The sequence below is a fragment of the Cibotium barometz genome, chromosome 31, assembly GCF_041138505.1.
Source record: "Cibotium barometz isolate CiBa-2024 chromosome 31, ASM4113850v1, whole genome shotgun sequence".
NCBI classification, from domain to species: Eukaryota; Viridiplantae; Streptophyta; class Polypodiopsida; order Cyatheales; family Cibotiaceae; genus Cibotium; species Cibotium barometz.
The window spans coordinates 4651768-4795946 of record NC_141076.1 but is presented as its reverse complement, the minus strand read 5'-3'; the positions used below and the strand labels follow the sequence as shown (position 1 = coordinate 4795946).

The 144179-nt window shown below is 43.7% G+C and overlaps 1 protein-coding gene across 1 annotated transcript; it reads right to left on the bottom strand.

Moving 5' to 3' along the window:
• Positions 1 to 37676: 37676 nt before the first annotated feature.
• On the bottom strand, positions 37677 to 113543 carry LOC147620425 (37S ribosomal protein S27). Its single transcript, XM_086824639.1, has 2 exons — positions 113221 to 113543; positions 37677 to 38176 (listed from the first exon to the last, which is right to left on the bottom strand). The coding sequence occupies exons 1-2, from the start codon at positions 113433 to 113435 to the stop codon at positions 38089 to 38091; spliced, it is 303 nt and encodes a 100-aa protein (XP_086680765.1). The 5' UTR covers positions 113436 to 113543; the 3' UTR covers positions 37677 to 38088.
• Between the last annotated feature and the right edge of the window lie 30636 nt (positions 113544 to 144179).

Below are 144179 nucleotides of genomic sequence, written 5' to 3'. Positions count from 1 at the left end.
ATCTCTATTCCAGTAGGTTACCTCTTCCAAGTGTAATTTGGACATTGAGGCACATTGGTTATGGTCATTGTTGAAGAAACCTTGATATACTTGGGCTGGGGTAAGATGGTAGTTTTCTTTTGCTTAAGGACCCAAATCCAAGAATTTCCTCTATAAAAACCTTGTGCTTGTAGAAGCTCCTTTTGGATCCACCGAGGAGTAGTTTTTTTGTAGCCTTTGACCTCCTCCATTTGCTGTTATTGTTTCCCCTACTTCTTGTAAGCTTTGGTTTTGGTGGAGAGGAGTTAATGTTTGGACAAACTATTGGAACTTCTTGGGAAATCTGCTCCCTAGTAGATTCATATGTGGACTCTACAACACATTTTGGTTTTTTGTTTATGATCTCTTTGATTCTTCTTGTTTGGAGTAGCCGATGGAGAAGTTGAGGTTGGAGAATCTTACATTGACAATGGTGTAGAGGGGTTTGAGCAACTAGCTTCAAATTCATTTGATGACAAAGCTCCCTCCTTGTGATTATCCTTGAGAGCTAGCAACTTCACTGTAGGTTGCATAAAGACCAGAGTTTTGTAGTTAGGATGTTTTACTATATGTTCAATCTCTTTTATAGAGTCACTTTTACCTTTTGCACTTTTCAACCAATTGTAACCACCAAGGGTGATTGGCCCTTTGAAGTTACCTTTAGGCAAGACTAGGAAGTCACCAACAAGGTTCTCATTATTACAATAGGTGACAATTTTTAACAAACCAAGCACTTTTGTATTTTTCTTCTGGCTACCCCTCACTTTAGCTTCACTTGGTTCAAGCTTGGGTTTTCTTAGTTGGCACCAAGTAGCAAAAGAGATCAAGTCGTGTATAGCTTCCCCATCAATCAAAGCACTAAATAGCACTTTCCCATATGGACTAGCCAACTCAATGCATTTTCTTTTTGGTTCTAGAGCTACTGTACAGCTGAAACCACAGGTGCTTCCACACATGAAGTAGCAGCTTTTGGAATAATCTCACTCGTGTGATTAGAGTTCCAAGATGTGGCAACATTGCAATAGTTTTCCAAAGATGTGGTCATGGCCATAGTTTCACTAGCTAGAGGAATATATGGGCCACTAGCTAGGATTTCATTTGGAGCTCTATTCATGCTTGTGTTGGGTGGCTCTTGGACTTTTTTTTCCTTTTGTGGAGCAGTTGATGTCTTTGTCAAAAATTCCAGGGATGTCATGCTAGATGCCATTCGTGAATTGGCTATAGGTGCATTCGCTTTTGACAGCCCTTGAGATTTCTTAGCATGAGTAACAATGTTTTTCTCTTTTCTCTTTTCTTCCACAAAGTGTTCTAGTTCCATCATCATCAAATGAAGACTCGGTTCAATTCCAAGGTCCTCAATGGCTAGTTGCATAAGTGCGAGGTTAAGCCATAAATGCACTTCCCTTAGAGTATTTATCTCCAAGCACTCATCTTGTTGAATGACCTCCAAAGGGGTGGCAAAACAAGCTCAAGTGGAGGACTCAACCTTAACCCAAGTGTTATTAAGAGTAGCAGGATCGTGAAACCAGGTAGGACCACTTATATAATTATGTGACAAGGTCACAAACCTAGCATCCGCGAACTCAAGTTTCCACCGTAACAAGACATTGATTAGATTGAAGAAAGGCTACCAAATACCAGTGCATTAATGATCAGGACGAAAACCAAGTCGGCCTCCATTGGTGTTTAGATTTGGTGGTGGTTTGTTACGTGGGTGTAGAGCTCTTATGAGAGCTCTTATGAGGCAGAGGATGACTTTTTTAATCTTCCCTCTTTTAGCTAAAGTGATTGCCTTCGGCCGAAGATGCTCCCATGACGTGATGTGGATTGTCAGGTCATTAACAACATAATGCTCTCAAATCAATTTCCACAAAGTTTCTATCAGACCATTCAAGACTATGGAGCAACTGGCTTGTACATGGCTACTAGCGGCCTATCACACAACTGGTGTATTACAAAAAGTGCCACTGTCTAACCAACGAAAGGGGAGGATGCAACTAGTAATTCTCTCACCTATTTGAAGATGGGTGCATGTCCGAAGCCTCCAAAATGCTTCACAGGTTATGCTTGTGGAGATGTCCATGATGCCAACCTCCTTGCACCGCGTGATATTTTGCTTGCAGCTTCATGCATTACTGAGAGGGAGGGGGAGAGAGAGTAGGGGTCGATGGGTGGATCTTGGCCTAGGTGGGTTACATGTGGTCGTCTTTTTCTTTTCTTTTCTTTTCTCTTTGGTTTGTTTTGGTTACATTGCAGCAATGAGGGGGTGGCAAGGAGTTGGAGCTAGCAAGCAGGGCCTTTGTGGTAGAGGTGTGGAGTAATTGGGCCCCGACATAATGTAACTCACGTCATGGAGCTTGACTAAGTGGTGCGGATTTCAATACATGAATGGTTATGTGTTTCATATTAGATGTTATTCCGCCATGATTTCTTGTTCTAGAGTGCCCACCACCTTGTTGCTCTCAGTGAGGATGTTCACACTGCCCCATTCTTGCTTAAACTTTGGGGTGGCATCGGTTTGTCACTCATCTTTGCTGCTGTGGTTGCAGAGGGTTCAGAATCTTATGGTAAAAGCCTTGAGCTCAAATTGGGGTTCGAGGCCACTGCTTCATAGCATTGCTTGCCTTTCTTTAGCTTAGGCGATAGAGGTGTGAGATGATTGCAAGATTTTTGGGACCCAAAATGCAAGGGTTTTCCTTCTAAAAGCCTTGAGCTTCTAACACTTTTAACAAGGATCTAATAAGGCTTTTTCTATGTTAGCGTCTATGGCACCCCAAAGACTTTTTTATGTCACCTCCCATCTCCCATTTAATATTTTCTCACTTAATAATGATTATCACACCTACTAAATGAACTTGCCAACTGCATTATTCTCATCATGGTGGCCCCTATTTTTGGAGACCTTGAGAATAGGATGATCTTTGCTTTGGATAGTCATAAAACGTTCCTTCTACCACAAACTTAACAGAATGCCTTTTGAGCGTCCTCATGCACAATAAAAGAGTGGATAGTGGGAGGAACATCACAATGAAGGCTATTTCCTTCAAAGCAAGATGAGTTCTTCATTTGTTTCAAGTCTTGTGTCATGGAGCCTCTTGTTTGTGATATTATGCTTGAGCCCAAATGCCAAATGTTAGTATGGCAAGCAATGAAGTTTGCAAAGGGAGCACCAACAAAGAGGGGTGCGAGATTACAAGGGCAATGTGGAGCCTCATGGGAACTTCATTATATGAAAAATATATTGGATAGAGAGCCCTTGCCCTTGACCCCGCCCCCTTGGGTAGAGTTGCGTGGATCAGAGAGCTGCTGGAGCAACAGTTTCTAACAAAGGTGTAAGTGGGGCTTTGTCGTTGAGCAACCCAAGCTAGCGGCGGCAGCAAATTTTATGGAGCCCACCTCTCAGAGTCAAGCTTCTTGCACACATGTCCACATAAACTAATTGGCACGCCTTGGACGTAACGGAAATGTTAGGTTTTTTTATGCCAATTTTGGGATTTTGAGGGTCAAATGAGAATTTTTCTTTTCATTTTAATGGCAAAAACCAAAACTTTTTAATGCAAAACCCTCTTCCATCCGAGCATCCAAACTAAGCACAAATGTTATCGTTTCACACACACACACACACACACACACACACACACACACACACACACACACACACACACACACAAAGCGACTTGACTAATTTTCATGCTCCAGATGCAATGGTGGTGTTTGTTTCATCAAAATGCCATGATTTTGTGCTTAGTTAAGCGATGAAGTAGTCCTTTAATATGGAAAACCAGAAATTTCAATTATGCATAACCCTCTTCAAGCCAAGCTCCAAATTCTAGCACAAATATTGCCAAATCGTGCATACACATAGCCAAATAGAGTAATTGGCATGCTCCAATATCAAGCTCCAAAATCAAGCACTAACCTTGCCAAATTGTGTGGACACATAGCCAAATAGACTAATTGGCATGCTTTGGACATGATGGCAATGTTCGTTTTTCCCAATTTTGACAATTTGATAGTTAAAAAGGTAGTTTTAGCTCTCTTTTTTTTGGCAAAAAATCAAAAATGTTTATGCAACAAACCCATTTGCTAAATCAAAATTCCATGATTTTGTGCTCAATTGAGCGATTTTTTTACCTAATTTTCTTGGAGAAAGAGTACAAATTAAATAAAAATTAACAAAATTGACCAAACAAACTTGAAATTGCAAGGATTAAGAGTAACAAGAAGTGATTAGAAACATAAAAAACATGAAATTGATGCAAAAAACAACAAAAGCACATGATTTTGGGGGATTTTTGTTAATTGAATTATTCCTTTCCTCATCAGTGAAACCCACTTCAAACAAGCAAGTTATACAAAATGCTTAACAAGAGATTGGTGTCCCAGCAATAATGGAGCAAAATGCTTGACAAGAGATTGGTGTCCTAGCAACAATGAAACCATTTATGTTAGGCCTCTTGGCCATTTAATATGACTCTTCTCTCATTCCTTGGGGAGCCTAAACGCTAACCCGAACCCAATATGCCATGTGAAACATGTAATGCATTAGTGAGGCAGCTCTCACTTACCTCTATCTCGTTTGCTTGAATCGAGGACTCCTCATGGTAGCTATGTCAATGGAAGCACGTGGAAGTAACTCGACAAAGCTGTTGCCACCATGCCTCAAGTGTAGCTACTTCTCTCTCTCACTCCCTCCCTCACACACACTCACACAAGCATTGAAGACAAGAGATAGGCAATGTTTGAGAGACGAATAGAGCACAACCTTCACTTGAGAGCATATAAGAGTGCATACGAGAATGAGGATTTAGAGTTATAATAATTTGACCTTTATACTTGGCTCATAGTGTCCACACTTGGCTCGCCAATGTTAAAAATGAGATCCTAGTGCATCCAAGACTACCTACACTAGTGCAAACACCTTGTCCTAGTAACTCTAACCTTATTACCCCATGGTGCGCCTTTCATATACAAGCAGCGATCGCACATGTAAAATAATGCATTACAAGAGAAATATGAATTCTCTAGTTCCTAGGCCAATGAATGTCAAAATATGTGGTGGCTGACTACGGTGTCATAGAAGTCTTCGACAGCACTTAACAAGTGCTCTCCCAAGCCCTTGCTATAATGCTCGAACTCCTAACCACACGGCAATCCATGAACATGTGGTACCTTCTCACGCTTCCAAAAACAAACAACACATATACATCACATGAATACAATGTCCAAACAATACTTTCAAGACATGGATTAAAGTATCATCATACTCATATCTAAAGTAGTGTAGACTATCACAAGCTTGATGAGACATTATAGTTCTCAAGTGAATACTTTGAGTAAGTTGAATTTCTCTAGCCTTATAGATCCTAGTGAGGTCTTGCTTCACACCATATTTCCTTAGGAGATTGCGACACTTTTAATCATGTGGTCATTAATCATAACTTTAAGCTAGAGTTTTTTCCCATCATTTGACATCTTGCCAAACACACAATTTTACCAGAAACTGCACTCTGGTTTTTCTGCACAAACTGCTGTATTTTCTGCACAGCGGTACTGTAGTACTCTCAAATGTCACAACCAGTGACTTCAATGTGCATACATACACCCAATGGCAACTGTAGACCTCTTTGCAGCACCCACAGTGTTTGCACAGTCAATCTGTCTTCCTGCAGTTCTTAAAACAGAGTTCTGCAGAGAATCGATGACTTACCCGCAGTGCTCGAAATCGCCTGCTTTCTGAAAAACGGACGTCATACGCGCCCGAAACGCGTTTTTGGCCAAAAAATCTCAGTCCGATAGGACTATATAGTTGCCCTATAGCTTTACTCCCGCAAAGAAAGCTCCTCAATCAGAGACCGTTTGCTGGTGCCTCCCGTAGAGCTCCCGACAAGGGTGTAGTCACCAACACAATAGGGAAGAGTAGTTGAAGCTCTTACCGTCGAACCGCTTCCTATGGTTCTCTTGCTTGCAGCTCAGCCCTTAGCATGAATCAGGCTCTGATACCATGAAAAGATGCAGGGGGGAAGAGAGCTTGAGCTCTTGCAAGCACACACACACACTCACAAAACCCTAATAGAGAACACACAAGGTGAGAGGCTGAAATCTTCTTCTTCTTCACTCAACACTCAACACACCATATACAAGAAATAAGAGTACACACAATATGAAAGGTACTCAACCAATACATACACGGGTTCTCTATAGTGTGAACCCGACTAAATGAGCTGGCACTATAACTATGCCAGTCTCTAGAATGGCTGTCACACAGCCTGTCATCCCACTGGCCGCATATCTCCCATGATCTCACCAACCATGCCAGTGTTGTAAATGTGGGGCCTATCCCCCAAGCAGGTCATCAGTGGCCACCGCCTCACTAGACGAGCTCGATATCTCAACACCCTCTTTTGTTGAACCTTGTCTCCTAGCACATGTCTCTTATTATGCCTTGTTTTGTTGAACCTTTCCATTGTGCCCCGATTCACTAAACTTGTCGCTTGTGGCCTTTTTGGTTGAATGTGCCTTGTACTACACAGTGATTTCATGTATCCAATACTTATAATGGAAAATATTTTGATCTCCCATTGTCTTGCCTTTCTATTGGTCTTATCAAAGCATTCAAATGTTCTTGTTTTTTGCTTATGTACTTTTTGATTTGTTAAAATAATCACTTTTTTGTATAGGATCAAACAATCTGGAATTGCTAGACTTGCCTTATGTAAACCAGATGATTAGATGCCATAAATGGCAAATATGGAAGGCTAGGCAAATTCAAAGAGAATGATGTGAAATCGAAAGGTGGCTTGACCGTTTGATTGTGAGTTTGTGCAGAATTGATGCTTATTTGCAATATGTGCATGTAATCATTCTTGGTTTTGGAACCCTCTACCTGACCCAATATGGGTGCGAAAGCACTTACAAGATGAAAGATTAGCTTTAATCCTTAACCTTAATGGGCTCCTAGTCAAGGTCATAGAGAGCCAATTTGGTGAACGACTGCCTTCATATAGCAAGGACTTTGGTAAAGTGCCCCATTAATGGTAGGCATTAGGTGTTTCGTAGAAAAGATGATCATCGATTTTTAGATTGGTGTATTAGTTTTTTCATGTGTATATATGGGAACAAGCATATTGGCCAAGATCTAATGAGAAACTAGAAACAGTGTTTGGAGCACAAAAATCTCGGCTAGCAGGTGTTTTATCACAGGAGTATTGTGCGCACACTAATTAGCAGGTTCAAAGTAAACCTATGTTCTCCATAGGGCTAAGCAGATTTTGGTGTCTAAACCCGAGATTTGGGCATGGAAACACTCTAATAGTGGATGATAGATAAAGGTATTTCAAAACCCAAAAGGTACTTGGTTGATGGCTCCAAAGCTAAAGCACCAAACTGCGTAGCAAACGAGAGCACTTCTTGGAAGAAACATTAGTGCCATGGCTATGTTTGTGGCTGTAAGACGACACAGATCGTCAGGAGTACTGTTGAGATTCAAGCTCGATGTCAGTGTGAGCCAGCTATGCTATGTGCTGGCAGATTAGGTAGGAACATGTGTGAGACATAAATGACCGCGTGTCCAGCTGGTCATAGTGTGTGGACATTAGCTAGGGTTAGTAGAGTGTGGACACGACTCATTGTGTGTTGTGTGGATTATGGATTAGTGCATTATGCTTTGTGTGAGGGTGGACATGGCTTCCCTCTATGGTTAGGGTTTGCAATAGACATTAGGGTTTGCTCCTGTGTGTGTGTCTCCTCCTCCTCTACCATTCTTTCAACATGGTATCAGAGCCTTGTGCTGTTTATTAGGGTTTATGAGTGAGTGAGTGAAGAGGGAGAAGAAGAAGCTGTGAAGCTGCCATTGGAGCTGTGAAGCTTGGAACACACCAAATACTATCAGATCTGAAAGCTAGGCCTACCGGGTAAGGTCTTCTAAACATCCTTGAGCGGATTGCAGGTGAAACAGGCAAAAGCAAAGCATTTTAGAGCAAATCAAAGCAAGGCAAAATTCTGGTTTTTGAAGCTTTCCATTAAAGCTTGGGAACATTGATGTATGGTGGAAATATGTGTGATTCTGGCAAAGCAAACATGTATCTGACAATGAGGGATGTTTTGGCAACTCTTATGCAAGCCCTACTGTGATTTTTGGAGCAATTTACATGCATTTAATTGAGTGGAAAACTCTGGTTTTTGACCTCTCACAAAACAGAGAAAAGGAGGTGAAGATTTGATGCATTTGGAGCATATTTTTGGCAAAAATTCAACCATTGACTTGTTGCACACATACCCAAGTGTGTTGGGGACTTGGTTAGCTCTTCAATTAGCAAGTTAAACACTCCCAAACACCCTGAATGCAGGCGGCGCAGCTCATACAGAGGAAACAGGGCAGAAAACTGGTTTTTTCACTACGAGGAGGTCGATTTCTTACTTGGTGCTTGATATCTTCCACAATCTTCTTAGCAATTGGATGCTTTACATCTTGGAGAAGAGGGCTATGTGATTTGTTTGGCCAATGATGCTTAATTGAGCTGGGAATGAGCTGATTAAAACAGGTTGTCCACTGGTTGCAGAGAAACAGAGCATTTTAATCGAGCAATTAATCTTTGGTGTTTTACAATTGGACAAATTCCTCTTACATGGAGTTGATGGACACTATTGCTAAGCCAATGAATGCCTGGCTGCTCAATTTGGTGAAATATTGAAGGAATTAGAGCCAAATCATTACTGGTTTTTCTGGTTTTTCCAAAAACAGAAAAAGGGGTTTTCAAAAATTGATAATTACACATGTCAAATGGAGTTGATACTCAACATTGAGGTTCATTAGGTGTCAATGCAAGTTTCCTAGACTTGATTGCACCATTACTTTGCGATTTGGAGCCTTGGAAGGCGTGTCAATACAGGGTATTCCGCACTGCGTGAGTCAGTTCATCTCGGATGATTACAGGTTGATTTCCTACATCAAATTTGGAGTTTGTTGGCTATCTTGGAGTATCTGGAACATTAATTGGAGTGTGGTTGAGCTGAGGAAGGCTCATTTACAGATTTGAAGTGTGCGGAAGGTGTATGCATTGAGCAACATGTCGGACAATCCAGTTCAGATTGTTGGTGAAAAGCTGGATAGGAAGAACTTCCAGGCATGGAAGTACAGGATAAAGAGTTTCTTGAAAGGGAAAGGATTTTGGAATCTCATTACAGGTGCTGAGCCTGAGCCTGAGCTACCTCGGCAACCTACACAGCAGCAGCTTATTGCTCATAATAAGCAGTGGTCAGAGAGAGCATTCAAAGTGCTGCATTATTTGTCTATATGCATTTCTGATGCTATGCTCATACACATTCAGGATGCTGAGAATCCCAAAGATGCATGGGATACTTTGGTCAAGATGTTTGACACAGATACGAGTGCTCGCAAGTCTCAATTGCGACAGCAGATACACAATGTGAAAAGGAATAAAAGGAGCATACATGATTATGTGCAAGAAATCAAGAAGTTTGCAGATGCATTGGCCACAATAAATGCCCCCATGCCTGATGATGATTTGGTGGATATTACCTTGCGTGGTCTTGGCAAGGAATACAAATCCTTTGATACATCTATCTCCGTGAGGAGTACAGGTCTACCCGACTTCGATGAGTTGGTTTCACTCTTATTGGTTGAGGAAATCAAGCTCAGTGATTCATTTTTGGATGCATCTACTAGCCATGATGATGGCAGAAATCAGGCATTTTACTCGCAGAGAGGTTTTAGAGGCAGGGGGAGATTCGCATCACGTGGATGTGGTGGTAATGGTCGTGGATGGCAGGATAGATCTCCACAACAGAATTTTCAGCCTTCATATGGTGCTCGAGGTGGTCGTGGATATGCACCACAAAGAGGCAGAGGTAACCCCCGTGGAAGAGGACGTTGGCAAGGCCAACAAAATTCTATGCAAGATGTGGAATGCCATTATTGTGGCAAATATGGTCATATGGCGAGAGATTGCTTTCGCAAACAGAATGATTTGAGAGGGGGAAGAGCACAACGTGGTGGTCATTATGGTGGAAACTATGCACAACATGGTGGCAACTATGCATCAAGTAGCAATGATGGAACTGCAAATCATTTGTTTGCCATGAAGCATGTTGTGGGTTCTATGACAACAAATGCTGAGAATGATGATACATGGTATATGGACTCAGGAGCATCAAATCATATGACATGCCATGGAGAATGGTTTGAGCATATGAAGCCCATGGATGTGAAGGGCTATGTGGAAACAGGTGATGATACCCAGCATGTCATTACACATGTTGGTAGTGTACCTTTGGTCATGCATAATGGTCAGACAAAGTCTATGTCAGATGTGCTGTATGTGCCTTCGATCACTAAAAGCTTGGCCTCAGTTGGTCAAATGGTAGAACAGGGATTACAGGTTCGCTTCAATGAGCATGGATGCTTCGTTGAAGATTTCAAACATGGATGTAAAGTGATTGCTAAAGGCAAGAAAGAAGGAAGACTGTTTAAGCTGGATGCTGGAATTCCTGAGCTAAAATCAGCCATGTTTTCAAAGAGCAGGAATGTGGTACAGGATATTGATATGTGGCACAAGAGGATTGGCCATGTTAATATACAGAGATTAAAGAACATGCAAACAAGAGGCATTGTCAATGGATTGCCTAGGTTCAAATATGATGGACATATGCATGTTTGTGAAGCGTGTCAGTTTGGGAAGCAGGCAAGATTGAGATTTCCTAGAGAAGGAAATATGAGTAACAGGCCACTTGAGATAGTACACAGTGATGTATGGGGTCCTGCACAAAACCCATCTATCAAAGGTAGCTTATACTATGTTACATTCATTGATGACTTTAGCAGGATGACATGGATATACTTTCTCAGGGAGAAGAGTGAAGTATTGGAAAAATTCATGGATTTCAAAGCTTTTGCAGAAAAGCAGTATGGCTGTTGGATTAAGTGTCTGAGGACAGATGGAGGTGGTGAATACACCTCAAAAGCTTTTCAACATTTCTTGAGGAAGCATGGAATAAGGAGACAATTGACATGCAGGTATACACCTCAGCAGAATGGTGTGGCTGAGAGGAAGAATAGAGTTATATGTGAAGTGGCAAGGGCGATGCTTAATGAAAAGAGCATGCCAGATTACTATTGGGCAGAAGCATGTGCTACTGCAGTATACATATTGAACAAAACACCTACAGCAGCCATTCATGGAAGCACGCCAGAGATGCGGCTCACAGGTTACAGGCCAGACATTGGACATCTTAAAGTTTTTGGATGCATAGCCTATGTGCATGTGCCTGATGAAAGAAGAAGGAAGTTGGATCCTAAAGCAGAGAAATGTATATTTGTTGGATATGCACAGGATCGAAAAGCCTACAAGTGTTATAATCCACAAACTAGACAAGTAGTCATCTCACGTGATGTGGTGTTTGATGAGCTTGCTAGTTGGTATAAAGCAAAAGATGAAGGTGTTATTGAGTCACTGGAAGGAGATGTGCCTGTGAACTTGCCATCACAAGCAAGTTCTAGTTCAACTACTATGTCTGGGCCAGCAGCAGAAGCTGAGAGCAGCAGTGTACGTCCATGGTCAGGACGTTTGAGGCATGAAAGTGTAAGCACTGGGAGTAGTGCTATGGATAAAGGCAAAAAGAAAGTCGAAGGAATTGGAATCACAGGATATGAGTCATCCAGTTCTGAAAGTTTGGATGAGGAGCTTGGCATACCTGTTCTACGCACACCTGGTGCTAGACAGGACAGATATGTGCCACCACATGCTAGAGTCACAGGTGTACAGAGTGACCCGCATGCATTGCGGAGATCCCAGAGGGTCAGATATCCTGTTGACAGGTTGACATACAGAGATTTTGCTATGCACTATGCATACATGACATCTATGGTGAAGCATGTGGAACCTACATGCTATACAGAGGCTATTGGAGAGCATGTATGGGAAAAAGCAATGGATGCTGAGATGGACGCATTGGTCCATAATGATACATGGGATTTGGTTGCCCTACCAAAGGACAAGAATGTTATTGGATGTAAATGGGTTTACAAAGTGAAGTGCAAATCTGATGGTTCTATTGAAAGACATAAAGCTAGATTGGTAGCAAAGGGTTATGCACAGACCCAAGGATTGGATTATGATGAGACGTTTAGCCCAGTGGCTAAGATGGGCACAGTGAGAGCAGTCATTGCTATGGCTGCAGCTAATGGCTGGGAAATGCATCAGATGGATGTTAAGAATGCATTTCTGAATGGAGATCTACAAGAGGAAGTATACATGGCACAGCCAGAAGGGTATGTACACCCTAGATATCCCACTCACGTATGCAGGTTGAAAAAGGCATTGTATGGTCTAAAGCAAGCACCTCGTGCTTGGAGTGATAAGATGAGCAGATATCTTATCTCACTTGGTTTTCAGACTTCTACAGCAGACTCTTCACTGTATGTGAAGAAGACACAGCATGGGATTGTGTTACTAGTCATCTATGTGGATGACTTGATTATTACAGGTGATCATGGTGCAGATGTGATGCATGTCAAGAAAGCCTTGAGTGGGCAATTTGACATGAAAGATCTTGGTGAGTTGAGATACTTCCTTGGCATTGAAGTGGTGAAAGATCATGCAGGTACTTGGTTAGTACAACGCCAATATGCATTGGATATGTTGGCAAAGTATGGCATGACAGGGTGTAAGCCTATGAGTACACCATTGGAGCAAAATGTGAAGTTGCGGGCTGATTATGGCGAGGAATTGGATGATCCTTCCATGTACAGGAAGATGGTTGGTAGTCTCATATATATGACTATCACACGCCCGGATTTGAGTTATGCAGTGGGGCTAGTCAGTCAGTTTATGCAGAGCCCCAGGAAACCACATTTGGATGCAGTGAGACGCATCATGAGATATGTGAAAACCACAGCACATTATGGTCTATTCTATGAGAGTGGTAAAAGCTTGGACATATATGGCTACACAGATGCTGATTGGGCAGGTAGCGCATATGACAGAAGATCTACTAGTGGATATGCTTTTACACTTGGAAGTGCCGTGGTGAGTTGGAGTAGCAAAAAGCAACCTACAGTTGCTTTATCCAGTACAGAGGCTGAGTACAGAGGTGCAGCCATTGCTACTTGTGAGGCTATATGGTTAAAGAGTCTCTTGGCAGATTTATGTGAGCCTCTTGATGGCAAAGTTGTCATACATTGTGACAACATGAGCAGTATACAGTTGGCAAAGAATCCAGTATTTCATGCGAGGACCAAACACATAGAGGTCCATTATCACTTTGTCAGAGAAAAGGTGCTGGATGGTACAGTTGATCTTCACTATGTGAAGACTGATGAGCAGGTGGCTGATATCTTCATGAAGCCACTTAGCAGGGAGAAGTTTGAGTACTTCCGGACTATGTTGGGAGTACATGGGATGAGCTTGAGGGGGAGTGTTGAGAGTCTTGATATCCCAAGCTCATCTACATCTTCATCGGCAGTACATCATGAGCTTGAGAGGGGCTGTTGAGATTCAAGCTCGATGTCAGTGTGAGCCAGCTATGCTATGTGCTGGCAGATTAGGTAGGAACATGTGTGAGACATAAATGACCGCATGTCCAGCTGGTCATAGTGTGTGGACATTAGCTAGGGTTAGTAGAGTGTGGACACGACTCATTGTGTGTTGTGTGGATTATGGATTAGTGCATTATGCTTTGTGTGAGGGTGGACATGGCTTCCCTCTATGGTTAGGGTTTGCAATAGACATTAGGGTTTGCTCTTGTGTGTGTGTCTCCTCCTCCTCTACCGTTCTTTCAACAAGTACACTGGTACAAACCCATTCAAAGTAGGAGAGGATCAGATGTCAAATGCAGTGCTTGTTTTTTTGGTTTGGTAGGTGAATGAAAGGGCAGAATCAAAGTGGAGAGCAGCTAACCATTGACGGCAAATGGAAGCCAATGGAGAAGTGAAAAGGGAAAGAAGAGATTGGGAGGCCCAGCAAAGGCAAATGCAAGAAGTAGAGTTACAAGAGAGTGAGAGTGATCATAGAAATAGAGAGGAAAGGAAATCTTGTGTCAAGTATAAGCATCCTATGATGCAATCCAGGCCACCAATGTAGGACCCCTGTAAATCAATAGCTTTTTTGTAATGGGAAAACTTCTTGTAATTCAAAACCTTGTTTGAATTAGGCCAACTTTTGGTTTGTAAGTAGTATATATGGTTAAAAGTTTTTTTTAAACCAAGTCTTTTGCTAGACAACACAATCTGTTGTGCTATGTATCATAGGAAGCTATAATTATAAGATGAATGAGTAACTAGCAAAAGGAGTTACTCTCCTGCTAATAAAGTTGAAAGAATATATATAGGGACAGAAGCATATGTGCATAATAGAACATGTGCTAACTCATGATGCATATTAGCTAATCACCATCACATGCAAGTTGTTTCACTTGAGTGAGGCTGACCACCTGAGGCTCATTGAGCAAGTGCATGGGGTGTCTTAATGTAACTTTTCCTCCCCATTCTCTTCTGACAAACATCCTTATTGGGGATACACGTGTCTCATCTTCCCAAAATGTGTATACCAATTCTTTCATTTCATCTATGATTGGGCTTCTTTGTTTTTGCATTCGACATGCAGCCAATGAGAATAGTTTATCAGCATTGGTTCCACCCGTGATTTTGCCTTGTACAAGCAGCAAAACAGGGGACTTTAAGGACCCTTGAGATTTTTGCAATAGGCATATTATCAGCAGCATCATGCATAATGTTGTATTCTTTAAGAACAAATCCTCTTTACAACCTGGCTGCTTGACAAGAGCCAATGTGTTGCGAATATTGGAAACGATTACGGTTTAAATAGTAGCCTCCTCTAGCATAGACTTTTCATGGATTACTTGCACGATAGGGTGTTGAATATCTAGATTCCAAATTTCCTATCTCACTTCTGTAAAACAATGCCTTCAGTCCTCTGCTTGAAAACTTTCACAAACTTAGACTCGAAGCTTTTGTGCTTTTCTTCTTCATCAAGATCATGTACTCCACTGTCACCCTTCATACGTTTCTTCTCCTCTAGTTGTTTCCTCTTCCTTTCTCTCTCATACTGCCTAATGACGTGCATATGGGTCTTATGAGTTGGGATCCATCATCCATAATGGATCCCTTTTGCAATATTCTATTTATAACTACTACAAATATACATACGTTATGATAATTAGTCATAAAAATAGCCAAGATATCAAGCATGTCTTCATACAAATAGTGGCTATAGATATTTACCTCCATTGGACACATTCTGTACATTGCAATGACACTTGCCTGATTGGATGTCAATGCACGGTTTTCCATATCTCTGCAAAGAGGGAGAGAGGGGGAGAATACGGGGAGGATGAGGGAGGAAGGGAAAGAGGGAGTCTCAAAGACTGCTGGGATGCTAAGAGAGAGAGAAAGAGGGCGGGATGGGGGGGCGGGTGGGGTGGGGGGAGAGGGTGAAGAACGGGGGGTCATAGAGGCCTCTGTGTGTGCGCGCATGTGAGAGAGAGGCAAAGAGATTTTGAGAGAGAGAGGGTGGGATGGGGGGCGGGTGGGGTGGGGGGAGAGGGTGAAGAACAGGGGGTCATAGAGGCCTCTGTGTGTGCGCGCATGTGAGAGAGAGGCAAAGAGATTTTGAGAGAGAGAGGGATGGAGCTAAGGCACGTGTCCACGTTATGGCGTAACTGAATGCCAATATTTTAAAGGCACTATTTTTAAACTTTGGAAAGGGAATTAGCCCCAAGACCCTAGGAAGGTGTGGAGTTAAATATTCAGCATTCAACAGTATAGCAGTTCAGCATTAATATGTAATAGATATACCTAACCGCCTTCCTTGCCAACCACTGTTTACTCACATCATCATATGGATTTTTTTGGGTACAACCAAGTATCCATTAACCCAAATGACGAACACAAGATAGCAACTGCTACAAAATAATGGGGAACATTTTGTAGCCATATAAAGTAATGTCATTTGATTTAATCAATGTGCCAACTATGTTTCAGAAACTAATGTGCACAATGTATCAGGATTTCCTAACGGAAGTTCTTAGAGATCTTCATGGACAATCCCTCCATGAACTCAAAGTTGAGATGAGAACACATAGTGTTGCTAATGTTATAGACTTTGTTTGAACCCTAAAAAATGCAAGTTTGTGGTTAGACATGGTGGTGTGATCCTAGGGCACGTGGTGTCTAAAAATAGAATCTCCATGGATGAAGGAAAGATTTGAGTGATTGTAGAACTCAAAACACTCAAAATTCTAAAAGCAGTCCAAAGATTCATGGGTCACACGGGGTATTATATGGAAATGAAACTTGGGATTTAGTGCAATTGCTTGAAGGCAAGAAAGCCATTGGATGCAAGTGGGTGTACAAAGTTAAACATAACAGTGATGGAAGCATAAACAGGTACAAGGCTAGATTGGTAGCCAAAGGATATGCGTAGACATATGGCATTGATTATGAGGAAACTTTCAACCCAGTTGCCAAGATGGCAACGGTGAGAGTTGTGATAGCAGTGGCTGCGTCAAAGCAATGGTCTTTACATCAGATGGATGTAAAGAATGCATTCTTGCATGGGGATTCGCAAGAAGAGGTGTATATGTTGTAGCCACCTGGTTATGAGGATGTGGGTCACCCCGAGCATGTTTGCAGGTTGAAGAAAGCCTTGTATGGCTTAAAGCAAGCACCAAGAGCATGGTCTGACAAGATTTCTGAATATCTTGTCACTATTGGCTTTCATGTAGCCAATGCAGATTTCTCATTGTATGTGAGACATGGTAATAGAGGGGTTGTGCTTGTTGTCATCTATGTAGATGACTTGATCATTACGGGGGACCATGATATAGAGATCTTTGATGTAAAGATCTTGCTTAGACAGAAGTGTGAGATGAAGGATCTGGGGGAGCTCAGATATTTCTTGGGCATTGAGGTGATTAGGTCACCACATGGTATTGGATTACTCTGCAGAGACAGTATGGCTTGGACATGTTGTCCAAGTATGGTATGACAGGCTGTAAGCCTATTTCTGTGCCATTGGATCAGAATGGCAAGTTGAGTGCAGATTCAGGAGAGATCTTGGAGGATCCTACTATGTACAGACGCATAGTAGGAAGTTTGATCTACATGATGATCACCAGACCAGATTTGAGCTATGCTATTGGGTTGGTGAGTCAGTTTATGCAGGTTCCACGGAAACTGCATTTGGATGCAATGAGACGCATACTGAGGTATGTGAAGTCTACTTTGCATTGTGGACTATTCTATGAGACTGGGACAGAGATATGTGTACATGGGTACACAGATGCTGATTGGGCTGGTAGTATCTCAGACAGAAGATCTACCAGTGGCTTCATGTTTTCTTTGGGGAGTGCTGCTGTGACTTAGAGCAGCAAGAAGCAGCCTACGGTTGCTCTATCGAGTACAGAGGCCGAGTATAGAGGAGCTGCTATGGTAGCATGTGAGGTAGCTTGGTTGAGAAAGCTACTTGCAGATTTGGGTCTATCAGTGGATAGACAAGTTGTCATTTTCTGTGACAACATTAGCAGTATACAGTTGGCGAGGAACCTAGTCTTTCATGCTCGTACGAAGCACATAGAGGTCCACTACCACTTCGTCAGAGAGAAGGTCTTGGCAGGAGATCTTGACCTTGTTTATGTCAGCACAGAGGATCAGGTAGCTGACATCTTCACCAAAGCATTGGGTACAGAGAAGCTCCGCAGATTCAGGGCTTTGCTTGGTGTACATGAGATGGAGTTGAGCTCGAGGGGGAGTGTTGAGATATCGAGCTCGTCTAGTGAGGCGGTGGCCACCACTGATGACCTGCCCGGGGGATAGGCCCCACATTTACACCACTGGCATGGTTGGTGAGATCATGGGAGAAATGCGGCCAGTGGGATGACAGGCTGTGTGACAGCCATTCTAGAGACTGGCAAAGTTATAGTGCCAGCTCATTTAGTCGGGTTCACACTATAGAGAACCCGTGTATGTATTGGTTGAGTACCTTTCATATTGTGTGTACTCTTATTTCTCGTATATGGTGTGTTGAGTGTTGAGTGAAGAAGAAGAAGATTTCAGCCTCTCACCTTGTGTGTTCTCTATTAGGGTTTTGTGAGTGTGTGTGTGTGCTTGCAAGAGCTCAAGCTCTCTTCCCCCCTGCATCTTTTCAGAGGGCACAACAAGTAATTGCTAATCAGGGTTCATCATAGCTTTTTGCATGCACGAGAGGGGAGCGAGTGACTTTCGTTGCACCTACTTGTCCCTGCTTAGTAGTGTGCTTTGGCACCTCCATATCTTCTTCACGAGATTGCTTGACAGCTTAAAAAACAGAAGGGCTTTCCTCTTCAATATGATCCTTTTAACAAGCCTTGCCAGAGGGGTGTTATACCAACATTCTCAATTTGAAGTTCACCCCCACTCCCACAATGAGAGGAGTCCCTTCACACCCATTACTTTAACCATAGCAATAAAAACTAGAGCATTGAGGTTAGACGGACCAATTTGATCTTCAAATTCATCCCCATCTGTCCCCGTTAGCACATTGCATAATGGGGTGCTAGTTGGCATACTCAATTGGTAGCTAGCATAGTCTAATGCTAGTTAGCATAGTAGATATAAAAAAATAAAGCTAGTTAGCATACTATATTGGTAAGAGTTCTAGCTAGCATTCTACAGTGCTAGTTAGCATAGAAGACGTCTTGTTAGCATAAATAAAAGAAACTACAATGCTAGTAGCTAGCATAATGCAGCTATACATAATGGGATGCTAGTTAGAATTCTCAATAGGTAGTTAGCATAGAAGAAATAAAATAATAAAGCTAGTTAGCATACTATATTGGTAAGAGTTTTAGCATACTACAGTACTAGTTAGCATACCATACTTCTAGCAGAGAACCACAAATTTAGTCTGCATAATGTAGCTATGGATACTGGGGTGCTAATTAGTAAACTGGATAGCTAGTTAGCATAAGAGAGAGCTAGTAAGCATAGAAGAAAAAAACAAAAAGCTAGTTAAAATACTATCGTGGTAAGATTTCTAGCTAGCATACTATAGTACTAGTTAACATACTAGATGTCTAGTTAGCATAAAAGAAAGAAAGTACAATGCTAGTTTACATAATGTAGCTATATGATTACTAGGGTGCTAGTTAGCATACTAGACAGTGCTAATAGTGAAACCAGAGAGTGCTAGATATCATGTGGGAGCACTAGTTAGCATTTCAAAGTGCTAGTTAGGAGACATACAATTAGCAAACACTTACCATAGTTTGGTGAGATTGGAGCCCTGACAACCTTAAACAACCATTTAGAGGGTATCATTTGGCTGTATCTTGTATAGCCCTGCATCCAGTTCCTAGTAAGCATCCAGTTCCTAGTAAGCATGCAGTTTGCAAAGCATAGAAAGTGGTACATGTGCCTACAAGGCAGCATGACTCAAGTGATAAGCCACAACTAACGCATTCGCTACTACGGCACAACCCTTCTATTGTGGATGCCACAGATTCTTTCTACATTGTGCCTTCTCCTACAAATGGTGCAACTATGCCCATAGCCAAATGATACAAGGAGGTGGTAACATTGATTTCCTTGTCCAGGTGCAGATCTTATGTCTCAGAAGCTCCAAATATTTCAAGAGTGTTGGTAGGGACAATAATTCCTCTTGTGCTTTTGTAACTAGGCTTACCCTCTCACGATGGGCCTTTACTATCTTTGCAGCCTCTAACTCCTGTTGTGCACTTCTTAGGTCCTATATGGCCTTGCTTAAGAGCCCCCTCACATGAAGGAAAACTACCTTCATTCTCTCCAGGTCATTAGGGTCTGCAAATGATGGGTAGGACATTGTGGAGAAACCAAGGCCTACTCCCTTCTTTTTTAATAGCTCACGAGGTGTTTAATGAGAGAGGGTGTGGCTTTCATAGTCTTTGTTGTTGGTAGCCATGCCATCAGATGGTACAGACTCCTCATCACCCAAGGTTTCAAACAAATCCTCTTTTGGTGTTAGCAAGTACTCATTACGCATCCTCCATTTCTTGACATGGCTGTCATAGTAGTACCCCTTTTCTTTTATAGGTTCTACAAATATTGCCTAGTTGAAAGACATGGCTAACCCACTCTCTAGCTGCAGGGCTTAAACTCCACATATCCCTAGCTGCAGAGCTTAAACTCCACATATCCCTTTGCAAATGGTGTAGTGATCTCCATGTTTGTAAGAGGGCACTTCTGATAGACATTGATATGAAACAACATTAGCTTCTCTTGTAGGCATCAATACATACACTACTACATTTGATGCGATACTGATTGGGATCCTTGGCATGTCTAAAAACACTAAACCACTTGGAGTTTGTCAACTGCTCCCACCTCAACAATTTAGGATTAGAACTGTCTATGGCAAGGCCACATTCTCTATTTAACTCTGCCATGGTATGACATAATTTTCTCTACCTTGGATAAACTACCTTGGGAGCTTTCCACTGGCTTGCATACATGCAGTCGGAGAAATTAGCAAAAGAGACAAAAAGATAGGGTGATAATGAAGATGGGAGCATACATAGAGAGAGAGAGAGAGAGAGAGAGAGAGAGAGATCTTACCAGAGACTCTAGAAGAGCTTTTTCCCTTCCCTTTCATGAATGAATGTGGGTGTTGGTTTGACTCCAATGGAGAGCTCTTGCTATTGATCAACTTCACCCTTTTTTACCATGGTGGATAGCTAGAGTCAGCTCTTTGAGGCTCTGAATGGGAGCTTCTTTGCTCGAGCCCTTGCACTTATTTCTCTCTTTGGTGTTGGGGAGAGGCTGACTTGGAACTCGTTCCCTCCTTTGGCGAGTATTTTGAGGTAATATCCTCCGCCTTCTTTCACCTAACAGAACCTACACACTAACGCTGCTTGGGCTTGGGCTTTGGCCCCCACCATTGTCTCCCCCAACTCTTCTTTCTTGTGCCCCCCCCACTATCTTCATGACTCCACAACTTTTCTGAAGTGCTCGTCAAAAAGCTTCTTTATACTAATCTCAAATTTGAATATGAATGCATGTCAAATCCTAAATTTTAGGACACCTTTGCATGAGTACAAGTAGTCAAATCCTAAATTTTAGCACATCTTTACATGAGTACTAAACTTGTGTTAAATTCATGATTTTACTATTTGTAATATCAACGCAAAGAATATATATTTGTATTACAATGTACAAACCTCATATATTTGGTACATGCTAACAACCATAAAAAGTGTAGCACGTTAACGTGCTTACACTAGGCAAGTTCTATCTCCTCCTCTTAAGTCTACATAGCTCTAAGTGAACAAATCATTGTATTCCTTAAGAATTTCTCTACAAGTTATGTTACACTAATTTGGGTTCCTCACTACAGCAGGCAATGCTAAATCCACTTGTTTTGCATCTTTTGGTTTATCATAGGACACTTAGGACACTCCTAGTTCCTTGAGTTTTTCCCTTTTTTATCATAGGACACTCCTAGTTCCTTGGTTTTTTTCCTTTTTGGTGGTGGGGCACACACCTTTTGGTTTTCCACTTTGTAGTTCTTGAATCAAGAAGAGCGTATGTTAAGGCTCACCCTAACCCTCCTTGAAACACATCCAAAAGTTTCCTTTTTGGTGGTGGGGCACACACCTTTTGGTTTTCCACTTTGTAGTTCTTGAATCAAGAAGAGCGTCTATTAAGGCTCACCCTACCCCTCCTTGAAACACATCCAAAAGAGATTACCTTGTAAACCGCAACTGTCGTGAGGATCTTTCTAATGGTCGAGCTTGTAACCTGTGAGGTCTCCAAGCTCTACAACTCCTCGAGAAGCAATTCTACCACACCTCCCGCCACCGCGAGCATTGTCACACTGCCATGTTGTACTACAGGTACTCGTCCCTCCCCTCACCTCACTTCACTCACACACACTCATTAGCATGTACTAGGAAGATAGATTAGCAAGAAGATTAGCAAGAGCAAGACTCAATTGCACAATGGGAGAGTATGTTGTATTATGAGAGAAATTCACTTATATACATGGCCATAAGTGTTCACACTCACTTAAACTATGGCCGGCCGGGCACTTTAGGCTTATAAAAGGCCTAATGCTATTACAATGACTACTCTCATAATATATCCATAAAGTACATCACTTTAGGAATTAATCCTTGCTTGCTACCACACGCACTTGAAGTGGGAATCCTTGCTTGCTACCACATGCACTTGAAGTGGGAATCGCCATATATACTCCATCATCACACCATTACGGGCGCCCCTCCAAGTTGTAGCTTTGGACGTTATTGCTTCATATCTTGAATGTATGACCCTTTGGTGTATCTATCGTGACTCCTTGATGTAAGATAATGGTGGTAGATCTTGTTAATCCTAGAATTGGGTTAACATCCCCCCGTTTCTGATGGCGATTGTGTCCTCATGATTGCGTTGAAGACTTTTGTGTGGGGAGAATGGACAAGCTTTGTTGATGGCCTTGAAGTTGATTGACGCTCAATGGTCTTTTTCACTCCGAAAGGAATAAGAAAAGCTAGTTAGTGAATGAAAAGGTTAGTGGTTTTTATTGGGAATTCCTAACGGGGTGGGGGGTTGGGTTTTTTGCGAATGATTGTATATTTGTGTGGGCTTTTTTTTGGCTTTTTGCTCACTTTGTTTTTGGCAATCATAAGCAATGTTATATGTGATTTGTGTTAGTGGGGATGCTAAGAGATGTTAATAATGGGAGAGACAAGAGGGAAGGATCCGGAGCAATGTAGACTTAATAGTCAGAACGAGATGGTGATTCTCAGTTCCTCATTTGATTCATTGAAGCAACATTCATTTGGCCTTCGATGATATCCCTTTGTGTGGCAGGATTCTTGTCAAATATTGTCGAGTAGGACCTATTCCTACTTTCTTCTGTCCATGTTCTTATTATTATTTTTGTGTATATTTAAGTGCTCTTATGAAGGAGATATACATGGAGTACAAGAACTGAGTCACATAGACTCTTATTGAACTGCTATGTATATTGAAGTAGCCACTTGTTGGTGAGGATTGAAAGAATTACGTCGACTTGTAAGGCTAATATAGATATCTTCACTAAGGATTTATCATTGATTTGTGAAGATGATAGCATCGTTTGGAGAGGTTTGTAATTTAAAGAAAAATGCCAGGCGATGGATTATACCATTGACCAGGCTATCGCCCACCATGGCCCCCCCATCCGGAGATGTACCTGGAAGTTGTCGATGGTGAGGCTTTGGTGTAAATGTTCTCCAGTGCATGAGTATGGATATGTACTCATGGAGCAACTGCTATTATATATATATATATGTATGTATATATATGTATGTATATATGTATGTATATATATGTATATATATATATATGTATATATATATATATATATATATATGTATGTATATATGTATGTATATATATGTATATATATATATATATGTATATATATATATATATATGTATATATATATATGTATGTATATTGGCCAAAAGAATAGTAAGCAATAAGCTTAACAAATATATAATGGTTATTGAAGATCGTTGGGAAAGTGTTAATGTGTGAGATGGTTTAATCCTTGATGTGGCTTGAATCGTGAAAGTGCAGGTTTTTAAGTTGTGAGTTTGCTAATTCATGCGAAACCCAAACTCGTGATATGTAGGTTTTTTGGCTGTGAAGGGATATTTTATGAAATGGCCTAATCCCATGAGATTGCAGGTTTTTAGGCACGATGAGATGGAATTCCGTGAGATGGAATTACATGAGTTGTAATTCCGTGAGATGGAATTCCATGATGTAAGTTTGTAATTCTATGAGATGTAATTCCGTGAGTTGTAACTCCATGAGTTGGAATTTCATGAGTTGGAATTCGGTGAGATTGCAGGTTTTTTTTTTAAAGGACCATGAAAGGTTATTTCGGCAAATGGCCTAAACCCTTGAAAGTGCAGGTTTTGACCCTGATGATTTTTTATTGAAATGATTCTATGGGTCAACTAGAGCATGACATGCAAGCAATAGGTTCTTGTGCATTTATGCTTCACATCCAGAGGGGTGACAAGAGCATTGTGAGTTTATCTTTGATGCACTCATAAGTCTCCGTTGTGTTGCAGATGTGGGAGTTGATTCTTGAATTTTTGGCCTGCATGTTGTCGAGGCAGTAGATAAGACTGCTCACATTGGTAACCATTAGGGTTGCTTCAACACAAAAGCTCTTGTATAGATGCTGAATTCATGAGAGTGGTTGAGTGACTTGCTTGGTGTTGGCTTGGGCCTCCACGCTTGTTGAACTTTAGGTGAAGTTGTTGGGGTTGAAGTTCGTGGTAAGGTTTTCTTCATGTTGTTCGATTTTGGCAACCATATGATGGGATTACCATCATAGTATCCTTGTTGTTGAAGCACATGCATAGGCACCCATCTTTGATAAACATTATAAATTGGTGGGCTGATGTGCTTGGTGTGCTGAGGCTTCCTTCTTTGTGCAAGACTAGGGGACTTTGTGATGCATTTGGGAATCCAAGATTTGGTATTTTGGTAGTACCCTTGTGCTTGTAGTAATCTTTGGTACCCACACTTGTTGACTTAGTGGAGTTTCTTGAGGAACTCCATAGGATTTTGTGGATGGTGTTATGGAGTACTTTTCTTTTTCCTTGGCCTTTGAGTGCTGCATTGAGGAAGAGGTTTTCACTGCCGCCGCTGAGAGAAACCTAAATTTGACTGGCACCTTCATAGTAGCCTTGAGCTAGAAGTAGCTGCTTTGCCACCCAGCATCTTGATACTATGAAGATACCTTGATTATGGTTTTCTTGGTGGAGTTTTCTTTTGGGTTGATGTGGAAGGTTTGGGGCCCTCCTTGACTTTGGTTAGCATTGAGGCTACAGGTTTGAGACTCATGGGCATTATTGACGATGATGAGGCTAGAGTATCTTGTGGAGTGGCTGTTGATGTGACGAGGCCTTTGAGCATGTGGTTATCTCCTTTTGGTGAGGTTTGTCGCGACGATGAAGATGCATAGACTCCGAGGCCTTTCCTTTGCGTTCCTAGTTAGAGATAGATGGTTGGTGGGCTATAGGAACTTCTTTAGGAATAGATGTTGATTGCAAGGTTTTGGCATCGAACTTTGTAGGTGAGGATGGGTTTGATGGTGTAGATGCTCTAACAGAGTCGGTTGTTGACCGCAGATGGTAGGGCATTGTGTAGAGGGGCTTCTGTGGAAGAGGCTTGTAACCTTTTGCATTCAGCATCATAAAAATCCATTAAAGTTGGATCCTCTTCCTTGTGCAATATGGTATTGTCAACTTTTTGTCGTTGATGACTCTGTGGAAACCCAACCTCGCCAACAAGTAACCTCTACAACTACACCACCTCACAAGTAGCACTACAAGCAGCTGGATACTCTGCCTCAGCAGCAGAAGACAAGGAAATAGTTTGCTTCCTCTTTCTGCTCCAAGAAATCACTCCTACGCCAAGGGTAAAGCCGTATATTGAATTAAATCTCCTCCCTAATCAAAGTCACTCAAACCTTCGATACTGACTCGGTCCTTCATTCCCCCTCCAGTGTTATAAAAGAGTCCAAGATCCTTAGTACCCTGATACCACAAGATCTACAATCCTATGTCCCCCAAAGGTGTTTGTATAAATGAGCTCAATAGCCCCACTAGAAAACTCAAGTCCAATTTGGCGTTTAGCAACCAAACCAATGAACCAACAAGCTTACCATACAAGGAGGCATCAACCTGATCATCACAAGGACCATGTATAGTAAGTTTGGTATTCAGGTCCATTGGAGATGAAATAGGCTTGCAGTTCTCCATCATCCCAAAGGCCATCAACAACTCATGAGAAAACAAGAACCCCCTCTGGGTGTGCCAAATCTCCAATCCTGAAAAGAAATGAAGTAAGCCTAAATCTGTCATCTCAAACTCCTCTAACAAGATAGCCTTCATCACAGCTATGTGCTCCACATGACTGCCATTGAGTATAAGATCATCCACATAATAGAGGATAATCAATGTGACCATAATGTGTTCTTGAAAGAGATACAAGTTTGGATCTGAACTAATCTCTAGAAACCCTTTCTCAAAAAGAAAGGGTTTTTAGACTTTTGGTTCCAAGCCATGGGAGCCTATTTAAGACCATACAAGGCCTTCCACAACCTATAAACCATATACCTTTTGATCCTGAAACCTCAAAGCCTGAAGGTTGCTCAACATACACCTCCTCCTGCTACAAGTCACCATTCAAGAACACAGATTTGACATCCATCTGATACACCGGCCACTACTGAGAAGAGGCAAGGGCAAGAATTGTTTGAACCGTGGTCATCCTAGTTGTCGGTGCAAAATGTCTTCATAGTCGATGCTAGGCCACTAAGCATAGCCCTTATCCACCACAAGTCTGGCCTTGTGCTTGTCCATGGTGGACCCATCGGATGTGTACTTGGTCTTGTAGACACTTTTGACACCAATGACTGATCGTTTTGAGATGGCCTTGGAACCAACTCCCAAGTTCTATTCTTCTCTATGGCTTCAAGTTCCACTTGCATGGCTTTCCTCCAAGTCTCCTAGGAAAGATCTTTCTTAGCTAAAGTAGGCCCTTTGTCTCAAATGATACGAGAAATCAATGCTTATTTTACCTGTAAAAGATCCTCTAACTAACTTTTATCATGGACTCTATGCGATCTTCAAGGTCCATCCTCCGTGGTCCACTCGGAGGGATACTCCATTAACACCTGACTCCTGAATGGTATCCAACAACCACTTTACCTGAACAAAACGCAGAGCCTCTTGCTACCTATTGTGGCAAATCTCCAACCTCGGGCGGCTCAACCTCTACAACTGACTGAGGCTGGCTAGTTGGAACAATAACTTAGGAATCATCCTCATACTCATCTGGTTCTCCAAGAAGTGGCGGCTCCTCAATAGTGGAAGCTAGAACATGCTCATCAAAGACATCTCTGCTAACAACAACCTCATTCTGCTCTGGGTCATATAACCTGTAGCCTTTGGAAAGAGAGTTATATCCCACAAAAAAAGCTTCTAAGACTTGGAGTCAAGCTTCCCTCTCTTCTTTGGTATGTGAACATAGGCATCACTCCCAAAAACATGAAAATGGGAGACATCTGGTTTCCTACCAAAATAAGCCTCAAATGGAGTCATCTTAGGCACTGAAGTCATCAGAAATTGGTTGAGGATATGTACAGTCATGGTCAGCCATCATCCAAAGTGGACGAGGAAGGTCTCTATGCTCCAACATCGTTCTTGCCATCTCCACCATAGTTCGGTTCTTTCGTTTAACTACTCCATTCTCTGAAGGCAACCCTGTATTGGCCATCTTCTACTTGATGCCATGCTCTGCACAAAACCACACAAAAGCATTAGAAGAAAAATCCCCTCCTTTGTTAGCCGCCCGAACAATCTTCACCTGTAATCGAGAATCCTTTTCCACCAAATCATACCAATCCTTGAACCGAGCAGAGGCTGGGTCCTTCTGTGAAAGAAAATACACCCATGTGAACCTGCTTATAATCATCCACAATTAGCATGAAATATAAGGATCCTCCCAAAGATGGTGTCTGCATAGGTCCACACAAGTCAGTGTGTGTACCAAGTTTAGTGGTTTCAAAGCTTGCCTAGTAGCTTGCTTTCGGAAAAGACTCCCTATGCTACTTCCCATGAATGCAAGAACTACAATGTCCCTGCTTGCAACATCTGGCAAGCCATCCACCATCTGGTCCTGAAAATCTCGCCACACCATAGTGCATCCACATTCAAGTGGCCAAAACAAAAATGCCACAAATCATTGAGCTGGGTACCTATGGGTACCTATAAGAGACGAGAGTGCTGAGAATCTGTAAATCCCATTCTCCACTCCGCCTTCCCAAACAACCTAGCCTATTTCTTTGTCCCGGCGGATAGCAACGAAATGCTCACATCAAACTCCACCTGCATGCCATCTTGCAAACCTCATGCACTAACAAAAGATGAAAACCAAGAGAGATGGGACATAAAGAACTCGAGAGGAATTCTTCCCCCATCTGCCACATCGAGAACAATCTCTCCAACCTGCCCCTCACTGTGAATTGGGATAGTGGACTTGTCACAAATAAAGATGCGATATGTTTGCCTTTAGAGATCCTGTAACAACTCTTGGGAAGGAGTCATGTGCTTGGAAGCATCAATGTATAGAATCCACTCCCGAGTATCCCCACAACGGTGAGACCAACCACCTCCCTACTCGAAGAAGATGAAGCTCCAGTGTAATCTCCAAGTGCACAAAAGCTGGAATCTACAACCAGCTCAGCACCTTTCTTGACATTTCCTCCAATAATGACCCTTTTAGTAAAAATGGTTATAGGTCCGCTCGGCCTTCAAAGCATCATGCTCTAAGTCGAGCTTCTTCTCAAACGACTTCATCTGTGAAGACTTTCCTTTGCCCCCTTGTTGTTGTTGTTGTAGCCTTTTGATCGCTGGGACAGTCAAAGCCTCAGAACCTTTACCCTATGGAGGGTTCAGAAACCGCTCTTCCTAGTCCAAAACCATTGTCACAAGCTCCTCCCACGTAATGGTGCTAAGCCTCCCACTGGTGTGGATCAAAGAAGAATACAATGCTGAGTACTGAGGGAATAGATGAGATAACAAGCTGATGGCCATGTCCTCTGATAATATCTCTTTCCCATCTTGAAGAACCTCTTGTTGAAGAGTTTGGAGTTTGTTGATCTGCTCTCGCATCGTCGAAGACTTTGCAGGATTCATCACTCGCATCTGCACTTCCAAAGAAATCCTCTTCATGGGTGATAATACCCGATTATACAAAGAAGCCAAGTGTTGCCAAATCCCTTGAGCCAGCATCATGTGTTTGATGTCATTAATCACTTGGGGTGTGCAATTAAGGAAAATGAAATAACGCACACAAGAATTGGCACGATCCCATAATTGTGCCTGAGCCTCCCGCTCTTTCTTAGTAGATAGTGAAAGCTCCTCCTCCTCCAAATTTGGCCTTGGAAATCCAACCACAATGAAATCATCCAAATCATAAGACTCCAAGATAGACTCCATCATTACCTTCCAGATGATGCCATAGTTGTTCCCGTCCAACTCTCGGTCCACTGGAACGTCGGGAGGGTGGGGATCTTCACATGTTTCTCTGCCATCTCGAGCAAATCTTCCATCTCGGGGATTCACTTGGTCTTGTGAAGGGAGGGTGGATGGGAAAAAAAATATATGAAGAAGAGGCTACACCTAAGTGCAAGGTGGCTGTCTAGCAATGATGTTGCCTTCTGCCTTCTTCTCCATGTCCCGTACAGCCCATAAAATTCTCCTATTAGCACCAAACGCAGTAGTCCCAAATGCTCTTACCGCCTCAAAATCTTCAAGCCACCTAGGGCTCTAATACCAAGTCAGATAGAGAAACAGAAATGCGACAAAACAGAGTAGAACAAAAATGCAAAAGAGCTGTAGAGAGAAGTTCTATATAAACTCTGCTATATACACATGATTCTGTATAAGACAAGTGTGGGGGGTGAGTGTGGTATATATCACTTGGGGCTGCTGGTCGTAAAACAAGCCGACATCCCCAAAAAAAGCACACGATTGGAATAATAACCAGTCGGCCAGGAAAGACACCAATCAATCCCCAGCCAGAAAAGAAATCAGTCATCAACATGAGTCGGCCATCAGATAAACTAGTCCTTAGCAGACTCCTATAGCTGACCAGGGAAAAAATAGACCCCCCCACCATGACTAGCAAAACTAGGAAAAATATGGACAATGAAGAAAATTTGAGAAAAAATAGACCCCCCCACCATGACTAGCAAAACTAGGAAACGAAATCAGCCATCAACATGAGTCGGCCATCAGATAAACTAGTCCTCAGCAGACTCCTACAGCTGACTAGGGAAAAAATAGACCCCCCCACCATGACTAGCAAAATTAGGAAAAATATGGACAATGAGGAAAATTTGAGAAACTCACACACGAGCGGGCACACCCACAACATTGGCCCTCACTCCCTATAGTGTAATATGGTATAGACATGAGATGACTACTAACACCCTCATCATTTGTGTTATGTAGCTAATTTTGCATTTATGCAAAATAGCTTGATCTAGCATAAAATGCTAAAAATAGTCAATGAATGGTCTCAAATGAGGGCAAGGTTTTTCATGCTTGTGTGTAGAACATGACTATGGACTGTTATTCCAAATCTTAAGTCATTCTGGTCACACATCATTGAGAATTTTACATTCCAGCGAATTAAAAGGCTTTTCGAAAAATTGCAGAACCTCCTTATGTTTGCTATACATCGTAATTTTAATTGAAATATATAAAAGTAGATTATACTAACTGTATAGGCTTAATCTTTAATGATCAACCATGAATTTGAAATCAAAAAGCAGTAATTAATGCAATTCAACTTAATTTTTGGTCGAAAAAAAGATTTTCCAATGAAATTTATAAAAAATAGCAAATCAAAGCCAATAGCAGTTTGAAAAGCATAAGCAAGGCTAAAAACATGTTGAGAATTGATGATTAATGTAGGTTTAGGTTCAGCCCAAAACCTTTTGATTGAAATCAAGTAAACAATTCAATTTTATGAGTAAAATATGCAAAAGAGAGCTTAAATCCGGTTAACCGATTAACCAGCTTATCGGGCCCATAGTTTGATGCTAATTAGCAAGTAGTTTTTCAATTTGGGGTTGAGGAGAGTAAAGAAGCAAATGATGAGTAACCATCTTGTAATGCATCCTATAGCACATGGTTTATTTACCATGTAAAGAAGAGCTTGGTGGTCAACAAAGAACACAAATTTGTTTACCAACAAATAGTGTTGTAACTTTTTTATTACATAGACCATGACCAGTCCTTCCCTCTCCGTAGTTGTGTAATTTTACTCACCATCATTGAGCTGTCTACTAGCAAAACTGATAGGAAAATCCATATTATGTTCTCCGGGTTGAGCTAGTATATACCTCCAATAGAAAATGTAGAGGCATCGATGTGCCCATGGAAGATTACATCCCATTTGGGTGCTCTTAGTAAGGGAGCTAATGCCAATGCCTTTTTGAGTTTATCATATGACTCTTGACATTCCTCTATCCTCCATACAAATATAATAAAAAGTTTGTACAAAGGTCTTGCAATTTTTGCATACATGAAGATAAATCTTCTGTAATGGCAGACATGACCCATTGCACTCCCTTGGAATTTGTTAGTGGAGGTAATTCTAGGATCACTCTAAATCATCCATGGAAATAACATTTTTAGAGATTATGTGTCCCAAGATTACTCCATGCTTTACCCATGAAATGGCATTTATCTAGATTCAGAGATTCTATAGAGTCTACATCTAAGAAACACCTTCCTTAAGTAGTGTAAGTGTTCCTTCCAAAGCGATGCTATAGCCAGATCATCCATAAAGATTTCAAGAAATTCACTTAGATAGTCTCAGGAAAGCCATACACATTAGCCTTTGGAAGGTTGCAGGAGCATTGGTCAAACCAAAAGGCATAACCTTGTAAGAAAAAGTGCCCCATTCAGTAATGAAAGCTATCTTATGTGGATCAACAAGCTCATTGACTGTATCCTGAGAAACCGTCCGGAAAGCTATACGCCTCCTTTACATCCACCCTTTCTAATACCTATTTAGTAAATGGCAAAGGATAATGGTCCTTAACTGTGGCTGCTGCATTGACTTTCTTCTTCAAGTCAGCACACACTCTGTGTTTTTTATTCTTCTTTATCGACAATTGATGAAACCAATTTAGTGTGTTCAATTTTGTAAATGAGCTCATCCTTGATTAGCTTGTCGCGTTCCTCTCGAACTAATTTGAATAATTAGGATTCATAAGACAAGACTATTGTCTTACTCATCGGGCATCATCCATAATAGGAATAGTGTGCTTACAAACTTCAGGTAACACTCCTTTCATATCTGTGTACACATCTTTGAATTCCTTCAAAAGATCTCCTCCTTTTGTGTTAGATCTATAGCAATGTAAACCGGCTTAGGCTCTTCACCAGGTTCAACAAGATTAACTTTTTTGACCTCAGTAGGTCCTTCATATCAGGGTTCTACACTTTCTTCCTTGGTTCTTCGTAGCCTTTTCACCATAAACAATGTGTTCTCCTATGTTATAGTTTTTGAAATACTCAGGGATTTTGGACACGTCTTCTTCAAGCTGTTCCTGTTCCTGAGTTTTCCATTTTGCTTTTTTTCAGCTTCTTTCAGAAGCTTATTCTTCTTTTGTTTGGCACTTCAAGACATCTTTTCAGAGGAGATCTCTTCTTTTAGTTTGATCATTGGCTCCTCTAACTGACTCAAGGGCTTGAATAGGAGTGATTCGATTCAAAACCTCTCCCCCAAGAGTTTGAACTAACTTATCATAGGATTGCACAATGCCCACATATTGTAAGAAATGATTTTCACTTTCAAGATTAGGATGCGGGCTTGGCCTAATCCTCAAAGGTTTGTTCCTAATTTTACCCAATTTCTTTTTTGCTTTTCTTATAAAAGATATCTTTGTGATCACTTCTTGTTGAAGCTTCATCACTTGATATTTCCTTTATTGCATCATAGTTAGTTGGCCTTGGAAAATCCATGATAACAAAAGTATGCTCAAAAGTTATGTCACATGTTTCCATGCGCATCCGACTGACCTTGCCAAATGGCCGTTCGAGAGAACCATCCGCCATTTTAACTGACACTCTAGTGGACTTGAGTTTTGACTTCTCCCAACATGTCTTAGTGGCTATGCTCACCCCATCTTTGCCATCAAGTATGGCTGGAATTTTGTATCCCTTATATGAGATCAGAAGTGTAGCATTCATTTCTTCACTTTCATAATATTGGTATTCTCCTAATTTATCAATAGGAACTTCATTAAAACTTCCTGCTCGAACTAAATTTGAATTTTCATTAAAATCAATCTCATCTATCTTTGTCCTAAGGTGTCTACTTAGCCATTTTTGTACATCATTCCACATGGCAGGCTTACCTTGTAAGAGTTGGAATAAAGGAATAGTCACTGGAGTAGACAAGATTGTATGTAACAATTCTACATTCCTAGGGTGATGATTTTGTTTTTGGACAAAGTTGCCTTTAGGAAAATGTATTGACCTTGCAGTCAAGAGGCCATTATTAGACTTTGTTTCTCTTTCCTAACCTTCATTTCCAACTTAGATACAAAGGAAGAGTTTCCAAAGATCCCATAAGGAAATCAAGGTCAAATCCATATTTCAAAGATCGTAAGAAGAGAGTTTGCATCAATAATGAATCCACCTTAGATATTTCAGAAGATCTAGGATCTGTATGCTGCCAAAGATCCTTGAGATCTTGGTCAAGTTGCTGTTCAAGGAAATTTGAAGGAAGAGTTCTCGCTCCTTTTTTGAAGTGTTAGATTTCTAGGTTTACAAGGAAGATTCCCTTGCACCTCATTATCCTTTGTTAGATGTTCATTCATCATTTGCTTATCCTTCCGCACATAGAACTCTCATTGCAGTCCTCTTATTCTGAGCTTGTTGTGCATTGGAACACTAGCTAGCTTCATTCTCCTTCACCAAAATAAGCACATTCTACAAGTGATAAGTTCATATATAACATAACCTAGTACTAATATCATCATCTATTGGTGATCCAATAGAAGCAAGGGCATCTGCAAGATCATATACTCAACTTTCCTTTAGTCACATTATGCAGCTTTTGCTTTTATTGCATCTTTCGAGCTTGAGTATTTATGTCACATTATGTAGCTCCTGCTTTAGCTGCATCTTTCAAGCTTGGGTGTTTGTGTTGTACATCCAATATCCTTCTCCCTAAGGAAAGTGATCATCCTGAACTCCCATGCTTGAACGTTATTCTTGTCCAACTATTCGCTCACAATCCGAGATAAACTAGCAAACATAATTACCTCTACAATAACTTATGAGAAATGGTTCTTTCAAAAAACTTCTGCACTGGCAACAAGCCTACAATCTCTAACACATCAGTACTGTAAACCTAACATACTTCAACTATATGTGAACCAATCATATAAACATACATCCACCAATACCATAGAAATTTCTACTACAACATTGCATCGAACTAGAAAGTGGGCATACACAGTCAAAATTAACACTTCGTAGAGTGCGTGCAAAAAACTTGCAGAGCTGAAAGAGAGGGCGAAACATGCCCCCAAAACAAATCGCGTCGAAATGCCAAAAAGTTCTCAATTAATCAATACGATCAATCATGTCTTCATCATGTGAGTTATCCAATGCAAAATATGTTAAGTCGAGGAAGAATATTAGGAAGTGCAAAGCCAAATCCAAACCCTATTATTACTCTCGTCGTGCAAAGAAATTGTGGATTTCATATTTTCTTGCTACTAGTACACATGCATTTGTATGGAAAAAGGTGGTTTTTAATGTTTTTAATCTTATTGTGAGGGTTTAGACACTGTCCTTGGATTGATTTTCCAAGTGGTAAGACCTGCTGAGAGTCACAGCCAACCCTCAGGTTGAAAATTTTGAGGGTTACAACTTTCATACTTGGCAGACAAAGATCAAGTTTACCCTAATGAGAAAGGGATTACATGGGGAGTTGCAAATAGCAAGGAGAAAATGCCTAACATCAAGGATGATAAGGCCATTTGGATAAGAAGATGAGAAGGCACTAGCAATCGTTGCTTTGGGTCTCATCATATATATGGAAAAGATACCTCTTATGAAGCCTGGAACATGGGCTCTTCAAGAGTACTACTATAACAACATCCTCCTCAATGTTCTTCTTGATACTTGCAAGCTGTGTAAGAATGCTTTTCATATATTTAAGATGAGTTGGAAGAGAATCACCTGGGTTCATTTTCAGCTCTAAGAACATTATGAGAAGATTGATCTTTAACTTCTTTAACTGAGCTCTAAACAATGCATCTAGAGCCCCAGGAGGAGTTTAGTAACTTTGTTACTACACTCGTTAATTTGCATACTCCAAAGGTCATGGTGGATGTGGAGGCATCTTTACTTGATGATGGGAACAAGGTCAAGAAGAGGTAAGATATTAGTGAGGGATCCTTCTTTAACAAAAGAGGTTTTGAGAAGTCAAAGGCACCCTTTAAAGGTTCACATCAGAAGCGGCTTTTCCAAAGAAGCTTTGCAACTTTTGTGGAAAACCAAATCATGAAGACAAGGATTTCTTCGATCAAAACAAAGCACAAAAGGGTTGTCTTCTTGTAGGTGGAGAAGATTGGTCCACGCCTCTAAGAGATCCATAGGTTGATATGAAGGGAAACTTAGGTTGCACTCCATTTCAAGCAATGGGTGTGCTTTTTTATGCTACTCTTGGATTAGGTGGATGTGATTATCTCTTAAGCACTTTATTAATCATTTTACACCAAGCCTATTTATAGGTTGCCATCTAATGCATAATCACGAGTCTTTTTCTCACTCTCTACATTGCTATTATGTTGTGCTCTTGCTTAATCTTGTATGCTTAACCCTAATGACTCCACATCTTCATTCACCATGTTTAATATTAGTGATTAGCATCTTTCTTAAACCATGGATTCTAACACTAATTACACAATTGCTAAGCCATTTCTTGATTCATGCATTGAAATCTAAGTCTTGTGAGCTCCAAAATCATGAAAATCACCAAGAAAGCACGGTTTCCCCTTCCACGGCATGAAACTAGAATGCCCTAGTGCAACAAGCTTCAAAACAAAATAAAAAACCACCACCTAAACACGTCTAAGGCTCCAAAAGCATTAGTTTTTTAGAGTGTGACTTCCTAATCAACACTGGGCAATATAGGGTGATCCTCATAACTTGGAATGGATGGATGAACGAAGCTCCCTAGGCTAGTCCCCGACAGCAGCAGCATGTTCGATTCAAAAGCTTACCTTAAGCTTGCCAAATCATTTGGCATTGGACCTTGCCTTAGAGCCGCAATGTAACTCCTCGATGTGGGTGGGCTGGTTGTCCATCACGTTCTCACTCCATTGTCACACCAAAATGCTGCTTTACTGATGGGGTGAAGGAAGAGCTCCCCATGCCTAGATGGAGGCAAAAAGAAATGGCCTTCGGGTTGGTTCTCTCTCGGAAAAGGTGGGGAAAGAAGAAGTAGCAACTAATGCAAGAGGGAAACCTACAAACAACCCAACCAGAGCATGCCCTAGAAAACACCCGTTCTAGGGAATTCTCTTCATGACCTTTAGTTAGGTGCATCTGAATGCCCACCACAAACTCTTATATCAAAGCATCTCATAGACGCCAAATTTGTGGGGAACCACATCCACTACATAGAGAACACCACTCACCGCCCATAAGGGGATCATGGACATTTTACACAACCCATCAAATGACAAGGTCCTTACGTGCCTTTGTAGCTCCAAGGTCTACACGTAGAGAGTCAACTTACGACCGTAGTAGTGGAGTTACTAGTCATAAGTCATGAAAATCCTTTGAACTCATCTTGTTATATTTACACTCAATCAACGTATTTCATATTTCATTCCATGTTGATAGCTCTCTGCAATGCCCATGCATCTCCTATCACATATTGTCTACACATTGTGTATTATTTAGGTCTCATAGGCCGCTTTGTCCTTCAACAATTGTGAATCTGCATTAGATTTGCGCAGCTTGGAGTAGTATAAGATAACCAAAATCTACCACGCGAACTAATCGAACAAATTATATCCTCATACTGTCCAACCCAAGCTAGGATGACTCAACAATCATTCTGGCATGATGCATCATCCTTCTGCGAAGTTGACTCAGCAACCTCATCACTCTAACCGCTTAAAAACACCAAAATGTGGATTGCACAAGATTTAAGCCCCCAATGTAACTCAAGCAAAAGCAAAATTAGCTAAAGTTCAAGCAGCTCGCAAAGAAGGAAAGTGGGTAGTCTACCATGAGAGGCAAAGCCCTCATTAAAGATTTCGGTTAACTAAAACCAAAACCCAATCCAACTTGCGTTCAGGTGAATGTATTTGATGTCTGGAATCATAGTTTTACTAGATGATTAGTAGGACCTTTAAAGTTTTTCTTTTGTTGGCCCATATATTTGGCTTAAGACCTTCATGTGGTCTTTGTATTGTGTCTCATTGGCCATTTTTGGCTTTTTGTAGACGTTAATAATATTCTCTCTCTCTCTCTCTCTCTCTCTCTCTCTCTCTCTCTCTCTCTCGTAAAGCATTCATTATTTTCATATTATTATCATTATTACTATTTAAATACATAGTTATTATATAAATGTATTAATGGTACTAACAACAAATAACACACACATGCAGAAGTGCACATGCATGTGCGCGCGCGCACACACACATTTATTAATATCCTCACACTCCACTCTAGTATAACTCAGCTTTTGCTTTACTACAATGCAGCACCTTCTAACTTCCATCTCAACTCCTAACACAACCATGGGCATGAAAATCACTATTTTCCTCAGTCTTGGTCAAGGAGCTTCAAATTAATGACTTTTATCAACAATTTCCATGAGATGTGAGAGAAAATACCACCTCTTTCATGTAGGAGTCATCAAAGTGACAATGATTGCATGATAAACAGAAATGCATCTTCAAAAAGAATGGCTCACAACCAACCACTTTAGCCTAAAAATCAGGTGTCTTCATTGCGACTTTTCTAGAGAAGCTTCATTCAAAGACTACAAAACAAAGTATCATTACCGGTCTCATAAACAAAAACCCAAGGTCTCATACACCCCTTTGACCACTTGTAATCATGGGTATCCTTTTACTACGATTCTTTCAAAACAAGAAAGATTTAGCTGCCTGAGTACATTGTCAATAGTGGCAAACAAGTTTCGTTCACGGAGAGAACTTACAGAATGAGTCAGTTCAAGCTCATGCACTAACCATGTGACAAACTGCCAGAGGTCGCCCTTAGAAAGATATAATCTTAAGGTATATTGTGTACTTAAAGAGAGAGAGAGAGAGAGAGAGAGAGAGAGAGAGTATATTAAAAAAAGCAGTAGAAAATACTACGCCTGAACATCAGCTGCATTCTAAAACTTCATACGCTAGAACAAGAGATTGCAGGGTTGAAAAGGCTTGACATGCTCATTTACGCTTTGCTGCACGCTTGCCCTGGCCTTTCTTTGGTGGGGCTTTCCCTTGCCTACGCATTCTCTCCAGCCTATCAAGACGCCTGTAAAAAGACAGTATAAGCATCAGAACCAGTTGTTGTAGAAGAGACCTTTTGTTTATATAGAGACACTATAGGAAGAGACCTTTTGTTTATATAGGGAAATAGGGACACTGAAGGACAAAGTAGAAGGATTGCAGTGACTCAGACAAAGTAGCCGTCCTTAAAGACCTCTTCCTTACTAAAACGACTATTCAAAACAAGTACTGAAATTATCATACTCGTCTCCTAAACAAACTCCCCATAATCAAGTGATATGTAAATTCAAAATGATCATGATCTGTCACAATCTCCAATGCCTTGCAACCTTTTCTAAATTTTCTATCGTGCATGTCACATTGAATTGAAGAGATTAGAACACGTCCAATAAAAGTCTTTTTTTTTTGGAAAACTTCAGGATCACCGATCCACAGAGCAAGAGACCGAACGGGCCCTTATTTTCTTTCTTTGCTTCAGTCTTTTTATTTTGAAAGACATCTCATGATCTACCTTTGTACTGGTCCTCTAGCTCCTGATCGCCAGTTCAAGCCCCACTCCATGCACACTTCTTGCACTTCCATGCCCGTCGTATGATTTGCGGTCCCCTAGCTTGGTTACGATGTTAAAAAACTTGTCAAAGTTAGGGTTAGCGGCGGACAGAGGGTTTGTAGCATGGGTGCTTTTTTTTACCCAGGAAAGAGATCCTTCTATTAGTTACCGAACAAAACAGCCATGATGGCTAAGTACAAACTCAGCTCCATAGAAAGGAGCAAGAATCAAGAAAACTGAAAAAGGGAAGGATGCTCTTCTCCCCTAGCTGGCCGCTCTAGGAGGAGAAGCTATCTCAATACATTTTTTTTATTTTATTTTATTTATTATTATTACTTTTTTTTTTGGGGGGGGGGGGGGGGGGGGGGGGGGGGGGGAGGATAACCACATAGGTGGTCTATAGTGCCAAGTGGGCTCACCACCATTACCGTGATGCCAAACCCTCGGGAAGGCCTCGTGGCACTTCTGCATGCAGTCGGAATCACCCTGAAGCTTCCCCCATGTTCCGCAGAGGGTATGAATGATATCAAGCTAGATGCTCCAGATGGACTCCGCTGGTGGGGTAAGGGTGCCCTTGATGGCCGCTACAACGAGCTCTCCAAATGTGCCACGCAGCAATACTGCTGCAAATCTCCCGTCTTTGGCTCGAACCGGAAGTCCAATGATCAATGGAGGGAGCTGGAATTGGTACTGCAGAAATACAGAGATGAGAGACCCGCAGGGCAAGTCCCCCACCATCCTTCTCATATGACATGGCGGCCGCGGCCGCGGCCTTAGTGGCCCAAACAACTATGCGGGAGGGAGCCCAGTCTGTAGTGAAAATGCAAAGAATGGTCAACCAGCTCTCCATGCACATGTGTCTGTCCAAACTCGAGTTCCTCCCTAGTAATAGAGCTTCTCCACCAATAATAACTTAGGTGTGTGCTTTTAATAACTTAGGTGTGTGCTTTTTAGGTCCAGGAGGGGGCGCCTACATACAAATCACTCAAATCAGGTCCAGTGCCCGCCTTTTGGCTGCCACATGTATTAAAATAGTCTTGCCCAATGTGAATAACTTATAAGTTGTCCGGTCACTTATAAGTGAGTGTGGACCTGCACCCATAATTATTAGTATGTAAAATCATAAAGCTGTGAATTGCATTTTTAGGGACACTTACCACCTGCAAAACACATGTAGACCACCTGTCAGCCCCAAACAAGTGTGCACATACACGTCCATAGGGTGCCCAAACGTCCCCGGTCCCATGGACAACACAGGCAGTAATCTCAGGCATTGTCCAGGCAAACAAGACAAGTCATCCAAATATAAAATCAAGGTCATGCACACACATGAGTGCAACTAGATTGGAAGAAACACCCATCTGCTCAGTTGTATCAAATAAAGTGTTCAAGGCTTCATGATTCTTCCGGAATCTTCCCAGAACATAAATACCAGAAGATCACCACGATAGCTAGTCCCGAGAAATTACATCATGTCAGGCTCCATGAGCCATACATGTACACCATGTCAGGCTTCACAAGCCATACATGTACCATCATGTCAGGCTCCATGAGCCATACATGTATTGTCATGTCAGGCTTCATATGCCATACATAGACACCATGTCATTCTCCACAAGCCATACATGTATGTCATGTCACGCTCCATATGCCACACATGAACAGTAGAAAACAGAAGCAATGAGGAATTTTGTGGACATTCCCCCCGGCTTCTAAGCAGTTGACCGCAACTAAAAAGCTTCCAAATAGGCCTTCAGAAGTTCTGATAATCCTAAAAATAATCCTCGTCCATCCATTTTGCATCCATAGCCGAATAGTCTTTAAATTTCACAAGATACCTACGTACTAGCTTGCCACCTGCATGCTTATGCTCCTTATGAAAAACTATCTGCTCAGGTTGCAATACCTCCTCAAGCTCATCCACCTCTGGTGGATCTCCCAAAATTGGTTCCATAGGAGGTGGTCCCACATAAGCATGGTTAGTTAGTACGAAAGGTACGATACAGTACGGTACGATACAGTACGGTACTAATTGGTACCTTAAAATTTTTTGGGGTACGGTACGATATTAGTACGTTTTTTTAAAAAAAATACTTCCTAAACTTAAAAATTGTAGACAAGAAGTTACAAAATAGTAGAACCATGAACATAATGTCATCATGCCATTAGAGTACAAAATTGCTACAAAAGGATAGGCCAAAAAACTCATGGCATGGGCAACCGCCAACATGCGTACATACATGATACTACATACTACAATACATCATCGATGGGCTAGAAGGAGATACATGCCCAATGCCTAGGCCCTAGAGAGCTATAACATATCAAAAGTCTACATCATCACCAACATCTGCATGATCATCAACATGATCACTACTAGAGTGTCCATCAAGAGAGTTCTCTGAAGAGGACTCTTCGAAGGTGGACAAGACACTCTGGGGATCATTCTCGCTAAGTAGGTTGCCATCATCATCAAACAAGGGCTCTCTAGGCAGTGGGGTATCATCATGAGGGGGCAATGGAATATCATCATGAAGGCGGGGATTGGAGCTCGAGGATCCCCGCCTCACATATGTGCGAAGGCCACCCTTTGCCGATGTCGAAGGCGGAGGCCTATAAACTCCAACTGCTCGGCCCCGTCCATGCTGACTCCTGGTGCTGCGAGTATCTGCTGCCAAAAGCTCACTATAGAGCTCCATGAAGATTGCCTCCTCCTCCTCCTCATCAGGTTGTTGATTGACACTTGCAAAGTTTTCACTCGTCAACGTGAAAGTGTCAACATTGACCTACACATTAAGGCACAAAAGTTAGAGTCTGTACAGTGTACACAAAACTTAAAAGTTATGAGTCATGACAAGTTAGAGTCTAGACTTGTCACTTACTTGCTTGGGACTACCCATACTAAGAATGCCCTGCATCATGCGCAAGTTAGTGCGGCAGTCGACCAACCGCTCCAACTGTCGTGTGCTCAGTCGATTGCGTATCCTCGTGTGTATGAGAGAATAGGAACTCCAGTTCCTCTCACGTGCACCCGAAGAACAATCCTAGGCTAGGACCCTTAAGGCTATGGGTTGGAGATGCTCTAGTCCATACCCAAAATTGTCCCACCAAAAAAGGGGCTTCACAAGTGACTCCCTCCTCCAGCAAGTGGGAGACGAAAAGGAGGTTTGACCTGTCTGATCAACATAGCAGCCCAACTCCTCTAGAAAGGCATTGTGCTCATCAACTGGCACAGCTCGAAGCATATATGCATCCCGATCTTGTCGAAGCTCCCTATCGGTGCAAACTACTGGAGACTTGTAGGCTGGATGTACCAATGCTGCAAACCCGTGGATTGGTTTGTGCATCCACCTCCATCTCTTCTGTGCAATCTCCATGATTTGTGCTCGCTCCTCAGATGTAATGTCTGTGCAAGCCTCCAACTCCACAAGGGCAGCTCTAAAGAAGTGGACAAGAAGGCCCATGGTGGACCCCTCGCAATCTGTCATCCGCAAGAGCCTATAGAATGGAGTCATAGCAATGACAATTGCTCGGACTCTAGTCCAAAATCTCTCCTCTAGGCAAAAGCGTTGCATGGCTTTGGCCTCTTCAATGACGTGCTCATCCCAATCGTTCCACATGGTGGAAACAACTGTCTGGCGAAAGGCGGACCTCACATCGTATAGACGCTCCAAGACCAGCCACATGTAGGCAAAGCGGGTGGCCGATGGCTTCTTCAAGTTAAGCTTGCTATGCTCACGAAACATAGCGAGCACCTTCACCTTTAGCATGAAGAAGTTGACAATAGATGTAGCTTGTTGCACAATCCTCTTCACCCAGCCGAGCTTCGCCACATCCTCCATGAGTAAGTCAATGCAATGACTCGCACATGGAGTCCACACAATGGTGGGGAATTCCTCCTCAAGCAAGCGGCCCATGCGTCGACAATTTGATGCATTGTCGGTGATGACTTGCACCACGTTTTGAGCCCCAACCTACATGGTAGATAAATCATATGAGTTGAGGGCTTTGCACAAATGACAAAATCAGCCACACTTAAGTAAAATAATGCTTACCTCTATGATCGCTTGCCTAATATGGCGGTAGATGAAACTCCCAGTAGTCTTTCTCCCCCTTCTCCCGGTGTCAACCGCACGCAAGAAGTATGTGCCAAGTGGGCAAGACACAAGGATGTTGATAATGCCACGCTTCCTTTGATCACTCCATCCATATGTGAGAATAGAACATCCATACTTCGTCCATGCGGCTCGAATCGGATCAAGGGCTCGATCAATTCTCTCCTTCTCTTCATCAATCTTCCTCGTGCGCATAGCCATGTAAGAGACCCCCGTCCACCCCTCACATGGGCCCACATTTGCAATCGCCGTCACCATCTTCTTCCATTGCTCCTTTTGGAGTACATTGAAGGCAAGATTGCATTCAATAATGGTGCGAGCAATCTCTATCTCCGCAAGGCGTTGCCGCTCCTTAAGGAATGCAACCGAACCTCTCACACTACCCGTGACTTGGTGGAGAGAGGGTTGCACCCCTTCACGCTCCACCACCCTTTATCTTTTGCCCGGTGCGGAGGCGGACCGTGCATCCGTGGAAGTGGCAGTGGAGGATACACCAATGAAAGAGCCGGTGGCCGCTTCATCATGTGCCGATGGTGGTGCCGGTGGTGGTGCCGGTGCACGTGTTGATGATGCTCCTCTACTTGAATTTGAGCCGCCGCTCATCTTCCACGAAATGTCATCGGCAATGCTTTGCGGAATCTCCTTGCATGGGGCAACTTGTCCCCCAATCTTCGAAAGGTGCTGGAGAAGCCTTGTTGTTCCACTGGTGTATGACTTGCCGCAATATCGGCATGTCCAATGATGGGAGTTGGACTTCTTGGTGTCCTTCTCCACATTGAGGCAATGCAAATCAAAAGCCTCATGCTTCTCCCGAGGCATGATGGATAAGAGAAGGGCTAAAGCGTGGAGTAGAGGAGAGAGCGTAGAGAAGATGAAGTATGGGAAGAGCTTGGAGGAAGAGAACTTGGAGTAGAGGCTCAAGTGGGATGGAAGGAGCTTGGAGGAGGGCGGAGGAGGGTGGAGGAGAGGCTTGGAGTAGGGGCTTGGTGCTTGAGGCTTGGAGTAGATGGAGGGTGGTGGAGGAGAGCCTAGAGGCTTGGAGTAGATGGAGGAGAGGCTTGGTCCTTGAGGCTTTTATAGAAGGACTCAAGAGAGATGAAGGAAAACAACCAAAAAAACGAGCAGAAAACGGCTAGAAAAACGGGCAGAAAACGGCTACTTCCAACGGGCAGAAACAGGCGAAATTCGTACCTGATCGTACGGATCCGTACGGTACGATTCGTGCGTACGGACAGATCCGTACGACGTACGGAACTAAGCCTGCACATAAGGCCTCAACAAGCTCACATGAAATGCATTATGTATTTTCCAGTGATCGGGCAATTGTAACTATTTGGCCCTCCTAGCTTTATTTCACATGATAAAACCCATGCCTGGACACCAGACAGGTGGAAGAAGATATGGGGGAAGGGTCCATAAGGTTTGATTAAGAAAAAGCACCATTCTTGGTCAAAAAAGCAAGAAAAAAGCAAAAAGTCAAACAGGGTTGACCGTGAGCCAAGGACACCATTGGAAAGAGGAGACTGAGCCGAACCAAAAAGCTAAATGTTTTCAAAAAGCAGCTCCAAGGCCAAAAAGCAAGGCCCTGAACCTAGAAAAGCTAAACAAGAACTTTTGACTAAAGTTGAGTAATATTTTACTATTAAAAAAACCAAAAGCAAAGTAAAAGGCAAAAGCATCACTTTTTGGCAAAAAGCAAGGCTTCCCAAGTACAAAAGAAGCATGAGCTTCTCTTGAGCATCAAGTTGAAGAAGAACCTCTTCATCGAGCCATCTTCGTTGAAGCGTGGAGATCATCTTCTCCATCATCATCTATGAGCCAAATCATGGAGTTTTTCATCGTTATCCGCTGATTTAGAGTGCCTCCATCAACTCCAGTGCCATGTCATCATCCGTCTGTACGACTGTATGGATCCATAGTCGTACGGAACTGAACGGACATGTATGAAACTGTACGGGCAGAAAATTTCAGAAACCCTAAAAATTGCTTTTTGGAGGTTTTTATCGCCCGAAAACCATTAAAACGGATTTTATAATAATTTTCTTGCCAAAAAGAGCTTTTCCATGGTTTTCTTCATCGACAAGGCTATAGGAGTTGTGGAGATTACTCATGGGATGAGCGAGTGATTCCTGGACCTGGACTTGGATTTGGCCTTGGACTTGGATATGGACTTGGACTTGGACCTGGATTCAGATTTGGATCTGAAACTTGGACTTGAATATGAACTTGGACTTGGATATGAACTTGGACATTGGATTGGGACTTGGACTTGGACTTGGATTCATTGGATTTGGATTTGGATACTGGATTTGGTACTGGCCCGGTGAGAGATATTTGTGGGTCATCTCTATGGTGTGCTCGGCATCAGAGATCTTGTGCCTCAACATCGACATTGACATCGACATCGACAGCGACTTGGATATCCTACATCGGCATATCTATTCGTTTTGTATTCATTGATTGTATTGATCCTGGCTAGCGTGCCCGTGGATTGTTCCTGAATAAATTCCTGAAAGGAGGCGGGACATGTTCCCCGCTCAATGTGGTGTATTGTGCAAGATCCTTATTTCCTTCTCCCCCCCCTCTCATTTTATATCTTTATCTCTTGGACACATGGTTGAGTGTGTCACTGCACGCCTCGTGGGGCTTACAGTGGTATCAAAGCAGGATTTCTCTTGAAGAAACTTTCTTGGGGTGACAGAGCCATGTCGAGAGAAGAGGGAAATCAAGGACCTGATAAAGGAAACAACTATGAGGCCAATACAAGATTTCAAGATGGAAACCAAGGTCGACAATCTATTTCTCATGAGACAACAACCATGACATCGGCAAAGTACTGAGATTTTCAGCAGTTTAGACAACTTCTCCAAGATGAAGAATTCCTTGTTGGGTGTTGGACTCACACACTCACACACACAAACCTGCACATTAGGGTTAGGTGCAGGGTTGAGAAGCTCACACACAGAAATGAGAGAGAGAGAGAGAGCCAAAAGTGTGGTATCCACAAAATGCAAGTCAACCCTTGCATGTGTGCCACATCCATATAATATAGAAGTACAAAATATTATATGTCCTTTCACACTTGATGTCCAAGGGGAAAAACCACATGGGAAAAAGTGCCCTTGGTTAAGCCCTATTCACACATAGCACTACCATAAGTGAGCATATGCCTACAAATCCCCCCTGTAGTGGAAGTGTGAACCTGTACAAGGTAGCAGATCACTCTCTTCATGAGGGGGCAATGGAATATCATCATGAAGGCGGGGATTGGAGCTCAAGGATCCCCGCCTCACATATGTGCGAAGGCCACCCTCTGCCGATGTCGAAGGCGGAGGCCTATGAACTCCAACTGCTCGGTCCCGTCCATGCTGACTCCTGGTGCTGCAAGTATCTGCTGCCACAAGCTCACTATAGAGCTCCATGAAGATTGCCTCCTCCTCCTCATCAGGTTGTTGATTGACACTTGCAAAGTTTTCACTCGTCAACGTGAAAGTGTCAACATTGACCTACACATTAAGGCACAAAAGTTATAGTCTGTACAGTGTACACAAAACTTAAAAGTTATGAGTCATGACAAGTTAGAGTCTAGACTTGTCACTTACCTGCTTGGGACTACCCATACTAAGAATGCCCTGCATCATGCGCAAGTTAGTGCAGCAGTAGACCAACCGCTCCAACTGTCGTGTACTCAGTCTATTGCGTATCCTCGTGTGTATGAGAGAATAGGAACTCCAGTTCCTCTCACATGCACCCGTAGAACAATCCTGGGCTAGGACCCTTTAGGCTATGGGTTGTGGATTTGGATATTGGATCTGGTACTAGCCTGGTGAGAGATACTTGTGGATCATCCCCGTGGTGTGCTCGGGCATCAGAGATCTTGTGCCTCGTCATCGACATCGACTTGGATATCCTACATCGACATGTCTGTTTGTTTTGTATTCATTGATTGTATTGATCTTGGCCAGCGTGCCCGTGGATTGTTCCTGAATAAATTCCTGAAAGGGGACAGGGCATGTTCCCCGTTCAGTGCAGTGTATTGTCTGTCACTGCACGCCCTGTTGGGCTTACAGTAATACCAATCTATAAGCCACTTCATTTATCTTCTGCAACATCCGCAATGGCCCATAATACCTGTTCGAAAGCTTAGGATACCGGCCTTCTTTACCTAGCCGCTTCTGAAGACGTGCTTTCTCTAACTTAAGTAACACCTAATCACCTTCCTTGAAAATAACCTCTCTCATGTGCTTGTTAGCTGTCTTTTTATGCTTAGCTTGAGATCTTTCTATGGCTGTCCAAGCCTGTACAAACGCAATATCCAAATCTCGAACATACTCATCTGCTGCAAGGATTTCATCTTTTGTTCGGAAGATAGGTGGTAGCACCACCTTGCCATAAACTATCTCAAACGGAGCCTTGTTAGTTGAAGAATGCACAGTATTATTGTATGCAAACTCAACCAAGGACACATACTTTTCCCAATCTGTCTTCTGCTCAAAGACATAATGCTTGAGCAAATCAAGTACGGCTGAATTTGCAATCTCACTCTGACTTTGCAATCTCACATGCCAAAATAAACTAGTGGTCCGAGAATCTCTATCTCCTACAATAGATTTGGGCATGCCATGATGTTTGAAGATCTAAGCCAAGAACAACTTTGCCATGCGCTTTGGCTCGATTGTTTTCCTCCCAGGAATAAAATGTGCATGTTTGCTAAAGCAATCAATGATAGTCCATATAACATCATTACCATGTACCGATCTCGACAAATCCATAATGAAATCCATGGCAATGCTTTCCCATGGTTCCTGTTTCCATGTTTGTAGGGTACGAATAACGGCCAGTAACTCTTTCTCATAAACCTACAAATACAATTTTGCATGTTATAGGCGGCAGCTTTCAAAAGCCACTACATGTCACTCTTGATTCAAAATAGCCCCCACACAATCTCCACATGCATCACACTCGACCACAAAAGGTCTATGCAATTCTGGAATAATAAGAACAAGCCCTGAGATAATGGCATCCTTCAACTTTTGGAAAGTTGTTCTTTCTAAATCGGACCAACGCAATGCAACTTTCTTCTTCGTTAAATCATGCAACCGAGAAGCCAAGAAAGCAAAGTGACCAATAAATCGACGATAGTAAGAACATAGATCAATGAAGCTCCTAACTTGATGTACGTTTTGAAGCTCTGGCCAGTCCTTAATAGCTTGAATCTTTGTAGGATCCATGCATACACCCTCTTTTGAAACAATATGCCCCAAATAATGGATCTCTGACCAAAAAAAAATCACTCTTCTTTCCATTGATGAAAAGCTTGTGTTTCCTAAGCTCTTCAAAAACAATGGCGAGATGTTCCTTATGCTCAGCCTCACTCTTTGAAAAGATAATAATATCATCAAAGAAAGTTCATGTGAATTTGCGGTGAGGTCTAAAAATTCTATCCATCATTCTATTGACGCTCTTAAGATCAATGCGACTAAAACAAGCACCTCCCTAAGCTTGTCAAGAATATCATCGATTCTAGGAATCGGAAACCTGTTCTTGATGGTTATCTTGTTAAGGGCCCTGTAATCAACACACATTCTGTATGATCCATCCTTTTTCTACACAAGCAAAACTGAAGAACAATGAGGCGAAGAACTTGGCCAAATCAACCCTTTCTCAAGAAGATCATTCACTTGAGTCGTACTTTCCTCTTGTTGGATAGCATTCACCTCATAAGGAGGTCGGTTAGGAGGGGAGCTACCAGGGATTATGTCAATACAATGACCCCCTGGCCTCTCTGGGAGTAACTGTCCAAGTAGGGAGTCAGCAAAACAATCAACATAATCACTTAAGGAAATAGAAATGTGGCTTACAATGAGTATAGTACTCACAGTGGTACCCGCATCAATACAAACTTCCCTACCCTTGTGAGTAAAGTTTACTTTCTTATCTTTGTGCAAAATCTTGGGATCCAAATGATAATGCCATGGCATCCCAAGTATCACATCACATCCCATAAGCGGTGCTACCAAGAAGTCTTCATGATCCAAATATCCCTGAATCTGTATGCGAAGCTTCCCAATGATGGGAGTGACTTTGACTTCCTTGCACTCAAAGGCAACATCTGCATGAAAGTCCATGCCCAATTCCTCGAGCTTTAGCCCAAGAGCAATAGCCATCTGAATGGATATAAAGTTATCTGTAGAGGCATTATCAAAAAGGAATAAAGCTGTTTGATCCTTTTAACTTGCTCCAAGCTTTGCATAAAATTATGCTCTTTGGCTCATGTGCAGTATTACCCTCTACATCGAGTATAACATTCACACTTCGTTTTGCATCCTACACATTATTCCTTTTGGTATTCTAGGGACATTGAGATTTCATGTGATGGTGGAAACCCTAACCCAGCCCCTAGTGATCCTTGCTCCCACATACTTTCCCTCTTTCATGCAATCAAAAATGTGTTGTCTAGATAGCTTAGGATCATCCTTTTTACCCCCCAGCTTCTATTCATAGCCCCCTTTTGCATCCTTGGACTCATTGGGCATAAACTTAGGTGGCTGTCCACCCTTTTTCTGCTCATTTCCAACTCTGAATTTTCCCTTGGTATGAGCTGAATTCTTACCTTTTTGATGCTCCCTTGCCATGTAGGTCCTCAGAAATAGTAGCTGAATATATCAACTCCTTTAAAGTGCTGTGGGGATACACTGCAAGGCTCTTCTAGATGATTCGTTGCAGCCCTGACTCAAATTTTCTTTTCTTCTCGTTCTCACTAATCGTCATGAAAGGTGTGACCTTGGAAGAATCCGCCAAAACTTTGAGACCTATGAGGAAACGGACTCACCTTCATCCTGTGTCAGCCAATCCCATTCCTTTCATACACTTTTTTCGAAGTGAGGAGGAAGGAACTAATCATAGAATTGCTCCTTGAAAGTACTCCACGTGCAAGCACCGGTTCTATCCAAGAGCTTTCTCATCCACCAATCACTTGCAGTCTCTTTAAGATACATAGATTTCTCTGTGAAGTCCTCAGTGCAAAAGGTTATTTCAAATTGCCTTATAAATGCAAGTGCCTTGGTGGTATCTCTCGAATTTGATGTCCTTGTCCCTCGACTTGAACTCTTTGGCCTTCTTGCTGTGTCGAGCATCCTGTCACTCTTGTACATCATTCCATTCATCATGTCTACGATGGCAGCAATGCCTAGATCTAGGGCTGATTTCCCGTGCAACACCCTAGAAGGTGGAGATATTATCGACAATGCATTAAGATCTTCCACATCTCTCATATGAGCTGAAAACGCTACATCATTTGCTCGGGCTGCATGTCGATATACATCATTCCCTCGGGCTGCATGCCCTCTCATATCAGTTGCCTGGGCTGCATGCCCTTTCATAACATCTGTTCAGGCTGCATGCCAGTCACATCACTTGCTCGGGCTGCATGCCCTCTCACATCACTCGTTCGGGCTGCATGCCCTCTCACAACATCATCAGAATTCCCTTGCCCTCATCATCGGAAACATCATCGCCACGACTCTTCAAATAAGCAACAGCCAACTCTCGAGGTTTCTCAATCCCCGTCTGTTGGACAATTGCATCAAAAGTGACCACATCTGCCTTAACCTAAGACTTGGACTCAATAACCCTCTGTACATCCGGGTCCATTTGCAAGGCACAAAGCTCTTCAAGCTCATTCATCAAAGCATCAAGATCTTGCTGATCTTCAGCCCTGGCAGATAAAGGTGGATTGTTATCTGCCATAGCCCCAACTTGATCCCTATCTCTATCCTCTTCCCGCATGCGGCGAATGCAGGTGATAGTCCTCCACAGAATGATCTGAATGGCTGGCCATGATGTATTTACCAAATCTTCAGAAAAGAAAGAACCTCCGTGTCCCAGAATCGCTCTCTACCAACTTTCCAAGGATGATACTGAACACAGACAGGAGGGCCACGAAGTCTTTCCACACGCTCACTACCACTTAAACCAAAGGTAACCACTTTCAAGGCGCAACAATAATAGGAGGGCTACCTCAAAATCCCAACCTACTCTCACGGATAATGACTCCTTACAACCATATCCAGCATCATATATGGCACAAGCTTTGTAGAAAGCTCAATGTAACAAAAGGGCAGCAATAACACAGAAATCTTATCAATCATGAAAACTAATCAAACACAAACATGCCATATAAGAGAGAGAAAGAAAGAAAGAAAGAAAGTTATATTAACGTCCACAGGAGGCCGAATCCGACCTATGGGACAGATCAGGTACATCCATTTACATTCCACTTTGGGTATCGATGCCAAAGAGGCATAAAACTGGAAAAAAAAATAACTCAAAATGAACTCTTAAGACTCTTAAGAGTTTAAATTACAATGGGTTCTATTGCATCTAGTTCGAAATTGAGGTTCAAAATAAAAATAGCTATATTTCATCCATGGATGGATTTGCTCTTGAGGGGGGTGGGGTACGGAAATCTTTAATGATTGCTTGTCCTCCTCTGTATATTGCCCATTTGCCATTCTTTCTTGCTTCTTTAACTTTATTCAGCTCTGCCGATTTGTTCTTGAGTTGTAGCGGGGTGAGTTCATCAGCTATCCATACCTTTGTCCCTTGGAGAGACCTTGTTTGCTTCATCACTGCTATTTTCTCATTGTTGTCCATATAGGAGACTTTTGCCTGTGTACCCTTTACTATAATAGAGATAGGGTCTCCTAAGTCCACGAAGGGGACTACTTTGCTCAGTTGTGCTGTAAGTACATCTGTATCTAATATGTAGTCTTCTCGAAGCTCTTGAGCTATGTCTGCCCTATCCCAGCCTTGAGGAAGACCACCGACTCTGATTACCTTTTTGTTACTTTCCATTCCTTCCTTTTCTTTGACCGCTGATATGACTTCTTTAACAAAATCTTGTGAGTTTTTTTTTTTGGAAAAACGATCCTTCTATTAGTTAATGAGAAGACGCCATAAGGCTACAAAGCTCACCTCACAAGGAGGGATAATAAATACAGTGAACACCGGAGCTCCACCCCCGTGGCTGGCCGCTCTCTGGGGGGGGCTACCTAGTAGTACATGCGGGAGGTGAGAAGAGCCAAACTGGAGGCCTGTAGTGCCAAGTGACATCCTCGCCCCTCGCGGTGAGGAAAGGGCCAGGCTGCCAAGTGCGGAGGAACGCCTGGCGGCGATCTCTCATGCGATCCGAGTCGCCCTGAAGTTTCCCCCCAGTGTCCTCTCAAGGTGTGAATGATGTCCACCCAGAGAGCCTGTATGACCTCCGCCGGTGGAGTCGCCTGGCGGTCTATGGCCTCCCTGCATCGGGCTCTCCATATGTGCCAAGCCGTCATGCTGCTGATCATCTCCCATCTGTGCCCGTCCCCCTCCTGGGAGACTGCCGAAGAGAAGTCTGGCGTCGGAACCACCGCCATCGCCCTGTCAGAGACTTGGATGGTCACACTGCCAGGGACGTCCTCGTATCCAAGGGCCGGGCCGCTGTCCGTGGCCCAAGCCACCGCACCCCACGTCACCATCATCTCACCTAGCGAGCCTGCAAAAACCATCCTCAGAGCGCGCTGCCAGACCTGCTGTGCCTGTGGGCAATCCCATAAGCAGTGCCGCTGCGACTCCTGTGCATGGCCGCACCGAGGGCAGGACGCTGGGTGTCTGCCAAAAGCTAGCCAAGCCCCCACAGCCAGTCCTCTATGCGCTGTAAGCCAGAGAAAAAGCGTCACCTTCCGGGGCCGGAAGCTGCCCCAAAGGCGCTGCCAGAAGTCCCTAAGGAAGGCAGGGGAGAGCCCCTGTCATCGCCAATGCTCGGCAGCCGCCGGGGTGCCCGCTATCCTGTGCCTCTGGATCCGCCGCCCCAGCCTCGCTGTGTACTGAAAAAAGGGGGTGCCTGGGCTGGTAGGGGCCGAATAGGGATCTCGCCAAAGCCACTCGCCTGGATCCCACTGAAGGCGAATAAGAGGCCTGCTGTCCCAAGCCCATAATCTCCAAGAATAGTCCTCCCCTATCGAGGCCGGTGAGGGGTCTATATGCCACTGTCTCTGATGAAAGCCGACCACCCGCACCCTCTGAAAGATACAACCCTGGAACTCATCCAAATCTAGTCGGGTCCTCTGAAGCTGGCCTCCCCCTCCCACCTCGAAGGTGAGTGGGGCGACTCTCTCTGCTGAGCCGCAGACCGCTAGAAGGATCTCATGCCGAGTAAAGACGCCCATCCACTGTGGAGGTGGAGGGTCCTGTACTGGAGTCCGCCACTCCCGGGGGATGGCCGCCTCAATGTCCCACCTCATCAACTCTCTGCCCCTCATCCCGCTGAGTCTCCTCTCCTGAACCTCTAGAGGCAGCTGCTGAAAACATATCCAATCGTCTAAGGACTGGGCTGGGCCGGAGCTCAACGGGCCCCACGACACATGAGATCACGATCCAACCATATGACCACTAGGAAGTCGGATCAAGGAGTTCTAGATCAATGGCTGCCTCATGCGCTCCTCATCGGTGCCCGGGGGAGTCTGGAAGAGTGACGGCCTCAGATGCTCCCAGGCACTCAGAAGGCTAGCTGCAAAACGCTCCTCGAAACCAAGGCCCACTCCTCTAGATCGCTGCTCTGTAAAGATCCACCTGATGCTAGGGGTCCAGGGGCCGCTAAGAGAAGGAGTGCGGCTGAGAATCCTGGAAACAAGAAACTCCTTCCACGGCTCAGTGCCTGGTAGGAGGCCACGAACCACCAACTTGCCAAGCAAAGCTCGGCTCTGACAAATAGGATCAACTATGCCCAGGCCGCCTCTCTCCCTCGGCTGAGTGATCACAGCCCATGCCACCTTGGCCCTGGCGGGCCGCCCGTCGCCACCGGACCAAAGAAAGTTCCTGATGAGCCTCTGCACCTGGCCAATGCACGCCCGAGAGAAGGCCCAGCAAGAAGTGATGTACCACATGGTAGCAAGCAGAACTTGGTTGGCCACAACCACTCGGCCAGCCAGAGATAAACGAGCGGTACTCCAATACAGAAGCTTCTTCCGAATGCTCAGAAGAAGGGGGGCTATCTGCTGCTCCGGAGATATGTCAATGCCCACATAGCATCCCAAATAGCGCACTGTAGTGCCGGGGGCCAGCCACTGAAACCCATCAACTGGCCTCCAAGTCAGGGGGGGGCCCAGAACTGACCCACAACCCACACGACTTGTGCCAGTTGATCAAAGCGCCCGAAGCTCTGCAAAACCTGTCCATGGCTGAGGCGAAGCGGCAGAGGTTCTCCTCCCCTCCCTGAAGATAGACAGCAGTGTCATCCGCAAACTCCGAGTCTAGGAGCTCCTCCGAGGTGCGGATGGGGAGCTGGAGGCCCCGCAAACCTGTATCCTGTGCCGTCGAGAAAGTGCTCATGGCCTCCGCCACAAAAAGAAAAAGAAAGGGCGCCAAGGGGCACCCCTGCCGCACCGAGCGCGAGAGCTGGAACCTCTCTCCGCGCACGCCCTGTATCAGCACCTGGCCATGAGCCGATGTGTAGAGTGCAGAGACCCCTCGGATCCACTGAGGGGGGAAGCCCATCCTCTCCATAGTGCCTTCCAAGAAGGCCCAGTCCACCCGATCATATGCCTTCTCGAAGTCGAGAAGGAGCACTGCCAGATCCTCCTGCCGAAATCTAGCCAAAGCCGTAGCCTCCCAGAAAGAGAAGATGTTATCCAGGATGCTCCTATCCTGGATGAAGCCTGTCTGCGTGGAGTGGATGATGTCCGGAAGGTGAGGCTGAAGCCGCTTGCTGATCGCCTTAGCTAGGACCTTGTAGGCCGTGCCTAGCAAGGTGATCGGTCTCCAGGAGGGGGGCTGGGGGGGGAGAGGGGGGGGTGGAAGGAGTGCTTTCCGAGTGAGGGGAAGAGGGGCCGGGGGTCGCGGAGTGCGGCCTGGGATCCTCAGGAATCTGCTCCATGGAGGGGGCGGGGCCCCCCGCGGGGGGAGGCGGGAGTGGGGTCTCCACATGGGGGGCTCCACCGGCGGCCTCAACAGGCACTGAGACTGAATCCTCGTCCATCGGGGTGGGATCTGTTGGCCGCCTATCCCTGACTGGGGCATAAGTGCGCGTAGGTGCCTGGACGCCAGCCGGAGTCGCCTGTCCGCCAGCCTGTGCTGCCTGCTGGTGTCTGCGACGGTCCCTGCGGGCCGGGCGTTTCCGCCGGCGAACCTCCTGCCATCCGCCAGCCTCCTAGGTCTGCGCGGCATCCTCCGCCGGGGGGGCCTGCTCGTCAGATGATGGCGCCTGCTGAGACGAGCCAGGGATGTCCGGTCTCTGAGGTGGATGGCCACCCCTCGGGCCTCCTGAAGGGGGTCCAGAGGCGGCAGAACGTGAAGGATGAACCCCCTTGCGGGGACAGGCGCATGCGAGGTGGCCCATCTCCCGACAGATGTAGCACTGGCCGGGGAGGCCCGAATACTCCACGCGCTGTATCAGATGTCCTCCAGAAAGACAAGGGAGGAGGATCGTCTTCGGGAGGGACTCCGGTGACGAAACCACAACACGAATGGCCGGGAGTCCTACTGCCCGAGCTATCACTGAAGCCGCTGTCTGAGGCGTCTCCACCACCTGCCCGAACGCCTTGCCAATGGATGACAAGAGGGGCAAGTACTCCCTGCGGAGTCCAGGAAAGCAGATAGTGATGGGGAAACCTGTCGCGCCTGCTAGCGGGTCAGAAGCGGGGTCGAAACCGTGAGTCCATCGCGCCAGGAACGCCCGGGATGAGCGGAGGGCAATGGGGCTCCGAGCCAGCACCGTCTGAGCTGCCTGGGGGGACTCGAAATCCACCTGGTAGTAGCCACGTCCCAAAAAATCGACGCTGACGATCTTGGCAGGGTTCGCCAACGAGGCTGCCTTGCAGAAGGTCGCGAAGCTCTCTCCGCATCGGACGGCTACCCACTATCTTGCAGACCAAGGAGGAGGCCTCAAGAGCGGATACTGTGGAAACAAACAACTGATGATCTGCATCTGAACTCCAGACGGAGACCGGAATCGGCAGGGGTAGTCGGAGCGGCTTCCATGGAGTCCTCCATAGGGAAAAGGCCAGAGACCGGGGTCACCAACGGGAGGGACACAGCCCTACGAGGAAACGGCGAGGCGGAAGGAGAGAGGATAGCGGGGGCGGAGCGGGGGGGGGGAGCTGAGGCGGGGGAGGAGAAGGGCTTGCACACACATCAGTATAGCAGGCGGAGAGAGGGGGAGGGAAGGGCTGGGGGAGAGGGAGGGGCAGGCGACAGGCAGCGAGGGGGTGGGGGGGCATGCGCAGGCTGAGAGAAGGTGGTGGGGATGGCGTAGTGAGGAGGAGGGAGGGGCTAGCGCAGCTGCACAAGAAGGAGAGGGAGCGAAGGAAAGGCGGGAGCTGGGGGCGCAAGGAGGCGAGGTTCGTAGGCAGGCCACCGAGTTGATTCCACTTTTCCTCCAAAATCTTGTGAGTTAACTGAGTTTACCTTTGAAACATGGTTTGTCATTTCTGTTTGTAGTGTTGTAGGTATGGGTCCTTCTCGTGCTTCCTCTTGCTTCGTCTTCATGGCTTGTAACTTGTCTGGCTCACATAGCAAATCGACCAGCCTTGAGGGACTGTTTTCAGCAGTTGACCAGCTCTCAGTAGCCACAAGAGAAGTCGACCAACAGAAATTTACATGCCAGAAGGTCTCCAATCAACAGAGGATGTCTCCCACACAAATCAACCAGCACTTATGCTCTTCCAAATGTCCTGGCCAGCAGCTTTTCAGGGCTGTAAACAGCTGGCCAGTAGCAGAGAAACCTCCGGAAGAAGTCAACTAGCTTTCTCCTCACATTTGGTTGATATCTGTCGTGGTGGATGGTGGTAGAAGGTTCCAGATCTGGTCGACCAGCTCTCCCATGCACCAGAAAAGCATGTGCTTGTCCAAACTAGAGTTCCTCCCCAGTAATAGAGCTTCTCCACCAATAATAACTCAAGCGTGTGCTTTTAAGGTCCAAGAGGGGGTGCCTACATGTAGATGACTCAAATCAGGTCCAATGCCCGCCTTTTGGCTGCCACATGTATTAAAATAGTCATGCCCAGTGTGAATAACTTATAAGTTGTCTGGTCACTTATAAGCGAGTGTGGACCTGCACCCATAATTATTAGTATGTGAAATCATATAGCTGTGGGTTTTTAGGGACACTTACCACCTACAAAACACATGTAGACCACCTATCAGTCCCAAACAAGTGTGCACATACACGTCCCCATAGGGTGCCCAAGCGTCCCCAACCCCATGGACAGCACAAGCAATAATCTCAGGCATTGTCCAAGCAAACAAGACAAGTCATCCAAATATAAAATCAAGGTCATGCACACACGAGTGCAACTAGACTAGAAGAAACACCCATCTGCTCAGTTGTATCAGATAAAGTGTTCAAGGCTTCATGATTCTTCCGGAATCTTCCCGGAACATAAATACAGAAGATCACCAAGATAGTCCCGAGAAATCACATCATGTCAGGCTCCATAAGCCATACATGTACACCATGTCACACTCCACAAACCATACATATACTATCATGTACGGCTCCATGAGCCATACATGTACTATCATGTTAGGCTTCATAGGCCATACAAACACACCATGTCAGGCTCCACAAGCCATACATGTATGTCATGTTAGGTTCCATATGCCACACATGAACAGTAGAAAACAGAAGCGATGATAAATTTTGTGACAACATCCACTGAAATCCTCCAAAAGGGGGGTTGTGCTCTCTCAAGTCTACCATGCGGTCCAATAGAGAATGTAAGGCAGAGCTCTCATCAGCACCATGGATGTGTCATGCTTGGTGAACACTCCCAACCACTGACGGAGGGGGGGGAGGGTCCAGGATTGTCACATGCACTCTGCACTCAGTGCATGGTGACAAGATGGCTCATCATCAGAAGTGCAGCAGTTGTACAGTTTTAGAACCCAATAGGATGATAATTGTCGTACAGCAGAGCTCTCATCAGCACCATGGATGTGTCATGCTTGGTGAACACTCCCAACCACTGACGGAGGGGGGGGAGGGTCCAAGATTGTCACATGCACTCTGCACTCAGTGCATGGTGACAAGATGGCTCATCATCAGAAGTGCAGCAATTGTACAGTTTTAGAACCCAATAGGATGATAATTGTCGTACACCGTGACCCCATTGTACATCCTCAGTCCAGGATAAGTCACGCACGAGCTACGTAGGTCATTCCTCAGCCTTAGCGGGTCAGTCAGTCAGTCAATCAAGTCCCTTAACCCACTTGGAGAGAATCATTCATGCATGTAGAGTCAGTAGAAGCCTTGGGGTTTGCATCAGAAAGCACTCTGCATCCTGCATACTATGCATTCATATGCCAGTGCATCATTAAGAACATCCCAAAAGTCTTAGGGAATTTACTAGGATTTATCTGGTATTTTTCCCATATTTTATAGTATTTATTTAGCATTATTTGCATTATTTATCATTTATAAATATAAACTTTATTAAATGACCAGCCAACTCGACCAACCTCCAGTTAGTATAAATAGGCTTGCATAGGGCTTAGTTTCTCATTCAATCTTCAGTGTGCTAAGAGCTTTCCTCCTCAGCCCTAGGAGTTCCCTTGCCTTCAGCACTAGACTAGTCTCATCCAGCCCTTGGAGAGCTTGAGTTTGCTTCAGCCAACCTTGTTCATCCAACACCTACAGTTCAGCAGTCCCTACAGCCATAGGCGCCTGCATTCAGCCTCAGTTCAACGCCAGGATTCAGCATACAGTCAAGCCTCAGTTCAACACCAAAATTCAGCATACAGTCCAGCGTTTTCTGCATGTGCACCAGCCGCCTACAGTCCTCTGCGTTTACAGATCAGCAGCCGTACAGTCGCCTACGTTTCTGTCCAGCAGCATATCTGCGTTTCTGTCCAGCAGCAGCCTGCGTTTCTGTCCAGTAGCAGCACACCTGCGTTTCAGTCCAGCATCATCCCTACAGGTTTGCATTTCAGTCTACAGCAGTTCTCAGCCCTGAATCATCAGTTTACATCAGTATCCAGCCTTCTGTGCATCATCCATACATGCAACAGTCATCTGGTGAAGGTAACACAGCATTCATAAGCATTTACAGCATTCTAACATAGCTTAGAACAGTCCACCATCTCCTTTTCTCAGCCTCAGGTGTGCAGCCCTTCCTCATGCCCTTGGGAAGAGTGCATAGGCTCGAGATCAGGTCATCGAGGTGTTTCTACAGCCGTGTACAGTTCAGCCAATCTCCGATCCTCCGAGATCTTGCGTTTGGCTTATCTACAGTCCACAGTCATTCTCACTAATGAAATAAAGCAAATACTATCTCGTTATCGGGATAGGGGGCCCTTCAGTGGGTAATTCGGGACCCAATCTGGTGTACAGTTCTCATATCTCTCTCTCGTATCTCTTTAAAGTTTGAAGTATTAAAGTGGATTGCTAAACTCACGAAACTGAGGATACAGAAGACGGTGTGAGCATTTGTGTGACAGGATCTTCCAATACAAAGACTTCCGCTGCATATCACAAGGAGAGAATCATTCATGCATGTAGAGTCAGTAGAAGCCTTAGGGTTTGCATCAGAAAGCACTCTGCATCCTGCATAATATGCATTCATATGCCTGTGCATCATTAAGAACATCCCAGAAGTCTTAGGGAATTTACTAGGATTTATCTGGTATTTTTTCCATATTTTATAGTATTTATTTAGCATTATTTGCATTATTTGTCATTTATAAATATAAACTTTATTAAATGACCAGCCAACTCGACCAACCTCCAGTTAGTATAAATAGGCTTGCATAGGGCTTAGTTTCTCATTCAGTCTTCAGTGTGCTAAGAGCTTTCCTCCTCAGTCCTAGGAGTTCCCTTGCCTTCAGCACTAGACTAGTCTCATCCAGCCCTTGGAGAGCTTGAGTTTGCTTCAGCCAACCTTGTTCATCCAACACCTACAGTTCAGCAGTCCCTACAGCCATAGGCGCCTGCATTAAGCCTTAGTTCAACGCCAGGATTCAGCATACAGTCAAGCCTCAGTTCAACACCAGAATTCAGCATACCGTCCAGCGTTTTCTGCATGTGCACCAGCCGCCTACAGCCCTCTGCGTTTACAGATCAGCAGCCGTACAGTCGCCTGCGTTTCTGTCCAGCAGCATATCTGCGTTTCTGTCCAGCAGCAGCCTGCGTTTCTGTCCAGTAGCAGCACACCTGCGTTTCTGTCCAGCATCATCCCTACATGTTTGCGTTTCAGTCTACAACAGTTCTCAGCCCTAAATCATCAGTTTACATCAGTATCCAGCCTTCTGTGCATCATCCATACATGCAACAGTCATCTGGTGAAGGTAACACAGCATTCATAAGCATTTACAGCATTCTAACATAGCTTAGAACAGTCCACCATCTCCTTTTCTCAGCCTCAGGTGTGCAGCCCTTCCTCATGCCCTTGGGAAGAGTGCATAGGCTCGAGATCAGGTCATCGAGGTGTTTCTACAGCCGTGTACAGTTCAGCCAATCTCCGATCCTCTGAGATCTTGCGTTTGGCTTATCTACAGTCCACAGTCATTCTCTCTAAAGAAATAAAGCAAATACTATCTCGTTATCAGGATAGGGGGCCCTTCAGTGGGTAATTCGGGACCCAATCTGGTGTACAGTTCTCATATCTCTCTCTCATATCTCTTTATAGTTTGAAGTATTAAAGTGGATTGCTAAACTCACGAAACTCAGGATACACAAGACGGTGTGAGCATTTGTGTGATAGGATCTTCCAATACAAAGACTTCCGCTGCATATCACATTGGTATCGGATTCAGATTGTCCACACACACCGTATCCTAGCGTAGGGGCATCCTTGGATGGTTAGATTGCGTTCCGGCACGACCACCGACTTCAGCATCATGTCTACAGAAGAGAGTACTCATCAGCCGGAAGACGTCTCCCCCAAAGGAGACCATGTTCTTCCGCCTACAGCAGACACCATAGCTCTTCTTAGAGCTCAGAACCAGCTGCTCATGGAGCGTCTCCAACTCTTGGAGGCAGCATCAGCACATCCTTCTACACCTCCAGCAGCACCCGACTATATCTCCCGCTTCTTTCAGATGGAACAACAAAGGAGAGAGGATGAGCCCCGATGGAAAAGAGAAAAAGCAAAAAGACGGGACTATGAGGAAGCCCAACGCAGGATCGACGAAGACCGGCGTCACTCTGCACTCGGTGCATGGTGACAAGATGGCTCATCATCAGAAGTGCAGCAGTTGTACAGTTTTAGAACCCAATAGGATGATAATTGTCGTACGCCGTGACCCCATTGTACATCCTCAGTCCAGGATAAGTAAGGCATGAGCTACGCAGGTCATTCCTCAGCCTTAGCGGGTCAGTCAGTCAGTCAGTCAATCAAGTCCCTTAACCCACTTGGAGAGAATCATTCATGCATGTAGAGTCAGTAGAAGCCTTAGGGTTTGCATCAGAAAGCACTCTGCATCCTGCATAATATGCATTCATATGCCAGTGCATCATTAAGAACATCCCAAAAGTCTTAGGGAATTTACTAGGATTTATCTGGTATTTTTCCCATATTTTATAGTATTCATTTAGCATTATTTGCATTATTTATCATTTATAAATATAAACTTTATTAAATGACCAGCCAACTTGACCAACCTCCAGTTAGTATAAATAGGCTTAGGGCTTAGTTTCTCATTCAATCTTGAGTGTGCTAAGAGCTTTCCTCCTCAGCCCTAGGAGTTCCCTTGCCTTCAGCACTAGACTAGTCTCATCCAGCCCTTGGAGAGCTTGAGTTTGCTTCAGCCAACCTTGTTCGTCCAACACCTACAGTTCAGCAGTCCCTACAGCCATAGGCGCCTGCATTCAGCCTCAGTTCAACGCCAGGATTCAGCATACAGTCAAGCCTCAGTTCAACACCAGAATTCAGCATACAGTCCAGCGTTTTCTGCATGTGCACCAGCCGCCTACAGTCCTCTGCGTTTACAGATCAGCAGCCGTACAGTCGCCTGCGTTTCTGTCCAGCAGCATATCTGCGTTTCTGTCCAGCAGCAGCCTGCGTTTCTGTCCAGTAGCAGCACACCTGCGTTTCAGTCCAGCATCATCCCTACAGGTTTGCGTTTCAGTCTACAGCAGTTCTCAGCCCTGAATCATCAGTTTACATCAGTATCCAGCCTTCTGTGCATCATCCATACATGCAACAGTCATCTGGTGAAGGTAACACAGCATTCATAAGCATTTACAGCATTCTAACATAGCTTAGAACAGTCCACCATCTCCTTTTCTCAGCCTCAGGTGTGCAGCCCTTCCTCATGCCCTTGGGAAGAGTGCATAGGCTCGAGATCAGGTCATCGAGGTGTTTCTACAGCCGTGTACAGTTCAGCCAATCTCCGATCCTCCGAGATCTTGCGTTTGGCTTATCTACAGTCCACAGTCATTCTCTCTAAAGAAATAAAGCAAATACTATCTCCTTATCGGGATAGGGGGCCCTTCAGCGGGTAATTCGGGACCCAATCTGGTGTACAGTTCTCATATCTCTCTCTCGTATCTCTTTAAAGTTTGAAGTATTAAAGTGGATTGCTAAACTCACGAAACTCAGGATACAGAAGACGGTGTGAGCATTTGTGTGACAGGATCTTCCAATACAAAGACTTCCGCTGCATATCACAAGGATCGGGGCCAACCACTCCCAGGGGATGGAAGAGTCGATGTCAAGGCTAAGTCTGTCGCTACCCCGTATCCCAATGAGGCTCCTCTCCTAGGCCTCCGAGGGTAGTTGCCTGAAAATAAGCCAATCTTCGAGTGACCGAGCGGAGCCCATACTCAAAGGTCCCCATGATACATGTGGGTGAGCCCTAAACATATGACCACTGGGCAAACGGACAGGGGGCTCCAAATCAAAGGCTAACAGAAGCGCTCTTCGAATGCAGCTGGAGTGGACTATTGAAGGGCCGGCCGAAGGTAAACCCAAGCGAGACTGGCTACAAATCTATCCTTAAATGCAGAGCCACGAGCCCGCATCTCCATGAAAATCCATCTCGTATTCTAATGCCACAGACCTCCCAACACCGAGGTGTGGGCGAGGATCGTGGCTAGGAGGAAATCCTTCTAGGGACCAACTACTTCTCGGGGGAAATATTGATACCAATGTGGCATTCAAATTAAAGAATTGGAGTTTCAACTGGCCTCCAAGTTGGGGCGGGGGATGTGCCAACCCAAAATCCACATGACTTGTGCCAGTTGATCTACGAATCTCTGGAGGTTCCCCTCATCTCCGAATAAGTAGGTTGTTGACAGTTGTATCATCTGCAAACTCTGAGTCGAGAAGCTCCTCCTTCACGCGGATGGGAGAACACAACCCCTGAAGCCATGTCTCCTGAGCGGAGAGAAAACTGCTCATGGCCTTGGCAACAAACGAGAAGAGATAAGGTGCCAATGGACAGCCTTGCCGGACCGAGCAAGAAAGCGGAAATCTATCACCGCAAGCCCCCTGAATGAGCACTTGGTTGTGCAAAGCTAAGTAGAGCCTAGAAACACCTCGAACCAACTCCTCCAGAAATCCCATCTAACAGTCCCCTCCAGAAAGCCCCAGTCCACCCTGTTAGGTTTTCTCAAAATCCAAAAGGAGAATTATAAGATCCTACTCCCTCAATATGCCGAAGCAATCGCCTCCCAAAAGGTGAAGATGTCCTAGACAAAAGCCATCTGCATGCCATGAATCAAATCGGGGAGGAAAGATTGTAGCCTCCAGCTAATGACTTCGGATAAGAGGCGGTCCTTAGGAGGGTGATGAGTCTCCACTACCGAATCTCAAACCTTGGGAACTAAATGAATTAGTCCCTCTGATAGCCTCTCCCACATGGAGCCTGCATGGGGTCATAATCTCATTGAAAGTGGCAACGAAGCTACCTTCCATGAGATCCACATGATGAAGAAATAGGGAGACAGGAAGCCCATCCTCTCCTAGGCATTTTCCCCTGGGTAGTACCTTCAAAGCCTCTGCTAGCTCCTCTGAAGTAAAGCGTGTCAACCAAAGGCAATGACGCTGAGACTCCTGATGGTGGCCGCACCACGGACAAGCCGCTGACTGACCTCCAACTGCCAACCAAGTACCAACCGCCAAACTCTTGTGTGCCATCAACCAAAGAAAGAGTGTGATCTTCCTAGGCCGAAAGCTGTCCCAAAGCCTCTTCCAAAAATCTAAAAGGAAGCGTTGTGATAGGCCCTGTGACTGCCAATGTGCTGCTACTGCCAGTGTGCCATCTATCTCAGGCATCCGGATCCTGTGGCCTAGCCACGCTGTAAATGCAAAGAAGGGGGCGTCCAGAGTCTCCTCCCGATCCGCAGGATCACGCCAACATAGTCACAGCAGGGAACGGTCATTTTCGGACTTAGGAACGCTCGAAATGGTAGCTTCTTTCTGTTCCAGTTCCCATTCCATGTGGCTATATAGTCACAAGGAATGGCCGTTCCTGGCCTTTCCCGTTCCCCGTTCCCATTTCGCGTTCCATGTGACAATGCATGCCAAGTCCACTCTCCCGAGTCCCACTACAACCGCATGAGTCGACACTCCCAAATCCATAGTCGGTGCTGGATTTATGTGCCACCTTGGCCACCTTGGCCAGTGCTGGATCTATGTGCCATTTCCGTGCCCGAAAACCGATCACTCCCATAGTCTCTCCCTGGCCACCTTGGCCGGTGCTGGATCTATGTGCCATTTCCGTGCCTGAAAATTGATCACCCTCACCCTCTGCAAGGTGCAGCCTCTGAAATCCTCCAAGGGAAGCTCTGATCTCTCTAGTCTGCCCTGGGATCCAATAGAAAAAGTGAGCAAACCAATGTCCTCATCTACTCCGTGGACGGCCACGAGGATATCGTGTCTGGTAAAACACTCCTAACCACATTGCGGGGGGGGGGGCGGTGGTCTAGAATAGGCATCAGCCACTCTTGAGGGATAGCTGAGTCAATGTCGATGCTGAGCCTATCTTGACCCCGGATCCCTCTCAAGCCTCACACTTGCTCCTCCAAGGGTAACTGCCTGTGTACAATCCAATCTCCAAGAGACCTGGCTGGTCCCATGCTCAAGGCTCCCCAAGATACATGGCCACTGGGTAAACGGATCAAGGGGTTCCAGACCAAAGGTTGCCGGAGCCGCTCCTCTGAGGCACCTGGTACTATCTCTCTAAGGGCTGGCCTGAGATGTTCCCAAGCCCGAAGTAAGCTGGCTGCAAATTTGTCCTCAAAACCACGAGCTCGCATCTCTATGAAGATCCATCAGCTACTTTGTGGCCACCGGGCCCCAAGGCTCGGAGTGCGGGCTGAAATCCAGGCCAATAAGAAATCCTTCCAGGGCTCACCAAAGGGAAGGAGTCCTCTGACAATCAGCTTGCCTAGCATGGCACGGCTCTAAATAGTAAGATCGATGAGGCTAAGCCCCCCTCTGCTACGTGGCTAAATGATCACTCGCCATGCCATCTTGGACTTGGCTGGCCTCCCATCACTTCCAGCCCATAAGAAGTTCCGGATCAATCGTTGTACCTGGCCAATGCATGCCCGAGAAAAGGCCGAGCACGAAGTGATGTACCACATGGTGGCTAGAAGTACTTGGTTTGCCACCACTACTCTGCTTGCTAGGGAGAGCCTCACCGAGCTCCAATATAAAAGCTTCTTCCGAATACTCAAAAGAAGTGGAGCAAGCTGCTACTCGGGAGAGAGATCAATGCCAACCTGGCAACCGAGATATCGAACTAGAGTGCCCCATGGGATCCACTAAAAATCCTCAACTGGTCGCCAAGACGAGGCGGGTGCTAAGCTACCCAAAAACCACACAACTTGTGCCAGTTGATCTATGCTCCTGATGTGCGGCAGAAAACCTTGATCGCCTCCGCAGATCTCTGTAGATTCCCCGCATCTTCTGCAAGGAAAGTTGCTGTGTCGTCTGCAAACTCTGAGTCCAACAGCTCCTCCTGCATGCGAAGGGGAAGACGAAGCCCGGTCTCCTGGGCGGAGAGAAAACTACTCATGGCCTCGACAACAAATAGGAAGAGGTAAGGTGCCAAAGGACAACCCTATCTAACCGAGTAGCAGAGGGGGAATCTGTCGCCACGGGCTTCCTGAATGAGAACCTGGCTGTGTGAGACTGAGTAAAATCATGAGACTCCACGAATCCACTCCATGGGGAATCCCATCTGGCTCATAGTGCCCTCCAGAAAGCTCCAATCCACCCTATCATGAGCTTTCTCAAAGTCTAGGAGTAGCACAATGAGGTCCTATTTGCCGCATCTTGGCCGAAGCAACTGTAAAGTCAAATTCAAGAAGAATCAACAATCACCTGGCCATTCTTCCTATGGAACATGGTTTGTTCACAAGATATAATAAGGCTCGATGATCAACATAAAATACAAATGTGTCCGACCAAAGTGCATGAGTCGTGGGACTCTTCTGGTGCTGGCCGACCCATTCTGATGCTGGCCGACTGTGATTATCTAGTCGTGGAGGTTCCTGTGTCCAGTCGGCTGCCCTACAGCAGGCCGACTGCTGATGTGGGGGCATATATATAGGCCCCCAGCCCCATACCACTTATTGTATCATATTCGGGATCTTCTAGTGTATATCAGAGCAGAGTTACACGCCTACATCTATCTCTCTCTTGTGCTGTTTTTCTGCCTGCGTTTTTTTGCTCTTGTGTTCCCAGATCTGGTTATCATTTCCGCTGCATATTCTGACATGGTATCAGAGCCCTAGGCTCTAGATAGGTCTTGGGATTTGTGTGAGCAAGAGGGGGACTGTTTTGTGGCTGATTGGTGGACTGTTTTGGGCTGATCGGGAAGAGAAGGTGCAAGAGGAAGGCGGGCTGATTTGCTGGACAGCCACTTGCAGGTTTTAGTTCTTCTTTGTTCCCACCCACCCACCCTTTTCAGAGTACATCCCCGCAATGGCAGATCTGTATGAGATGGCCGAGAGACATGTGAAGATCCCGACTCTCCCCACGTTCTCTGTGGACCGTCAATTGGACGGGAGTAACTACGGCATATGGAAGGTTATGATGGAATCTGTTCTGGAGTCTTACGACCTCGCCGATTTCGTCATTGTTGGGGTTCCACGGCCGGAAGTTGAGGAAGGGGAGTTACTGTCGACCCGAAAGGACTGGGAGGCTCAGACACAGATGTGGGATCGTGTCAACGCCAGGGTCCGTTCGTTTATTTTCCTCAACTGCACACCACAGGTAATCAATCATGTAAAGCACACAGAGGTATATGGCAGCATTTGGCCTCACTTTACAACAGGGTATCGCCCATGAAGAGGATTTCCTTGGAAGTACAGATGCGGGTTATGAGCCCTGCAAAGTCGGCGACGATGCGGGAGCATATTAACAAGCTGCAGGCTCTTCAGCAGGAAGTTCTTCAGGCTGGGAAGGAGATATCGTCAGAGGACATGGCCATAACGTTGCTGTCGCACTTGCCCTCTTCGTACTCAGCATTTTACTCCTCTTTGATTACCAGTGGCAGGCTCACCACCATCACGTGGGAGGAGCTTGTGCCCATGGTCCTGGACCAAGAGGAACGATTCACGAACCCTCCTCAGGGTGGAGGTTCGGAGGCCTTTACTGGCCAACGGTCGAAAGGCCGTAACTCGGGCAAAGGAAAGGCTTCATCGGAGAAGTCTTCTGAGAAGAAGTCCGACGCTGACCGCGAGAAACTAAAGGCAGAGAGGACCTGTAATGATTGTGGCGAGAAAGGCCACTATTGGAGGCAGTGTCCCAAGCGGAAGACCGAGAAGGGTGAAGACTCCTCAGCAGCAATCATGAAGACTCCGGCTTTTGTGCACCTGGAGGTGATGGACACCGATGTTTCATTTTCTTCGGGCAGGGAGGAGATTGGAGGACTCTTCGCAACAACGGATACTCGGGAGTGGATTCTCGATAGTGGTGCTACCAGGCACATGACTCCTTCCCGTTCCGGTTTACAAGATCTCTGCAGGCTTTCTGGTCATATTCTTACTGGGGATACATCCACTATCCCGGTTCACAGTGAGGGCAGGATGGAGATAGTTCCCGATGGCAGAGGGGGGAAGCATTCCTCCCAGGTGTTGTATGTTCCGGCACTAGGTTTTCATCTGTTGTCAGTGCATCAGGTTTGCAAGACTGACGTACGGGTGGAGTTTGATGAGCATTTTGTTGCTCTCCGGGACAAAGCAACAAGCCAAGTGGTTTGGAAAGGTGGAGTGGAGAATGGAGTTTACAAGCTTTCAGCACTCTCTCTCCCAGGTCCTCAGGTTTGTGATGAGTGGCAGTCTGGTAATGGCCACTTAAGTGTGGATACGCTGCAGGTGCGAGCTTTCCGAGACCAGGTGGTGGATAGCTTGCCAGTAGATGGCAGCAGTTGGCAGGAACTGTCCAGTACTGATGTTGGTAGTTCTTGTGTTCGTCAGTCAGAGAAAGCTGAACAGGTCACTTATGCTCTGATGTCTCGTAGTGTTCGGGACATAGAACCTCCAGTAGATGAGGATGTTCTTTCCACGGGGACCTTTCGGAAAGCCAGGCAGGTGACAGGTGCTTACTTGCAGAAGGAGGTGGTTTCTCCAGGCTTTGTGGTTCCGGATTCAGAGGGGGTCGTTGACAGGTTTCATCAGGTTTCTAGGACTTGTTTGTGCACCGTAACAGGTGTTGATCCTTGTGAGCAGTATGATGTCTCTGTGACTCAGAAGCTGTATGGTTCATTGGTCTGGTTGATGGACACCAGATTGGACGGGAGCTTCTTGATGAGGCAGTTGAGCTCATGGTTGCGGATGACTCTTTGGGAGGCAGGATTGCGTTTCCTATGGTTTCTGCGGCATGCCAAGGATCAGGGACTCTTGTACACAGGAGGGGGATTGTTGGATGGAGTCCGACTCCACGGTTGGAGTGACTCGGTTTGGGGAGGAGATCCGGACACGAGGGGATCTACTTCAGGCCCAGGAGCAGTTTTACGGAGCAGTTGGAGACAGTCTTCTTTTGCCTTGTCGAGAACAGAGGCAGAGTACCGGGCTGTTTGTGATGCTCTTTGTGAGGTGGTGAAGATGCAGAGGTTGCATTGCAGGTTTGGGCTTCCACTGGAGGAACCCATGGTCATCGAGAGGCACTTTGTTCGTGAACAGATCGTTGCTGATGACATCTTGCTGGAGTTCTGTTCGACGGAGGACAGTACGGTGGACCTCTTCACGAAGTCGCTATCTCAGGATTTGCTCAGGCGGCACCCCAGCTCCCAATGGTTGGTTACACAGCCACGAGCTGAGAGGGGGTGTAAGTCATCTCCTGTCTAGATTTATACACCAGGGCCTTTGTTGTGGGTGTGCCCACCCTTATTAGGTGTTTTATCATTTTTCCTCACTCCCCGCATTTTTCCCCTATTTTTTCCCATTTTTCTGTGGCATGGGAGGCAGTCTAGTAGTGGCAGGAGGACCCTGAGTCTGGCCGACTGCATCTGTGACATGGCCAACTGCAGTGCATGAGTCGTGGGACTCTTCTGGTGCTGGCCGACCCATTCTGATGCTGGCCGACTGTGATTATCCAGTCGTGGAGGTTCCTGTGTCCAGTCGGCTGCCCTACAGCAGGCCGACTGCTGATGTGGGGGCATATATATAGGCCCCCAGCCCCATACCACTTATTGCATCATATTCGGGATCTTCTAGTGTATATCAGAGCAGAGTTACACGCCTACATCTATCTCTCTCTTGTGCTGTTTTTCTGCCTGCGTTTTTTTGCTCTTGTGTTCCCAGATCTGGTTATCATTTCCGCTGCATATTCTGACACCTGTTTGGGATTGACAGGTGGTCTACATGTGTTTTGCAAGTGGTAAGCGTACCCAAAAACCCAATTTACAGCTTTATGGTTTCATATACTAATAATTATGGGTGCAGGTTCACACACTTATAAGTGGCCGAACAACTTATAAGCTATTCACACTCGGCAGGACTATTTTAGTACATGTGGCAGTCATAAGGTGGGCACCGGGCTATATTTGAACCAACTGATGGTAGGCGCCCCCTTCTGGACCAGAAAAGCACACGTGTAGGCTATTTTCAGCAGGAAACCATATTATGGGAGAAAAACTCCAGTTCTGGGGTAGGCGCCTACTTTTCCTGGTGCATGGGAGCTGGTCAACTGCTTCTACAAGCTGTTTGACAAAAACCTAACAGGTGCATGGGAGGTGCTGGCCGACCCCTTCTGCATGTTCTCCATTGCTAGCCGGCTGATTTACAACCTCAACAGAGACTGGACAGACCATAAAAACAGAGAGAAAGAGCTGGTCGAGGGCATCTGGACAGTTTTCCTTCGGATTTTGGGCTTGCAGGCTTGTGTAGTGTTGCTGGTTGCATCCTTCTGTGGCAATTGAGGGCTGATCAACTATTGTAAACAGCCCCTCATGGCTGGTCGACTTGTCCTGTGAGCCATACAAGAGGAAGGTGAAGATACAAGGTTGTTCTAGGCTGATGCGGGAGTGCTATGGGCTGTCCATAGTTGTCCTGCATGTGCTTGACGCCGGAAGTGCCTTCTTGTGTTGAGAATTGTCAACAAAATTCTGCATATGTTTTTGTTTTGCTTTCATATTGTACTGGAAGAGATAGGTGCTAGCTAGTGGAGAATCCCCTAGGCACCTGTTTAGTTGTATTTGGAAGCAGACTCCTTTTTGGTAATCTAACCATAAAGGGGGGGAGGGTCAGCCCATCTTCTGGCCCCTAATGTGGTGTACTGTGCAGATTTGTCATCCCTTTTTGTTTGGCATGCTCATATGTATTTTCAATTTTCATGATTAATAAGATTTTCTGTGTACAGTTGCCCTTCCATTTACATTGGTATCAAAGCTTGGCTTTCTACACAGTTGTGCCTAATATGATGCTGGATATGGTTGTAAGGAGTCATTATCCGTGAGAGAAGGTTGGGATTCTGAGGTAGCCCTCATCTTATTGTCACGCCTCGAAAGAGGTTACTTTTAGTTTAAGCGGCAGTGAGCGTGTGGAAAGACTTCATGGCCCTCCTGTCTGTGTAGGGGCACCATTGCACCCTTGCAGTCTATTCGGTATCATACTTGGGGAATGGTAGAGAGCGATTCCGAGGCACGGAAAATTCTTTTCTTTTTGAAAAGCTGGAAGATAAATTATGGCCAGCCAGTCAGATCATTATGTGGGGGACTCTATCACCCGTACTCACCGCATGGGAAGAAGACAGAGACAGGGATCATGTTCGAGTTTTGGCGGATAACGTTCCACCGTTGTCTGCCAAGGCTGAGGATCGGCAGGATATTGATGCCTTGATGAATGAGTTTGAAGAACTCCGTGCTTTGCAAAGAGATCCTGATGTACAGAGGGTCATTGAATCAAAGTCTCATGTCAAGGCTGATGTGGTCACTTTTGACGCAATTGCCCAACAAATGGGAATCGACAAACCTCGAGAGTTGGTGTTGCTTATTTAAAAAGCCATGGCGATGTTTTCGATGATGAGGGCAAGTGGGTCTTCACACGGGAGCCTCGCAGGCTATCCCGTGCAGGGAACTCTAATGATGTTGTGAGCAGCCCGCACCAGTGATGTGAGAGGGCATGCAAACCGCACCAGTGATGTAAGAGGGCATGCAACCCGAGCAAGTGATGTAAGTGGGCATGCAGCCCGAGCAAGTGTTTTGAGAGGGCTTGCAATCCATGCAACAGATATGAGGGGACATGCAACCTGAGGAGATGATGTACATCGACATGCAGCTCGTGGGGATGATGAGGGGTTTTCAGCCCATTTGAGAGATGCAGATGTAACATGCAGCGGAAGTATTCGTATTGGAGGATCCTGTCACACAAATGCTCACACCGTCTTCTGTATCCTAAGTTTCGCGAGTTTAGCAATCCACTTTAAGACTTCAAACTTTTAAGAGATATGAGAGAGAGAGAAACTATACACCGTATGGGGTCCCGAATTACCCACTGAAGGGCCCCCTATCTCGTTACTGAGATAGTATTTGCTTTATTATCTTTGAAGAGACTGACGGTGTGACTGACGATAAGCCAAACCCAAGACCTCTAAAGACCAAGTGTTGGGTTGAACTGTACACTGCTGTAAAAGCACCAAAGATGTCCAATCTCGAGCCTATGCACTCTTCCCAATGGAATGAGAAGGGGATGCAAAGCTGAGGCTGAGAGAGGGGCTGTTTGGGACTGTTCTAGACTATGTATGAATGCTGTAAATGAATATGAAAGTTGCGTTTTACCTTCACCAAGTGGCTGGAGCAAAAGGATGTGATGATGAATGCTGAAAACTGTATGGATGCAGAAAACGCAAGGTGAACTGCTGGCTGAATGCTGCGTTTTGCTGATGCAGGGTGGCTGACTGCTCATGCGTAGAGGCGCCTAGTGCTGTAGGAGGAAAACGGTGAGGGATGATGGCTGAATTGCAATCGCTTATGCTCCTTGTGCTGAAGATGCCAAGCGCTTGAATGCTCTTATGCTGAATATGATGAATGAATGGATGAATAACATGCTGATCTATTTATATGGACCAAGTGAGCCAGTTGGCTGGCTATACAAAGCTGGCCGACTGCTCATGTCCATATGCTCATGTCCATAATAAATGCATAAAAGATGTATAAAATGCTGAAAATGATGGGAAAATTACCAAAAAATTCCTAGTAAATATACTAATAAATATTAGATGATATCTGAGGGTTCTTCAATGGTCTAGATGCAATGAATGAATGATGTGCATATGCAGAATGTTTTCTAATGCAAACCCTAAGGTTTCTACTGACTTTACATGCATGAGGCTGAGAATGACCTACGTAGCTCGTGCCTGACTTATCCTGGACTGAGAATTACAATGGGGTCACGGTGTACGACAAATATCATCATGAATGGTATTAATACTGTTACAATGTTACACTGATGATGATGATGTTGGGGTAAAGGCACTTTGCCCACCCTTATAGTGTGTACAAGCCCATAAGTTATAGTACATAGTACACTTAGTACTTTTAATGTACTAAGTGCACTATGTGTACTAGTGCAATATACATGAAAAGCCCCTTGATTTAAGATCAATTGCTGATCATACATGGTACATTGACGCACATGAAGGCATCCAGAGTGTTCACGATGCTTCCCCTGGCCACATATACATCAAATACATGAAAGCCCCTTGATTTACAGGCACATTGAGTGCTTGTAAGGCATCAACACATTATCCACAGCATCAAATGCGATTGCCTGCATGCAAATCAACCAAATCGGCACAAAAGCCCCTTGATTTGCACTGCAATTTGCTGCAATTTTGCCCAAATGTGCGATTTTTCACATCATACAGCATGTATGAGTGCTTAATTGCACAATTACATAAAAGCCCCAAATTTTGACATCCAATTTTCTGCAAATTGATCCTGATTGTGACCAATTTCCTGCAAATTGATCCTGATTGTGACCAATGTCACCCAATTTTGCCAATTTTGCTCAAAAATTGAGCAATTGGGCACTTGTACCTGCTCAATTGTTGATTGTACTTGCTCAATTGCAAATCCCAAAAAAAAATTGAAGCAGAATACCTTGTAATTTTCTGATTTTTCTCTGATTTGCAGGCGAATTGATGAATTTGGTGTTGATGCTTATGCAGTTGCTGCTGCTATTGTGATGTTTGATTGCAGGTGCTCGTTGCTGATTGCAGACATCTGATGCTCTGTTGCAGAAGAGGGTGATGAAACTGCTGTAGAGAAGGGGCTGCACACGTGTTGGGGAGACCAGAAGGGGCTGCACACGTGTTCGGGATAGTCGCCTGCTAGGAGACGCCTGGTGCAGGTAGCCAGCTGACGATTAAAGCCTTCGACGCCTACCAGTTGTGCTGTGGTAGCCTTCGCTTCACGCCCAGCAGCCAGCGCCGTTTCCGCCTGGCTGTTGGCTACCTGCGCTGCAGCCAGGGATTCGCTGGCACAATGGTAGCATGTCTGACTCCAGATCACGTCGGGTTCACTGCCTTCGCTTATGTTTCGCCTAGCGCCAGCCGACGACTTCACGTGTTCGATTCACGTCAGGTTCACTGCTGGCCTCCTCGCTATGCTGCCTTCGCTTATGTTTCGCCTAGCGCCAGTCGACGACTTCACGTGTTCGATTCACATCGGGTTCACTGCTGGCCTCCTCGCTATGCTGCCTTCGCAGTCTCCGCCAGCAGCGCTAGAACTCCACGCTCACCCATGTTGAGCGCCGCCCGCCAGAGCTAAACGGCTTTCGCTACGTAGAGCTATACGCGTTGCTCACGCTTAGCAGCCAGTTACCCAACGCTTCTTCGCTCCACGCTTAGCTGCAGAAGTGGCTGCCCGCCACCCTTCCGCCCACCTGATTGCTGTCTAGTAGTTCGCTTCTGGCCTCTTCACACACAGGCTAATGGAGAGTCGAGCTGCTGCCTACCTGCGTCAGAGATTCGAAGGACACCTGCTCTGATACCAGTTGTGTTGGAGAATTAGGGTTAGGTCATTTATGTGTGGGAGACATACACAGAGAGAACAAAGGGGGAGAGAGAGAGAGTTGTGGGGATAAGTCAACTCATAATGATATGAGTGTGTGACTCCCCTATCACAAGTTCGTATGCTTGTTGAGCTTGGCAAAGCAGCAGGCAAGACATTTATGCCTTAAATCCTCAAAAAAATCAGCTTGCAGTCAAGGGGCTTTTGCCCAATTTCTCTTCGGAACTGTTGTATGCAGTGTTCGTGACTGTAAAAGTCTGATTTTCACTCATTTGGACAGCCAGGAGAGCATTTATTGCTATTGTACCTGCTGGTACAGATTTGGCACAGCTTTGTGCAAGTTTTGGCATGGCTGTACACTGTTTTGAGTGACCAAAAGGTTCAATTTCAGCTGCTGTACCTGCCGGTACAGGTTTGGTACATCATTGGTGAGCACTTGGTACTGCTGTACAGTACTTTGGAAGGGCAACAGAGCACATTTAAGGTGCTGTCCAAAATCTGCAGCAACCAGATTTTGGTGATTTCATCACATAAAGTGGGAGAAAAGTTGCATTTGTGCTTCCGCAGTGGGAGATAAAGCTTGGGAGAAAAACTGTGAGCACTTTGTGTGCTTTTGGTGCAGTGTTTGCACATTTCGCAGGGAGTCAGGCATTGACAGGTTGCATATTGCTATGGCAACCACAGGTGAGAGCTCTTCATTGCTTCACATCAAGAAGCTTGAAGGCTCGCATAATTATGATATTTGGCAAACCCAGTGCTACAATGTGTTGCTCCAGAAAAAGCAACACAAGCCTATCAAAGAAAGGGGTGTGATGCCCGCTTCTCTTACTGCTGAAGAGTGGGAAGATATGGATGAGCTGGCAAGATCTACTATCATGTTGTCTGTGTCAGACTCATTACTTTTCAGCATTCGTGAAGAGAAGACAGCTTGGGGAATGTGGCAGAGATTGCAGGACTTGTATGCCCAACAAAGTGCCTCAAGCAAAGTGTATTGGTTGAAGAAACTCATAGGTCTTCAGATGAAGGAAGGGGCGTCTATGACAGCCCATCTAAATGAGTTTAATGGTATTGTCAGCCAAGTTGTAAATCAAAAGTTGGCGATGGACGATGAGTTCAAAGCCACTTTTCTGTTATGCACTTTGCCAGAGAGTTGGGACACATTCAGGACAGCCACTAGCAATTCGCATGCTATGCTCTCATATGCAGATGTTGAGGGTGCTCTTCTTCAAGAAGAGATGAACAGGAAGAACAACTCTGTTGGAAAGTCCAATGCAATGAATGCACGTGGGAGATCCCAGCAAAGGGGAAAAAGCCAAGAACGGAGAAGGAGCAAGTCTCGCTCCAAAAAGGATTTGGAATGCCATTATTGTGGCAAGAAGGGACACATTAAAAAGCAATGCTACAAATGGAAAAATGATCAAAAAGAAAAGGGAAAAGGCAAAGACAAAGAGAAAGATGAAGCCAAAGATGTAAAGCCAAAGGGCAAAAGTGGAGTCAAGATTGAAGAAATCAATGTGTCACATGCAGGTGGCAGTGAGGATGAGGTCCTATTTACGTCTTCACTTGATGCCCATTCACTTCTTACAGGTGGTCATGGTATGCACTCATGGATCATTGATTCAGGTGCCTCCTTTCATGTCACAGGTTGCAGAGACTTGTTTGTCAGGTAAACTGCTGGCAATGAAGGAGTGGTTTATTTGGGTGATAACCATGCATGCAAGATTCTTGGCAGAGGTGATGTGAGGCTTGTGTTTTCAGATGGCTCACAGCTTATGCTCCATGATGTCAGGCATGTGCCTGAGATCAAAAAGAACCTGCTCTCTACTGGACAGCTTGATGATGCTGATTATGTTACCACATTTGGTAGTGGAAAGTGGAAAATTAGTAAGGGCTCACTGGTTGTTGCCAGAGGCTCTAAGGTGGACACTCTTTACTTCATGCATGCAGGTGTTTGTCACCATGCTAATGTAAATGCAACCGAGCTGCCGGAAATCTCTTTGTGGCATAGCCGGTTGGGACACATGAGTGTCAAAGGAATGGAGCAATTGTCTCGTTTGGGTTACTTGCCTTCTCTAAAGTTTTCAAGTTTTCAGTTTTGTGAGCATTGTATATATGGCAGGCAACTCCAGTGCCCCCACAAGAAAGCTCTTGGACAGAAAGATGCTCAGTTAGAGCTTGTGCATACAGATGTATGTGAGATGCCTCAGCTTTCTTTGGGAGGGACAAAATATTTTGTGTCTTTTATTGATGATGCTACACGTAAGGTGTGGGTTTATCCTCTTCGTTTGAAGAGTGATACATTCTCAGTGTTTCAGAAGTTTGTTGCTCATGTTGAGAATCAAACTGGCAAAACACTGAAGGCTTTGCGTTCCGACAATGGTGGAGAGTATATGTCCAAACAGTTTCAGGACTTTTGTGATGCTAAAGGCATCAAGAGGGAGCTCTCTACTCCTTATGATCCTCCACAAAACGGGACAGCAGAGAGGATGAACAGGACCATACAGGAGAAGGTCCGTTCTATGTTGTCACATGCTGCATTACCTCATGGTTTTTGGACTGAAGCTGTTATGACAGTCGTTCACCTGATAAACAAGTCACCTAACACGAGGCTTGGTGGGAAAGTGCCAGAAGAAGTATGGACAGGGAAGCCTCCGTCATACAAGCACTTGAGAGTGTTTGGTTGCGTTGCGTACGTGCACATACGCAGGGAAATGCGCACCAAACTTGATCCTAAGTCTCACAAATGCATATTCCTAGGATATGGTGACAGAGGTGAAATGGGGTATAGACTTTGGGATCCCATAAATAGAAAGATTATACGCAGCAATGATGTCATTTTTGATGAAACATGCATGTATAAGGAGCCTGCAAGGCAACAGGAGCCTGGCAGAGTCATCTTTGATGATGATGGACATCATGGACAACAACAAAGGGCTGTAAATCAGCCATTACAGCAGCAAAACGAGCCCTTAAATGGTGCTGAAAATGGTCCAAATGGACAGCCAGTGATGGCAGAAGATATCCCTATGGATATACCACAGTTGGAGGAGATACCGGGCATGATATTTCAGCCTTATGGCATCGAACAGGAGCCACCAATGGGTGATATGCAGGCTGGACAGCAACCTGCAAATGATGGTCATTGGGTACGGAGGTCCACTAGACCCTCCAGAGCCCCTGACAGGTTTGTTCCAGGGGTTGACTACTTGATGCTCACTGACTGTGGGGAGCCCTCATGTTACAAGGAGGCTTTACAGAGGGCAGACAAGGCTCTTTGGGAGCGTGCCATGAAGTCAGAGATGGATTCTCTGCACAAAAATGGAACATGGAAGTTGGTGCCTTTGCCTGCAGGCAAGAAGGTTTTGCCATGCAAGTGGGTTTACAGGCTCAAAGTTGCACCAGATGCAAAGCCAAGATACAAAGCCAGGTTAGTGGCTAAGGGCTTCAAGCAGGAATATGGTGTGGACTTTGATGAGATCTTCTCTCCAGTGGTCAAAATGACCACACTTAGAGCTGTGTTAGCTTTGGTTGCGCATGATGATCTGGACTTGATTCAGATGGATGTGAAGACTGCTTTTCTTCACGGTGATCTCCATGAGGAGATATATATGCAGCAGCCAGAGGGTTATGCAGTGAGTGGAAAGGAGAAGCTTGTATGCAAGCTGAAAAAGAGTCTTTATGGGCTCAAACAGGCACCAAGAGAATGGTATCATAAATTTGATACATTCATGAAATCCCAGAAATTCAGGAGAAGTGACATATATCACTGCTTGTACACCAAGAAAGCTTTGGATGGCAGTCTATTGATCCTCATCTTGTATGTTGATGATATGTTGATTGCCGGGAAATCTCGTAAAGAGATGGATGCCTTGAAGAAGAGGCTGCATGAAACCTTTGATATGAAGGATTTGGGTGATGCAAATCACATCTTGGGTATGCGGATACTTCGGGACAGAAATCAGCATGTGTTGTATTTGTCTCAGAAGGAATACATTAGCAAAGTTTTGCGGGGGAAGAAGACTAGTACTCCTTTGCCTCCATATGTGAAACTCAATGCTATGGACAGCCCACAGTCAGATAGAGACAGGGCTAATATGGCCAAGATTCCGTATGCTTCAGCTTGTGGCAGTCTCATGTATGCCATGGTTGCTACTAGGCCGGACATTGCATTTGCAGTGGGAGTGGTTTCTAGATACATGGCCAACCCTGGCAAGAAGCATTGGGAAGCAGTGAAAGGTGTCATGAGATACCTGAAGGGCACACAGGATATGTGCATATGTTTTGGCAAACAGGATGCATTAGTGCATGGTTATACGGATTCGGATTATGCCGGTCATCCAGATAACCGGAAGTCTACTACCGGTTATATGTTTACATTCACAGGAGGTGCTGTGTCATGGATATCCAGGATGCAGAAGTGCACAGCCTTATCTACTACAGAGGCCGAGTATATTGCAGCCACAGAGGCTTGCAAGGAGGCATTATGGCTATCTCGGTTAGTGGTTGATTTGGGTTATACAGGGGATATTCCATTGTTGCATTGTGACAGTCAGAGTGCCATCCAGTTGGCAAAGAACCCTGTCTTTCATGCAAAGACGAAGCATGTGGATGTGAAGTATCACTTCATCAGAGAGGTGATAGAGAACAAGCAAATTCAGCTTGTTAAGATTCACACGGATGACAACCCGGCTGATCTGTTGACAAAGAGTTTGCCTCCGGAGCGGTTTGCTCATTGCAGACACTTGATGGGCATTGGATGAGGCCAGTTTCAGCCTTGATATGGCCTTGTATATTATCATGTACATGCTGATTTTTCTTTTCCTTCATTTAAGGGCACTTTGCCTTTAAGTGGGAGGTTGTTGGGGCAAAGGCACTATGCCCACCCTTATAGTGTGTACAAGCCCATAAGTTATAGTACATAGTACACTTAGTACTTTTAATGTACTAAGTGCACTATGTGTACTAGTGCAATATACATGTGCGATAGGGGAGTCACACACTCATATCATTATGAGTTGACTTATCCCCACAACTCTCTCTCTCTCTCCCTTTGTTCTCTCTGTGTATGTCTCCCACACATGAATGACCTAACCCTAATTCTCCCACACAGATGAGCCAGTTTGTCACCATGCACTATAGTGCAGAGTGCATGTGACAGCAGAAGATCTTCATGCATTGTCGGTGGTGTCTCCACCTTCTAGGTATGTTCCTGCTCCTAAAGTTCCATCCAGAGTGGAAGGTGTTACACGGGAAATCAGCCCTAGATTTGGGCACCGTCGCCATCGTAGACATGGCGAGAAGGATGATGTATTAGAGCATCGGGATGCTCGTCATAGCAAGAAGGCCAAAGAGTTCCAGTCAAGGGACAAGGACATCAAATTCGAGAGCTATAATGGAAAGTTGGATACTACCAAGACACTTGCTTTCATAAGGCAATTTGAAATAGCCTTTTACACTGAGAAATTTATCGAGAAATCTATGCTCAAGCATGTGGGTATGCATCTTAAAGAGACCACAAGTGATTGGTGGATGGCAAAGCTTTTGGATAGGACAACTGCCCGTACATGGAGTGCTTTCAAAGAGCAATTTTATGATCAATTTCTTCCTCCTCACTTCGAGAAGGATGTATGAAAGGAATGGGATTGGCTAACACAAGATGAAGGCGAATCCGTTTCCTCTTATGTTTCAAAGTTTTGGTGGATTTTTCTCACAGTCACACCTTTCATGACGATTAGTGAGGACGAGAAGAAAAGAAAGTGAGTCAGGACTGCAACGAATCATTCAAAGTGTCTTGCAATGTATCCCCACAACACCTTACAGGAGCTCATATACTCGACCACTATTTCTGAGGAGTTGCATGGTAAGGGAGCGTCAAAAAGACAAGAATTCAGCTCATACAAGGGAAAATTCAGAGCTGGAAATGAGCAAAAAAAAGGGTGGACAACCACCTAAGTTTATGCCTAATGAGTCCAAGGATGCAAAAGGGGGCTCAAAAAAGAAACCGGGGGGTAAAAAGGATGATTCCAAGCTGTCCAAACATCATATTTTTGATTGCATGAGAGAGGGGAAGTGCTTCACATGCGGGAGCAAAGATCACATGAAAGCTCAATGTCCCCAAAATCTCAAAAAGAATAATGTGCAGGATGCAAAACCGAGTGTGAATGTTATACCTGATATTCAGGATAACACTGCACATGAACCAAAGAGCATAAACTTATGCAAAGCTTGGGGCAAGTTAAAGGACCAAACAACTTTATTCCTTTTTGATAATGCCTCAACAGATAACTTCATATCCATACAAATGGCTACTGCTCTTGGATTAAGGCCCAAGGAATTGGGCATGGACTTTTATGCAGATGCTGCCTTTCAGGGCAAGGAAGTTAAGATCACTCCCATCACTGGGAAGCTTCACATACAGATACAGGGATATTTGGATCATGATGACTTCCTCGTGACACCACTTACGGGATGTGATGTGATACTTGGCATGCCCTGGCATTATCATTTGGATCCCAAGATTTTGCACAAAGAAAAGAAAGTTATATTTACTCATAGGGGTAGGGAAGTTCGTATTGATGCGGATACTACTAGGAGCACCATACCCGTTGTAAGTCATATATCTATTTCAAAGGCAATAAAGAAATTAGCTTGTTCTTACTTGGTCTTTGTACGTGATAATGTTGAGCATGATGTTGTAACTCCCGTACATCAAGATAAGATTGATTTCTTAAGTGGATATGCTGATTGTTTTACTGATTCACTACCAGAACAGTTACCCCCAGAGAGGCCAGAGGATCATTGTATTGACATAATTCCTAGGAGCTCTCCTCCTAACTGACCTCCTTATAGTGTGAGTGCTGCCCACCAGGAGGAAATCATGACTCAAGTAAATGATTTGCTTGAGAAGGGGTTGATAAGGCCAAGTTCTTCGCCTTATTATTCTCCAGTTTTACTTGTGCAGAAAAAGGATGGGACATACAAAATGTGTGTTGATTATAGGGCCCTTAATAAGATTACTATCAAGAACAAGTTTCCGATTCCTCGAATCAATGATATTCTTGATAAACTTGAGGGAGCTGCTTGTTTCAATCGCATTGATCTTAAGAGTGATTACCATCAGATTCGAGTGATACCTTAGGATGTGCACAAAACGGCTTTTCGAACATCGTTTGGATTATATGAGTATTTGGTTGTGCCATTTGGACTTACGAATGCTCCCGCCACTTTCAATAGAATGATGGACAGAATTTTTAGACCTCACCGCAAGTCCACAGGAACTTTCTTTGATGATATTATCATTTTTTCAAAGAGTGAGGCTAAACATAAAGAGCATCTTGCCATTGTTTTTAAAGAGTTAAGGAAACATAAACTTTTCATCAATGGGAAGAAGAGTGAATTCTTCTTGTCAGAAATTCACTATTTAGGGCATATTGTCTCCAAAGATGGAGTACACATAGATCCCACAAAGATTCAAGCCATCAAGGATTGGCCAGAATTGTAGAATGTGCATCAAGTTAGGAGCTTTATTGGTTTATGCTCTTATTATCGTCGATTTATTCGACACTTTGCTGTCTTAGCTTCGTCGTTACATGATCTAATGAAGAAGAAAGTAGCATTCCATCGGTCGATCCCGAAAAGACAGCTTTTCAGAAGTTGAAGGATGCCATTATATCAAGGCCAGTTCTTATTATTCCAGATTTGCATAGCCCTTTTGTGGTCGAGTGTGATGCATGTGGAGATTGTTTGCGGGCTGTTTTTTGAACCAAGAGGGATATGTAGTAGCTTTTGAAAGCCACCGCCTACAACATGTGGAATTGTATTTGCAAGTTTATGAGAAAGAGTTGTTGGCCGTTATTCATGCCCTTCAAGCATGGAAGCATTATCTTTTGGGGGCTGAATTTATGGTAAAAACAGATCACCAGAGTTTGTGGCACTTTCTTACACAACCTAAACTCTCGAACAAGCATCTAAGGTGGACAAACTTCTTGTCCATGTTCCATTTTCAGATTTTGCATACCCCGAGCAAGAAGAATTTGGTGGCGGATGCTTTGTCACGCAGGCCACAAGTGCATGTCGTAACTACCGCCTATCATCAGGACTTATCAGGGATGCGAGATATGTATGCTTTGGAGACAGATTTTCAGGGATGCGAGATATGTATGCTTTGGACACAGATTTTCAGCTTATTTGGGCTAATTTGAATCATGGTACGGCTGTTCCATCTTATTCGATTAGAGACGGGTTTTTGATGATGCACAATCGTATTTGTGTAGTGCATGAATTACGCCACAAGGTTATGGAAAAGTGTCATGCTCCGCCATATGCTGGTCATTGTCGTATTTTGGCTACTACACATGCTTTGGAAAGATATTTCTTTTGGCTAGCTTTACGTAGGGGGGTCAGCCCATCTTCTAGCCCCTAGTGTGGTGTTCTGTGCAGATTTGTCATCTCTTTTTGTCTGACATACTCATATGTATTTTCAGTTTTCATGATTGATAAGATTTTCCGTGTACAGTTGTGTGAAAACAATATTTTTCCCAGCCCTAAAAAGGGGATTTTTCTAGGTATTTTTGGTTTTATTTGGGGATTTTGTCTTTGCTGCTGGCCGACAGCCTTTAGGCTGACCAACCAGCAATCCCCCATAGTATATATAGCGTTTCCTTATTAGTCATCATTTGTGTACCATATCATTGATCATATCCGGTACCACTTCATATGCTGATGCTGCTACTTCTACCGGGCTCTACACCACAGCTTCATCATCTTCGCCTGACAGGACAGCACCTCAACGTTCTCATCTGGCCACATCACGGGACAGCAGCCCTCTCTGCTACATTCAGCACATCATCACCGTTTACATCAACATTCATCATCAGCGTTTTACATTAGCGTTTACATCAGCATTCATCAGCACTTACATCAGCTTATCATCAACGTTTTATCACAGCACTTGGGACAGCAGCCCCCTCTGCTACATAGAGCACTTCAGTGTTTTTCCTCAGCTCTCACCATCGGGACAGCAGCCCACTCTCTACTACATCACGCCATCGGGACGGCAGCCCACTCTCTGCTTGTGACACCAATTCAAGTACGAAGTACCCGTGTCACCAGAGCTTGCACCACTCGGGACGGCAGCCCTCTCTGCTCCTTACCACTTCAGGTATGCAGCACCCTTGTCACCAGAGCTTGCACCACTTGGGACGGCAGCCCTCTCTGCTCCTCACCACCCTTTAGGTACGCAACACCCTTGTCACCACAGCTTGCACCCTTCAGGTCTTGCAGCACCCTTGTCATCAGAGCTTGCACCACTACACCACTCGGGACGGCAGCCATCTACGACTTCACGTACAGCAGCACCCTTGTCACCAGAGCCTGCATCACCTCATCTTCCGCTGCCCAATACCACCTCGGAGTGCCCCTGCATCTACCGACGCGAGCCTTCGACGCCAACCACCTCTCGGAGTGCCTTTGCCTCACATCGACGCGAGCCTTCGTCATCGACCGGGCTTCAGCTCCGACATCATCTCTAGTTCTGCACTGGTCTTTCTACTCACAGTCACCTCACATCAGAGGGCTCTTGTACATATCTGCACTCACCCTTTTATATATATTCACTCACATATTTCATGCTTTGTGATTTTACTCTGATCTCTCGTATATCTGGTCCTTCCATCCTTTTGCCCTCACATGGTATCAAAGCTATCGTGAGCAAAGGGATTGAAGACCTCGAGAGCACACAGCATGGATCGTCTACCCGCACTCCCGGAGAAACAACTTCAGTTGCCCTTTCGTTTACAACACCCATGATATAACTCTACTACTATATCATATCCTCTGCCAAATGCACAACTGTGAAATTAGCTATACGTTAGGTCAATTATTTCTAGGACTACACCTAAAACTACATCTTCAAGTTCTCATTCTCAAGGGAAACCTGGGTTGATATACCAAACATAACATGTTTATTATTATCATAGGCAAATCCTAACCAATCAAATGATCTCTCATTGAACATGTGCAATGGTCCACTAGATTTGATGTTTCCTCGCTTCTATTGCTTGACACACTGAGAACAATCATCATGAGTAGGAACCTATCCCGGTTGTGAAAGAACGGCTGTAAAACAGAAAAAAACAGCAAATAGATCTTGCAAAGAAACACGAGTGCAAAAGAACTGAAGTAGAAGACTTGTTATCTGTTGAAGTAGAGCACGAGGTCTGCCCATAGGTGCATACAACCAACAACAATAGCTGAAAAATGATGTGCTAATGATGCTAACCCAAGCCATCTATATATAGGTTGGACAAGAGCTGGTCGGCCAGTATAAAAATAGAGGGCTGGCTGACTATGCAAACAATACTAAAATAATTTCTAAAATAGACAAAAAATAGCAAAAAAATATCTAAAATGAGATGAATGCATGGCCTCATAAATCTGGCCAGATACAGCATGAAACATGCACATATATGCCCAATCTGGAGATGATAATGCCAACACCTCCTCTTCAGCGCGCCAGATGGACGGACCGACTCCAGCACGCTAAAGAAAGACCTCCAAAGAGTCTGAAGGAACAACCTCCTCATAAAAGGCACAAAGCTCGCGAAGATATGGTACATCTAAATACCGAGAAGGTCTTCGGAAGAAGCCACGAGAATATCGAGAAGACGAAACAATAGGATCAATCTGAAGAGAGAAGCCCTGAGGAGATGGAACCATAGATGGTACCTCCTCTGCATCTACAACAAGTATCGGGACCGAAGTAGACTTGTCCTCTGAAGAAGAAGGAAATGAAACAACCACTGGAACAAACTGATCATTAGTGATAGCTAAATTTGCCAGGTTCGAAGAAGGAACGGGCTCCAAGATAGTGGAAGATGCCTCCTCTGAAACATAAGAAGGAGAAGCAATTGCCAAAGTAGGAAGCTCCAGAATATGTGAGGATATCTCGGCAAATCATCCACCTGCCCAATAGAAGAACCACTATTCTCCTCTGAAAGAGACGAGAGAAAATCTGCAATAATAGCATCAGCATGAAACAGCACAAGGGAAGGGAGATACTCATCCAAAGGGATTAGAGGAACTGATAAGATCTCGATCAGAAACTCCTGTAAATAATCCTCTGTTGCGGATAGGGCACTGACTTCTGAATCAGAGGTCTCCTGTGTGACCACCAGGATGGACTCATCTTGCTCCTGTGAAGATGAAAGAACAGGGGGATCATAGACAGCAAGAAAAGCCATCTTAGCATGAGACTTCGTACCCTCCTCTGTCGTTGGCGAAGTATCTAAACCATCTGTCGTGGGTGAAGTGTCTGAGCCATCGGAGGAGGACTCCTGTTTTGCTTTAGCTTTGGCTTTAGCTTTGCGGGAAGCAACCTGTCTGGCAAAACATTTAGCCTCAGAATGACCAAGTCGACCACAAAACTCACAAGATTCCTTCATCCTGGAACCCTTGTTGCTGTCAAAATCGTCGTCGTCAGAAGATGACTTTGTGGTGACTTTCTGCTTCTTGTTGTTGGAGTTCCCTTTTCCGCCTATGCCTTTGCCCTTGCCCTTGTTAGAAGCAACAAAAGCAGACTCTGACTTGCCTTTTCCGCGAAGCATGCACTTGTCGTGGAGTGTCACCAATTGGCCGACCATTTGGTCCATTCCTAGTTTTTGCGTCTCGTTCACTTGAGGCCAGGCCGGTGTCTCGTGTGAAGAGGCCAGTATTTTGCTGACATGGACGGGAGCCAGACTGGTGCCACCCGTGTGTTAGCAGGATGGTGTCGTATGGACGGGAGCCAGATCAGTGCCACCCGTGTATGACCTGGACTGTGTTCGATCCATGGGACTGTCACGCCATGGAAGAGCCAGTATTCGTGCCGTGTTTTACCTATGGGACTGTCACACCTAGGGAAACTCGTGCCTGGATCTGTGTCTTACCTATGGGACTGTCACTCCATAGGAAGACCAGGTTTTTATGTAATAAATGTCGTGCCAGTTTTGTGCCGACAGATATTTTGTACATGTTCCATGAACGGGAGATATGTCCATGTTACTTTTTGCACATGCACACATATTTTGCATGTTTGAAACTGTTTTCGCATGACATGTATTCGTGTGTTTGCCTGTTTGACGTGTTACTTACTGAGCGGGGACGCCTGCCAGTGAGTCGTGAAGTCTGCTCTGTATTCTGACGAGTTTCAGTGCATGTGAACAGGTGGTAAGTATATGGTACATGTTGTTTAATGTTATTAAATTCTAACCCTTTGATTTATAAGGTTAGGGGTCCACACTTATTTAAAAGTGGGCACCCCCTTTGGGCACCCACTTTGGGGCCAAGGTGGGGAGCCTCACTTTTAAGTGAGTGTGGGGGTGGGCATGGTCACCAACCCCCACTAGCCCCCCACATGCAAGCGTGGACAACACTAAGGTTATCTCCACGTTAATTTTTATTAAAAAAGAAGAGCTTCCATCAAGCGAAAACATGATCGCTTCTTCCTGGCGTTGCTGGATCACCTTTCGTAAGCTTCCTGGCGGCTGGAGTTGGCTGACTTCCTGCACATCGACTGCTCCTGTGTGCTGCGCCTGCCCCTCTATAGGCGACTGAATCTGCAGCAGGCGGCTGCCAACTTTTTCCCTGTACTGCTGCGCCTACTGCTCCTCTCCCAGGCGGCTGCCCCCACTTCAGGCGCATCTCTGTTTTTCCTCTGCTGGCGACTGCACCTCTACGCTGCTGCTCTTCACAGGCGGCTGAGTGCATCTCTGCTGGCGACCACCTCCTACTCGGCTGCTCCTACAGTAACCAGGCGGCTGCACCTCTACGCTGCTGCTCTTCACAGGCGGCTGACCATCTCTGCTGGCGACTGCACAATAGGCTGACGGCTGCCTACCCTACAGGCGGTTGTGCGCCTACCCCTCTTCCCAAGCAGGCGATCCCTTCTCCATACAGGAGGCTGTGCATTCTATAAGGTGGCTGTGGTTTTCTTTTACGGAGGTATCTGCCTTAGTGGTTCACCACGAGGCAACTGCTCCTTCATCACCTGAGTGGCTTCATCATTCCACAAGTCTTGGTCTTCTATCAACCAATTACAAGTAAGTGATTTTCAGATTTGAGTAAAGCATTTAATGTTTAAATCTGGTAAAAGATTCGTCCCGCTCGGCCTACACCCGTTCGGTGCCGGGTTGTCCAAGCTATATGGGCGAACCTCGGTCCAAAGGTGCTGAGATCGGGAGAGCCAGGCGTTAGTACGAGAGCGCCTGTCTGTGCGTGGTCTTGGAACACCAGTGTGGTGCTCTCCGCGGAGTCCAGTGAAAGCACAGGACCGTAGCGATTGGACCACACTAGTGGTCGATCTGCTTCGAGCTTCTACATCGAAATTCGAGCTATTTGTTTGGTACTGTTTTCATATGTACATGGACATTATCTGGTTCTCAGAACCCATGGAGCATTGTATTCATTAAATACTCCCAATAAATATATCATATATTGAGGGGGGGGTCGGCCCGTTCCGGCCCCAGTGCTGGTGTCCATCTTTCCATTTCTGTTCATTTAAAGTTCAAGTTGTTTTAAGTTATCCATTTCATATTTGTGGTTTTAAAGTTGTGCTATTAAGCGTGTGGATGTCCAACGGAGTCTTTCCCACTTGACGGGATCGGTTTCATGGAGATAACTCACGACTTCCTCAAAAGGGGAGAGAGGCTCACGGAAGTAGATGTGATCTTTGAAAGAGTCAAAGGATGATGGCAGCTTACCAAGCAGTTTATGGATCGGGTTGTTGATTGAGCTCCCATACTCCTCAAGCTGCCTCTTGATCCTTGTGAATTCCCCAATCTTATCAATGATATTATCTCAGTCACTGATAGTAATCTTCTCAAGATCCGCCTCCAACTTAGCAATCTTCATGGAAGATACTCTACCAAACCTCCTCTGAATCTCATTCCACATCTGACTGGCATCACTCTAGGAAGATATAAATTTTGCCAGGATAGATGGTGTCATACAATGGATGATGATGAGATGGGCCCGTGTATCCAGAACTCCACAAAACACGGGATCCACCAATTGAGGAGTGGTGACAGAGGGCCACACACCTGCTCCTTCAAGAAGCAATTGCGTGTAAAACGACCAAGTATGATAGTTGGTAGCAGTCAGCTTCATGGAATCACTCACTTGAGGGAGTGAATAGGATGGCACATGGGAAGCGGTTGGGATGAGGGTTTGCGGGAGGGGAGAAACAAGAGAAGTGGTGGTGGTGGGGAATATGGAAGGAAAAGAAACAGGAATCTAGGAAGAAGGTAGAGAAACAGGAAGCTGGGAAGAAGAAACCTGTGAATTTGGGGCTTGGGATCGGGGAGAAGAAAAGAGAATCCCCGAGAGAGAAGAATGACTATGACCAGAAGCCATATCCTCCAATAACGCAGTAGAATCCTAGTCTTGAACAAAGCTGATCAGAAAATCAGCAAACTCCTCCTCGAAAGCTGACTGCAGCCAAGAGAAAGGAAGGAGAAGAAGGAATGGGAGGGTGGGAAACCAAAAGGAGAGGAAAGAAATGACTCTCTTGGGTTAAAACCCTATTGTAGCACCGAAATACGGGCTGAGATCTGAAAACGCAGATCTCAGGCTGAAAACGCAGCACCTCAACTGAAAACGCAGCTCCTCAACAGAAAACGCAGCAGTGGATCTTTGCCTACAGCCACACCGATAAAGAAAACGCAAGTCCCTTTGTAACACTGGGCTCAGATACCATGAAAGAATGGCTGTAAAACAGAAAAAACAGCAAATAGATCTTGCAAAGAAACACAAGTGCAAAAGAACTGAAGTAGAAGACTTGTTATCTGCTGAAGTAGAGCACGAGGTCTGCCCATAGGTCCATACAACCAACAACAGTAGTTGAAAAATGATGTGCTAATGATGCTAACCCAAGCCACCTATATATAGGTTGGACAAGAGCTGGTCGGCCAATATAAAAACAGAGGGCTGGCCGACTATGCAAACAATACTAAAATAATGTCTAAAATAGACAAAAAATAGCAAAAAAATATCTAAAATGAGATGAATGCATGGCCTCATAAATCTGGCCAGATACAGCATGAAATATGCACATATATGCCCAATCTGGAGATGATAATGCCAACAAGTTGAACTCTAGTAACTTGAAGTACCTAGAAACTTCAAGTCCAAACTCAGCCCACCATTGTGTTAAGGTAATCAAGAGCAAGCAAAATCTATCAACATTAACACTCTCTACTAGAACTGGGCCACTAGTGTTAGCAATCATCTCCTGTCTGTATATTTACACCAAGGCCTCTGTTGTGGGTGTGCCCGCCCAATTTAGGTGTTTTCTCATTTTTCCCCACTTTCCATATTTTTCCCTATTTTTCCCAAGTGTCCGATTGCTCTGCTGCCCCCGGCTTTCCCCTGTGTGCTCGCCGACTGGAGAGTGCTGCTGGCCAACTGCAGGGAGCTGGCCGACTGGCATTGATCTGGTCGTGGGCAGTACTACTTGCTATCAGCTGTTTTCAGCAGGCCGACTGGCTGCCTTGGGGCCATATAAAATGGCCCCTTGCCCCCCACACTGTATTCATTGTATTACGTGATTTTCTTGTGTATATAGCAGAGTTATATGCTTCTCTCTCTCTCTCTCTCTCTCTCTCTCTCTCTCTCTCTCTCTCTCTCTCTCTCAGTTCTGCGTTTTTCTGCTGTGCACTTGCTCTTGGTGCTTTCAGATCTTGTCTTCATTTCCCTTGCATATTCTGACAACTAGAACTAGGTCGAACTAATATAATCCCACCAGCAAATACCTTGCTACATAGCTTTGGATAATAGCCATAAAAGCTAAAACTTGGAAATCTGCCTCGTATGAAGCATGGCGGTCCATCAAAGAAATCTACCTTATTTGAAAACATTTGCTTCATGTGGCTTCAAAAATGCTTTTATTAGGTTGTGATAAAGTTTCTAGAAGGTAAAGATGTTGTCCAAAATGCTCCGATCTTGAACAAAGCCGGTCTGAGTGTCGTGGATCAAGTCTCGGAGATAAAGCTGAAGTCTCCTGCTGATCATAGTGGTTGAGTACTTTAGGTACGGTGCGGTATGGTACGTGTACAGTACAAGTACGTAAAGTACGCATCAAGATAAGTACTTTAAGTACGTTCACGTTTTTTACTGTGTGTGTGTGTGTGTGTGTGTGTGTGTGTGTGTGTGTAAAATAAGAAATATCTAGCATCCATACAAAAATAGCATGAAAGACAATGGTAATACTGAAATGAAAACTAATCTATTAACTACTGAGCAATGACCATTGACAAAAATAATTAAAAAACTGGTCATATAAGTGTTGTACATGAACCTCATATTTGGTACGAAGGCCTTATCCGTACGAGGTACGATACATATGGAGTGGTACGGAAAGTACTGAACGTACACGTCGGATGAGTACAGGTACGGAATGCAACTATGCTCCTGATGGCCTTGGCCAAGATCTTATAGGCTGTCCCTAGAAGAGTGATGAGTCTCCACTGCCGAATCTCCAATGTCTCACCACCCTCCTTGGGAATCAAGTGAATCAAGCCCTCTGAGAGCCTCTCTGGCATGGCACCTATGATCATAATCTCATTGAAGGCAGCACGAAGGCCACCTTCCATGAGGTCCCAATGGCGAAGAAAAAAGGAGACTGGAAGCCCGTCCGCCCCAAAGCATTTGCCCCTCGGAAGTGTCGTCACTGCATCCGCCAGTAAAAGGTGTCAATAAGAATGATCGAAGAGAAGGGGGAACTGTCAGAATACGCAGCGGAGATGATGACCAGATCTGGGAACACGAGAGCAAAACGCAATGCAAAAAATCACAGCACAAGAGAGAGAGATAGAGGCGTGTAACTCTGCTCTATATACACAAAAGAATCCCGGAATGATACAAATGTGACAAGGGCGCTGGGGAGGCATTTTATATGGCCCCCCAACAGCAATCGACCTGCTGCAGGGCAGCCGACAGGACACAAAAACCCCACGACTGCTGAAATGCACAGTCAGCCAGCAGCAGGGGGGTCGGCCAGAATCAGGGAGGTCCACGACCTGTGCAGAGCAGTCGGCCACCTCCAGAGTCTCCATAGATGCAGTCGGCCAGGTTCAAGGTCCTCCTGCCACTACAAGACTGCCTCCTATGCCACAGAAAAATAGGGAAAAATGGGGGGAAAAATACGGGAGTGAGGAAGAATGATAAGACACCTACAAAGGGCGGGCACACCCACAACAACAGAGGCCCTAGTGTATACGTATAGACAGGAGATGACTTCTAACACCCCCTCTCAGCTCCTGGCTGTGAAACCAACCACAGGGAGCTGGGGTGCCGCCTGAGCAAATCCTGAGATAGCGACTTCGTGAAGAGGTCCACCGTACTGTCCTCCATCGAACAGAACTCTAGCAAGATGTCATCAGCAACGATCTGTTCACGAACAAAGTGCCTCTGGATGACCATGGGTTTCTCAAGTGGAAGCCCAATCCTGCAATGCAACCTCTGCAACCTCACCACCTCACGAGCAGCATCACAAGCAGCCCGGTACTCTGCCTCTGTCAACGACAAGGTAAAAGATCACTGCCTCTTACTGCTCCATAAAACTGCTCCTGGACCTGAAGTAGATCCCCTCGTGTCCGGATCTCCTCCCCAAACTGAGTCACTCCAACCGTGGAGTCGGACTCCAACCATCAATCCCCCTCCTGTGTAAAAGAGTCTATGATCCTTCACATGTCGCAGAAACCACAAGATACGCAATCCTGCCTCCGAAAGAGTCATCTGCAACCATGAGCTCAACTGCCTCATCAGGAAGCTCCCGTCCAATCTGGTGTCCATCACCAAATCAATGAATCATTCTGCTTCTGAGTCAAAGAGGCATCACACAGCTCACAAGGATCAACACCTGTTTACGGTGCAAAGCCAAGTCCTGGAAACCTGTTGAAGACCACGCAAGGCCTTCTGAAACCTGTAAACCACCCCCTTTGAATCCGGAACCACAAAGCCCGGAGAATGCACCTCCTTCTGCAAGTAATCAACTGCCACCTGCCTGGCTATACGAAAGGTCCCCGTGGAAAGAACATCCTCATCTACAGGAGTTTCTTTGTCCCGAATACTACGAGACATCAGAGCATAAGTTACCTGTTCAGTTTCCTCTGACTGACGAACACAAGAACTACCAACATCAGTACTAGAGAGTTCCTGCCAACTGCTGCCATCTTCTGGCAAGCTATCCACCATCTGGTCCCGGAAAGCCTGCACCTGCAGCATATCCACACTTAAGTGGCCATTACCAGACAGCCACTCATCACAAACCCGAGGACCTGGGAGAGAGTGCTGAAAGCTTGTAAACTCCATTCTCCACTCTACCTTCCCAAACTACCTGGCCTGTTGCTTTGTCCCGGAGAGCAACAGAATGCTCATCAAACTCCACCTGTACGCCAGTCTTGCAAACTTGATGCACTGACAACAGATGAAAACCAAGTGATGGAACATACAACATGTGACATGTGAGAGCTTAAGACCGTAGTAATCACAACCTTAGTCTGACTAAACTGCACTTAATGATGTTCAAGAGATAGACAAATTGGTGTCAATGCAATGCAGCTATATTAGATGAATGAATGCGGTTACAATGAGATCCAAATGGATCTGTACTGCTGAATATGCTGCCTATATGCTGAATATGCTGAATATGCTGAATGAACTGCTGTCCACTATCTTTCCCTTGTTTCCTGGGAAGGAAACGCTGAAGGGAGGCTTTGGAACAGATGCTGAATGCTGACCTGAGATGAAACGCAGATGCGTTTGCAGATCTGAGGGCTGATGATGATGCGTTTGCTGAAAATGATGCTGATGAAGATGCGTTGCTGATTACTTGATGCGTTGGCTGGAAATGCTGCTCCCAATGCTCCCTGGAGAAGATGCGTTGGAGAACACACTGCAGAATGCTTGAATGATGAGCTTGCTATGCTGAATGGAGAGGCTCTCTTATTTATATGCATGAGGGCTGCTGGTCGGCCAGCATTAATGCAGTCGGCCAGCTACTGAATGTCCACGACTGGGCATAAATACCATAAATGCCAGTCGGCTGCCTCATAAATGCCTATAAAATTGCATAAATGCCTGAATAATACCTGATGACTACTGATGATGCTAATGATGATGCCATGTCACTGTACACCTAACTGGTGTGCACGTGACATTCCCCGCTGCTAAACTGTTGCTGGGTGGATACCTGGCAACCTTCGACTACTCTGTGATCCTTCTCCTCCGAACCACTGCCCCCTTCTGTCTTCTGCTGCCGGGACTGAGGCCGTCTACAGGAGTGAAATCCTTTGAGCCAAGACTCTATGTACTGCGGGAACTGAATGGCAAATACCTGAGTCACCCCTGACCTGCCTGTGAAACCGTTCACCTACCATCTCCGTCGTACCTGAAGCTCTGAACCTCCTGAGGCGATGTTGGAGCAAACTTCCGTCTTCTGTGGAAGAGAAGCCCCCTGCTGCTGCCAGTTGAAGCCCAAAACTTATGTCCTCCTTTGATGATGGATGGCATTCTTCCCTGAGAGTTCATGGGCAACATGTATGCAGGACTGACTACTAAGATGACTGCTAAGATGACTACTATGCAAGCCATGTGCAACCCTATATGCTGTGTAAGAATGCAGATGGATGGGTTACTGATGCAGACCTAAGGGAAAATCCCTAAGGGTGGCTTGCAAAATTTTGAGAACTGGGTTTAACTGTGCGGAAGCGATAAAAATGATGACTGACTGAATGACTGATGAACTGAACATGCTCTAAGGATGGTTACCCTGTAGCGCTCTGATACCAATGTGACATGTGAGAGCTTAAGACCGTAGTAATCACAACCTTAGTCTGACTAAACTGCACTTAATGATGTTCAAGAGATAGACAAATTGGTGTCAATGCAATGCAGCTATATTAGATGAATGAATGCGGTTACAATGAGATCCAAATGGATCTGTACTGCTGAATATGCTGCCTATATGCTGAATATGCTGAATATGCTGAATGAACTGCTGTCCACTATCTTTCCCTTGTTTCTTGGGAAGGAAACGCTGAAGGGAGGCTTTGGAACAGATGCTGAATGCTGACCTGAGATGAAACGCAGATGCGTTTGCAGATCTGAGGGCTGATGATGATGCGTTTGCTGAAAATGATGCTGATGAAGATGCGTTGCTGATTACTTGATGCGTTGGCTGGAAATGCTGCTCCCAATGCTTCCTGGAGAAGATGCGTTGGAGAACACACTGCTGAATGCTTGAATGATGAGCTTGCTATGCTGAATGGAGAGGCTCTCTTATTTATATGCATGAGGGCTGCTGGTCGGCCAGCATTAATGCAGTCGGCCAGCTACTGAATGTCCACGACTGGGCATAAATACCATAAATGCCAGTCGGCTGCCTCATAAATGCCTATAAAATTGCATAAATGCCTGAATAATACCTGATGACTACTGATGATGCTAATGATGATGCCATGTCACTGTACACCTGACTGGTGTGCACGTGACACAACACCTGGGAGGAATGCTTCCCCCCTCTGCCATCGGGAACTATCTCCATCCTGCCCTCACTGTGAATTGGGATAGTGGATGTATCCCCAGTAAGAATGTGACCAAAATACTTGCAGAGATCCTCTAAATCTGAACGGGAAGGAGTCATGTGCCTGGAAGCACCACTGTCTAGAATCCACTCCCAAGTATCCGTAGCGGAGAATCCTCCAACCTCCTCCCTCCCTGAAGAGAATGAAACATCGGTGTCCATCACCTCCAGGTGCACAAAAGCCGGAGTCTTCATGATTGCTACTACTGAGGAATCTTCACCCTTCTCGGTCTTCCGCTTGGGACACTGCCTCCAATAGTGGCCTTTCTCGCCACAATCATTACAGGTCCTCTCTGCCTTTAGTTTCTCGCGGTCAGTAACGGACTTCTTCTCAGAAGACTTCTCCGATGAAGCCTTCCCTTTGCCTGTGTTACTGACTTTCGACCGTTGGCCAGTTAAGGCCTCCGAACCTCCACCCTGAGGAGGGTTCGTGAATCGTTCCTCCTGGTCCAAGACCATGGGCACAAGCTCCTCCCACGTGATGGTGCTGAGCCTGCCACTGGTAATCAAAGACAAGTAAAATGCTAAGTACTGAGAGGGCAAGTGTGACAGCAACGTTATGGCCAGGTCCTCTGACGATATCTCCTTCCCTCCTGCTGAAGAGCCTGCAGCTTGTTAATATGCTCCCGCATCGTCGACGACTTTGCAGGGCTCATACCCCGCATCCGTACTTCCAAGGAAATCCTCTTCATGGGCGATACCCTGTTGTAAAGAGAAGCCAAATGCTGCCATATACCTCTGGCCAGTGTCATATGCTTTACATGATTGATTACCTGCCGTGTGCAGTTGAGAAAGATAAATGAACGGACCCTGGCGTTGACACGATCCCACATCTGTGCCTGTGCCTCCCGGTCCTTTCGGATCGACGGTAACTCCCCTTCCTCTACTTCCGGCCGTGGAACCCCAACAACGATGAAATCAGCGAGGTCGTAAGACTCCACAACAGATTCCATCATAACCTTCCATAGGTCGTAGTTGTTCCCGTCCAACTGACGGTCCACCAGGAATGTGGGGAGTGTCGGGATCTTCACATGCCTCTCGGCCATCTCAAACAGATCTGCCATTGTGGAGATGTACTCTGAAAAGGGTGGGTGGGTGGGAACAAAGAAGAACTAACACCTGCAAGTGGCTGTCCAGCAAATCAGCCCGCCGTCCTCTTGCTTCTCCTCTTCCCAGACGGTCCCGAACAGTCCACCAATCAGCAACACAACAGTCCCCCTCTTGCTCACACAAATCCCAAGAACTATCTAGAGCCTAGGCTCTGATACCATGTCAGAATACGCAGCGGAGATGATGACCAGATCTCGGAACACAAGAGCAAAATGCAATGCAGAAAATCACAGCACAAGAGAGAGAGAGAGAGAGGCGTGTAACTCTGCTCTATATACACAAAAGAATCCCGGAATGATACAAATGTGACAAGGGGGCTAGGGGCCATTTTATATGGCCCCCCAACAGTAGTCGGCCTGCTGTAGGGCAGCCGACAGGACACAAAAACCCCACGACTGCTGAAATGCACAGTCGGCCAGCAGCAAGGCGGGTAGGCCAGCATCAGGGAGGTCCACGACCTGTGCAGAGCAGTCGGCCACCTCCAGAGTCTCCACAGATGCAGTTGGCCAGGTTCAAGGTCCTCTTGCCACTACAAGACTGCCTCCTATGCCACAAAAAAATAGGGAAAAATGGGGGAAAAATACGAGTGAGGAAAAATGATAAGACACATACAAGGCGGGGCACACCCACAACAGAGGCCCTGGTGTATATGTATAGACAGGAGATGACTTCTAACAGGAACCACCTCCCTCGTATGCCGCCAGACCCTCACACATGCTTCCACCACTTGTGGAGATACTGGGGCACCAGTGAGGAGGGATCGAAAAAAGTCCATGGCGATGGCTCTCACCTGGGGGGGATCTGAAACAATAGCTCCATCCTGGCCACACAACCTGTGAATATCGTCTCTCCTCCTGTGGGGGGCAGCTATCTCAAAGAAATCCCCTGTGACTCTATCGCCTACCTGAGTCCAGAAAGAGGCCCTAGCATCATACTTGTACTCCACCCTCCTCTCCTCTATGGGTGCGAGCGGTGGCAAGCTGACTCTCGATCCACTGGCTATCCAGAGACCTCTCCTGAAGCCACTGTAGAGGCAAGACGACTCCTCAAACTCCTCTCCTGCTCCCGAAAACCCTCTAGTCGGCTCTGGGCTACCTCCTGCAAGAAAAAGTTGATCTCCCCTAAGCCCTCATCCACTGTGCGCGTAGCCACGCCCATATCTGCTCTATCCTGCTCCAAATCTCTAGGTCCTAAATGAGGCTGTCCGAGATCCTCGAGTCACCTAGCTGTCATGCCTCCAAGGGTCCTCTAAGGACAAAATAACCGGGGCGTGGTCAAAAGAAGAAGTGCCTGCCAAAATACCAATCATACCCCCTCGGCTGCAAGCCCACTCATCAACGTAGAATCTGTCAAGTCTAGAGAGGTTGGGACTGGTGGTGCTCCTATCTGATCTCGAGAAGCGAAGGCTCCCATGGCTACGCCCAAACTCTGGAAGATGCCAAGGGTCCTGTCCCCTGACTGCAAGAATCATCTCCTCCCAGGCTGAGTACTCTACTCCTGAAACTGTGGTCGTGCCACTCCCAAGTTTGTCCTCTGCTGCCTCTATCATGTTAAAGTCACCACCCAAGCACCAAAAGGCAGCCTGAGGGAGGGCCTGCCATACTGAACTCCAAAAGAGGGCTCTACTTGCAGTAGCGTTCGGAGTATAAACGTTGAGGAAGCCAACGCTATCCTCTAGCTAAGGGCTATGCTCAGTGGCCTGGCGTCGACTATGAGGATACCTTTGCACCGATAGCGAGGATGACCACGATTCGAACAATTCTTGCCCTTGGCTCTTCTTAGCGGTGGCCAGTGTATCAGATGGATGTAAAATCTGCGTTCCTTAATGGTGACTTGCAGAAGAAGGTGTATGTTGAGCAACCTCTAGGCTTTGAGGTTCCGGGATCAAAGGGGATGGTTTATAGGTTACGGAAGGCCTTGTATGGTCTTAAGCAGGCTCCCAGGGCTTGGAATCAAAAGATTGATTCCTTCTTTCTACGAAAAGGTTTCAGAGATCAATTGGAGATCCTAACTTGTGTCTCTTTCAAGGACGCGGTATGGTCACTTAGATAATCCTTTATGTGGATGATCTTATTCTCATTGGTGGTCATGTGGAGCACATAACTGTGACGAAGGCTGCCTTGTCAAACGAGTAGGAGATGACCGACTTAACCTTACTCCATTTCTTTTAGGGATTGGAGATTTGGCAGACCCAGAGGGGGTTCTTTGTTTCACAGCAGCAGTATGTTCATGAGGTGCTGGAGACCTTTGGGATGGAGAACTGCAAGCCTATTTCTTCACTGATGGACCCGAATACCAAACTTACAGTGAATGATCCTTGTGAGCAGGTTGATGCCTCCTTGTATCGAAAGCTTGTTGGTTCATTGATTTGGTTGCTGAACACCAGATTGGACTTGAGCTTTCTAGTGCGGTTGTTGAGCTCATTCATGCAGACACCTTTGAAGACTCATTGGGATGCAGGATTGCAGATCTTGCAGTATCTACAAGGTATGAAGGATCTTGGACTCTTCTATGTTACTGGAGGGGGAACGAAGGACCAAGTCCGACTCCAAGGTTGGAGTGACTCAGATTGGGGAGGAGATCCACACAAGGAGATCTACATTAGGCTACGGATTTGCCCTTAGCTCAGGAGCTATTTCTTGGAGCAGCAAGAGGCAGCCAACTATTGCCTTGTCTTCTAGAGAGGAAGAGTACCGGGTGCTGCTTGCGAGGTTGTGTGGCTGCGGAGGTTACTTGGTGAGATTGGGTTTCCATAGAAGGAACCCACGGTCATCCAGTGCAATAACCAGAGCTGTATAGCTATTGCTCAAACCAGAGCTGTATAGCTATTGCTCGAAACCCGGTCCCCCATGCCCAGACCAAGCACATAGAGATACAATATCACTTTGTTTGTGAGAAGATTTTGGCTAGTGACATCTTGCTTGTTTATTGTTCAACGGAGGACAATGCGGCGGACCTCTTCACGAAGTCTCTACCCCAGGCGATGCTCCGGCAACACTCCAATTCACCGGGGTTGGTTCCACATCCACGGGCTAAGAGGGGGTGTTAGCAATCATCTCTTGTCTGTACCATGTTAGTCAGTAGGGAGTGAGAGCCTCTGTTGTGGGTGTGCCCACCCGAGTTAGGAGTAGTCTCCATTTTTCCTCATTTTCCATGTTTTTCCAGTTTTTGCTAGTCTTGGGCGACTTCCTGTGCTGGCTGACTGTTTCTGTCCTAGCCAACCATGTTTTCTTCCGATCGACTGCCATATGTGCTGGCCAACTGGTTTTATTCCAGTCGTGGACATTTCTGCAACCTGTCGGCTATTTTTTGGGCTGGCCGACCAACAGCCTAGGGTGGTATAAATACCACCCTTGTCCCCCACACTTCATTTGTATCGGATCTTGTGTATATTGCAGAGTTTATACAACTTTGTGTTTTCTTTCTCACATCAGTTGTCTCATTTTCCGATGTGCATTCCGACAAACCTTCACCAAGTTATCACCAAGATCTCTTCCCATACCCCTTCCCACAACTCTGCTTTGGCTACCTCCAAAGCGGAGCTAACACAGCAGTCCCCTGCGTTACATGATAGAGCTTTGGACGTTGTGCACACGAGGAACAAAGACGACACATGGAGCATGAGCGGTTGCTTACAGCTCTCGACACAAGGACTGTAACCAACAGCTTCCTCAACTCACCTTCACGAAAGGATGAATTTTAGTAAGTATAATGGTAAACTCGACCCCACAACTTTGTATACGTGGATTCATCAGTTTGAGGCTTATTTTGCTGCTGGTAGGAAGTCAGATGTAGAAAAGGTTGTGTTAGATAGTTGCCACATAGAAGGGGAAGCTATCTCTTGGTGGACACATTGAACCCACGCAAATTCCCACTTTGGGGTTGCTGCCTATGCAGGGGAACAATTTGTCATGGACCTCAAGAAGTGATTTCTACCGCGTCACTATTTTGAGCAACTCGAGGATGAGTACTAGAATTGCGCCAAAATGAGCAGCCAGTCCTCCAATTTGCCAATAAAGTCACTCACATGGCTTTACAGCTGCAAAAATCAGAAGAGGACAAGAAAGGTCAATTCCGTATGGTTTAGACACGCAAATCCAACGGGATGTGTGTATGTTTGAGCTACAGACTTTTGATCGAGCATTTTCACTTGCGAAAAGCGCCGAGATGAACTATAAATTATAACGGTGGAAAACCGAAGACCTCCCAACCAAGAGTGGCCAAGGCAGCAACTGCCAATGACAAAGGCCAAAACTAGACCCAATCTGGGTCTAGCCCAGGAGCCTCTAGCTCCAAGAACTCGACCAATGCATCTCCCATTACTCCATACCAAAAGGCTTAGGCAAGCAAGACAAGTGCTAAGCTCAACACTGAGGAGCACGAACAGTGCGGTGTTTCTTTTGTCATACAAAAGGGCATACTACTAGGGCATGCCCTAGGAAGATCCTTGCACAGACCACCACTCCCACCTCACCAGCTTATGTGGTGAGCCAAACTCCCATATCGACCCCCCAGGTTGTCACTAGTTCTCCAGCTCCCAATCCTATGGTTCGCACCATTGTATTTCACAAGTTTACCCCAGACGATGACCGTGAGCAACACACTTTCCAGATTACCTAAAATGTGTCCAAGGCTCCCGTGATCATAAAATGTGAGCCAAGGATACCTAACTTTCCAATCATTAGCCATATTCAGACTAAATGAGAGATTCCGAAAGGTGCACAATGAGCGGTGATCTATGTTCAGACCACCCAGACAGTTGCTAGTGCTTCTCAGAAGCACAAGGCCTTGCATGATTGATTCCAAAAGATCTTTCTTTGAGACAATCTTCCCCCTAAGTTCCCCCCATCTAGACCGGAGGACCACAAAATTGAACTCCTCCTAGGCTCCAAACCCCTGAGCAAGTTTCCATATCACTTATAGCAAGGCCATGGAAACAAAGTTGAACCGTCAACTCCAAGAGTTGCTGCAATCTGGTTTCATGCGCTCTAGTGTGACTCCATTCGCAACCCCGATCCTTTTTGTCAAAAAGAAGGATGGATCCTCCAAACTATGCGTAGACTATCACACGCTCAACAAGCTAACGGTCAAAAGCAACTTCCCAATGCCTCAATACATATTAGAGAAGGCTAAATGGAGCTAAGGTTTTTTTGAAGATTTACGTAAAAAGTGGGTACCATCAAGTACCAATTGTCGAAGGGGACATCCCCAAAACCGCATTCTGAACTCAATAGGCCCACTACGAGTTTGTGGTCATGCCCTTTGGTCTGACAAACGCCTTTTTGGGCAAGAATAGCTTACGAAACATGTAAACAATTGGATGCCCATTCTGCTGTAAAACCGCTCCAATAGCGATGTTACTCACATTGGTGATCACTTGGAATGGGTCATCCCACGAGACTAGTGCTAAGCAAAGAGCCTCAGATAATACAACCTTAAGGTCCTTGAAGGCCTTTAATCCACAAGGCAATTAAGCAATTGGATGCCCATTTTGCTGTAAAACTACTCCAATAGCAATGTTACTCACATTGGTGATCACTTGGAATGGGTCATCCCACGAGACTAGTGCAAAGCAAGGAGCCTCAAATAATGCAACCTTAAGGTCCTTGAAGGCCTGTAATCCACAAGGGGTCACGTTAATACGTCGCCTCCCCATTTTGACACCTTTGCGCAGATCAATGAGAGCTGCCGAGATGTCAGAAAATTTGTTGGTGGGTGGAATATGCCTGGCAAATGTCCACAAACGATTGAATATCATATGCGGTTTCTGGGATCTCCCAATTTAGGATTTCCACCACCTTTGCGTGATCTAATCGGATGCCTTCCACACTAACTATGTATCCAAGGTAATGAACCTCGAATAGATAAAAATCCGATTTATTCTCATTTGACATACAGCTCATTGCTTTCTAGCAACTTCATCACTTTCTCAACGTCGATGTCATATTGCTCTTCTATAGTTGAAAAAATCAGTATGTCATCCAAGAAGATGAAGACACTTGTCGGCGGTCAAGTCCCTGAACACATGCATCATCATGTCATTAAATGTAGCCGAACTAATCAGTCTATGATCGGGAGCTCACAGTGATACAGGTCCTAAAGCATTGGAAGCACTTCCTCTATGTGCACAAATTGGAGTGACCAACAGCACTGCTAGAGCCAGATTTTCTAGCAATTTGGTGGCATGATCGAGTATCTTCCAGGCAAGGCCAACCCAGTGGCCAGCACCTTGAGCAGGAAAGAAACCGTGTCCCACATCCAACCCACATGGATGGATCTCCCTGATCCAGGACTAGACGAGATGACGAGGCACGAGTACGCGGATTCCGTGGAGTTTGGTACTCACTGGAAACAGGCATTGGACACCAGGACCGTGGCACTTCTTGATACACGATGGTTGGCTTTTCTACAAAAGTCACCTCTGTGTCTTGAAACAATTTTAGGTAACTCTCAACCATGATGCCCACGATGCCATTGCTAGCGTTCATAGGGGCATGAACTTGACTTTGGAGAAGTTAGAGAGGTAGTTTTATTGGCCAAGAATGAGGTGAGACGTGTTCACACATGTGCAGCACTGTTTCATTTGTCAAAAGGGAAAAGCTCGCTGCAGGGCTGCCCAAAGGTAGCCCAAGTGTCCTGCTAATAGCTGAAGAAAGACTCATTCAAAACAACTTGAACTAAAGGTAAAAGCTGTTCTCACTTACCTTGCTGATCGTGGACATAACACTTGAGCACGTCGAACGACAATTGATTGTAAATGTTTGTCTGGCCGGATGAAATGCACTGGAGAAATTCAATTTAGTACCAAAGTTATCAAACATCCTCAAAAAATGAGTGGTAAACTTGGTATCACGATTTGATACAATGGTTCTAGGTATGCTAGCTACGGGGTACCAATGCCAGCTGAATAATTTGGCAACATCCTCGGTAGTAATGTTAGCCCTGTAAGGAATAAGCATAATAAACTTGCTAAAACGATCTACCATCGTTAAACACCGCATATCACGCTTACTTGGACTGGGAAGCAGATTCGTCACAAAATCCATAGATATATCGTTGAAAGGTCCTTCGAGAATTGAAAGTGTTACTTTCATCAAAATGGATTTTTATGCATAAAAGAATAATTTTTTTTTATTATGAAAGTGTTACTTTCATCATGATGGGGCCCATAAAGGCCCTAGGCTCAATTGGCCAGCCCATGGAAGGGCTAGGCCACAGTCGGCCAGCCCATGGTAAGGGCCAAGCCTTAGTCGGCCAGCTTCAGTAGCAGTCAGCCAAGCCCTAGAGGCCCTGAAAGCAGGCGGGCAACAACCCTTTGCCACGTGTGAAAAGGCGTCCATAATGTGATGTTTTATCCAGTACAATAAACAGCAGACCGACAGCTACTTCTGCAGACCAACCAGCATAATATGGCCCTAAAAAAGCATAGGCTTGGCAAGGGCTAATCTATCTTATTATTCACAAAGTGTTGAAGACTCCAAGAGCCAGGACAGCCAAAGGGAGACTAAAGCAAAGGAGAATAGGACATCTTTAGGCTGCTGATTTCCAGCCAAGTAAGGTCTCCAAGAAGTCAGTCTTTTACATCATTCAATAAAGCAAATACACCAATCCTTGGTGGGGGCCCTTCAGAGGGTATTTGGCAAGGAATCTTGATAAAACCAAGATCGTGCTTTTTAACACTTCCCATCAAGTTGCATCTAGGCACTCTTTCATGTACAAAGGTGACACAATTGACCTCATCTCTTCATATGTATACCTCCGGGTTAACTTTTACTAGCCCTATCTTCTCCATGCAACTAGCTGCCTAGGCCCCCTTGGCAAGAGGTTATGCGGCCATAACCTGATTAGAGAGAGGGTGCTTTCAAGCTCATTTCCACGAGCTGAGCACTAAGAGATGGCTATTTGACACGTTGATGATACTTGCTATGATGTATGGTACTTCATTTGGGGGGCCAAAGTTGGGAGAGGCATATTGGAAGAGGATAGAGAGTGGGTGATGATGATCTCATGCATGATCAAGGGTAAGCCATCGATATCACATGAGATTGTGCTTGCGAGTCTTGATGCTCTTTTTCAAATCATCACCTACATCTACCATGTATACACACTAGATGGAGACCATCTCCTCCTGTGGTGGTTGGCACTAGCATCTTCCAAGTGGCTTGCACAAGAGGGGCATACTACATGTTCGCATTTGCGCACCATCCGCTAGTTTAACTCACACGGTCTTCAAATGGAACACCTTCCCCCATTTGAGTATAGTCTAGATTCACCCTTCTTGGATCTCTCCGGACATGAATGATGAGACCAACCACATCATCCATCTCGATTTGGCTATTCACACAAGCCGGACATGGTTGTCTCTATTGGAGCTTCACAAGAAGCTACAAAGAGCACTTTTTGAGACTCATAGTGGACGGTTTCATTGAGAAACCTTGATATTTAAACAATCACATGTCCCATGCCATGAGGATTGCCATTAGTCAGTTAAGGGTGTCCTCTCACCGCCTTCACCCTTCTTGGATCTCTCCGGACATGAATGATGAGACCAACCACATCATCCATCTCGATTTGGCTATTCACACAAGCCGGACATGGTTGTCTCTATTGGAGCTTCACAAGAAGCTACAAAGAGCACTTTTTGAGACTCATAGTGGACGGTTTCATTGAGAAACCTTGATATTTAAACAATCACATGTCCCATGCCATGAGAATTGCCATTGGTCAGTTAAGGGTGTCCTCTCACCACCTTTAAAAAGAGAGGGAGAGTAGAGGGCATACCACAAGAGATGAGGATATGCAGACTATGCATGACTAGGAAGCACTAGTTATTCAAATGCCCAGTGTATTATGAGATATGGGGGAGATTTCATGTCTCTACAAAGGGATTTGGCCCCCTCACACAGCTAACATCAAAGGTGCTTGGGCCTCTACTTATTAGAGCTATGTCATCACCACCAAGAGGCCTTATTGAGGCTAGACAAGATCAGTACGATAGCACTCAAACATCTATCACAGAATTATTAGGGGCATCCAAGTTGTTGAGATGTCAAGCTCAACATGAGCTGACACTCACGAGGCGCCTGCATGACTATTCGACATTTATGTCACTGGCGAGTTTGGTAGCTGGCACCGGCATATCCTCGCCAGAGATTCTACAGCTGGACTACACTGACTAGTCCACATCTACCCACTCCTCTTAGCGTGTTCACATTATGGACCGCTTGTATATACTCTATTATGTGTGTTAGTCACTTTATCTTCTTTGTAAACCTCTTTTGTTGTGTGAAGAAGGAGAATTTTCAGCCTCTCATCGTGTGTGCTCTTCTAGGGTTTGTGTGAGTGTGTGTGCTTGCAAGAGCTCAAGCTCTCTTCTTCCCTGCATCTTTTTAAGAGAAGCACAGGAAGCGGCATAGTTGTCACGGTACGAAAATACGATACCGTACAGGAATTTTTGGTACGATATGAAATTTTCGGATATTGTACGATAAAATACGGTGTTTTTTTTTACACTCACAAACTATGGAGCTTCAAGCTTGAATGTGAGGAAAGGTTGGGAGGGGAGGAGTCTACAGTGCTTGAGAAACCAAAACATGGAGATGTGTCTCCCAATTGTCTCCAAAAAAGAACCTGCATGGGTAATGCAATACCAAAGGTCTTCCAGTGTAGCGTTTATGACTAAGGGATTATCCTTGCACAAATACAAGCAGTGCATCTAGGGTGATAGGTTTAGGGACTCATCTCTAGATCAAAATGGCCATGTCCAAATCTTCTCCCTCGTACATAACTTGAGGATCTGACTGTCTAGCCTACCTATAACAAGGATCTCCAAGGGATGTAGCAAGATTCTCTCATCCTACCAATCAAGTGTACACTACCAGTCTACCTTACCAGATTTTTTAGGTCTCTTAGCAACCCCATATGGAATATTGAGTGGACACGAAAGTTGCAAACTATTGTGGGCATTTGGGATCTTCATTAAGCAAGATTTCTATATTTTTTTTTAGCATTTGGAATTTTTTTCTCAAGGTGAAAAATTTTTATTTTTATTTTTTTAACTCGTACCGTACAACATCGTACGTACAATATCGTACGGTGCCATACCGTATGAACCGCACGGTACAAATGGGTTCGTACCGGTGCGAGAAACAACAAGCAGTACGAGGATAAGAGCTTCATCTACTCTTCCCTCTACTACACCGTTGTCGGGAGCTTTTCGAGAGGCACCAGCAAACGAACTCACGATTGAGGAGCTTTCTTCGCGGGAGGAGAGCTACAAGGCAACTATATTATTTATTGGACGACATTTTTCAGGGCAAAACGCATTTCAGGCTCGTCTGGACCTCCGTTTTTTAGTTCGCAAGCGTTCACGGGCACTGCGGGTATGAGGAGGGGTGTTGAGAGATGCATTGCATTTGGCAATGCTACATTGGTGTTATGGGTGATGGGTGAGTTGTGGAACACCTCAATTAAGAGGGGGTGTTGAGAGATGCGTTGCATTTGGCAATGCTACATTGGTGTTATGGGTGATGTGGGTGAGTTGTGGAACACCTCGATTAAGAGGGGGTGTTGAGAGATGTAATCGCAGTGTTGTGTGTATGTGGGAAAGCATCCTAGAGGTGCAAGATTTTGTGGTAAGATAAGAATGCCACATGTAATATTGTATGGCGTGTGAGTGTTGACCAAAAGAGTAGAAAAGGGAGTGCCACATGGATGATGATGTGTAAAGTGGGATAAGGCTAGAAGGCCTATATCATTGTATGGTTCATGGAGAATGCAATAGAGATCTTGTGTTGAGTGTTCAATCTCTCTCTCTCTCTCTCTCATGGAGTTTTTAGTGTGCTATAACCCACCTTAATCTTATGTTTTGTATGGTTCATGGAGAATGCAATAGAGATCTTGTGTTGAGTGTTCAATCTCTCTCTCTCTCTCTCTCTCATGGAGTTTTTAGTGTGCTATAACCCACCTTAATCTTATGCTTGATCTTGTGTCTGTCACCATGATCAATCCCATATTAGGATTGTTAACAATAGAGTAAGCAAACGGACTCCAAACTCAATGATCCGTCTGGATCATTGAGTTTGTGATTGTGCGAGCTATGAGAGAGTGGACAATATGGAGGTCTCAAAGTTACCATTAGGTGTATGTAAGCAAATTGAGGTCACTGGTTGTGACAGTTTGGATGCAGTATAGTACCGCTGCAAAGAATACAGCAGTTTGTGCAAGTCAAACAAGAGTGCTATTTTTTTTTACTGCAGACAAGATGTCAAATGATAGAATAAACCAGATTGTTACAGAGAAGCTTAACAAGAACAATTTCCATGCTTGGAGGTTTAGATTGACCAATTTCCTGATGGGAAAAGGTTACTGGGCCTACATTGAAGGTGAACATGAGGAGGCACCGGAGATTAATCCAACTGCTGCAAATGTAAAAGAGTTCAAGGATTGGAATCAAGGAGCAAGGAAAGTCATGTATTGACTTTCTATTAGTATACAGGACACTATGATTGGGCATATACAGGATGCCAAGTCACCTAAGGAGGCATGGGACACCTTGGTGAAGCTGTATGAAACTAACACCAAGGCACGAAAGATTCAGTTGAAGAATGAGCTTCATACCATGGAAAAGAAGAATATGTCAGTGAATGATTATGCTTTGAAGATCAAGGGAATTGTGAAATCCCTTGCATCAATTGGTGTTTCTGTTGATGATGATGACAAGATGGAAGTGTGTCTACGTGGTCTCGAGCCATAATACAAGGCGTTCAAGACGTCTATTCAAACTCAGGAGAACATTCCCCACTTCACAGATTTGGTGTCAATGCTGATCTTTGAAGAGAAGAATTTGAGTGAAGATCAACAGTCTTCACAAAACAAAAACAGTTCAAAGCAACAGGCCCTCTACACAAGTGCAGGTAGAGGACCAGGTACAGGTCGTGGATGTGGCCAAGGTGGAGGTCATGGTGGTGGCCAAACAGGCAATCAAAATTATGGTCAGCAGCAACAACAGTCCCAAGATTCGCAACAACACATAGGTGAAAGAGGCCAGTTTAAAGACAGGGGGAGCCAACGAGGTGTTAATTGGCAAAGACAGCATAATGATACACGAGACTATTTTTACTGTGGTAAGCCTAGGCATGTGTAGGCACATTGCTATAAGAAGCGGAGTGACATGCGAAATGGAAAAGTGTAGCAAAACAACTATGCATCCTCTAACAGAAATAATGAGAATAATGAGAGGTTTGTTATGCAACATGTGGTTAATGCTGTGTCTGGAAATGATGTATCAGCATGTAAGGATAACGTATGGTATGTTGATTCAAGTGCTTTGAACCACATGACAAGTCATGGTGAGTGATTCAAGGAAATGAAGAGTCTTGAAAGACCAGGTTTTGTTGAAACAGGGAATGACATTGGTCATCCGATTGCTCATGTTAGAGATATGCCATTGTCTATGCAGGATGGTAAAGTGAAGTACCTTGCAGATGTACTTCATGTTCCGAACATTACAAAGAATCTGGTTTCTGTTGGCCAAATGATTGAGCAAGGTTTGCACGTTCGATTTAACCCTAACGGTTGTTATGTAGAAGACTTTAAAGATAAGTGCATGTTGGCTGCAAAAGGCAATGGAGTGGGTAGAATGTTTACATTGAATGTAAATATGCTTAAAGTGAGTGCTGCAATGTTTACAAATGGTTCAGGAGTTGTTGTAGATGCAGACATTTGGCATAAGAGAATTAGGCATGTAAATGTACAAAGAATGAAGTCTATGCAAACTAAAGAAATTGTGACGGGCTGCATAAGTTTAAAGTTGAAGGTATGCAGAAAGTTTGTGAAGCATGTCAATTTGGAAAGTAAACAAAACATGTATTTCCACATGACATATATGTGAGCAGGAATGTACTAGATGTTGTGCATTCAGATGTATGGGGTTCTGCGAAGACTATGTCTATGGGTGGCTGCAGGTACTACGTAACATTCATTGATCATCACACGAGAAAAGTGTGGATGTATTTCATGAAGGAGAAGAGTGAAGTGTTCACTCATTTTCAGAATTTCACAGTTATGACTGAAAAACAGACTGAAAAGCATGTGAAGTGTCTAAGGTCAGATGGAGAGAGAGAATACTTCTCCAATGAGTACTCTGAATTCTTGCAAAAGAATGGCATTAAGAGACAATTTACATGTAGATACACTCCGCAACAAAATGGAGTTACTGAGCGAAAAAACAGGTACATTGCAGAGATAGCACGAGCATTGATGGCAAAGAAGAATATGCCACACAGCTATTGGGCTGAGGCTATGTCTACAGCAGTTTATATCATGAACAGGACTCCTACTGCAACTATACATGATGTAACACCAAAGGAGAAGTTTACTTACAAGAAACCTGATTCGTCTCATTTGAAAGTTTTTGGATGTATTGCATATGTGCATGTGCCAGATGAGTTGCATACTAAGCTGGATCCAAAAGTAGAAAAATGTGTCTTTATTGGGTATTCCCTTGAGCAAAAAGGATATAAATGTTATAATCCTGCTACACGTGAATTGAGGGTAAGCAGGGATGTTGTATTTGATGAGATGAGTAGCTGGTATGCTGCTGAAAAAGATGTTGGGAAGGCTGATGTAAGTAAAAATGTGGTTGCACAGAATGCAAGTCCGCAATCACAATCATTGAGTGGACCAGGAGAGTCCTCATCCAATGGTTATGTTAATAGATCATGGAGTGGTAGGCTACGTCATAATACCAATCCTGAAAATATAGTTGATACATCACATGAAGACAAAGAGAGAGTAGTTGAGCCCCTTGGTATACCTGATATTTCTGCAAGGCATTCTCTTATTGGTGGAGATTCTAGCGGCTCGGAGATGAGCCTTGATGAGGAGCTTGGGATTCCAGCAAAATAAGAACACCTGGTGTAAAGAAGGCTATGGAAGCCATGAATGCAAAGTTATGAAGATTTGGAAGATTCAAAAATCCTGTGCAGAGGTTGACTTATGATGGTTATGGCACATCACTGTGCGTATCGTGCAGGTTGTAGACTATTGGAAATGTGTGTTGAGAGAAAGCTATGGATAAGGAGATGGATGCATTGTATGGAAATGAGACTTGGGATTTGGTACCATTGCCTGAAGGCAAGAAAGCTATTGGCTGTAAGTAGGTGTATAAGGTGAAATATAACAGTGATGGTAGCATAAGCAAGTACAAGGCTAGATGGGATTGATTATGAGAAGACATTTGTCCAAGTTGCAAAGATGGCAACTGTGAGAGTTGTGATTGCAGTGGCTATAGCTAAAGGCTGGTTTTTACATCAGATGGATGTAAAAAAATGCGTTCTTACTTGGTGACTTGCAAGAAGAGGTATATATGGATCAACCACCAGGTTTTGAGGATACATGTCACCCAGAGTATGTGTGTAAGCTCCGTAAGGCCTTGTATGGGCTGAAGTAAGCTCCACGAGCATGGCATGACAAGATTGCTAAGTATCTTGTCACTATTGTTTTTCATATGGCAAATGCAGATCTGTCACCATTTGGTCCATCTCCATTTCTGGAGTCACTTTTATGGGATTGTCACTCCATAGAGCGGCCAAATTTGTGCCATGTTCACATGGGACCAGGCCAGTGTCCCATGTGAAAGGAAAAGTCTTTTGGTGTCACATGGATGAGAGCCAGATTAGTGCCACCCGTGTGTGACCTGCTTCATGCTGTATGGACAGGAGCCTGTTGGTGCCACCCGTGTATGGCCAAGATGGTGTCTTACCTATGGGACTATCACTCCATACGAAGACCAAGACATATATTTATATTTCTGTCGCGCCAGTTTTGTGCCCAACAGGAACTTTTTGTACAAGTTTCATGAAAGGGAGATTTTGTCCATTACATGTGCACATGCATTTGTGATTGCATGCATAAACTTATTTTTGCATGACTTATTTGCGTGTGTTTGCCTATTATGACCTGCAAGTACACTGGACGAGGATGCCCCCCGTGTACCATGGAGTACTGTTTGCTGACTCGTGGGTGTGGCATGTGAATAGGTGGTAAGTATTACCATTTTTTCCTTTTTAAAATATAAAATTTATAAGTTATGGCCAACTTTAAAATTTATAAGCCAATGTGTTCACACGCATTTAAATTAGGGGCTGGACATTAGGGTGCCCATGAGCATTTTAAATACCCTTTAATATTGTGTAATCTTTTGAAAACCTTGGAATAAGCTTTTGCATGAGTTAGTTTAGTAATTTTTCACACGTGGGGAAGCTGGCTGCATTTCTCTCTCCATCGCCTGCTATCTCCCTCATTCTCTCCATCGCCTACCTCTCTAAGGGCTGATTTCTGCATAGTCTCCATCAGCTGGCCCTGAATTGGCTACTGAATTCACACGTGGGAACTTGCTGGACCGTACCTCTTGAATTAACCTGCTGTACCTATTGCCCACGTGGACTGTACCGGCTGAATTCACCAATTGTACCTGTTGGATTGTACCTACTGTTGAATTTCACACGTGTGCTGAATCTGGACTGTACCTACTGCTGAATTTTACGTGTGCTAAATCTGGACTATACCTGCTGAATTTACTGAATAATACCTACTGTACCTGTTGAATTGTACTTGTTATACCAAGTACCCTCATGTTTTCTCATTTGTGTAAATCTAAAATTTCTTAAATTAAATTCAAAGAATTCTTTAAGTTTTGTACAGAGCAAGAACAAAGCATGTTTATACTGACCATGCTTCCTAGTGTGGTTAGTATTTCCCTGTGTGGTGGTGCTAACCGTGTTGATTATGCATTGTTTTATGCAGCAAGGGTACCCTTGGAACTATATGGGTACACAAATGCAGATTAGGCACGTAGCATCTCAAATAGGAGATCTACCAGTGGAATTATGTTTTCATCATTAGAGAGTGCTGCTATGACATGGAGCACCAAGAAGCAGCCCGCAATTGCCTTGTCGAGTACAGAGGCATAGTATAAAGGAGCTGCGGTGGCAGCATGTGAAGTAGCTTGGTTACGCAAGCTACTTACTGATTTAGGGTTGCATGTGGAGAGAAAGGTTGTCATATATTGTGACAATCTTCGCAGTATCCGGTTGGCTAGGAACCCAGTTTTTCATGCGCGACGAAACACATTGAGATACATGACCACTTCATCAAGGGGAGAGTCTTGGTAGACGACATCGACTTGGCCTATGTCAGCACACAGGATCAAGTCGCTGACATCTTCATGAAGGCCTTGGGAGCTGAGAAGCTCCGCAGATTTTGAGATATGCTTGGAGTTCATGAGCTGGAGTTGAGCTTGAGGAGGAGTGTTGAGATGTCAAGCTCAACATGAGCTGACACTCATAAGGCGCCTACATGACTGTTTGACATTTATGTCATTGACAGGTTTGGTAGCTGACACCAACATATCCTCGCCAGAGATTCTACAATTGGACTACACCGACTAGTCCACATCTACCCACTCCTCTTAGCGTGTTTACATTATGGACCGCTTGACACTTGTATATACTCTATTATGTGTATTAGTCACTTTATCTTCTTTATAGTCCTCTTTTGTTGTGTGAAGAAGAAGGAGAATTTCCAGCCTCTCACCGTATGTATTCTCTTCTAGGGTTTATGTGAGTGTGTGTGTGCTTGCAAGAGCTCAAGCTCTCTTTTCCCTTGCATCTTTTCACAAGTGACTGCGATTATTCAGCCCATGTGACATCCAAGGGGACAATGAGACCTTGGATAGGACAAGCGTCTACCCCAGACCCAAGACCTGCCAACTCCTCGTACATGTGCAGCTATCCCAGATCGTGAACATTTCCTTCAAAGAGCTACATGCCCTTATCCCTCGAAATCCAAGCCATCCTCTAAGCTCAAGATTTGGTATCGCCATAGAGTAGCATTGCCTCCTGGTATGTTGTCACGAAGGATGACGACAACCAGCATGGAAATATGAAAAAGCCAATGAAAATAGGCCCGTGTACAACAATGAGTAATAAGGCCAGAGAAACTGGTGGCGTTCATTAACTTCACTTTCATGAAACATATGTAGCTCTTTTGGCCCCTCATGGCTCCGTTAAAAGCATCCAGCTTTCTTTCTTTCTTCCCCTCTCCGGCCTACGGTGGTCATTCCCCTTCTCATCATCGTTCTGGTGGTCATTCCCCTACTCTCACTCTCTCTCTCTCCATTAACTCTGATAGATTCTTTAAAATTTCAGGGGAAATAAAAGGGGAATTGGGCTTACTCTTCCTCGCCAGGTGTGAAGCCAGGGTAGGCGTTGGCGATGGACTTGGGATACCACTCGAGCACCTTGCCCCCGATGATCTTCCGGCGTAGAATCTTGTGGCCGGACCGCTGCCCGTTCCCGATGACATGCCCGAAGATACGTGCCGTGGCCTCCGGTACACCCTGCAACGCGGCTGCCTTCAAAACAGCCTTCAAAGAGTTGGCAACACTCATCCTCTCCTCGCTGCTACAGAACAGAGCCGGAAGGGTTGAAACAGTGTGTCGTTGCAAGGGGTAGTGTTTACGCTCGCCGAATAAAAGATCATAGAAAACCTGCAAACTATCCAACAGTTGTTTTTCCCTCTAGAATGTAATTTCTCAATTTTTGGATTTTAGCTCAAAAATCTGCAAATTCTTAAGAAAATCATTCATAATTTTAACACTCTTAAATTTTGTGATTTCTAGAGAAAACTATTTTTTGTGATTTCTTGAGAAAACTATTTTTTGTGAATACTTCGATTAAGAAAAAAAAAGTGGTCGTAATTATTGAGGATGTGTGGGACCAAAGCAAGTTTATCTCAGAGAAAACCATTTTCACCAACCAGGGAGAGGTCTTTACCTTGGCCAGTTTTTCCTTACAAAATGTGCATCCTAATTGATATATTGTGGTACCAATGGTTTACAAAGTGTTGATCCTAACTAGCTCAAAATAGTTTGCAAGGCTAATATGCAATGTTGGTGTAGGTCAATGGATGGGTTGATCATAACTAGCTCAAAATAGTTTGCAACTTGCATGATTCTTGTCTTATGATTAGCTAGTTGTGGAGAGTGAGAGATTGAGAGAGAGAGATAGTATAGGTGGAGAGAAAGCTTTCAGCTTCCTTGTCTTGTGAGATTGGATTACAAAAAGAGTCCAAGCAATTGGATTGGTAGAGCTTGAGAGTTTGACACCCCTTTAAGCGTCTTTTCTAGTGATCAATGTGCTTTCATGCTTTAGACAAGTTCATACTTCTAGTGTTGATAATGCTTCAACTTTCGTAAACAAGAGGCGCCACTGCTAGGGAACTAAACTAGTGCTAGAGTGGAATTGGAGCATTCTATTGATCCATTGTTTGTTTTAGTTTGTCCATGAGTTACAAAACGTGTGGTAGAGTGATTATGTGTTGAGATTAGGGTGTGATTGAGTGATAAGGAGTGAAGTATGTGTGATTTGATTGAGCTTTTCCTAGCCCATATTGTTTTTCCTTCATTGGTGGAGATGGAGGGTCGAATTGAGCTCCCTCTTGCAAGATTGAGGTTAGCAATCTCGCGTGTGAGGCTTTTACATTAACATCATAAGCATTAGATTAGGTTAATTAGACTAAACAAAGAATTCTCTCTTTATGTCCAACGGATAAAAATTGACCCATTCTTTCAATTGATTCACAGTAATTATTCATTTGGATGTTTGTATGGTAGGATATTTGCATGGTAGAATAACCATTTTGGATGTTTGCATGGCAAAATAACCATTTTGGAACCATTGTTAAGCTAGGTATCAGTAAAAAACCAAGAAAAAGCCAAGAAAACAATCGTATCCCTAGTCAGATTGTTTTGATCCTAGAAGTAGAATCGTTTGGGGTCGAATCGTCTGATACAACCCCTGTTGAGAGATGTAATCGTGGTGTTGTGTGTATGTGGGAAAGCACCCTAAAGGTGCAAGATATTGTGGCAAGATAGGAATGCCACATGTAATATTGAATGGTGTGTGAGTATTGACCAAAAGAGTGGAAAAGGGAGTGCCACATGGATGATGATGTGTAAAGTGGGATAAGGCTAGAGGGCCTATATCATTGTATGGTTCATTGTGATATGCAATAGAATAGAGCTATTGTTGAGTATGCAATCTCTCTCTCTCTCTCTCTCTCTCTCTCTCTCTCTCTCTCTCTCTCTCATGGAGTTTTTAGTGTGGTATAACCCACCTTAATTATGTTACTTAATCATTGTCTATCACCATGATCAATCCCATTTTTGGATTATCAACATGGTATCATAGCTTGGGTGGGCTCTTGGTCATGGTGATTATTATGTATATTAGCTTGTTTGTGTGTTTGTTTGATTAAGCATGTTATTATGGTTCATTTTTTAAAAAAAATATGCACACTCTATTATTGTTCTTTATTTGCATTTGAAAGAGGAGTTCAAAGCTGCCTATGAAGCTGAAAATCAAGATTTCAGCATTATGAAGACAATGGAGTCTTCATCAAACATCAAAGAAGCTGCCCAAGAGAGTTGCAAATGGGAGTTTTGCAACATGAGGAGCCTGCTCATCATCAAAGAAGCTGAAAATGAAGAATTTCAGCAAGTATGAAGACTATGGAGTCTTCGGTGTCAACAAGGAAGTTGCCAAGGAGACAAAGGTGTCTCAAGAAGGTTGGTTTTGTGAAGTTTTACCTCAAAGTTTTGGTTTTGAGCATGGAAAAATGCTCAATGTTGAAGGGTTGCTGGTTGTTGGGATTTGTGAATCCCATTGTTCTTTGCTTGTGGTGGGCAAAGAGTGTGAAGGTGCATGCTTGTCAAGATGATGGCAAGTGAGATGGTGGACTCACTGGAGTTCACATGTGCGTGCATCAAGAAGAAGATGCACTCATAGACATGCTCATAATGATGGGCATGATGTGGTGAAAGTAGTGACTTTCACATGGTTGGCACCTCATGGTTTCTCTATGGAAGAAATTCTTTATAATAGCACCTTTGGATTAATTGCATGCAATGGAGATGCATGTAGAGGATTTAAGTTCATATTGAAGCTTGCATTAGTCAAGCTAGAGGCTACATTTACAGGTTTTTGGAGGCAACAATTTGCACCAATGGATAGTTGCATTTGAAAAGCATTGGAGAGCTCACAGTATTGGCCATCTCAATGGCTATGGAAGAGTTGTAGTGGCAACACCTACCTTCAGAGAAGAGCACAGAGGAGAGAGAGCTCGTGAGGGAAAGAGTAGCAAGCAAATGTTGAGCCTTGACCAAGGGAGCTCGACATGAAAGATTCAAAGAGATGGCAGCAAAACAAAGTTAGCTATGGGAAGAAAGCAGCAGGGATTGCCGTGGTGGTGGACTAAACTACCCACGTCACAAAAAGAGAAAATGTTGCAACCGTAGTGAGCAGCTGTGTAGATGGATGGAGAAGACGTTGGATCCAGTCACATGGAGGAGAGACACATCATAGCACACACAGAGAAAGAGCCAGTAGAGCAAGGATAAGAAGGCAAGAGATTGCTTATATGGATGCATTTGCTATAAGAAGGTGCTGCATGGAACCTCTCAGAGTACGAGAGAGAATCGCAACTGTTTCATCAAAGTGCAAGCTTTTACTATGGCGCTACTCAGGAGATTGCAGGAAAGATGCAGTCGACGCAGAAAGAGATGATGTTACAGCTGATGATGCAACAGCCTGTTGTTGCTGTAAAAGTTGATATGCAGGAGCTCTACATATGAGAAAGGCGTCTGCAGAAAAAACCTTAAGGCGGTGACCCCTCCACTGCATCCACACGAGGTGAGGAGCGAGCCATAGTGGGCTCTGACAGAGATGCTCTTCAACAACCCATGCATAAAGACTCCTAGCAATCCAGCTCATAAGCAATTGTTATAGCATTTGGCACGTAGCAAAATATTCGGTGCATATTAATGGACATAATGTTTTTTTTAAAACCCTTAGTGTTGTCAAGGGTTCATTCACAAATTTTTTAAAATTTTTAAGAAGATGTTCACACACACGGAGGGTCCGCTGCCCGGCCTTGGCCAAAAGGCTTTGTAATTTTTACCCATAATTGATGATGGGAAAATCGTCCTCAAGCCTACGTGCTCAAAACCAAAAATTTTGTAATCACATATGGTATGAGGGTCGCCCTGCCCGAGCTCACCTAGAAGCTCGAAATGGTTGTCATGTGATGTGTGCATGAGCGATGCACGTGTGAGGTGCATGCGCATGGGTTGGTTCCCACCCGAACTTCTATGTTCAAATCGGACTAAGTGGTTCCGCTGTGAGCGAGTCGGCTCAAAATGGACTTGGTGTCTAAGATGGTAGACACGCGCACACATGTTTGGTTGATGGACACTCCAATGTATCATTAAGGGGGAGTGTTGAGAGATAGCGATTGCGTTTGTGCAATGCTACATTGAGATGGGTGATGGGTGAGTTGTGGAACACCTCGATTAAGAGGGGGTGTTGAGAGATGTAATGTGGTGTTGTGTGTATGTGGGGAAGCACCCTAAAGGTGCAAGATATTGTGGTGTTGTGTGTATGTAGGGAAGCACCCTAAAGGTGCAAGATATTGTGGCAAGATAGGAATGCCACATGTAATATTGAATGGTGTGTGAGTGTTGACCAAAAGAGTGGAAAAGGGAGTGCCACATGGATGATGATGTGTAAAGTGGGATAAGGCTAGAGGGCCTATATCATTGTATGGTTCATTGTGATATGAAATAGAATAGAGCTATTGTTGAGTGTGCAATCTCTCTCTCTCTCTCATGGAGTTTTTAGTGTGGTATAACCCACCTTAATTATGTTGCTTAATCATTGTCTATCACCATGATCAATCCCATTTTTGGATTGTTAACAACCCCAAGAGTCAAATCGTTTTAACCAGGTTGGCATGATCGTTAACTTGACACCCTAGAATCATCTGAAGGTGCATTAATGAGCGTTTAATGGTCGTAAACATGGTGCCAGTGTACTTGCCAAATTGAGGCACCACCGGCCCGACATTAACAATCAGCAGAGCAGACAATCAGATCGTTTTAATCCATGAAGTATAATCGCTTGATTCAAGTCTTGAATCGTGGGTCAACTCTGTTAAAACCCTAAGATCTCTCTAGATAAGTGTCATACATAAATATGCATAAACTCATCCACCCAACCACCCCGAACCCAAGGGATGCACACATGAATTATAATGAAGTACCTCATACCTTTACCTTCCACCAAGAGGTATGACTCCAATCCTCTACATAAGAGAACATAACATAACCTAGCCTCCCTTGAGTGTGCCCTATGCCCCTATTATATAGGAAGGCCCTCAAGTGACTCTTGACTCTCCATTTCCCATGTGTGACCCTTGGATGCCTGACCCTAATCTCAACCCTTAAGGTTAGCCCTAACCCATGCTCCACTAGAGCTTGTTCCCATGCTCCTAGCTCACAAGCCTAATGTGGGTTAGCCTCCTAGTATATGCACATATAATGTGCACATAACATACTTCCCCTCTCTCAAAACATTGTACTCTTGCAATGAAAAGAAGGAAATCTGCGCTGAACATTCTCAAACGACTCCCAAGTTGAATCCTCCATTTTCCTATATTTTCACCTAATTTTAACCTCAGGGATTAGTCGACTGCGAAGTTTCGTTTCCCTGAATTCAAGTACCTTTTCAGGTTCATGTGGAACATAGGATAAACCTTCGACTTCAACGAGTTCTTGAGAAGGAGTAACTGTGTTATCCTCACCTCTCAGTTTCTCTTTCAATCTACTGACATGAAAGACTGGATGAACTCTAACATGTGGAGGTAGTTTTAGTTCATACGGAACTGTGCCAATCCAATGTATAACTCGAAATGGACCACAATATCTAGGAGATAATTTCGAGCATTTTCCTGTTGACAAAAAAGTCTAAGAGTCTTTAGGAACTTTTAAATAAACCAAAGCTCCTGGTTCAAAAGACCGAGGTGAGCATCCTCTATTAGTATAGAAACGTACCCTATCCTAAGCACTCCTGATAGAATCCCGAGCTTCGCTCAGCATTTCCTGCATATAATGCAAGAAATCCCTCGATGCATCAAGCTCAATGTCCGTAAGACTAACATCAATAGGGGCCCTGGGTTAAAACCCATACATAAGCATGAATGGACTAAAACCAGTAGCCGTATGTTTAGAACTGTTATAGTCAAATTCCATCATTGGAAGATACTTTCCCAATTTGATGATTTTCTAGACACATATGCACGAAGCATATCCTCTACAATCTGATTCACACACTCTGTTTGCCCATTAGACTGCGAATGATCAGAGGAACTCATACTTAAAGTAGTTTCCTCATTGTAAACCATTCGGAATAAAGCAGGAAGACATGGCATTATAACGGCAAGAACCAGGGATCCATCAGCGGCCCGACGTACCCACATTTGCACAGGGCATTATCGGCGTCCTGAGTTACCCATATCAACATAGGGAGTCATCAATGTCTCGATGAGTCACATATGTACATTTGTAAACCATCAGGTGGACTCTATAAATCACCTAAAGGATGGAACTAGCAAATGCCAATAAAGGAAGAATCCAAAATTTCTTAATCCGAACACAACAAGATAAACTCGTTGAACTTTAAAGAAATAGATTTCAACAAGTGAAAATGCCAACGAGATTACACTCATCAAAACATGCAGGCTATAGATAAAAGAAGTTTATCTAGAGAATTCCTACACTACAACTTCAAGTGAATTCAAAAAATCAGATTGTCTTTGAATGTTGGGGTCAACATGCAAAGTAATGTTAGCAAGGCAACAATCTTGAGCCCAAATTATCCCATAAGATAATATATGCAAGGAATCGGCGTCCCATACCACCATGATATACCACCCATACATTCCTTACCAATTTGGAACTCCCTAGTATGCCGTCTAGGAAATATGAATAAAATCCTACATAAAAGAAATGAGATGGCCTTATCCCATACTTTCACATACTAAAATCTGTCTCTATATACCTGAGACCACATTAAGGAATAACTCTTTTCGAGTACATCATTAGAAAACAATTTGAATTATTGGTGCCTTTCCAATGATAACTACCCAATAAACACGATAAAGCTGGGGTAGAATAACAATTCACCTAGATACATAAGCAACTAGGTATCTAAGTTGGAATATGTACAAGAGTACAAGGAACATACTCCAAAATTACGTGCAAAAATAAAGGCAAATGCTACCTTCAAAGCATATGATATTATCCTAAAACCATGGATAAAAGCATAGAAGCACCTCTCGAATCCATGAAAACCATAGTTGATCATAAAAATCAATACATGCCATCTAATGGTCATTAATTATGTCAAAAGAAGCATTAAAATTAGTGGCCAACTCATCAATTTGGAGTATATAAATGTGGTGTTGTTCAAGCAAAACTCCAAAGTAAGAAAGTGAAACACATGTGTGTAGCACTCATTAAAAACCCCTAGACACAAGTGATCTAGGCAAAACCTGATGAGTCCATATAAAACTTGAAAACCATCCAATAAAATCCACCAAAACAACTAGATCAACTAACCCATGATAGAATTTGTCGTAGGCTTAGAAAATTAAACATAGAACACACTTAAACAGGTGCAAAATAAATTATCATGTACAAGTGTCAAAGACGAGACACCCTTTGAACATAGATTCTAGCCATCATTGAAGAAAGTAAGGAACATGTCCAATAAGAATGGCTAAACAATGGTAAAAAATCATGAAAACATCGTTAAGAATTAATCTAAACAGAAATAACTACTAATACGAGGTACAATCACATTAATAATATGCGAATAACTCGCATATATCTAATGTCAGCATGTGAAAATGTACTTCAACACTAATTAACCCTCGAAAATATTAAATTCTCGAGAAAAAAGATTTATCATGATTTTTTTAATTTTTTCCTAATTTTCTAGGCCTTAAAATACACTAATTTTGAATTCCATCAAACCTATCTTATGGCATTCCAAACCTATATTTTTCCCCAAAAAAAATAGCAATTAGATTTGCCAAAATACCATTGATATTTTAAAAATACCAGTTTTTAGAATTTCTAAAAATAATTTCTAGAATATTCCTAATTTCTCTTGAGAATCCCATCGTTCACGAAATTTCCAATTTTGCCCAACAATTCTTAAATCCAATAAAAATTTATAATTTTAATGGATTTCCTAATTTTTTGGGCAAAAAAGAGATTTTTAAAGGAATTTAAATGGTCGCGGGTGCCCGAATGGACACACCACATGCCAATCACCAACTCCACATTTCCCAAAAATTTAAAATAACCTTTGTCTAATTTTTCACTAATTTTTAAGAATTTTTAAGAATTTTTAATTTACTTGAACGCATTAGAATACGAACAGTCCAAAAAATTTAGAATCCTAATGGTTTCCCGAAATACGGAAAGCCAACAGTCTCGAGAAAATGTAAAGACAAAAAAAATTGGAGTGTGAAAGGTCAAAAGTTTTCGGAATCCGAAAGGTCAAAAGATCCCCGAAATTCAGAAAGAACAGGTTTCCCGGGAAAGCGGAAAGCCAAAAGGCTCCAAGAAAATAAATTTTCAAAAAAATTTTAGAGAATCTATTTTTTCCCTCAAATCTCTTATTTTCTTTCTTCTTTCAAGCTTTTTTGAAAAGCTAAAAAAAACTCTTTTTTAATATAAATTAACTAAAGCCACAGGATGAACAATACTGATGCATCAAGAATTCAGCACGATAACTTGGCCAAAAAGTACATTCCATTAATAGTGAGGCTTCTTAGAGGCAAGAGACAGTGTACCTCCGAAGCAAGACAATGCACATCAAAAAAGACATTATCCAAAAAGATTATAGCTACACATGTATCATGCCAAATGACCCATTTCCAACATTTATGCTAGGATGCAAAGAATTAGTAATCCATAATGTAACATATCTATCATCACGTTTAAAGACCCCATGTGTTAGTCCCCTTTAGAGCACCGTCATTAAAATGGTGTTAAACTAGTGATATTGATGTCATTGTTTTTGCCAACCTAGGGATAATGAAACACTTCTAGACTTGTGGCATATTTCTCACTCTAGCATTTTAAAGTTTTCATTTATGCCCATGTAATAAGCTTTCATCTTGGCTCACTTATTTCTCCTAGGCATTGCATTAATGTCTTAGAACCTATCAATTATAACACTTAATGTCCAATTTTCACACAATCTCTATAGCAAAATAAAAGAGGAAATGCAAATCCTATAGCCATACCATATCCATTATTTAAACAAAAACAATTTACTACCAAAAGTGTTGCAAGTTGTATTAAAGAAGAGGAACACATTTACTCATTAGTGATGTTTGTACATGTGTACTAAACCTTATAGCTCTTAAAGAAATAAGACATTAAAGAAATCATCATAGAATATTATTGATACCCTCTTTGAGGCATCTCTAGCTCACAAATCATTACAAGAAGTCAAGACATTGTGTTCCAAGGGGTGGGGGTATATATGGGATGAACTACTTACTTGGCGATTCCTTGCATGAAAACAAAATATTTTACCTACATCCTCACCTTATGCAACACTTGGCATGAACACATTAGCTTCCCTCCACCAATGAATTGGTAATTTTATAGACGCACTACTTTGTAAAAAAATTATATTCATAAGGGATCAAACATGAGAGGAAGATGATGAAGAAGAGAAAGTTATACCAACAAATTAATTTATTGATTTTTTGACTATTACATAAGAATCTTGTAAGCTCTTAAAGGATTGCACCCCTTGAGGGCTTGTGCATCTTTGTTATCATTAATTATGATTGGTGTGAAAATGGTGATTAATTTATTGAAAAGTTATAAGCACATGAACGAAGAGCCATACAATGGATGTAAATATCCTTGCACTACGCCTTAGTAAAGTAGCAACTTTTCTTTTTGATTTAAGACAACTCATATCCATAAGAGATCAATCATGGTAAAATAAAATCTTCATAATCCTATGTGTAATCAAATTGGGCATTCCTAAAACACTTTTTATAACCATTAAATTGAAAAATAAAAGAGACATGAGTGGAGCACATGAGATTAAAATAAAAAACATGGGGCATTCACATGAAACAATCATGGACATGCATAGTACACCTCCTCAGAGGAGTTGGAGTCAAAGTGGGTCATCAAAAGGTGATGAGTGATGAAGATGGTGGGCCACATGAGTAGGAGTAAAGTTTCTTTCTTTATCAAGGTTGACTAATGTGGTCATGGAAATAATCAGAGCTACATTTATAACATCATGGAGAGATGTTGCAGAGTGGAGAAAGGACCCATGTGAACTCTCGCGGAGTTCACTTAAAAATATGTAAGTCTACTACGTTGGATCATTAGGCGGGGTTTTTTAAACCAATATTTTGAGAAACATTTACATAAATCTACTTACACAAAGGGGTTTTAAATGGCATTTTGAAAAAAACCGTATGTTTATAAAGAAAAAGGGGTCATTTTATCAAGTCAAAACTCACAAAAAGGGTATTTTGAAATACCCTTTGAATGCACCTTGAGGTCCTCATAAAAGTACACCCCTTGAGTGTGAAGTGTCATCAGGATGCCACAAGGAGAAAGGTGTTGGAGAAATCATAGTCAAAGAGTGTGTTCTAGTGTGTACTAGGAACTAGTTTATGAGTGTTTGTGTGAGAGAGTGCCATGTGTCACTTTGGGAGTTATCCCATAAGCATATGGTACTTGAGTGTGTGTGTTCACTCTATAAGAGTGATGTACTTTCTTGTGTGTCAGATCAATCAAATCAAGCTATCTTGGTCTACATGTAAGTACTTGTTCATTGCTTTCATTTCCTTTTATTTCCTTTTATTTCCATTTCATTATGTTTGCCATCTTTCCTTTTTGCACCTAGAGTTAGCTTGCTCTCCTATTCCAACATGGTATCAGAGCCATGCTTCTCCATGGGCAACCCTTGGGGGTGAAGGTCGACCCACAAGTGCAAGTTGGTCTTCCTCCTTTGGTTGTCCATCTCCAAGCTAGCTCTCTTTTACAAAAACTTCCCACAACCACCATCTCACCACTAGCCTCTTCTTTGGCTCCACATCCATCATTTCATTTGGGAGGCTCTGAAGCTTGCCATCACATGAGAATCATTGCTATCGCTCAGCTTCACCTACGCTATATAGCCCCTTGAGCTGGCGTTGGCGCAGGCAGGCTCTGGCAATAGCAAAAGCTGGGCCGCGCTCCACATGCTAGATAGCCCCTTAAGCTGGCGTTGGCACAGGCAGGCTCTGGCAATAGCAATGGCTGGGCCTCGTCCCCCATTGGCCACGCTTTGGTTGCATGAAGTCGTCGCAAGCCCTCAGCTGCTCATGCCAATCCCCTCGCCCACCACAGTCCTCTCCATCGCAGCCCCGTCCATCATCTCCAAGGCTTCTGCTGAACGCAAACACAACCTACATCTCCTGAGCAGAGCGGGCTTTGCTGACTGCTGCTGCTGGGCCATTTGGTGGATCTGGTTGTCGGGGCAGAAGGCGATGGTAGAATGCGATGGCCAGCAAGTGATGAGGCGTAGCTCAGCCATTTGTTTGGGATAAGTTTCACAACCTTTATTTCTTGGATTCACACTTCACCACAGATAGGGGTGCTTTCACATGAAGCTAAAAACTTCCTACCCATTTGATGCACCATCAAGTCTTTTGAGCTAAAAACTTCCTACCCATTTGATGCACCATCAAGTCTTTTGAGCTAAATTCCATTGCAAAAACTTTGAGTTTTCAGTTCAGATTTGAGTCATGACTTCGCTATCTTCTAGTACATTGTTCATGGATAAGTTCAAGGGGGAAGGCTTTCCCACATGGCAAACCAATATGTAGCTGCTACTCATGCATGAAGGAGTCTGGGAAGTTGTAGAGAACGACACAATTGATGCACTTGATTAGCCACAAAGAAGAATTTGGAATCAGCAAAATGTAAAAGCCATTGCCCTCATTGGTCTCTGCTTGGCGGACTCTCTCATTCATCACGTCGACCATGGCTAAGGAGATCTGGCATCGATTGGAGAGCATCTTTGGTAACAAGGTCACTAATTCCAAAGTTTTTTCTAAAATTGAAGTTTTATGAGCTGAAAATGCAAGACAATGAAGAGCTAAGTGATTATCTCTCCAAATTTAATTCTCTTGTTCAATAATTATCAAGTTTGAAGTGTTCTCCAGATGATGAGGACAAGATGGCAGTACTAATCGAAAGCATGCAAGGCATTTCTCGCTTTGAGCAGACCATTGAAGTATTACGCCTGGCCACTACTACATATGATGACTTGGTTGCTCTTCTCATTTTGAGAAAGACTTGGCCGGAACAAGGAAACCACTTCTACATCCTTGACCTCAAGCACTGAAGAGGCTCTTATCTCCGCTAGTAGATGGAAAGCCAACAAGAACATCATATGCAGATACTATAAGCAGAAAGGTCATATTGAAGCCAATTGCTTCAAGAAGGAGGAGAAAGAACAAGAACAGCACCATGCTAATCTTGTTTTTACTGATGAACAACCAGACGAGCTTCTCGAAGATTATGAACTTTGTGCCCATGTCACCCTCGATGAGGATGACAAAGATTATTGTTTCTGATTTTTTGTGTGTGTGTATGGGTGCTCTGCCCTTGCATTATGCATAAAATGGATGAAATAAATAGTGTGATGTGTGATAGCCAATAAGGGTCCTCTGCCCTGGGTTGTCCTCCAAAAATGTGTATTGTTTTTACTTTGATATGAAGTATTGACACCCAGTTCAGAGTAACGGCATGAGTGATGGTTCTCATTAGAGCCGATCGTCATCACAAGCTGACTTAGTAGTCACTGACACACGGGAGGTGTTGGTCAGTTGGACTGGCTCTTTGCAGTATTGCGATGGAGGGGGGATCGGTTTACTCCTTGTGTATTGGGTCTCACACTCTTTGCTCTGAGGGGGGATGTTGGAGAAATCATAGTTAAAGAGTGTGTTCTAGTGTGTACTAGGAACTAGTTTATGAGTCTTTGTGTGAGTCTTTGTGTACTAGGAACTAGTTTATGAGTCTTTGTGTGAGAGAGTGCCACATTTGACTTTGGGAGTTATCCCATAAGCATATGGTACTAGAGTGTGTGTGTTCACTCTATAAGAGTGATGTACTTTCTTGTGTGTCACATCAATCAAATCAAGCTATCTTGGTCTACATGTAAGTACTTGTTCATTGCTTTCATTTCCATTTCAATATGTTTGCCATCTTTCCTTTTTATACCTAGAGTTAGCTTGCTCTATTGTTCCAACAAAAGGAAGGGGAAACAAAAGAGGCCAAAGTACCCATGTAAGAAGGGATTATGGAGCTGGCATACAGGAGTGTCCCCCTCATGGTTGTAGAGGAAAGAGCTACATATTGTGTGATTAGAGAAGAGTTGTGTCCTCTGTAGGTGGATGAGCACAAGCTGCAAGAGACGAGATGGTTGTGGGGCCAGATGAAGGTTGAAGTTAACAAAACAAAGATAGAGGTTTTCCATTATGGATGATTTTTATTAAAGAAAAGAACCTTTGGTTGTTAAAACTTTACAGCCCTTCATATGAAAGGGCTTCCTCCTCTTCTAAATTACAAATTTAAAATAATATTACATCTAGATTTCAAAAAATTTCAAACATCTAATTATCACAACCCAACAAATGGGGACACCTCAAAGAAGCCTTCACATGAGGTGTCAAGTGCCTTCTATTATGATCCAAGGTCAACCATTTGAACAAGAGTATCTTAGATCTTAAGAAGGTCTTAACTTTATTAAAGATTACTAGCACCAAAGACTCAAGGGATATGAAGATTTTAAAGTCTTTAAACAAGTTATTTGTTTCTCACTTCAAGATGATGCGTACGTGAAGCAATTGTAAACTTTAAGATTTACAAGAGGCCAGTGTACATGTGTAGCCGTTCTTTGTTAAATATGTATTTGTTTCTTTTAAGTCCCCTACATTTTGAGAATCCTCCTCCTCTTTCGTAGTCATTATGGGCAAAGGAAAAGGCAAGTACCAAGTTGTTACTCGAGTGTTTGTTCCCTTTTTTAATATTTTCCACTCATTATAGGCCCTTTTCCCCCCTACTTAATTTGCACATGGCCATCCCATGCCACGACATCAATGGGATCATTGACTATCTCTCCTATGGCTCAGAAGACATCCCCCTCTTGAATAAAAAATTCCCCCCCTCGTGTGTGTGATTCTTGCTTCCTCGGGGAAATCTCTACTCCAAAAATCTTTCAAGGTTTCATGATGACTGAAGCTATGGTAGGTATCAAAACAGTTTTTGCATGTTTTTTGATAAGCTAGAATCATTTTCTATCTTTTTGTGTATAAAAAAATTCATTACTCTTTGCCAAAAAGTAATAAAAAAGGGGTGGGAGCAATCCATAGAGGATGGAAAACTAAGCTCCAAGAAGTTCTCCTACTTTATGAATCGATTGGAGTTGGTAAGTAGATATCTACACTAGTTGAGCAAGTTAAGGACAATGGGGTGAGATAAAGAGAGTAAAGGAGGGAATGATCAACTAGCTGAGCGGGTTAAGGACAATGAGTTGGGGTAAGTAGAGTAAAGGAGGGAATGATCAACCTGTTGAGCACTACTATGCACGTTAAGGACAATGGAGTTGGGGTAAGTAGAGTAAAGGAGGGAATGATCACCCTGTTGAGCACTACTATGTAGGTTAAGGACAAGAGAGTAATGGATTGGGCTAAAAGAGAGTAATGGAGGGAATGATCAACTAGTTAAAAGAGAGTAATGGAGGGAATTATCAACTAGTTAAAAGGCTTGGTCGCAAGAAAGACAACTATGGAAAGGGTGGCATGAATAGGGATAGTGTAACAAGATAGAACAGGGGTGGATGTAGTACAAGGAGAGGTCCTTTCTGAGAAGGTATAAGAAAGTGCCAAGGTGGTTAAATATAGAGCTACCCTGTAGGTGACATGAAGATCCATGCAAACTCATGATAAGTGATGTACGATCATGCATAGTTTGCTAGACTAAATCTCTACGGGACACTTGGCATACTTGTTCACTTGGCTCATGTGCGCTCTATTTCAAAGGCCAAGGAGTTATGGGACTTGCATATATCTCATGGAAAGGACTATCCATGTGAAGATTCCTTGAAACAAAAAGGTATCATCATAGGTAGAAAAAAACATATTTGGAGTTTCCCTTCAATTGAGGAAGAGAGACATGGAAGGAAATATTATGGTAGTTAAAGGGATCACATTGAGGTTGGACAAGTCTTAGTTCACAATAAAGCTTTGTTACAAGGAGAGGTTTAGAAGGTGGGAGACATAGTTCTAGTTAGGTGTGATGATGTCAATGACATTTCTTCAAATGTAGGACATTAGAAGGCATGCATAGGATCTATGTTTTCCATGCAATCACTGTTGAAATATACAAGTGAATAGGGTGTGTGCGGGAACAAGCCCTTAGCAAGAGTCTGTAAAAGAGAATCTGCAAATGTGAGAGAACCTGTGAAAAGGTGAGAAGAATCTACTGGGAGAGAATAAAGTGTAGCATGAGGAGATTTAGGAGGTGTGGAGATATTTGGGAGAGGTGGAGCAAAAGAGGTGGAGTGAATCAAGGAGAAATCAGTGGGATTTAGGAGGTGTGGAGATATTTGGGAGAGGTGGAGAGAATCAAGCAAAAGAGGTGGAGTGAATCAAGGAGAAATCAGTGGGATTAGATGTTTGGATGTAAACTCTATAAATTGAGGCATTGGCCTAATGAGAATTTGTTGGTTTTTGATTATCCATGCCTACATTAAGCTATTAGTTAATTACTCACTAATCACGTGTTACCTATCATCTAATCTCTTTGTTAATGATGTTGATTCTAGCATTTGATCCACCATAGCTCATCACATTGCTGTAATTTTAACATGGTATCAGAGCCTAGCCTAGAATCCATCAATTTGTGAGCCCATTATCTTACTAATCACCAAGCTAATTAGGATTAGTATAGATAATTAATATTTTCCCTCTTTTTCAACTAACCCTCTGTACCCCCAGCTGGTGGAGGAGCTCTATCTCCTTACATACATAAAATTAGCCCATAGGCTTCTAGCCCAACATAGCTAACTCAGTTGTGCTTCAGCCCATCAAGACAGACCTGCAAACCGCCAATGCAAGCTGCTGAAAATTGTGAATTAGGAGGCACCATTTTTCTAAGGAGAATTTGATATCTTTGCTGCTCCAGATCAAATGGGTCTAATTCCTCTTAGCCCCAGGGGTTTTCAAGCATGCTCTACAAGCTGGTGAAGTCAGAATTTGATTTGATCAAGTCTACAGTGAGATCCAAGCTCTTCATCAAATCTGCAGGTGACTTTGGTAAAACAGAGATTAAGCATTCAATGTTTGGTCAAATCTTATGTTTCTTGGCTTAATCCTCTATTAGACTAATTGCTATTGATGGTTCTGAAAGTATTTGAGCTCATTTGAAATCTAAGGCCTCAGATCTGGGCTCCTCGCATACTCTGTTTTCTGTACACAAAACAGAGAATTAATTTGCTAATTAGTGATTAATCAGTGCTAATCATTGTATTTTGGTGCAATTGAGGGTTCAAATTAACCATTAGGTATCTGATACAGATCCCTATAACTTCAAATTACAATTTGGAGATGGTTTGATACTCCAACCATTCCGTACAAATTGATTACCCATGATTTAATGTAATTTTTGGTGATTTTATGCTGATAAATCTGTTGTAATCATCTCTTAAACACGAGATTGAGTTGTAAAAGGGTAGACACTGCCCTTGAGTCTTGAAATTGGATCAAGAGTTAAGACCCCTTTCACATCATCATGAGTATAGCACAAGAGATATAAAAGGGTAGACACTGCCCTTGAGTCTTGAAATTGGATCAAGAGTTAAGACCCCCTTCACATCATCATGAGTACAGCACAAGAGAGCCAAATTTAATGGGGAGCAGTTTTACACATGGCAGACAAAAACCATGTATCTGCTCATGAGGAGAAATCTGTGGGGGCTAGTTGAGGGAAGAGATGAATGCCCAGAGGTGAGCGGGGAAAATGAGTGGAAGAGCAGGAATGAAAAAGCATTGGGACTTATTGCACTCAGTTTAAATGATGAAATCATTCATCACATCACAGGGATATAATGGGCAAAAGATGCATGGGATGAACTCAATAAATTATTTGGCACACAAGATAAAAATTCAAAGATAAATCTGGTAATGCAATTCTATAAATTGGATATGAAGGAAAGTGAACCTTTAATCACACACTTGAACAGATATAAAAGCATTAAGCAACAACTAGTAGCTATTGGCAAAAAGGTAGAAGATGATGAGGCACTAGCAGTGCTTCTGAAGAGTGTGGACAAAGGGGAATATGAAAATATTGTAGTAACACTAAAGAATGTACGTGAATTGAAGCTACACGAGATAGAAGGAGCTCTACTAGAGCAAGAGAGCAGAGGCAAAGAGAAGAAATGGCTCGACTCAACAACAGGAGACGAAAAAGCATTCTTCACCCGAGGAGGATTCTCTCGAGGACGAGGATGAGGAAGAGGCAGAGTAGGAGGAAGGACCTTCACTTGCCACAATTGTGGAAAGCCAGGACACATGGCAAGAGACTGCTACAGCAAACCCAGTGGAGAAGGAACGACATCGGCAAACTTCATGGAGGCTCCTAATAAGGAAGAGGAGTCGGATGATCTTTTCAGAGAGAGAGAGAGAGAGAAACCTCACAACCCAATGTAACCTGCCCCAACAGAGTAAAACCACCTCTGAGCCATCGATGATGTAGGCCATGTGGTAGATGTATGTGTGAGCACTTAAGTCAAGGTCGCACGCACTTGTAGTAGCCTTGGACACATAGAGAGAGAGAGAGTGTCAAGAACTATGAGTTTAGGGACTTGAGGCACTGGTCGCGGACTATCAAGTAAGAGGGAAACTTGGTATAGGGTCCACTCAGGGTCCAGGTGTGCTAGGAGTATTCACTCTTAAGGGGAGGTGTTGAAATATACAAGTGAATAGGGTGTGTGTGGGAACAAGCCCTTAGCAAGAGGTTGTAAAAGAGAATCTGTAAATGTGAGAGAACCTGTGAAAAGGTGAGAAGAATCTACTGGGAGAGAATAAAGGGTAGCATGAGGAGATTTAGGAGGCGTGGAGATATTCTAGGAGAGGTGGAGAGAATCAAGCAAAAGAGGTGGAATGAATCAAGGAGAAATCAGTGGGATTAGATGCTTGGATGTAAACTCTATAAATTGAGGCATTGGCCTAATGAGAATTTGTTGGTTTTTGATTATCCATGCCTACATTAAGCTATCAGTTAATTACTCACTAATCACGTGTTACCTATCATCTAATCTCTTTGTTAATGATGTTGATTCTAGCATTTGATCCACCATAGCTCATCACATTGCTGTAATTTTAACAATCACTACAAAAGGATGAAGACATAGCTGCATGATGTTGTAGCCACATGACTAGTGAGACAATGTAGTGAGAGAGTGGCAGCTACACTAAGTGAATGTTCTATAAAGAGAATGTGGGGGAGAGAGGAAGCTTGAGTTCCTTGCAAGCAAACACACACACACACAAGAGAGTGCAAGACATAAGAGAGATGGATGGCTGAATTTTCTTCTTTCTTCTTCTCTTCTCTACAACCATATACTTAAAGATAAGAGTACATACATCAAGGGAAAGTAATCTCCTACACCAACATATAAAGTAGTCGGTCTATAGTGTGAAGCCCGCTATATCAGGTGGCGCTATAACTATGCCATAACTCTAGAACTCTAAGGTGGCTATCACATAGCCTATCATCCACTGGCCGCATATCGACCATAATCTCACCAACTATGCCACTGGCATAAGTGTGGAAGCTGTCACCCAGGCGGGTCATCAATGTCCACCGTAGCACTAGTTGAGCTCGATATCTCAACACTACCCCTTGAGCTCAACTCCACACACTGCACACCAAGTAAGCTCCTAAACCTATGGAGCCTCTCTGTGCCTAATGCCTTCGTGAAGATGTCCGCCACCTGATCCTTTGTGCTGACATATACTAGATCTACATCACCTTCTAGAACCTCCCTCACAAAGTGATAGTGCACCTCAATGTGCTTTGTTCTAGCATGGTATATTGGGTTACTAGCCAACTCTATGGTACTCATGTTGTCACAATAAATGATAATTTCCCTATCCATGGGCTCACCCATATCACCAAGTAGCTTTTGAATCCAAGCTACCTCACAAGCTACCATAGCAGCACCCCTGTACTCTGCCTCTTTACTCGACAAGGCAACTGTTCGCTGCTTCTTACTACTCCAACTCACAACAACACTCCCAAATGAGAACATAAATCCATCAATAGATTGCTTGTCTACAACACTACTAGCCTAATCAGTATCTGTGTACCCATGTAGCTGTATCTCTATACCAGCCTCATAGAAAAGTCCACAATCAATTGTGGAATTTATGTACCTGAGAATCCGTCTAGCCACATCCAAGTGTGGCTTCCTAGGGACCTGCATAAATTGACTCACAAGTCCAACATCATAACTTAAGTGTGGCCTAGTAATGGTCATGTAGATCAAGCTACCCATTATGCGCCTGTATATAAGTGGGGTCCTCCAAAAGCTCACCTGTATCTGTGGAAAGCTTTGTGTTCTACTCCAATGGCACTAAAATAGGCTTACAGGTCTATCATACCATACTTGGACAACATGTCTAAGCCATATTTCCTCTGCAACAATGACAAAATGCCATGAGGTGATCTCACTACCTCTATGCCTAAGAAATATCGTAGCTCACCCAAATCCTTCATCTCAAATTTTTGCTTCAAAAGCCTCTTGACATCCTATATGTCAACATCACTACTATCACCAGTGATAATCAAGTCATCCACATAGATGACTAATAGCATGATCCCTCTATCTCTCTTTTTCACATAAAGTGAAAGATCTACATTGGATATCTGAAATCCAATGGTAGCAAGATACTCCTTGATCTTGTTTGACCATGCTCTGGGTGCCTACTTCAAGCCGTACAAGGCTTTGCATAACTTGCACACAAAATTTGCGTGTGTATCACTCTCATAACCTGGTGGCTACATCATGTAAACTTCTTCTTTTTGCAAATCACCATGCAAGAAGGCATTCTTTACATCCATCTGATGTAAAGACCAACCCTTTGCTACAGCCATAGCAATGATAGCTCTCTCACAGTTACCATTCTTGTAACCGGGGTGAATGTTTCTTCATAGTCAATGCCATGAGTCTGTGTATAGCCTTTGGCCACCAATCTTACCTTATACTTGATCATTGAACCATCAGCATTATGCTTGAATTTATGTATCCACTTACATCCAATTGCCTTCTTTTCCTTAGGCAAAGGTACTAACTCCCATGTTGTATTTAAATCCAATGCTACCATCTCCTCATTCATGACATCTTCCCATTTCTTATTTCCCAGTGCTTGCTCAAAACAAGTGGGCTCCAAATCCTGTATTGCTTTAACCATGTAAGCATAATGATGGGCTGTATATCCATCATATCTTAACCTGTCATCAACAGGGTACCTAACCCTCAAAGACTTGCGTACACTTGGATCACTACTAGGTATCCTCAAAATAGCCCTCGTTCTCCTTACACTAGGAGTAACCAGATATGGGATGCTAAGCTCCTCATCAAGGCTCTGTTTAGAGCCACTAGAGTCACCATCCACATATGAGTGACCTGGTGACATATCAAACAAAAAGGTTGATATACCTTTTCCTTCCCTTTGCGTGAAACATGTGTACCTACATCTGTCCTCAACCTGCCTGCTGACCACGGGCTAACATTGGATCCACTCCAAGTCCACTAAGCAATTGTGATTGTTGCTCTACATGTGGTGCAACACCAACACTTCTTAAATCTGCATCTTCTGTTGCCTTGACTACTGGTGCATACCAACTACTCATCTCGTCCAAAGATAACATCTCTGCTTACTCGCATCTCATGAATGGTAGGGTTATAACATCTATAATCTTTTTTCTCCATAGCATAACCAATAAAGATGTGTTTGTCTGCCTTTTTTGGATCCAACTTTGTTCTCATTTTATCACAGGAACATGCACATATGCAATACACCCAAACACTTTTAAGTGAGACACATCTGGTCTTATGTCTGTAAACTTTTGTGTAAACTTTTGTGTAAACTTTTGTTTAGGCATCATACCATGAATAACTGTAGTGGGTGTCCTATTCATAATGTACACAGTAGTTACCACTGCTTCTGCCCAAAAACAATGTGGCATATTCATTTCAGCCCATCAAGGCACGTGCCACTTCTACAATGTGCCTGTTTTTTCTTTTAGCAACACCATTTTGTTGCGGAGTGTACGTGTATGTAAACTGTCTCTTGATTCCCTGCTTCCTCAAGAAATTGTTGAACTCATTAGAGAAATATTCTCTCCCACCATCTGATCTAAGGCATTTTACTTGCATGCCTTTTTTCTTCTCAACGAAGGCTTTAAATCTCTGAAAGTGAACAAACATCTCACTTTTCTTCTTCATAAAGTAAACCCACACTTTCCTAGTGTGGCCACCATCAATGAATGTAACATAATACCTGCAACCTGCAATTGTTTCATCCCCAAATATCTCAATATATGACATTTAATGGCCTTGCACTGAGATGCTTTTCATGTGGAAAAGCATGTTTTGCATGCTAAGTTACCAAGTTGGCATGCTTCACATACTTTGTGCATACCATCAACCTTAAACTTTGGCAAACTTGCAACAATATTTTAGGCCTGTATAGACTTCAATCCTGTACATTCACATGACTTCCACTTGTGTATGATTGCTGCTATGAATCATTGGACTATTGTCTAGAATTGTGATTTCCTTGTCGGCCACCACCTTCGCCTTGACCACGACCTCTACCTCTGCCTCTATCTGAATTGGAGTAGAAGGCCTGTTCTGATGTGTTCTTACTTTGTGAAGAAGATTCCTCAACTAAAGACTTTTCTTCTATGATCAACATAGACACCAAGTCCCGAAAGTTGGGAATATTCTCCTTGACTCTGCAATGGAGGCCTTGAATGGCTTGTACTCTTTGCCAAGCCCATTTAAATAGACACTTACCAAGTCATCATCTTCCATAGATACATTGATAGACCCAAGGGATTCAATAATTCCCTTGATCTTTAAAGAATACTCATTGATAGACATGCTTTTCCTTTCCACATTATGTAGCTCTTGTTTTAGTTGCAATTTTTTTTACCTTTATGTTGGTATGGAACATTTGCACTAGGTTTTTCCACGCAACTGCTAGAGTGTTGGCATCATGTATATGTCTTATCATCGTGTTTGTGATAGTAATTGAAAGCCAATACATGACTTTCCTTACACCCTGGTTCCAATCCTTGAATGCCTTTATGTATGCTGGAGTGGCATTTTTCTCTTCAGACAACTCAGGATGCTCCTCATTGTCTCCTTCGACATAGTCCCAAAATCCTTTACCTATTAGAAAATTGGTCATTCTAAACTTCTAGGCATGGAAGTTGTTCTTGTCCCAGCTTCTCACTGACAATTTGATTGATTCTGTTACCAGACATGTTTTCCTACAACAATAAAAAAACTACAACATACAATTTTATATGTAACCTGTAACACATAAGTATCGTTTGTGACTCTTGCAATGGTACTTCAGCAAAAGCTGTAGGTCACCAAATCTGACCAAAGCATATGTACATACACCCAATGTTAACAATATATGTGCAAACACTGTCTGCACTCCCAAAATGCACGGTTGCATTGTAATAACTAGATTTCAACCAGAACTTCCCGAAACTATAAAAAATACCTTGTAGTGATAGAATGGAGACCGAGATGCACCCAAAACAGGATTTTGGGCACAAAAGTGTAGTACAAAGTAATGCGTACCAAAACAGGCACCTCCAAGCTTGTAGACAGCTCCTTAATCGGAGGTGTAGCTCCCGGAGCTATCGAGGGGTGTTGTACCTAAACCAAGAAGGGAAGTAGATGATGATGCTCTTACTCGTGTACCGATTACTTGCTTTCTTATTCTTGCCTCTTGCTTGCCGCATTTGCTCTCACACAGACCCAAGTGCTGATACCATAAAGAGAATGTGGGGGGGGGAGAGAGAGAGCTTGAGTTCCTTGCAAGCAAATACACACACACACACAAGAGAGTGCAAGACACAAGAGAGATGGATGGCTGAATTTTCTTCTTTCTTCTTCTCTTCTCTACAACCATATAACTAAAAGATAAGAGTACATACATTAATTGAAAGTACTCTCCTACAACAACATATAAAGTAGTCGGTCTATAGTGTGAACCCGTCTATACGAGCTAACGCTATAACTATGCCATAACTCTAGTACTCTAAGGTGGCTGTCACACAGCCTATCATCCCCACTGGTGGCATATTGACCATAATCTCACCAATCACGCCAGGGCATAAGTGTGGAAGCTATCACCCACGCGGGTCATCAATGTCTGCCGTAGCACTAGTTGAGCTTAATATCTCAACATTCTAAGGGTGTCACATTATAGCATGTGGCTATATACATGGATACTGTGACACAAAGTTGGGATTTTGACTTCGGTCACTCCTTAGAGTCAAAACACACTTGTATGAAACCTCACAGCCTCCTCACCTCCTCACCTCCTCACAGCCTCCTCACCTCCCTTTCTCTCCCTAACTAGGTTAAAATAAAGATAAACACATTAAAGGTGAGATTATAATTCATGGAAGGAAAGATGAAAGGCTTAAGAGAAGCAAGAATTTTTGCCAGTCTTGCAGCTCCAAACAAGAGAGCAATTCTTTGTTGGAAGAAAATCTTCTGACTCAGGATTATGTGAACGGAAACATACGGGGAATGTTGGTAAGGTTCATCCGTTCAAATTGGGCGATTGGGATGGAACATCTAAAAGTAAAAGAATATAGCAATCACTTACAAGAGGATAAGATACATGGGATTTTCTTTTTGATAAGAGATTAAGAGAAATTAATCATTATTAAGAAGAAATAATGGCCAAAAGTCTATAAAAATAGAGATACACAGAGAATTACAGTTTTAAATCCATATAGACTGTACAAAAGAGGATTATATAGCTACGTAGAGCTTGAAGAGAGCTTTGCGCCTATATAAAAACTTTCAAAAACAGGCAACCGAGCGAAAAGTTACGAGCATTTTACTATAAGACTATAAAACTACCAAAATTCGCCTAAAAGTTAGCAACTTTGGGAGAAATTCTGATCATCAATGAAGTAAAGGATTAAGAAATTAGTTACATGAGTGGAAAGAGCATATAAAGAGATTCCTACCCATATGATCAATTTTAGAAACCATTACCCGAGTGATGAGTAATGACCGGTTAAAATTTGGGTATTAGACCACAAAAACTGCACTTCTCTCTCTTTGCATGAGACCTCAATTTTCACATAGCCTCTTGCCTTTCATCTCCTTCATGATTCAAGCTAGAGGGTAAGGGTTAACATTGCTCAGCAGAGCGAACAATCGTAAAGATTTACCTATGGTCCCCAAAGTCTTTTCACATGCTCATTACCGCTAAAACCATTGGTACCTCCAAAGGAGGGCGGCAATAAGGCAAGGGCTACCTTGAGAAGTCACAGGTCCACCGAGATAATAACTCCCTATCACACTTATCATGAATCATCAAAGAGGTCTAAAATTGGGTTAAGCATGAGGAGCTAATGCTAAATGAGACATTCACATGTAAAGAGAGTGTTTGAATAAGGGTTTGAAGATAAGAGAATGGCAATGACACAAAATGCTCAATTGAGGAGGCTTCATTCCTTTCTTTGAAAGGGAGAGGAGGGCTCCTTTTATAGGTAGAGAATCACCCTCTCTTCCATTGTTACAAATTACAACATAAAAATCTTCAACCCTTCAGTGACATAAGGGTAGATGTCACCATCAATTGTCCTCTTAGGCTAAGTCTTCTATTGATTATTAAATTGAAGACTTTTTGACTTTGAAAGTGTGATGAGATAATAGCCAAGTCTAAGTGGCATGTAGGTGGAGATCCCACTTACACATGGTAGAATTCTCCTCTTCCATGTAGGCATTCTAGAAGAATCTTTCCCAATTATGCACCTACACACACTCCTCCACATGCCTTCCACACTCCCCAACTTGTAGCCTTATGGTGAATACTATATTAATAATACAATTAAAATCCATGTGAGCATGAAAGCCCACTTTTATTTTCCACATCACTTGTAAGATTCCTCCCCCACCCCCTTTTTGATGTCTAGTATCTTTCCCTGTAATCAATCCCTCTTCAGAAATATAAAGACCTTGTTTCTATCTGTTTTAGCCTAGAGAGAGAAAAATATTCTAGAGAGAGAATATTCAGATTTTGAATATTTTTGGATAGAAAAATATCTCTTCTAATTCAGATGAGTTCCCCTGAAACAGAAATTCAAAAAGAATTTTCCAATGTGCAATTGGAATTAATTGAAAAGAGCTATAAAGAACCTTAGCCTAAGGGTCTAGATTTTGAGAAATCTTTAGACTATGGTCCAATTAAGGTTCCTATGGACCAATAGCATCAATCCATGTGTAGGGAGGAGATAAATCCACCTTGTAAAAAGAAAATACCCAAAAATGAGTAAATGCTCACATGAGGTGAAGAGTTGAAAATGTACAAGGTTTATTAGTAAAAAAACTATGAGCAATATTAAAAGTATGACATATGTAAGGAAGAGGAGTTCTTTAAAGGAGGTGCATATTTCACATAAGATGAAGAGTTGAAAATGTACAAGGTTTATTAGTAAAAAATTATGAGCAATATTAAAAGTATGACATATGTAAGGAAGAGGAGTTCTTTAAAGGAGGTGCATATTTCACATAAGATGAAGAGTTGAAAATGTACAAGGTTTATTAATAAAAAATTATGAGCAATATTAAAAGTATGACATATGTAAGGAAGGGGAGTTCTTTAAAGGAGGTGCATATTTCACATAAGATGAAGAGTTGAAAATGTACAAGGTTTATTAGTAAAAAACTATGAGCAATATTAAAAATATGACATATGTAAGGAAGGGGAGTTCTTTAAAGGAGGTGCATAATTCACATGCTTGAATGAGTTTTAAACTCATAAAAATTGAGATATTTCATCTCTCCTCTCTCCTCATTCAAGTCTAGTTCCAAAAAGTTAGCTTAACTGACCTAAAAATGGTCAAATATTGACCAAACTGATTTAGAAAATTCTAGAATCAGTTTGTTTGGTTAGGAGCTCAATTTTTCCTATAAATAGAAGCCTCACCCTTGTTGAAAAATATAGTGTTTATGCATCGTTACTCTACTCCACCTAAGCCAAGAACTGTGAATTCATTTAATAATTCACTAGTTTTTGGAGCTTCCCTCTTTCTTCAATCCCCATTAGTGGCTCCATCAACATACTTAACCAATTGATTGGTTGGGGGCCTCTACCGTGAACAAAGAATCAAGCAAGTTGTAAGGTAATTAGTGAATATTCATCTTTCTATAATTTCTCAATGTTTCTCTCTTCTCAACCCTTCTCAAGCTTGGGAAGTTTAATTGGTATGGTTTTTTTTAAATGCTATTGAAGTTTGAATAGTAGTCAAGAGTTACATAATTTAATAAATGCTATTGAAGTTAATTTTCATTTATGTTTAAATTCTAATGATTCTTATGTAAATTCTCTCTCTCACTCAAGAAATGGTCATACTCATGATCCATTCTCAATCCAAATCAAGCTTTTCATAAAGCTTTTCCTTAACCCAAGATAAAGCTATGCTTGAGGCCAAATTAATGGCTTTTTCTTATGCTTTTAGTTTATGTATATTGATGATTCAATCCATTATGGATTAAGGATCCAATTAGAGAATCATTTTAATTATTTCCTTAATGATAAGCTTTATCCCTTAGAAAAATTGAGATTTATCAGTCATAGCAGCGGAGCTATGGCAAAATTTTTATAAAAATTATGCATAAAAAATTTTCATTCAAAGTATAAAAAGAGGACTTCCTACCATATTCTAGGAATCATCATCCTAGATTAATTGAAAGAATTTCATTATAATCATGGAGAAATTAAATTTTAATATTATGCATAAAGGATAAATTTTTATATCAAAAGTGTTATTTTTACCATTTTTATTTTCATGCATAGAAGTATGCATAATGGATAAATTTTTATATCAAAAGTGTTACTTTTATCATTTTTACTTTCATGCATAGAAGTATGCATAAAGGATAAATTTTTATATCAAAAGTGTTATTTTTACCATTTTTATTTTCATGCATAGAAGTATGCATAATGGATAAATTTTTATATCAAAAGTGTTACTTTTATCATTTTTATTTCATACATAAAAGTATGCATAAAAGAAAATTTTTATATCAAAAGTGTTACTTTTATCATTTTTAATTTTCATGCATAGAAGTATGCATAAAGGAAAATTTTTATATCAAAAGTGTTACTTTTATCATTTTTAATTTTCATGCATAGAAGTATGCATAAAGGAAAAATTTTTATATCAAAAGTGTTACTTTTATCATATTGGATTTCATGCATATAGGTATGCATAAAAGATATTCTTTTTATACTAAAAGTATGATTTTCCTCATAAATGGATTTTATGCTTAACTTAGATGCATAAGAGAAATTCTTTTATTCTAAAAGTATAATTCCCTACCAAATTGAAATCATGCATAAGAAGATGCATAAAAGATTGATTTTAATTTCGAAAGTGTTAGTCTCCTTAAATGGAATTTATGTATAAATAAATGTGTAGAGAAATCTTATATCAAATAAAAGAATTCTCTTTTAAAAAAAAAAAAAGATATGAAATGTGATAAGATGTGATAAGAGGTGTATGAGATGTGATAAGAATTGATAAGATGCGTATGGAAAGTGATAGGATGTGATAAGAGGTGATAAGATGCTTATGAAATAAGTTAGGATGTGATAAGATGAATTAAGATGTGTATGGGGGGATGAGGTAAGAAGTGTATGTGATAGGATAAGATGTATATGGGTTGTGATAGGGCGAGAATGGATGTGATGTAAAAGGTTAGATGTGAAAGTATATGGGGTTATATAAATGGGAATGTGAAAATGGATGTATGTATGTGGATGTGTGGATATGGAGATGGGAGTGTGGATGTATGAACATGAAAATGGATATATGCATGAAGATGTATATGCATAGATGTAAATGTGGATGTAGATGTGGATGTATAGATGTGAATGGATGTGGATGTATAGATGTGAATGGAAATGTGGATGTGGATGTATAGATGTGGATGTGGAATGTGGATGTGGATGTATGTATGTATGTGGATGTAGATGTGGATGTATAGATGTGAATGGGAATGGGGATGTGGATGTATGTGAATGTGAATGTAGATGTGGATGTATGTGAATTTGAATGTAGATGTGAATGTGGAATGTGGATGTATAGATGTGGATGTATGGGAATGTGGATGTGGATGTATGTGAATGTGAATGTAGATGTGGATGTATAGATGTGAATGTGGAATGTGGATGTGGATGTATGTATGTATGTGGATGTAGATGTGGATGTATAGATGTGTATGTATGAATGTGGATATGGGACGTGGATGTATAAATGAGGATGTGAAAATGGAGGTAAGCATGTAGATGTGGATGCATGTATGTGAATGTAGATGTGAATGTGGAATGTGGATGTATAGATGTGGATGTATGGGAATGTGGATGTGGATGTATGTGAATGTGAATGTAGATGTGGATGTATAGATGTGAATGTGGAATGTGGATGTGGATGTATGTATGTATGTGGATGTAGATGTGGATATATGGATGTGTATGTATGAATGTGGATATGGGATGTGGATGTATAAATGAGGATGTGAAAATGGAGATAAGCATGTAGATGTGGATGTATGGATGTGAATGTGGATGTGGATGTGGATGTATGGATGTGGATATGGATGTGAATATATGATATGTGATGTGAAGGAATCTGAAGTGAAGAGATGGAAAAGGAGGTGATTGGATGAGTACACATATACATGGAATGTGAAATAAGTAATGTGGATTAATGAGGGATAATGTGGAAAAATGAGAGTTAATATAGAAACTGTATTTGTAAACTGTTTGTAAATGCTGTTTGTAAATGGCTGTTTTATGTCAAGAATGCTGGGGAAGCATTTTGACCGTCTTGTGATTAAGGTCGTGGAGACCTAACTGATAAAGTTGCAACTGCTGACGGAGAGTCAATGGAGGACGTCTCGCGTAGCAAGGTCGACCGAGGTCTTGACCAGCCTCGGTTCGATTAAAATGGTGAGCTTCCGGTACGGTGGATGAGGGACCAAGGAAGCGGCCTATGAGTGAAGCGCTAGGTCACCTGCGAAGGATCCTAGAGGGTGCTGACCATACGGTGCTCGGGCTCTGGGTCGCCTAGGATACCCACGCGTGCGTCGAGGAAGATATTGGAACAAGAAGTAAGGGTTGTTTTGTGAAACCGGGCATGGATCTGGTTGGCTGACCTTGCTGGTCCTCAACGGATGAGTCCATGGCTCTTTTATATGGATCTGTTGGTTGATCTTGCTGATCTTCAACGAGAGTCCATCTTGATAAGTGATTATATTGCCGAGTATTATGGGCTAGGAACTATGGAAACGGCCTCTGTGTGGACAGGTGGTGAGCGTTCTAGTTGCCAATGATGCCATAGATACTCTGATGAAGGAATGATGGGAAATTATGAATCAACTAGATAAATTGGGAGATTGTGATCAGTGGTACTATGGTTTCATTAAAGGATTGTTTTAAAGTTAGCTGATGCTAAGAAAAAGGCAATTTTCATATTGGGTGTGTAAGTGGTGTGGCTAGTTTTATGTTTGCATGAAATTCCGGCTAGGGGGCCTTGGAACTCTTTTCCTTGGTACCCGGGACAAAACCTAACCAAATTCCAAATTGGATCCCATCACTACAGTGGTTGGGCGGTTGGCTAACCCATGGGATCGGATGGGGTTAGGCTGGACTGATGGATCCGTAAACCGAGACTCAATTTCTGTTATTACGATAGATGAAGTAAGTCCCGGATAGTAATTGTTCTATGGATAGGAATCAACGGCTGTGCCTCTTGATGGGGAAAAAAGCGTTGATCCCAATGATCCAAGTGCAAGTTTCTTCCTTGATCCGACCGAGTATCTTTATAGGTGCAGTTGGATCAGCGTGATCAGTAATGATCTTGACTACGTTAGAGTAAAAAATTATCCTGGTGGAATCGCCCGTGCTTTCCGGGTAAGGGAAGTTTTTTCCGGGTTCGGTTTTGGAAAAACCGACGGATTAGTCTCTTGTCCGGATATCCGTGGACGAGGCCCCGAATGTGGGACCCCTGTCCCGTGCGAGAAGTGCTACTTCCGCTGCTAGTACCCGAATCCGTTGCTCGGTGGGAACAGGGGGATCTCACATCGCTAGCCTCTCTTTACCATACCAAAGTATTTATCAGGCATACTTGTGGCATTTACAATGTGTGACCCTAAATCAAGTAAAACCATTATATTTGAAGATAGAATGCTGTTATCAGGGTAGCCGCCAAGCCGTCGCATCACCACGCCGCAATCTTCTTAGACAAGCTTCCATCTTATTACCATTGAGAAACCATCAAAATATGTACAAAATTAAAAATGAAAGATATCAATTTTTCATGTCACATCTTTCCCCCTAGTAGATCCTCCATGCTTGTCTTGGGGGTTTGCTGGCCATGGTGCTCGAGGGTAAAATATCTTTAGCCCCGGTACTCATTGGCACGTCCGAGAACCTCCTGGCCACTTGTATCCTCAAGAAGATAGGTGTTATTTTTGAATTTTTACTTTATCCTGAAGGGGCCTTTCGAGCATCGAAGAAGCTTCTTATCTAGCCGTTTCTCCACACGGCCATCATACCTCATGACTAAGCTTCCTTGCTTGAGTTCTGGCTTCTTCTTCTTCTTCTTCTTCTTCTTCTTCGTGAGAGTGTCATGCCTTGCCTTGCGCCGTTGTTGTGTAGCCTCCAAATTTTGAAGTGCCTTAAGTCGCCTCTCATCCAAGGTCTCCAGTTGTACTAGGCGTTGGGCATGTGTTTCTTCTTCATTATTCAAGCGTGCAAAAGATGAAGGCTTGTCAATTCCAATTCTATTGGCAAAATAGCCTCCATTCCATAATCTAACGGAAAAGGTGTCAAAAAGGTGTGAAACCAAGAGAGA

Bases quoted from the DNA above. Each gene is read 5' to 3' on its own strand.
- LOC147620425 (XM_086824639.1), bottom strand. From the start codon at position 113,435: ATGAGTGTTGCCAACTCTTTGAAGGCTGTTTTGAAGGCAGCCGCGTTG. The intron at 38,177-113,220 runs GTAAGCCCAATT...GTCTTTTTACAG, and splicing joins TTCACACCTGGCGAGGAAGA to GCGTCTTGATAGGCTGGAGA.